Raw genomic sequence first — 144179 nt, forward strand, 5'->3', positions numbered from 1 at the left:
CATAACTTGTGCAGCTGTGAATCTATCTTTAATGCTTAAAAAGACCAAGCATTGTAATTGTTTGCAGTCTTGTAAGAATATGGAGTGCCAGCTCTTAGTTGTAGATAAGAACATTTTATTTTTTTCTAATATATTTCTGTGGTATAGAATTTCACTTCTGGAAGGGAGGTCTGTCATTGTTGATGTACTGTAACTATTGTTCATGCAGTTAAATGTTTTTTTTTTATTTTGCATCATCCTCCTTCTTTAAAAAAAATATTTACCCTTATGTTATATAACATGAAATGTAACAGCTGTTTGACATAACTCACACTTGCATGATTTGTTCCAAAATGCTCCAGTTATAAAACCCCACTGTGCATAGCAATTGTACAAGGTTAGGTTAAGTAATTATTTTTAATAACAGAGATAGTATCAAATGGCTTGATCAAGACATGACAGTTCTTCAAAAAAGCTAGGTCATATTGTAAAATGACACAGGAAGAGGAAGCAATCTTTACAAATATTCCAAGCTGTACAAATAAGTCTGATGTTGGTGCAGATTCCTTGCCAGTTGTATTTATACACCTGGGATTCATCCTTCACCTTTGGCAGAGGGCAGTCCGTGTTGAAGATAGCATAGTAGTACAATAGCACATTGCTTATTTTTTGTGCTGCTAAAGCTCAAAACCCCAGGCAACACTTCTACTCCTCTGATTACTAGATTAGCGATCAAACACCTTGTCAAGTGATATTTCACTGCTACCTTTTGTACGTTACAGGTAGATGCTGTTATAGAAGGAAGTTCTGATACAGAATGTGATGTCATGTGATTTTAATTCCATGGAGATATTTTTTTTATTAAATGAAAATATGTCATGCATTGTCTTTTGGTTCAACTAATAAATTAGGAAAGCTGAACTGAACAAAATTCCCCAGATGAAATTGATTACAGATACTATTCCTAACTCCTTTTCACATGCCAAAGTAAGCATGGCATCAGATTTGGGGCCACCCTCAACCACTCTTCAAACGTTTTCATGAAAAGAAATATGTGACCTTTTGTGCTAATCTAGTGATCATTACTGTATGTGAATTAAAGGAACAGGAGAAGGTTTGTTTCACGCAGAAGGGTAAGAAAAAGAAACACAACATTTCAGTGTAGAGTCTTCTTCAGGTGTGAGGGAGATAGGGAAAGTAGCAAATAAATAAAGCACAGGACAACAAAGGACCGAGTAGGCAAGAAGGTGCAGGGATCAGTGAAGAAATGGACATACTGTATTGCAGCTGAGAATGAGTGTGCAAACTCGGGGAGAACAGGAGGTGATCCATGTTTCAGGATGATTTTGGTTTGGGATGTCTTTCTGCATGAGGAGTTCTTCCTCTGGCAGGGCACAGGTGGAGAGATCAGAAAGGGCGTGGCAGTTGGGGGTTAGTGAGAAACCATTGGTATGGAGAAATCTTTGCTCCTCACGACTCTGGCATGTACCCTGAACTGGTCTGCCAGACTTCTTCGTGTCTCACCAATGTAAATAGCACGAGGTGTAGTAAATGAGGTTGTTGGAAATACATGGTGTCATCTGGGGGACACAGAATTGTCCAAGGGGGCCTTAAATATGTGTTGTGTAGGATATACATTGTATTACAGTACGTGAATTATATCGCATGATCTTGAGTACTTGTCACTTGTACTTGTTGATTTTGTCATTTAGATGATAGAAAAAATCATGTCTGGAAAAGAACAGATTAGGAAACTCCCAGTTAACTGGGTAGTAGCATACTGTAAGACAGAGTGCAAAGGAACAAGTAAAAGGTTTATTCCATGCTGAAAAGAGAAGAAAGGAAACACAGCGTTTGTTGTGTTTTCTTTCTTCTCTTTTCAGTATGGAATAAACCTTTACTTGTTCCTTTGCAGCCTTCGCATGCTGACGCAGCTGCCTTCTTGAACTACTTAAGGCAGAGTGCTGTTACCTGCAGTACTAACATCTTATCCCTTGATTAATCAAGGAGGCTAACTCACCTTCACTCATTTATTAGAAAACAGTTAATAGTGCCACAGCTTTTTTGTATCTAATTTAAATAGACTATGAATGTTGTAAAGAAAAAAAAATGACATTTTTTCTGGTGTATATGAGGCTTAAATGGTTATCTAATTATATTTGTCACAAGATACTGCATTACAGACAATTTGTTCCCTTTTCTTTCTGCACTAATGATGAAGCTAAACAATGTTTATTTTTTCATTTTACACACTGTAGTTTGGTTTCCTCTGAAACCTGTATACTGTATAATACAGAATATAGAGTGTCAGGCAAAAGTATTGAGACACTTCCTAGAGTGTCCCAGTTTTACAAAATGTTGCATAGACATTTTATAACTTAATATTTTATTCAAACTCTAAATTTTCAAACTGTAGACTTCTCAGATTAAGATATATTACAGTACATGTCAGAAAAAGGTAAGAGAAAAAGTATAGTGACAGCATAAATATTTAGACCTACAAACTCAGTAATTGGTGGAAGCACCTTTGGCAACAACTACAGCCGGGGGTATTTTTGGGCACTGCAAGTCTCTGCAAACTTTGCGTGACAAGTGCAGCTCCCTCCTGGCCCAGCTGAGATTCAGCCCTGGTCACTTGTAGATTCCAAGCGCATACAGAGCCTCTCCTTCATGCAGAAACAGGTAGAATTCTGCTCGACTCCAGCGACCTGTGCAGCTCTACTCTGTTCTGCCCCTGCCAGGATTCAATCCCAGTCGCCAGTGGGCCTCCAGCCACACAAAGCCACACTATTCTTGTGCTACAAGAGCAAGTCCTTTGCTACGCCAGTTCTACACGGTCTAGATTTCAGAGGAGGTGATATCACTTCTGTAACCCGCTCAGTGCATCAGCCCTGTTACATTTGCATATTGGCTTTGTGCAGGTTTTCCCATTCTGCTTGGCAGATTTGCTCAGGCTCTTTCAGGTTGCCTGTGGATTGCTGTTGGACATTAGTTTTCAGTTTTTTCCACAGATTCTCACAGTCAGGACCTTGACTGGGCCACTCAAAAACTTTAACTTTCTTATACTGTACTTCAGCCACTCCAGTGTTGCTTTGGGTCGCTCCTCTGCTGAAAAGTGAACTTTAATCCCAGTTATAGGTCTTCAGCAAGTTAAAGGAAGTTCTATCTGTAGTTTGCTCCATCCATTTTCCCCTCAGTCTGATGAAGTTTTTTCTTTGTGTGGAGTACCTTGTGTATACTGTATGGCATATATTGATTTCTACTTCAAACCAACACGACTTCAAGCTGAAAAGCAATGCTACAGTATGTACAGTATCTATCAGATGACTAAAAATGTTTTTTAAGAACAAACTAACATTTAGTATACAGAATGTAACACTGTGTATGTACAGTATATATTGAATACATAAAATGCTATCGGATGTCAGAATCGTTAATTAGCTAACTAAACATTCAGTCCTTGTATTTGTTTCCATATTTTATAAGAACATTTCACATCTTTAACCTGCAATCTAAATTTTCTCAGTTTATTTGATAAATTGAGGTCTGGTGTGGTCCAGGCAGCTCATAATCTCTCTCTCTCTTCATAAACTGTACAGTATATACACAGAAGCCTGTCAGCCTTTTCCTGTTGATGTCCTGATTGCTATATGGTTTCAACAGTTTAGGATATTAACATTCCAGTGTTTATTGTTTTTCAGAAATCCACAAGAGGTGTTTTTAGACATGGACAAATGACACCACTGTATACTGTATGTATATACAGAAGTTAAAAATAGTTTTCTAGCTTAGTGGTGCATAAAATGCCATTTTCTAAGTTTTCAAGTTTATTGTTCTAAAGTACTTCTAAATTAAGCCTTTGTAAGGTTAGTGGTTACTGTAGGCGTTGAGAATACTGTAGACTTGGGAATTTGATAATGACTTTACAGCTTCACACTGCTAAGCACACTGATATCTTACCCTACAGCATATAATAACTAAGAAGAATAATATCATTGGTGAAACAACACTGAAAATGAAAAGAAGAAGCACTTTTGAATGTGTATGATCTTATTTTTATGTGGGTGATTTTGGATGCCAGATGCTACTGTGCCTATATCAATATGAACAAATTAAATACTGTATATGTATTGGACTTGTCAATCCATTTATCCTAGAGTGCTGAATGAGGGATGTGCCATCAATACGACTGTGATTTATCTTACCAGTCAGGCAGGTTGGAGAGCTCGGCACCAGCAAGGATAGCGACAGTCACAGCACAACGTTCAGACCGAAAGAGCTTTCCAGGAGCCCATTACTGGTTATTTGCATCTTGCATACCTTTGTATGTATGCAAGTGCACTATACCTTCTCAGATCTAGAAAAGTGCATGCTACTAGCAGATTAAATGCACACTTTTGTAATTTGACAGATCTGACGTGGTAGGCAACATGGGAGAGGGTGAGGTCGAACCAGGGTGAGGAAATGAAATGTCTGTAATGAATAAGCAAGCTAGCAAACGTTATAGCAGTACTTAAGATTGTGAAAGTCAGTTGGAAAGTAAAGTTTTTCTTTTTTATGTGTGATCACAGTATTGGCATTGCATAGCAGGTTACTTTGTTTTATTTCAACTTACTTATTTTTCTTCTACTTCACAGTACTTTCTAATTTTACTTTTGAGTTTTTTTTAATAGTTCGCTATGAGACCAAAAGTAAGATTATTAATCTAATCAAGACAAGTTATTCCCTTTGTTGGAAACACAGAGCAGGAAACAAGCTTCCTTCCATCACTTTGACTTTTGTTTATTTGAATGATAAAATAGAGTCTAATTTTAATGAGCAACATTACATTGATCAAACTAAATGGACTTCTAAAAAAAGTTATATTTAAATTGTTTTCTGTCAAAATAAAATTGTTTTATGACGGCACTGTTATTAAATCCATACTCCAGATGATTGGTACCAGGGCTGCACAGTTATGTAGAATTAATATTTAAATATTATGGAATACTGTATATAAAGATGTCTCACCTGCCAAATTAATTTGTTCTCTTGCTGTTAAAAATGTCCACCAAAGGCTTTCCTTGAATTCCATCAATGCATAAACTGTTATGAATTTAGTCTCACACCATCTAGAAGATTTGTAAAAGTGCTATATTATACTTAATAATTCACATTTGCAGTTTAAACATTAAATATACACCTTGTTTCAAAGTTAAATTGTAAAGTGAGCTGAAAATACTAAAGTGTGTTTTGTTCTCGAGTCAACAGTACTCGCTGCATAGAGCTGTATTTGATTAAACTATGTATGATCTAAACCATGAATGTAATATAATCTGGATCAGTGCTTTCATTTTTAAATACAATATGGAGCATACAGTAGATAACCAATATTTTTTTTTAAAACAGGAAATGCATTGTTATGCAATATGCATTCTAAACAGGAAACTAAGCAGGGGCAAAATAATTTTGTTTTAGGGGGAAAAATGAAGTGGAAGGGATTAGGTTCATCATAAAATGTAATTTTCATACTTGAAAAGATTAAAATAAAAGAAAAGGAAAGCTGACATTTTGTGTAATAATGATATATTGATATGTAATAGAATGTCACATAAAAGAGTTAGAGATTTCATAATAGAAGAAATATGCATGGTCCTCATTATACATAGCTGTTGGAAAAATGGATAGAGATAGATAGGTATTATGAGTACCAATACTAATTAGCTTTTTCATAATGCTGGTAGACAAAACCATCTACCATTCTGCTAATTCAGCTTGTGTACATTAAACGTCTTTTGACAAGTTCTTACTCTAAGTATGGACGGAATTCTTTGGACTGATTTTATTTTGTAGTAATGCACTGTATAGTAATGACATACACTGAACTATATTTATGCACAATATAAAGATCTGTTTTATTATTATCAATTAAAACTACCATAATTGTGCTTTCGTGTTTAAAATAAAATGTAACTCCTTTAACTCCCTTTTTTCATTGCCTACTTTGATCATATTAGCTTGCCTTCTTTAACCACCCTCTAACAACCAATCAGCAGGTCATAGAAGCTGACTGGGCTTGTCTGACCGTGCTTGGAGAAGTGCCTTTAGTCCCTGGTGATGAATTTCATCAGCTCTGAGGGAGGAAGGTCATTGACCTAGTGCTTTGCTTAATCTTTATGATGTTATGCTGTCAGTGCTTGATTTCAAACTCTATACAATGTCAGCGAATCTAAATATTATTTTTTTCCTTTTTGTACTTACAAATTTAAACCCGTTCCTTTATTTTCAATTAGGTATCTTGCTGTTTTGCTGAAGTAAATATAGGATAAACATGAAGAGAAATACAATCCCTTTATCATGGTAATTATATTAGAATTATCACAGGGAACGTTTTCACCTTTCAAACCTTAGCATTAAGGCTTATTGGGGATTGCAGAAGCATCTCACTGAAATGATTGTGTTAATGGGGTGTTGTAATGGCAAACTCAAATTACACATTTCCGTCTATGGCAAATTAACAAGAAAATTTAGCAAAATTGGAGAACTCAATGGGAATAATGGACAAGGTAGGTTTGTTTTTTCTGAAAATCATTGATGCTATTTTTAAAGAAAATGCAATTAGTTTAACAGCAAAAAGACACCCAATTACCAAGGGGAGGAAATATTCTTTTGTATTCTGTTTTACAATTGTTCACTCCAAGGTATATCTTACTGAACCTTTCCATAATTTCAGCATTATGCCACACAGTTGTAGGTGTATTTGAAGGCAGCCTGCAGCTACAATTATGATAGTGGGCTTTAATTTAAAAAGAGACTTATCCAGCACAGCAGATCTAAGTGCAGCTTGGTAGCAGGGTTTTTGAGTCTATTTGAAAATCTGTGAAAATGAAGTAGTTCGTGTACAGAATCAATCTATTTGCCCAGGATTAAGGCAATTAAATAGATCATGTGAGACTGTGCAGCAATACAGGTCTATTAAGTGAAGCACCTAGCATTTACAGTGACTAAGAGAAAATCTGGACAATACCACACACCTCCCCCGACAAAAGTCACTCCATACTGAAAAGGTCACAGCTGATCATGGTATGATGTGCTCCAGTTTTCTTTTAATGCCTCCTGCACCCTCATTATGGGACACCCGAGCCTCCATTGAATGTCTGCCAAAGTGAATAAAAAGGGCAATTAGCGCACCAGTCTCAAGGGAGGCATAGCGGACTGCAAAAAAAGGTGTTTTTTTTTTGTGTGTCCACGTTCCTGGCATGCAGCACACTACACAGGCTGCTTGAGAACACAGAACCCAAAGCTCCTAAACCAAAAGAAATTACAGGAACCTAAAACTATTCACCAGTGAGTAGACATTTGATATAAATTGTTAATATATGTGATTTGTAGATGCTGTAGAAAATGAACCACTATGTATATCTGTAATAGTTAAAAGTATGTTATACACTATTATGGACTAGATCTGCAAGGAAATGGTAGCAAGGACTAGGTTCTTGGATGGAGAAGTTGTCCTTAAAAGTATCAAAAAATATTCAAGATGAGAAATACAATTTTGCATTGGGAGGAAAAACTTACACTGCACCTACGAACACAACAAGTAAAGCATAACATTTTGAAACCCTTGGGGCTACATTTAATTTCTAATCTGATTCGAGCTCATTAGTGATGGCATTTGCAATCTGGCAAGTGTTTATACCACATGCACATCAGGCGCTTTCAAATGCAGTTTTGACTTTTCTGAAGTCTGGCTGCGTCATTACGCTTGCTGTGATATCCAGAATGTTAAAGGTCATCCGAAATCTGTAGCAGATTTGAATATTTTACAGAAAACGGAAACCCAAACCTCAGGTTTCCTTCGAGTCAGTGCAGATTTCAAATACACACCAGGCCACCAGCTCTGGGCTGGCGGTTTCTGAAATGTGCAGTATCTCTGTGTGCAACACGAATCCCAAGGTTAATGGAGGGGAGGCTTCGTAACTATAGGAAAATTCCTCTGGGTTTTGCAAACAAAACGTGCTGTCATTTCCTGATCCACTCAATTTTAATATGATCAGCAGCCTTGCTGTTTTATTCTACTTTTCTCCTGAAGAATAAAAGCCAGGGGCCAAGTGTTGTGGAAATGAACAAAAACTACCCATATAATGGAGAACGTCATGTTTAAAAAGATTACACAGATCTCCATTCTCTTTCAGTGCTGAGAAATGTATCAGTTAGGACCATGGTCATTAGGATTTCATGGATACTTATCTCCTTCCCACGCTAACATAACATTATCTGTGGGTGATAATGCACACAGGTCCGATTTCTGTGGTGTGATTTTATTTTTTTTAGTTCATCTTACCTTTCTAAAAATATACATTTAATATGTGTAATAAATACTATTCCTTGGAAGGAATAGTATATAGAACAAAATTAATACATAGTTTGCTGTTCTTTACTAATCCTATAAATCCATTATAAAACATTAGCTTCTCATTATCCAAGGATTTGATATTGAAGAAACTCAATGGGTTTCAAATATAATGGTGACTGAGGCACAGCAGTATTTTAAAATCCTTCATCTCTAGAATGCCAGCTTGGACTGCCAAATTATTTGCTCTGAACTGTTGACCTCAGCTGTATGGCGTCTGTATGGCACAGGGTTACGAAGGCTGTAAGTATGTCCTTGTAATACACCCAATTTATTGGTCAGGGCTAGGCCTGCCCTACTGATGAGTCCTTATAAGGGCTAACTGTCTGCTAACTTTGACTTACAGTAAATGAAGGAGAATCAAAATGATTCACCTGACATGCTCCGAAAGTCAACAATGCAATTTTTATGGCAATGACCCTCAGAAGCAGAAGGATGCTATTGTAAACATTTTCTTTTTGACAAAAATGCAAACGATTACAATTTGCATTTTTGTTTCACTGTTCAATTCCTTTTTTTTTATATGAAGTATGGGAACACAGCCTCACAAAGGCCCATGTATATGCCTTTCATTCTGTCTTATTTTATACAAGAACATGTATACATTTTTTTTAATTTAATTTCTTAATCACCTTTTAATGCCATGCTTTTTAGTAGCTGATTTTAGGCAATGCAAAAGGATGTAATGTTTTCTGCATTGCTGCTAATTTTATGTCTTTAATTGGGTTAGTATTAATAGATAGTTTTCTCGAAGTGCAAAAATGAGAAACATACATTTTCTAAAATATATTCAATTTTCAGTCAAGCCAATTATACTGCTGTGCTGTATATTACCACTGCTACACAGATTGCTTATGAATCCTTTTGGGAGCCAACATGCACAAAGAGAAATGCTTGAAAAGGAAATGATTGAATTTCAAGGATTTTATCTAAGGTTCTTTTAAGAAGAGGTCTCCTTGGGGTGATAAAATCTTAATATGCTGGAAAACTCTTTCATCAAAGATGTTTTTGTAAAATATACAGTACGATTTATACTAAACATAATATTTTTTAGTGTAACTACAAAGTTATAACTTTTTGTGTTGCTGTTTTTTTTTTGCTGATTAAATCCAATCACTGAAGCTAACATGCAATACAAGACTTGTTTTTTTTAATTGGTGTGTCTATACCAATGCTTGTAAATTGTGATTAATAAGCTAAAAATTGTTTTAGTGGTAGTTTGTTCCAGTTTGGAGTGTTTTGCACTTAATGCAATTTAGTTGACTAAATCACTTGAAATCTAAGTATCATTTTAAGATGTGCAGAACATCATTACCAAAAAGACTTTAGTATCACTTCTTAAGCCCAGTTTAACTCCAAAATGTGGCTCGTTTGCTAGTAAAAAATAAACCATTAAACCTTATAGGTGGGTTTTCTGAACCAGGATATCTCTTTCATAAACGTAAAGCTTTTAAAGAAAGTTTTGAGGTGACCCATGTCTAAGTTTAACTTTTCAAATAGTTTAAAAATAAAAGACGTGTCCCACTGTTTTAATATCCCTGATCTCACTGTTGAAAATGCTTTCAGTCTGTGGATGTGGGAGTTGCAGATGACAAAGAACAATGACAAAATAAGACAGTAATGAAATACTCATTGATTTGTATCAGAAAAGAGGACTAGTAAGTGAACCAAAGTTATGGGTGTTTCTCAGAGCACTGGCACCTAGTGTGAATTCAGATTTACATGCTGTACCACAGTGTTAAAATTCTGTTCAAGGAGCTGAATGTTTCGGCTTAGCTCATCAGATACAGGCTCCTTGATGATCCCCAGCTGGAAAATATGCAGAGTGATCCCAGATTTGAAGTGTGTTATCAATAACAAATTCATTATAAAGAGAATCCCTCAGGCACATCTCTCTTTAGCTGTGCCATGGCTTTGCAATGGAAAGTGCTTAGGAAGGGCTTATGTTGTCACCACTTTTGATACAGGGGCTGTCACAGAGGGATTTAGTGAAGCTCATGGAGTCAACAGATGCATCTTGCACACATCAGCAAGGAGCTTGGTTTCATTGAAAAACTTCTCATCCTTAATCCAGAGATAATTACCTTTTCTTCTTGTTTAGTCTGTTTAATTTTAAAACATGCTAGTACACCCTTCATATAGCATTTTCTTTACTTGCAAATATCTGTTGTAGGGTATAATTATAGATGATAAAATATAATCCTGTTTTACAGTGGTTGAAATTTCAATGGCAGTGAACAAATTGTATTCTTCAATAACACATTGATTTATGTAAATAAAAGTCACTGTCTAGCTAAAATTAAAGCATGTTTTTTTTTTGCTGGGAACTGACATGCCTTTGTTGTAATCTGCAAGTAAGTCCTAAGCAAGACAAATCATTATTTGAAGTGATGCCCCAAAACCCCAAAAAACTAAAAAAGTTTATTTGACATTTTAATAAATATCTTTATTTTTTTATGAATCATACTTTCATAGTGTACAGCTTGCTTGTTTGAAAAATAAGATGTTTTGATGAGGTCTGAGGGTACCTTGGATGTAGGAACATAGCTCACACCTATGAAATAATAAATCTAGAAGACTGTGGATTTTAGCATGATATTGATTAGTATATAATCCATTATATATAATCCATTCTTTTTACTTCAGCTACTGTAGGTCAAATGGAAAGGGCTACCTTGTTATTGTGTTGAGACTAGGTATTTGTTCAGTAGCAAATAGTTCAGATGTTCACTAGTATTTTGTTTAGCACAGCAGTTACTTACACATGTACAGTACTATCCTACAAACCAGTAGTTTCTATATATTATATAACAGCACTGAAATAAAAAGTGAGACAAAGCTCTCAGTTGAGAAATTAAAAATATGAGCATATTTATTATAGCAACATGAGAATTCAAAATGTGTACACCTTTACCAAGTTCATATTAGCCTGCAAGGGCAAACAGAAGACTACAGCATACAAAAGAACATTGAAACAAGCTCACAAAGAATGAGCAGGAAACTTTCACAAAATGGCAGAACCAGGCATAGGGTTAAATTCTTTCTTTATTTAATGCTACAGACAATTTTAGGCATGATTTACCATAAAAATACAAAATAAAATTGCACATACTGCACTTAACTAGGTGATCAACCTTCTAATGATAACGCTATATTTAATTACAACCCTGTGCTTTTTCCAGCTATGGCACTGAATGTACTGTAGCTTGCTTGCAGTCTTATTTCCATGTTCTAGATGTTCTCGTAGCTATACAATTGAGACAAGTGTGTTGGTTTATGTAGAGTAGCCTTTTTTAACAGCCCTTAACCTGTCCACTGAAGTGGGCATCTGAGACTTTTGTCATAATATGCCATTTATTTGACTGGGAAATACTGAAATCATTATTTTTGTACATTTTGGACAGGGAAGTGTTAACCTCTGACGCTTGCAGCTGTTTTGTCTTTGAGATCTGCATCTATAACTGACATCTAAAGGTGTACAATAGTTTACTTTGTTTTACTATAGACTGGAGTTACCGGGAGAAAGACTTGCAAGTCCACAGAATAAATGTCATGTAGATACCAGAGGTCTTACATTGATTTCAGATATATGCACACTTTCTGTCCCTACAGCTGAGAGAATTTCAGACTTATGTATGAAAAAAATGTGCACTTACAGAATGAAGGCAGAATAGTTTTGTTAAAACATTACTGTTTCCCTCAAAATTCAATGAAATTATCAGTATAATTTATGATGTACTCAATTTAAAAACTCCTCAGCAAGCCACACAAACGATCAACAGATTTTCTTTATATTTAATTATGTATTGAGAGACATTTCCCATGATTAGTATGAGGGTAAAAAAAATTTTAATACTAAGTACTGCAGTTCATCTTTGTATAATATTTAACCACTAAAAAGTCTTATTGCTGACAATTTCCTTCATCATCATGAAACGGGCACAATAAGAAGTAAAATATTGTGAGCCTTTAGTAGTTTATCACTTCTGAAAATTATTAGTTGGCAAGAGAAAACTCAGACTATGTTTACAGATGGTGATGACTCTAGCCAAAAATGCTAAACTCATGACACACAAAATAAACTTAGCAGGTTCACATCTATTGCTTCATGGTTCCAGCAAAGTCTGTGAAAAATAATTAAAACTCTACATTTAGTTTAGAGAGCATGACATGTTCTTTCATGTGTTATGTTTCACAGTAACCAGCCCTGGTCATTTTTACTATACACTGTATAACCTGTTTAGGAAAATACATTTATGCCAACAATGGATTTGAGCTGTTAACGCCTGTTTTAGCATACGTGTGTGGGTATAGGTGTGTACAGTATGTGTGTTGTGACAAAACGTTTTATTCAGAGGTTTCAAAATATGTTTTTTTAAGAATACTCTCTTTTATTTTGGAAAATATTATCAACATACAAACTGAGTGATTTCCCAAAATTAACCAGACAAAAGCAGGAATTTTAGTACCACACGAAGATAGGCTTTAGATAGGCTTTCAGATTTAGTGGAGCATAGAGCCTGAACTTTAATGTAATTGTAATCCTTGTAATTGCTTTGAGAAGGCATGTGAAGCTTGATGTGTCTGACACAGGGGCCCTGCTTACAGTCTGCATGACACCTAAAAGCAAGATATGTATCTGCTTAGCCAATTATGGCTTCTCATTGAGAAGTGCCATTTTTACACTAACTTGCCAAACATGATTTTTAAACATATTCCCTTACTTCATGTGAGGTTTAAAATGCATCTTAATGTCAGGGAATCTGGTTTTCGTCTTGAATAATAAGAAAACTACAATTGCACTATTTACTGTCAAGGACCAAGCTTACCATCTATACAATATTCTTCATCAGCACTCTCCCACAATTAGTCCATTTTTGTCTTGCTTTAAATTGAATCTGCTAGAGTTTTTCATCCTAAATAAAAGTACATAATTATAAACATTCTATAGTTTTAATCAATAACACTGTACATTTTTTACAATATGGTACAATTGGCTTTGAAGACGGTTAATATCTGTTATAAAAAGGACAGCACTCACTTTTGATTCTTTTTCAAAATCTACAGAAGCACCTAGAAAACAGAGGGAGCTACCGAGTGGTGTTTACTGTACTTGCACTGTAAGTGACGATGTGTTAACACTACAGCTACAGTGTCCTGCTCCACCTTTGGACTTAACCACATTCCACATCTACTGTAAACGTACTGCATTATTTCATTTCACCCCTGCATTGTCACAATCCTCATTCTACATCACTTCTTCAAAGGTTGATGATTCTCTCATTCATCTAGTGGGATAAATATCAATGTTGCAAGGCAGGAGTCTCAAACTCTGTATCTAGAGGGCCTAATGTGTTCTGGTTATTTTTCTTTCCAACCCGAGTAGACAATTAAACAACCAATTTATTTTCTTAGACACGTCAAGGATTTTTAAAAGGTCCTTTACAGCTGATTACTCAACATGTTCATCTCATCAAAGGTAGAGTTACCTATTAAACACCTCAGAGCCCAGTCACAAATATCATCAGTTATGCATTGATTGAATAATTTGAGTAGTAACTATGAGATGAGAACAAAAACCAGAAGTAAGTACAGCAGGTCCTCTTTTAAATGAGTTTGAAATCCCTATTGAAAGGCGTAGAGATTTCCTGGACTTCATTTGGGATGATTAAATTAGATGGAGAAAGGAAAAACAAAAAAACATCATTTCCATTGTCCCTGGAGATCCTAATGTCTATTGATATTGTGGCTCTCTTCCACAGGACAGCTCATGGGTCTTATTGGAAATGGCCTTTTTTACAGAGGAGGCGTTTCTGTGTGCAGAGCTCCAGGAGTGGAAATGGATCTTTCGTTACAATGTCCCCTTTCCTTCTTAAGTAAGCCAAACCTGTAAGGCACAATCTTAAAGGCAAACTGAAGATGGTCGCTTTTATATTGATGCACTTACACGTGTGCCTTAGTATTTTAACTTGAGTAACTTCCATTTGATCCCTATTTCTCCATTGAACTGTTACAGTTTGGCGCACCACATCCCTAATGATGGTGACCAGACGGTGATGGAGGACTGAGGAAAACTACCCGCTTCGAGCTCCACAGCTATTCCTCTCTATCGGGATAACGAGTAAATACCATTTTTAATACAGCAAACCTGGCCACTGGAGTGTTTGATTTGCTGTTGACAGTTGTAAATTACTGCAGTGTGCACAAAATAGGTATCATATGCCAGTATGTTCCAGTACTTATAGTTAGAATTCATGGCACTATTCAGAATGAAGAATGTTTTATAAAACAGTTTATGCAATGTCAAATTTCCTTTTGACACCTAGCGATATTTTATAACGTGTCAAACACTTTGGAGTACGTACATTTTTCTTTCCATGTGTTTTTCCACAATTATTTGCTCTTTTCTGCTGCGCTACTCGACCCAATATTTTTCAGTGAAACTTTAAACAGCAGTCAGGATCACAAGACTTGAAGTTTTGCTTGACTGATGTTTTGCTTGTATTTTTAACACTGTATCACTGCTTTCCTTCTTTGTTCATCGCCCAGACAGCCATAACAGCAGCTCCTTGAAGTAAGGCCGAAACAACTCTCAATTACCCTGTTGTATTACAGTAGGTCACTGTAATGGAGCTGGTAACAGAAAAGTAGGTGAATAGGTGAAAAGTGAGTGTTATCCACTCACATTACTTTGCCACAAATAAATAAAGTCTTTCCCATTGTGCTAGTGATATTAGCATTTTCATATCACTGTGCAGTATTCTTTAACAAGGCCAGAAATCTCCATTCTCTGATACCACTAGTCAGTTCTGGGATTTGAAATTAGAGGGCATACATCTGTGCATTCATGGTAGCCTCTAAAACAGTAGGTATTTCAACTTAGAACCGAGAAGATCTCATCTCCTTTGATTTACCATGTCAAAAACCAGGACATTTTAGAATTCAATAATAGATTTAGTTCTGTAGTGCCAGAGGGAAGCATTTTAAACATTCTCATACAGGTATATGAAGAAGTGGTCACAGATCTGACCTTAGTACTGCTTGTTCAGAAACTAAAACACCTTAAAATAATAAAAGGCAACTTTGATTCACATTCTACTGTACACTCACTTGCACAAACTGATTTTTTTTCTGAGCACTTTCCTTAGATGCCTCCCGAGTGACCTAATGTAGATCAGCCTCTTCCTCCTTTCGCTGCTGTGTCTCTAAGTGCATGGACAGAAGCCAGAGTGCTTACGAGAAGATCTATCCAGAACAATTTGAATGGTGAAGCTGTTAATTGGGAATAACGAGCAACATGTTGAACTCATTCAGTCTTTTCTTGGTTCGTGGAGCCTGTGGCACATGGGCAAGGTTATACTTGTACATGTGCCCCTTGCGTCTGCAGACTCTGTATGCTGGAGAGGATCTTCTTCTGATGGCCAGCCAGTGAAATTCCGATTTTACCCAGTTCACTACAATTAAAGGGAAGGAAAAAGAAGTGCTTTAGATGTGTGACTCTAATTATATGTTTATTTTAAAACAAGTTCAGGCTTTTTGGATTTACTTAGCTGGGTGTTTCAAGACAAAATGAACATGACTTTAAAAGCTCACAGTCAATGCAGAGATATGATTGCAGAGACAGTACATTGCTGAAACACACTAATACATAAGAGACACTAAGAATTCAGATTTATATTCCACTAGTTTCCACCTAATGACCCTCACCAATGTGTTGAAACCAGTTGAATTAATTGCACACTATAAGAATTTCTCAAAGAAAACCAGTATAGTTGTATAGCATTTATTCATGCTAAAACATAAACAAATCTGTCTTAACTAAGCAGGTTAATTGTGCCAACCTTCAAATCACTATTTTAAATTTCAATGTCTGTTAACTCTGGGCACTTTACTGCCTACAAAGGATATCCGATAGACCACAAAGTACTCAAAATTGAAGCAATACATTCTAGACAGCTACTAAACAAAGCATACAATCCTGACATTTCTAACGTATACCAGTGTCAGTTATAATATCATGGTGCCTGACTTACCGTTAATAATTTTGAGGAAATTTAAAGAAAATAAAGACTTTTGGAAAAATGACGACATTAGATAACCCAAGGGAAATACTGTAGTTTCACTTAAAAAAAATAATGGATGGTATGTCCTCACCTGACACTTATGTACAACACTGAGTCAAGGGTTACATAGCCCGCGTTTGAAAAGTTTTCCTTGTACTGGGTCATTTTCATGGCATCCAACCAGTCTTCTACCGTGTTGACACTGAACTCAGGGGTTGTTGGATCTTGCCTGCAAGGAGCAGTGAACAGTAGTTTTTTTTTTAAAAAAAGAGGAATACTCATTTGTGTGTATCAGTAAATTGCTAAAAGCATTGTCCTTACTGGTATGGAAATGCTTTAAATTTCTTTCAGGTCGTAAAAGAAGATGAAATCTTCATCTAGTGGACTAACCTAGAAAGGCACTCAACCTGTACCTTTCTAAATTTAGACATACGACATACTGTAGATAGTAATTCAGACAGTGCAGCATCAGTATGAAAACAGTAGAATATGCATTATATTTCCCTAAAGAGGAAAGCACTTTTTATGTCCTTAAACTGCAATGCTATTTTTGTATTTCAGGGGTTAGAAAGAATCAGCATCAATGAGTGCATTTCAAACAACAATTAAAGTAAAACACACACAGGTTTTACAAATGTGTTAAACCTCCAATTTACATCTCAGAATAATTACAATTTCCAGGTATGCAGAGCGCCATACTCTGTGATTCAGAACAAGGCAACAAACTGTCCGGTGATGTGAAGCGGTCCTATTCCACTAAACAAGCAGGTTTGGGAATACCTGTCTTTTAATCCAATAGAAAAATAGCTCTTGACTTCGAGACGGTTTTGCAGACAAATACAATTTACTTGTCAGTTCTGCATCCAGATTGCGTTGGAACATTGCTGCGGTGAAATAGGTGCTGCTGTATTTATTCGCTTTTACATCACATTACATTAGTCATTACAGTGACCAGTGAGCAGAAAGGAACACCTTACATCACTTTTCACACAAACCCTCACTACTACCGTAGTGAGACCAGGGGTTTGACATAATGGTGACTATCCAGTACTTTCCTAAAGTTCACAATTTTGTGCTTAATTAAAAACTGTTATTTTATTTCTATACTGTCAATTAATTTATTACCAAAATTTAATTACCAGTCTGATAAATTGGGACTGCAGTTCTTTTTTAAACTCAACTAAAAATGTGACCATCCACAATCTGAAGACAGACCTTGTTAAGATATTACCCAGTTATAATCGGTATAGATGTTATACACTGTTATCGACTCTGCCCCTAATAATTTTTGTATTGATGATATTGAAATGCACAGGTATGATTTGAAGAACTAATTTGAATTGTGCACAGATCAATAGTTCCAATCAATTTCTCATTCAATTTAACTCTCAAAGTACAAGTACTGTAGCTATACAGTTTATATTATACACAGTTGTTGAGTATGTAAAAATAGGATTCTGGACTTGAAACATTTATGCTTCAGATATATTGCAAAACCAAATAACATAACCAGCCTTGTGTACTCTCTCTAAGAGTTTCAAAAATAAGCAATCTACAGTACTTAATTTATATTTTATTACCATGACATTATTAATTAATCATCAACATGATTTATTTTATGAGAGGGGGACTAAATCACTTTTGGGAATGATAAGGTACAAGCTGCAATTACTTAAAAAAGGGAAAAAAACATCATAATCTGACTTGAGCAAAATAAAAATGAAATTTATACTGTATGGAGTTATTCTGTTTGTTAATCCAATAATTGGAAAGGAAAGGAAAATAACACCTAAAATGAATTACAGGATTTCAGATTTTTCTGATTTTTTATTTCAGGTACAGGCTTACAGTATACAGTATATCGGCCATTTTAAGGAAAACTATAGAAGCACGCAGTCTATAATTCCAATATCAGTTTATTTTTCGTCAGGAGATAAGCTGAAAGATCCTGTCAGGTCTAATTAGTTTTGAAACTATTCAGTGACATTAGGATATACAGCTTTGCTAAAGGATTTAGCAAACACAAACATTGTCGTGCTCCCCCACCCTAATCCAAAAACACCGCCTGACAAAATTGACCCGCTGCAAAATAAAAGAACATCTTTTCAGGGCTGCCAAGATGTAACCCAGAAACATCTGCTTCAATAGTGACAAATAAATTGCTGAATAAATATGCACATCTGGTTCACATTGAAAGCAATGGATGCAGTAAGCGAAAATATTTAGGCGCTCCCTTTTATAATTGGAACAGTAATGGTGAAGAAATGTGCTCCCAGACTCACCAGACTGAACTGTTGGCTAATTGCTTCAGGCTGCTGGGGTTTCGGATCAGCTTGTCGAGGGTGTTGACGATCTGTCCGAACTTGGGTCTATCGCTTCGGCTTTTCTCCCAGCAGTCCAGCATTAACTGGTGCAGAACTACTGGGCAATCCATTGGAGCAGGCAAGCGATACCCCTCATCTATCGCTTTTATCACCTAGAGGAGACAGACAGCGACAGAGAGTAAGAAAGGGAAGTCAACCAAGAAGTGAACAAGCTGGTTTTCCCACCCATTTGTCCGTGGTTAGAACAAAAGGTACGTTTGCTTTCTGTAGAAAAACCCTAAGTAACAGATACACTTTCTGTGAAAGTAACATCAATTTAACCCCTTGAGGAGCTGCAGTACTTGAAAGCTTCCTCATTTGAACCTGGAGACCATCGGTGCATGGTCATTTTCAAACAATAAAATAATGTACAGAATTACAACTGCTTGTTCTCTACATACATTGACACTTGCCGATGTGTATATACTTTCTATAAGCACATTGAAAATCTAACAGTGCTAAATTTGATATTAATAACTTATTGAGCAGATACATAGTTATGTCCATTTGATATACAGTAGTAAGCAAATAGGATTTTTCATTGTTTGAGTAGCATTATTCATTGAGAAAAAATACAGAGAGAAAATAATGTGGTTTTATTAATACACCAGGTGCCCAATATTTGCTATTGCTAATGTTGCCAGAATCATTTAATTAAAAATCTGTATAAATAGCCGCACAAAAAGGACTATTTTGATTTGTGCAAGAACAGCAAATGATGTTCTTCAAATGCTCGACCTGGGTCACCAAGATCACATGGGTGTTATTGGGGGTTATCAGGGTGACTGAAGGTGGTCTGTCAGGTGAGACATTGCCTAGAGAATGATATTTTCTGCTTCAACAATCAGGGGACTCGTCTGGAGAAATGAGGAAACTAGCACTGTGAGTGGCAGGCCACATCCTGGAAGGCAGAAGGTCACCACACCAGCCCAGGACTGTCACATCCATCGTATCCATCTGCATAATAGTTTTCAGATTACAGTAGCTACAGCACAACATATTCCAGGAAGAAATAAGCCAAGTGTCAGAATGTCTGAAATTTGACTTCTGCTTGATAATAATAAACGTTTAAAATCTGTTCAGGGGTAATGTTGACAAAAATTGCCATCTTCTGTGGGCCAGAGAACATCTGAGGTACCGTAGAGTAAGTGTGCTGAAGTATTTTATTCAGTCAGTGGAAGAGTGAATGTGTGGGTAGGAATGCCCTTTAAACAAATTTGGTGCAAACAGATAGCTACCTTAAGACTGAGAGATACACAGACAAAGTACTCGAGCTACCATTTCTGCAAGATAATCTGGAACTCCATTTTCCAGCAGAACAAAGAAACACCGCACAGAGCTAGGCTTACAATGACATGACTTCAAGAGAACAAGGCCACTACTTTAGCTGCCAGCCTTTTCTCCTGTTTCTCTACTAGTACTTGTTAGTCCATCTGTTTCTCCTTGTACTCCAGGTATCCAGGGTTCATTTCTGCCTGAAATGGATTTTGCAATATCTTGGGTAGTATAACAGTAGGGGCCTGGTTGAAGGCTTGAACTGAAGCTACCCCCTGTGCTTCATGCCTGAACCGTCAGATTTCTTTGCTTACTCAGTACTTTCTAGAAAGAAATAGCCAAAAGTAAAACAGAAAAAAACACACTCTTCATTGTTCCTGAAAGCTCTTCATTGATCTTCAAAAGTCAATTTTTCAAACTAGCACATGAAAAGCCTCATGTTTTTTATTTTCATTGCCTCTTCAATATGTCTACTTCTTTGGAAAACAATCAGAAACTGATACAGTAGAACAAAAAATATTGCAGGAGGTTTTGTAAAGCCAGGTCCTTGACATGATTATCTTCCAAAATAAAATCATAAATTTATGAGAAAATTACAAAAAGAACAATAAAGGTTCCATGAGTTCTACTGATATTATTAGTGAGCTTCAGGTGCTAAAGCACTATATTACTGTTTATAGGCAATAAAAATAACCTAACTTGTAGGAGCCAAAGTGATAACAAAGAGATAAGAGTACGGGTTTGTTTATTTCCTCTCAGGTATTCTCTTTCACCACCTACAAAACGTCCCTTAAGTCTCTGAATGGTCATAATTCCATGAATGACAGTGTGTTTTGCCTATCAGGGCAGCCAAATTCACAGCAAAGCTAGTCTTGAGTTTCAGCCCCAAACCCCTTACCCTTTATCTGAACAACTACTAAAACCACAACTATCATCCGAATTATATTTTTCTGGCTTTTAATTGTTGAATCATTGAACACAGCATTAAAGTAAGGCAATGGCTTTTATATATTTTGGCACGGTTTTGCTTTTGCAATGCTATTTTTACTACTGTATACAGTAAAATGCAGTAGTGACGACAAGTAAGGTGATATCTCATATGTGGTACCTAGCTGGAGAAAAAATCCTTAGTTGGTTTACAGTATGGGGCTTTTGTATCAATGCTTTTCACTGTAAAAAAGGTATACCTTTCACTTCACAGTGTTAACCTGCTGGCAAAGCAGTGAAGTACTGAAAGGTTATTTACAGATGTACATATTTCAAACAGAATTACAGAAAATGTGAACAAAAATACAGATTAAATTTTCACTATAGGTTTGCAGTATGAAACTTAGTCAAAATGAAAATATTGCAAAAAAAATCAGGTAGGAGCTTTCAGAGCATTAATATAACTATAATTTTTACAGCTGAGGCTTGACAAGAATTTAAAAATAGATAAAACTCCCCCTTTGCCTAGAAAAATAGTTAATAGTTACTAGAAGAATAGTTAAAGAAACTATAAATATGCAGGCTTAAAAATTGATTTGACTGGGCAGTCTTGTCAGTGTGCAGGCTGCAAAGGAACAGGTACTGATAGAACCTGAGAAAGTCATTCTGGGTTGGTGAACCCTTATTTAGTGATTCATTAATGGAAAACATAAAAAATTACCTCATTAATGGTACCCATTAATCAAATACCCTTAAGCATTCTGCACTAATAACCATAAGGTCATCAGAAAAAAATTAACAGGTGACAGCCCCCTGTGGGGAATACTAGAGAATATAGAAAATATTAATAACCTGAAAAACAGTACTAGCAGTAGCGGTATTTCTGTTCTTTATTTACCAAATATTAGTAACTGTCAGTTGCCTTGAAGTGTACTCACGTCTTGATTTGACATTTCCCAGTATGGTCGTTCTCCATAGGAAATCACTTCCCACATGACAATGCCATAACTCCACACATCGCTGGCAGACGTGAACTTGCGGTAGGCAATTGCTTCCGGAGATGTCCACCTGATGGGGATCTTTCCTCCCTTGAAACCAAAACAGAAGCAACAATATTAAACGGAACACAAACATTACAGTACACTTCTGTCTGACTGAATGACTTTGATTCCTTCTTTTGATTTCTGCAAACTCATCAGACCTTCATCCTAAGACTCGGCTTCCTCGATTCAGTCCCCATCTTACCCTGTTTTACGCCTCCAAGTTCCAGGGTCATAAATCTACTGCTTCTATTCAGATCTTGCCAGCTTCCTTTTTCCTGGCATACTACCCTTGATGGCTTATCTGCGCTCCACTCTACTCTTGGAATGTTTGTCCTTTGTCTTTATACAGGTCTGCATTACACCACTCTTAAACAAAACACTCTTGATCCATCATCCTTTCCGAATGGTATCTTGCTGTATCCTGTCTCTTTAAATCCCCCGAGTAAGTGGTATGCAGCCTGCACCCTGCTGTACTTTAGCAGCACTCACTGCTTGACCTGCTTCAGTCTGGCATTCACCTGAACCACTTCACAGAAACAACTCTACTCTTTGTTAACGATTCTCTTCACTCACTGCTCGTGTTGCCTTCGTCTCCTCTGTCCTAATCCTTCTTCATCCCTCTGCTGCCTTTCACACTCACACCTTTGACAGGAACTTTCTTAGAACTTCTGGTGGTGCTCACATCTGATTCTCCTTCTACCTTTCTGATGGCACATAACAGATCTCCTGAGTGGCAAAATTTAATCTCTGCTCCAAAGTCTCTCCCTGCTGGTGTCCCTCAAGGTTCTGTTATGAGTAACCTACTGTTCTCCTCCTTTCATCTATCCCCCTCTTTCACCACCCCTAAGAACATCACTGTCACTCCTGACCCCTCCCTCTCCTACTCCCGATACACTTCTTTGCAATGCTACTGCTGCTCCTTCCTAATATTTACAGAATCTGCCTCTTCCTTACCAATTTCTCCTTACAATTCCTAATCCTGACCTCTTGGCTTGCCAATGCCATCCATCCACACACTCCAACTTACAGCGTGTTTTCCCCACCTCGCTATACTCATGCTACTCTACTACTCCAGTAACTCGTCTTGATCCCTACTGCTGTACGGATCTGGTTCAAAACCCTAGTTCTCACCACGTCTGTCTCGACCACTCTGCTCCTGGCTATCTTTAGTTTCTTATCTCCTTCTACACTCACCCCCCACTCTTTCCACTTCTCTTCCACAAGACCCTCTCCACTTTGTCACTAGTGCTTCACTCCCCACCCTTGCTCCTCATTGCTGGGATGAACCACACACAGACATCAGAGCTGCTCCACCTCTCGGCTGCTCAAGACTCTGTGAGATCTGTTTAGACAGCGCAGGTGATCTCCCAGCTCTCATCTACAGTACCTCCTTCAATAACTCTTACACTGTATTGGATTAATGGTTTGAATTCTCAGGTAATGTGACTTGCTAATTGATTGCACTTAATCACTGTAACAATGTAATACCTACCTACAGGGTGTTTACTATGCTGTCTGTATACTGCTTTCATTTTTAGTTCATTTTTTGTTTGCGTGACCCATTTCGTCAGTTACTTGCTAACCTCATTGTCAGTTTATTTTTCCCCATTGTACCTGCCACTTGTTCCTTATTTTCTATATTACAAGTTGCGCCAGATAAGAGCGTTTGCTAAGCAAATAATTCCATACAGTACATGACTCAATGTAGTTCCTGGCGTTTTGGCATAAAAAGCAAACTCAGAGGCTGGGGTTCCTCACAGCAACTCATGAAAGCAAACCTCTGCCTTTCAACGAGATCGCTGCGATAATTGGCAGTCCTGCTGTCACTGCACTTTGCACATTTGATTGCACAGACAGCATGTCAGATAACCCAGAGTGCAGTGACTTCACATTCACGGGTGCTTTAACAATGAGATCTTGGGGCAGGAGCAAGAGCCCCATCCTTGGACAGGGCTGTAATTAGATCATGCTGAGAGGAGAAGGACTCTTGATCTCACACCGACCTCTGCTGAGACAGCTACACAGGAAGCAGGTGGATAAAAAAGGGTCGATTTCCTTTGTTGAACTCTGTGGTAGAGCTACAACAGAATATTTGCTTTAATTCCAGTGATGTCTTTTCGTGGAGTACTCCATCAAACCTCTCATTTATTCTTTATGAGAACTCTATCGTCCTTCTCAGTATGTCGGTATGACTTCACTGAAAACATCCATCTTGGGAGCTTCTTTTAAATCATTTCTTAGATCAACTGAAGTGGAAGACTGAACTTATAAATTCTATTTTTTAAACATGTCAGGGACAGGTGTTGTGATATTCTTGACATAGGTGTCTCACCAAACCAAGCTGTTTTAATGCAATGCACAGATACTGTATAATGGTTAGATAACTGAAGTTATGCATGGGTGTAGCATTCTCTAAATAGTGAACATTGCCTATCATAAAAAAATTCTTAAGAAATGAAACTGCTGAAGAGCAAGGTGTATGGTGCCTAGGAGAGATCAGATTTATTATGACCCTAGTACCCTAGAAGTTATAAAATTCAAGATGTTTTTTTCAGTCATAGGATATTAATAGCAGTATGCTTGATGACTTACTCTTGTTGTATAGGCTGCCTCTGGATCATCCTCCAGTACTCGGGACAAGCCAAAGTCAGACACTTTACACACAAGGTTACTGTTCACAAGGATGTTCCTGGCTGCCAAGTCTCTGTGTACATAGTTCATGTCCGACAGGTATTTCATCCCAGAGGCAATTCCTCTCAGCATTCCAACCAGCTGGATGATTGTGAACTGTCCATCATGTTTCTGTAAAAAGAGAGAACAAAGGCTGTAATCCTGCAGCAATGTAGTTGCTAATGATTTTGTTATTTCAGATGTTGATATCTTAATAAAATATATATGTGAGCAACTCCTGGTGAATCTAACAGGCTACTGTATATATAAAGCTTCCTGAAATTCTGGCTCAAGAAAACCATCCCACAGCATAAAGAAGCTGTTGAAAGTTAAAGAAATATAATTTCACATTAACAGGTGCTGTATTTATCTTTTAAGTTTGTTATCTTTTGACCAGTTGAATTTGAAACAAACTAATTATTGTACAGGTTTTATAAAGATTGGATTATTAACCAATCCCTTGAGTTTAACATGGTGAGACACCAATTATGAGACGCTAAGCAACAGTATTTACAATAAAATAAAGTCATATTTGACCAGCCATGTTGTTCTGAAAAAAGCAGTTGAGTTGGATTCTTGAAAGAACACATTTCTTTACCACTGTAATTATTTTTCTTGCACACTTAATACTGAATATCCTAACAGTATAACATTATATCAGAAATTAAAGATTACATACAGGTAGCTAATCACTTGTGTATCTACAGTATTAGGTTTTTTATTATATATTTATTACATATTATATATTATATTTGCACATATGCACTAATAATAGCAATAACCTAAAATAATTTCCCATTTTAATTATTCTCATATACATTTTAATTATTTCACATTTGGATCCATATCATTACAATAATGCTGGTCTCTTTCAAAATGCTTTTTTCTTTCAAGTCAAATACAAAATTATCATGTGGTTACAAAATCATATAAAGATACATATGCAGAGTCTATCAGAGGAGCAATTACATACAAATAAAGACTTTATTCTATTTATTCTAATGAACTCATATTGTACCAAAATATGTATGAATGTACATTACCATTAAGTGTAGTTGTACAGTAACTACATCACAAATTAAAACACAAAATTATTTAAGGACAAGGATAAACTCATTTTTTCATGTAAATGTATACTCTATGTAAATAAGATGATAACATCTGCTGAATTACTAAAATCACAGTATTAATTCATGGCCTCTGAAAATCAATTGTCTTCCTTCCTTTATCAATTGCAGAAACCACTCTTTCTGCAAAACTTGTAATCTACTGGAAAGAAAGTTCTGATTTTTTTTGTTTGACTGATGCTAATTGATCCATTCCCTAATTAAACATATGTATTCAGAAGGATTCTGTATGAGCTATTAACCATAAAACTGATACCGTAATTATATTAGCTTTTTATGTGAGCAATGGAGAATATTTATGATGTTTCATTATGCGCTCCACAGGGAAATCCAAAGTTTTAGCACAGAATTTCATCAGTTTTCATTTTCATTTCAATACATATGTAATTAAAAGATCTCCATAACAAAACCATTTGTTTGCTTTGCATAATGAAATTACAATATCATGATATCCCCAGTGACAAAACAGAGTTATAAATTTACAACTCGCAGAACAGAGACAGTTGGAGTGAGATGGTACAAAGTGCCCTTCCACTTTTATGAACTGTTCCGTGTTGGTATATACTGAGGCAGGTGAGCGAAATCAATTTATTAACACAATCAAATAAGACGCCATTTGGAGAAGGAGATCAGATGCCGACATGAAATTGCTTTGACAGGGTTTAACAGGCGGTAAAGCCTTGTGTTGCAAAAAGAATTTATGCAACAGTTAAACCTACAGCCTCCTGAAATTGTTGCAGGGGGATTGTGAAGCTCTCTTTGACAGAGTCGCATGCGAGGAAACAGGATTATATGTTATTCTTCAGAAAAGCTTTTTTAAATTTCTTTCTCAAAAGTGAGGCATTTTATCGGGAGCTTTCGCAACTTTATGTCTACAGATTTTCACTTTTCATTTTCAAATGTAAACAGAATTATTCTACGAGACTCGATATCATTGTTAGGATTATTGTAACATGAGGACATGCAAGAAATTTGAAAATGTTCACAAGCCTCAGGAATTCTAAAGCTTGCTAACGATGTACCCCTAGTGGGGTAAATAGAATTATCGTATTGGTTGGAGATTAAATAACTTTTAAAGCTTCTACCAGATTTCTACAGCTCTTGCTCACTCACATCTGAGGTTTTTGTCAATGACAGAAAGATGCTGGTCACTCACCTTTAAGAAGGTATCTAAAGACCCATTCTCCATGAACTCGGTTATAATCATCACTGGCTTACCTGTTAAAAAGTAGAGGCCAGAACAAAACATTGTCATTAGCACTCGTATTCACAGACCTGTTTGAATAAATCTGGTTATTTTTTACAATACAAATGGATGTCAAGGACATTCTTGTTGATACTGATCTCTCGAGCAAAATGAAAAGATTTTATAAATCAGGAAGGAAAATATATCAGGAGAAAAGGAGATGTGTTCTTATTCCTACACATCTAGGATAAAGATACCCCTGTAACAACATATAACTCCCACACTTGATTCAATTAATTTCAACTGAATATTAAAAAAGGGAGGAAATCTCTGTAAACTGTGCCTCAGTTAATTCATTCTGTACCTTTTGCCTGTTATTCATTATGACAGGCCTTAATCAAAGCTTTCAATAAAAGTCAGGAGATAATTAGAGCAAGCAATCCACCAAGGATATCTTTGTCCAGAAATATCATGAATCTTAATGAGTTCCTGTTGAAGGGAGGGAGAGGCAGTGGGGTATATGGTAGTCAAGCGGAGGTGCTTTGTGATAAACTGACTCAAAGGAAGAGGCAGGGGAGGGCAGGATAAGAGGTTTGGAGGAAGGACTTTGGCTAGTGGGAGCATAGTTCACCTCATCTCAATACATCAGCTGTTGTGCATGTAGCCAAACAACTGTCCTTACAGATGATTAAAATACATTTCTGATTTTGAGATGGGAAAACACAGTGACAACCACTCAATCATGTCTGTCTTGGCTTGACAACACACTGAACTGCCACAATTCATTTCTTTATTGTCCTCACTGACGGAAAAAAAACACTCCCACAATCACGTGGTTCAAATCTATCTCAGCAGTGCCCCTCAGCCTCTTTCTTCCACCAAACCACTCAAGAAGAGCAACAAAGCTGAAGGTGATCTCTCCTTACTAGTCTGTACAGTACACCCTAGCTAACTGTACACTAGGAGCTGAAATAGGGTGGTGACTGCCATCTAATCAATTTCTCTTTTTTCCATTGTTCCACTTTTCTTCCTGGATTTAAATTACACTATATTATATGAATTTAAAACATGATTTAAATACCTCTGAGAAATGTCCTAATGTTTTGGCCAATGGAAGGAGCATATCTGAAGCCAAATAAAATACAAATGTACAGTACATAAAAATATCTTTTTGTGCTTAACATTTGGTAGGATTAGTGATCTGCATATCAGTTATTTTGCTTTTGTTCTGATAGATTATCAATACAATTTGATTTGGATAGAACATCAAAAACAAATACAAAATAAATGGTATGTTCTTAAAACATGCAGCCTGGTATGTAGATTCAAAATGCTTCTTTTAGAGCACAAGAGAAGACTGAAATGAAACACTGACAGATTTGACAATTCCCCTGCAACTCAGTTTGTTTTCACCGGGCAATTTTAATCACAATTACTGTACATACATAGAACGGAAAAATAAGTACTTCATTAGTAAAATCTTCTTTGCCATGACATCACAAAGCATGTTTATAATACACCTTATTGTCCTTCATTCTGCATCTAATTATAAAGGACCTGTTTTAGTTTAGATACTACTGGAAGACATAAAAAAGACCTTTTATATTTTACAGAAAGAACGCCGGTATCAACATATGTTTAAAACATGGCTGCAGTCTTTCATTCCAAATCCCTTTTTGAGCTAAAATTAGTTGCTGGATTGATTGGACTAATTTAATAGCTGCTACTTTAAAGAGACCCAGAAACTCTACAGGCATACCATCCCTCCCCGTCCATGACTGGACAGCTCTTAAAATAGAATTAACCATGTCACATTCTGGCTGCATGAGTGTGGTCCGTCCATGAATTTAAAATTCTTAAAACATGAAACAGATCAAGCTTTTCGATACAGCAGAGTTACATGTATTTCCCTGGATTGCACAAGTCAGTCAAGTCACATTTACTGTATATTTTTATTTAGGAGGAATACAGATGGATGCGAATATCCCAAAGAAAGCAAAGTGAGATTTGATTTGTACAGATCAGATGGGATAAGAAGCTCAGATGCTAATAGGAGAGAACTGACTATAGTGTCTAAATTTGCAGTGTATTCTGGTAGTAAATAAAAACAAGCTGTCTGGGTGTGCTAGCCTGCCCTTACATACATCAAGGTATTCTTAAAACATGCAGCCTGCGTTGCATCAATTCTCCATCCCCCTACCTCCTTCTCAAAGTACATTTGTAAAAATGAAATTGTCCACAGGCAACCTTGAAGAATCATGGTTTGTGCTCGATGTTGGGGATTAGACGGAATAGATAGTGAGGCGGAGCTGCTTCTCCAGCACAGTGTTTCTTTTCCATCACAAGGCACCATTATTAGAAAATGTCTGTAATATTAAAGCCAGGATTACGCTGTCTGCCTCACTTTATCCAGCGTATCTCTATTCAGGCCATACAAGGGGCTGCAGGTGTACCGAGTGTAAGAAAATGTTACAGCTAAATTTTACATGAAGAAGCTGTCTGGGGCTGGGACTTGTAAATAAAGGCAATGTCAGCTGTGATAAATTGGCCTCATTTTCTGAATCCGAAGTCGCTAATGCTGGAAAGCGTGTAGTAGACGGGGGAGGTCAATAACAACATAAAAGAACCACAGCAGGAACCAAGACACTAGGCCTCAAAAGCCTGGGTACAGGCTGTTATACATCACCCAAATTAAATCACTATCTTGCTGTGATAAATGCCCTCTCTGAACTCCCCCCCAAAATCCAATTCCCTTTTACTTTTATCCTATAGACTAATGTGGCTGTCAGTCTCGCCTCAGTTAGGTGACCAGAGACCACACCAACTGAGGTGGTCTAATCTCTGATGTCGCCTCTTGTGACTGGTTTATCAAGATGATAGATGAAAGAGGCAATGGCATTGATTTGCTGAAAGGGTGGTCTTAGAGTAGGATACCTTTCAGCTTACCAGGTAGTAAGCTTACCAGGTTTTAACCTGCATCTTTCTTGACTGGTTTCTAGATCTTGAAAATAAACCCTTAAAATGCTTCAACAAAATGTACAGTACAGTATATCTTACAGAAAACAAGCAGAAACACAAAGTCAAGATATATCGTACCAGAATAGCAAGACACCAGTGCAACAGCTGAACAAACATACATTGGCAAAGGAAAGTTTTAAAATATGTTTTCTAATGCTTTCTGTGTTTGTTACTTGCAAATAAAAAAATGAATGACAAGCGTGAACTGCCTAACTTTCGGATACATTTAAAGTGACATTCAGGTTTATCACTTAAATGAAATCTTATTATTTAAACCTACACTTTAATGTATGAAAGGATATACATTAATTTTCACAGCACATACTGACCAGCTTCCCAAGCATGTTTCCAATTCCCATGATGTCATAAATGACTTTGACAAGATACAGAAAGTTTGAAACCATTCCACAGGAATGATTTTCCACAACTGACAAAGGATAACATTCATTACATCCTGTGATACAATCACATGCGTGGGCTCACTACAAAAACCCCATCGTTAGATTTGCTTTCTGCCAGAAGGCTATTTTAGATTAAAATAAATAAATCACAATGAATAACTATAAAAGACATATCATTTGAATGTAGGAATCAAATTTCTTGATAAATGTATTATGGAAATTAAACACAAGATATTTATTCAAGCTTTAGGATTATCAAACCTATTTATATCCCAAACTAATGTGCTTTATGTATGGTACCAAATTATTTATTGATCTTGAACAATGAAAGTATGATCAAAAAGTAGATTATAGTAAATGTCAATCAAATCAATATCTAAAGGCATAGAATTTTTATATAAAAATCTGGATTGGTAAGAAAGTTCAGAACAACGTACACACAAAACCATCAAGGATGTATTCCAATATTATCTAGAATGTCTTCAAGTATATAAAGTATGTATATTAGGTATGAAGATGCTATGTGATTCTTAGCAGCAGTAACCTTGGCATTTAGCTTCATGCGTACTGTTGTCCATGATGGATAGACTGAATAGGGAACATAAGGCTAAACAATACAGCTTTAACTTTTGTAAGCCTCCGCAACCCAAAGGTATTTTGCATTCCATCACCAGCAATAAAAATACAAAATTATAGCATTTCATAAACATAAGAAGAAACGGTGAAGAGATGTATCGGTTAAAGGAGATTCATTGCTTTTTATGCCTGACTGGAAGGTTGAGCCTTGAACTATGAAAACAGTTCATCTTCTATTCTGAAAAGCCTATCTTCCTGATTTAGGAGAAATACGACAATAAAAGAAGCCAATTTATTTTTCTTTACCAGCTCTGCAATACAGCTGTAAGCTGAAATAGGGCAATAATTTTTAAATTTTAAGAGCCAAATTCTGGAGTTGCTACCCTCAGTGTCGATTGAGTATTGATTTCTCAATCCAATGTTAAACCGCCATCTGAAAATAGATGTGTTAAATCCTGGGTTCCTGTTTTAACAGCAGTTCATTCACAATGCTGTTAAATTATCTCATTCCTGGATCAAATTACTTTTTTTTTTTCCAGAGCTAATCTCTTGATTTATTGAATAGTAACGTATGGTATCTAAAGGTTATTGAACTAAGGTATTAGCCTGAGGGTCTGAACCATGACTTCCAAGTAGAACCATCATCATAAAGGTCTATTCGCCTTAACTTTAAAAAAGCAATTATAGCTAAATGTTTTAAGTGATACAAACTAACCTTTGCAAGTGCATGAGAATACACACATACAATGGAATATACACTAATTAAAAACAGTTGAAAAACCAGCCTCCAATAAGGGAGTCAATTTATGAGATTTATATGTGTCGTTCTATTATATACTGTACACAAAATACATGGTTCTCTTGTAACATTATCTTGCAGGAAAATAGGTATACACACTGCAAGCACATTTAAATTAAACACTATACTAATCCCGCCAGTGCATTCAAGAATTATTCGTGGTGAGTTGAGGTCTGAATATAAATATTTAAAATCTAAATTCTATTATCATTATCCTTTACACTAAGCTGTCTTTCCTAAAAACACAGAGAAAGCGTTTTCCTTGATACAAGCTTAAGACACAGACCACTCTGAAATGCTTTCAAATTGTAGACAACCAGATTAGGAGACAGTTAGGTGCATTAAAGAAAGATAACAGAGATGATGACAATTCCATGGTTTAGAGATATGCAAAACTATAGTGAATAAAAGGCTATTCTGTGCTTATTTCTTCCACAGAGGGACAATTTGCATAACAATACATGTAATCACAGCATTTCTGCCTTTTTTTATTTTAATAACAGTGGCCTATTGAAGCGTTATATTATGCACAGTGTTTCTGACACATATTTATACACACATTATTCCTCTTCATTTGGAAAAAATTCTGACTTTAATTAAACTTGGGGATGGGGGAAAGTGACAGCTGAGTCTCAGTACAGGGTCTTGAGGTTATTGACCTGCTCTTGCTCCTCCTCGCCTGTATACAGCCTCCATTTGACTGGCATACCCAGAGCTGTGATCTGTGAAATTGCTCAGCTACTCCATCAATTATCTTTGGTTTCAATTCACACTGGGCAAACTCCACTTTCTAACCCGCACCTCTCCTTCAGTCGGGTCTATACTGAACAGATAAATTGACTAGGATGCAACGGACAGCTGGTGGGGTCTAATAGTGAGCCTTTTTCCGTTCTTCAAAAAGACGTCTGTGAAGAACGCAGAAATTATTAGGTCTAATGTTTGCAACTCTTTCACAACTATCAACAATTAATTTCCCTTCACCTAATTTAGCTTAATGAAGAATTTAATAAATGCTTCTACGCAGCACCTCAAAATGGTACTCTAAGAGGAAAAGTTATTTATAATGAAGCCAATGGAATGGTCTGGCATTCACCTTTTCAGAAATTAGTTGTCATTATCTTCTACTAGAAGCTTTTTATTAATTCAAAATGGTTTGGTGTTGGAGTCGTTTTCAAAATCGAAGATCTTGCAGGCCTTGTTTTACTTTTAGATTCATTCTCAAATGATTACTTATTCACCTTTTACAGAGGATTTCATATAATGTCCTGAATAATAAATATTGAGCATTTTCATTTATTAATAACTGGTTGATGGAGAAAATTTACAGACCAAAAAACTACAGAAATAAATGGATGATTCTGACTGTGCAAAGTTGTATTTTTGGGTTGTTAAAATGAAAGCCCATTACTTGATATTTGTGACAGATGTTATTTAGAACATCTTTAAAGGCAAATGTGGTCCTATTTTAACTTTTTGCTATTTGAAACTTACTTTTCTCTTGTGACAGTACTAAAAAAAAACATTAAGAGAAGGCTAGCATTAGCATATGACACATAAAAGAAAATGCAAAATATGAAATGTTGATTTTTTTGTTTCAAATTATCTGCACGGTGTTGAATATTCATGAACCTAAAAACATCCAATTAACTGTTTAAGTTATTAATATTCATCAAGTTATAAATATGCATAGTGCTTTTGTTCCTGAATAGGTGTTACTGTAATCAGACTGTCGTTTTGTTCTCTCCTAGTGGTGTTTAGCAGACAAGTGTATGGTGTTTTGGAAAGGGTGAGTCCTCCTCACAGATGTTCATGAACTTCATTTCAAAATACATTTAAAAGAAAATATTACTTTTCAGCAACATTTCATTTCCTTTCATTACACTCTTAATCAAATATCAACCCACTTGCAGGGTTTTGAAATCCAGCACTGCCTATGACAGGACATCATAAAAACTTAAGACATTATGATTATCAACAACAAAAGCAGCTCATATGTAGCATGCTGAGTTACCTTGCAAGGCCCCAGAAAGAGAAAACCACGATAAAATAAAAATGGATGAGGAAAAAATGTATTTGTAGCAAGACTAATCACATCAGTGTCTGTCTGCAAGGCTTGATCGAGCAAATCCTTTTGTAAGTTTGTGCATGATGACTTTTCATTGTCAGGCTACACTTCATCCAGCATGTAAAACAAGCGAAAGCGGATAAAAACAAACAAATGTTCCAAGCAGCAACAATTCATGATGCCAGCAGCTATTGTCTGCTGGGATGTTTATCAGATTTAGTTTATTGTATCACTATTAAAAAGAAAACAGGCTTGTTGAGTCAGGCCAATTGGGAAAGATTTACACATTAATGATTTTTCTCTTGCTGCATACATTTCTATCTCCATTCATACAAAAGAGCTGGGATTGCTTACATTTTGTCACGACGCCTTCTAAGCGGATGATGTTAGGATGGTCAAATTGTCCCATGATGCTTGCTTCACTCAGAAAGTCTCGTCTCTGTTTCTCCGAGTATCCAGCCTTCAGACTCTTTATGGCCACATAAATTTCCCGTTTGCTGGGAAGCTTCAGTCTTCCACTGCACACCTCCCCAAATTCACCTTTTCAGAAGGAAAGAGTTTATTTTTTTTCTACACTGCAGCAACAGTTTGAACAGTTTTCCAATCCAACTGACTACAAGCACTTCAAGTTCTGATACAAGGAAAAGTCTGTGAAACAAAAAGAACTCAGCATGAGTTAGCCAAAAGCCTGAGGTTAGACTTATAATTGAAACATTTTTATTTCTTGTGTTTCACTGCCTTGGCATTAAAGCAGAAAAATGATACATAACCTACACTCTCACAGACAGCCATTGGAGAGATTAGCGGCGCAGCTTCAAGGGGCTCAAAGATTAGAATGGGTCTGTGGGTTAAAAATAGCATTCAAACTAGACCAAATTTGCACTGATGCTCAAATTTTAAGATCTTTCAGGTGTTTATTACATGCGGACTTTAATGCCTTTGCAGATTACAATAAGTAACATGGGTAGCTGGAAAAATATTCAATTTACAATTGTCTTCTTCTGAATCTACTCTTTCAAGAGGCGATCATCATTAAGAGCTGCATATACACACTGATCATACTTGGACATTTCACTCCACAACTTTGATGAAAGAAGAATTCCAAGCACCAGTCTCTTTGATTCAAATCTGTATTAGTTCTACATTTATGAGAGTAAAGGGCACACAGTTCATTTAATAGAATGAGCTGTTAAAACTTTGATATCCACTTTCTTAGTCACTTCTCTTTTAGTCCATCCATCTCTTACATACAGTAATGTTGAAGCATTATGGTTTCCAGCCCTGTTAAATCCCTTTCAGAATATCATCATTAGTGGAAAGAATGGAGTCTGGATGGACTTATAATGAGTAGTACAGTGTGAATTACTGCTTTTACAGCTGAATTCAATAAAGGTACTGTTAGAGACATTCAATTTAAACTGCAAAGTTTATATAACTGAAGTCTTTCAAGCAAGTGGCACATTTTAAGCTGAGAACAAGACAAAGTTTGAGTCCTCTGAGACCCAGGAATATGAGAAAGCATCTTAACTAAACTTAATGTCAAAACAAGTGTACATACAGTACATTATGTGTATGAGCACATATTTCTGTCAATATGTAGAGAAGCATTGGGATGAGTCTGTGAAAATGCCACCACAAACATAGGAATCCCTGACAAACCAACAATGTATCTTTTTTATCTAAAAGTGGTTTATGTTAGGTATATCTTATCCATGTATGATACATTAATACAGCCTGAGGGTAAATTACACAGGAACCAGTAGTGCAGAGACTCATAAGATTGAGGAAACTGTTATTTCGGAGTTACTTCATTTGAGCCCACCTTGTCCATACTGTATGTCCAGCTGCGTACCCTACCAAGTGTTGGCTGGAGATCCAGAGATTTGGGAATAGCTCTCACAGTGGTCAACACAGGAAAACAAAGGGATGCTGTGCTCCTGGGCTCAATAGGTTGGCACCAGTAAATGCTTAATAAGCAGACTAGGTTTAAACATATATCTTGAGATTCAATCTGACCTGAGTGTTTCATGCCCAACAGGCAAACAGCATGAAATAAGCAAATACATAAAACTACACTGATAACTGTGAATAGTTGGTGCTAATATACTGTACCAAAATCACAGCAAAATTCAAAAAGTCCTTCAAACACTTAACAGAATACAGCTACTACACACCCCCATTCACAGTGTTCACTGTTCGCATTCCTTTCTCCATTTGATCATTGCTCTTGTAGAAAATCCTTGACTCATTTCACCTACAGTACTGTGGTAAGGGAGTTCCAATAACGTCATCCTTAAGACCCAGTGGGAACCACTCAATACTGGAAGTATTCTGAAACAATTCATTTCTAAAAGTTTATTCTGCATTTTAAATTGTACATTTTTTTTTCTAAACCCATTTACCTGCCCCTATCACTCTCTCAATCCGAATGGCAGACGCATCAATCTCCTTGGCAAAATCACGCACAGCCTGATTGGGGTCCTCATAAGTGTGTGGGTGAATGTAAGTCCTGCTCCCTGGTAGCTTCACTGTGAAAAAGAGGCAGAAAGAGAGAGAGAGAGAACAGAATAATAATATTTCCTTACACTTATATAGCGCATTTCTGGACACTCCACTCAAAGTGCTTTACAGGTCATGGGGACTCCCCTCTACCACCACCAATCTGCAGCCCCACCTGGATGATGCGCCAGTACTCTCACCACACACAGCCATCAGTGGGGAGGAGAACAGAGTGATGAAGCCAGTTCATAGATGGGGATTATTAGGAGGCCATGATTGGTAAAGGCCAATGGGAAATCTGGCCGTGATGCCGGGGTTACACCCCTACTCTTTTTGAGAAACACCCTGGGATTTTTAATAACCACAGAGAGTCAGGACCATGGTTTTACACCTCATCCGGAGGACAGTGCCTTTTTACGATTATTGCCCCCATCACTATACTGGGGCATTTGGACCCACACAGACAGCAGGGTGAGCGCCCCCTGCTGGCCCCACTAACACCGGTTCCAGCAGCAACCTTAGTTTTCCCAGGTCCCATCCAGGTACCAACCAGGCTCACACCTGCTGAGCTTCAGTGGGTTGTCAGTTCTGCTGCTGCAGAAGAAAGTCTGTTGCTTTCCTTCATTAGGAAGCCATTTATTTAATCAAGAAGGATAGAAATACATTTTTTACATTATTAAGTACTTTCTTGGGGTGTTATAGTACGCCATCAATGTGAGAAATTATTAGGACATATGGTTAACATTAAAAGAAATACTGACAGATCTGATACAAATAACTTATTTATGACTGAAATTGATTAATTCATTGCAGGTTCACTTAGATCCTCACCTCGACCGTGCTGGAACTGCATCTTTTCCTCATCGGGGTCTTGTTTTGCTTTGATATACCCACAATGTCTGAAATGAAACCAAACAGAAATTACAGATGCAGCCGTGTGTCATTTCTTTTCAGGACACATAACTACGGTATGAGTTGCTCATTTGAAACAGAACCATTGCTAAAACCTATTTTACAGAAGAAGATTGCAATTATGCATCTACTGCCCTCTTGTCTGTAATTAAAAGTCCTCTTTGTTTCCTGAAATACCCATTTGTAGCTCCGCTCCAATGTACTGTGGAAGGCTCCCTCCGTGTTTCTGATACAAGACATCAGACTGACACAAAGCATTGGTGGCAGCTTGCACATGCTATGGGCCTTTGTAAGATAAACGTAGGGCCAAGAGGCCTCTCAAGATAGTTAAATTGGCATATTTAAATCCACGCTTAGTATCCTGCTTCTTTGTGCAAAAAATAATTGGATGTATAAATGTATGGCGAAATAAGAAATAAACAATAATACTCAAGATAATAGGAAACAATGGCACAATCAGGCATATGGATCTGCTCAGTGGTATCATAAAGCATTTGTGCACTTCTAAATATAATTTTGCTTTGTGTCATCCTAACCTCCTCTTTCATCACTGCAGCCACTGTAGGTTGTAGCCTAGGGGCTAGTTCACAGGGATTCTCACTTTCAAAACCTCAAAACAAAGTTTCACATAACAGTCCACTTTAAAGTTTACATAACAGAACATATTGTATAATATTAACATTTCTGCTGCCTTAAAGGGGGAGCAACAACTTCAAGTTTGGCAAGCATATCTGAAGTACAAGAAAAGAGATTTTGAAACAATCTTGTTCATATTAATGATGTACAAGAATCATACTGTATATACTGGATAGTTCTTAAGGAAATTAAAAAAACACTTAAACATGTTATACAATTCAATAACGATTTGTAATACCCTGTTCGCTAATTAATATCTACAATTATATGATATTACATTCTCAAATAAAAGAACTATTGTTCTTTTACTCTTGTTTTCTAGTCTCTATTGTTGTGCACTTTTGTGAGTCTATGAACAGTTTGCCCTGTCCCTGTATCTGTGAAGAGGATAATTTGGAGCTTCATCATTCTATAAGAAGGATAATTATTTAAATGCAGGTTGTTTCCATAACAAATACATCCCATTATCATATCCTGATTACAGCCCATTCTGTATAATAACATGTAGTTCTAGAATTTCCACTAAGCGCTGGCTGTTGTAGTGAATTGGAAACATCCTAGGGGGTGCTGAGAATGACATATTCAGGTGTTCTGGATGAAAAGGTTACCTGATCTCTTTCTCTGGTAACTCATTTAAAAAAAAAACAGAAATCTTTTCCAACACTTCAGACTACATGTCAAGAAAGCTTTGTTTCAGAGAAAAAAGGCAATTTAATAAGCCCACGCATTTTATGAGAAGGTAGAAAATTTGCGGAAAAGCGGCAGCAGCCCCACTGTGGGCAAAAGTCTGTAATACAGTACTCAATAACTCTGGACTCAAATTAAATTTTAAATTTTAATGTACACTTGAAAATGGCATGAAGATGTAAGCCAAAAATATATCAGAAAATCAATTTTTCGCTCTCCAGGTATTAAAACTCTATATTACTTTTTCCCCCCTTCGGTAATTTGTCCTAACTCATGCCAGAAATATTAATGACACGTCATCTGGCTAGAACAAATGTAAAAGGTATAAAACCTTTACTATACATAAGCTACAGTATATTATAAAGCCATTTCAATTATAATTGCTTTGGAAGAGGTTCCAGAAATTCACTATTAAAATGCATGTCATTAGTCATTAGATTATTCATATTGTCAGAACTAAAACACACCTTCTGTTTGAAGTTCCCTATAGAAAGCTTGAGCCTACTGTCACACGTGGATACACAGAAGCAAGTGCAAACTACTGTACAACGGCTTGAGAAAGTACTGCAAGCACGCAGACACCTTGTCATCTTTCAGCTCATAAAGTCTTATGTAAATACTGTGCATCTACAAACAACTCAAGCTTAATGAGAATCAATAGGTTTCAGAACTACGTGATATTTGACAAGAATCATTTACAATTTGGGCTGCTAATTCCTGGGTTTACATTCCCATATTTTCTGCATGAGGCCACAGAAAACCAAGTTTGTGCTTAGTTTAACTCGGAGAAAGGACGGCGCGGATTTGGGACAGGCTTAGGAAATATAATACACATTTTTATTTAATCCATCTTGTTACTTTTTACACAGCTGAGTAGACAAAATCATTTCCATTGATATCTGTTCACAGGGGATTTGTAATTGTCAGCTGCGTGAAAAACCAATGTGGCAGCCCACAGACTAGAGGTCAGGGTCCACTGCCATGTGCCCGACTTCTCCCCTGAGGTTTCTAATCTGGAATCAGGAGCATACCCCTGGGGGAGCCCCACCTGTTTATTTGTTTCCCTTGGCTTGAAGATCGCATGTGCCTGTGATCATCTACCCCCCGCCAGGCCCAGAACACGCCCTGCTTAGCAGAACACAGCACCACGAGGGGCGTCTGATGAGAGCATGTGGCAATCGGGAAACAGAGATCACGCCTCATGTGGACACTGGTCTCCCAGGACCCTGCTCACACTCCTCCTGCACCTGCTGCTCCCTGCTTCTCTGCGACACATCGGGGACGGGAGAGGGGGAGGGCAGCGGGGGGAGGTCTTTTTTTCTCCACGCAAAATGTGTGGATTGTGAGGAGGGGGGCGTGCGATTTAAATAACAATAATGTCCATGCACCACTTCATTTGCCACTAGGTTTACTAAAGGTTTTATTTTTATTTTATGCCTTTAAAACAAAAACACAGTCATTTACATTCCTGCATTTGAGACTGGAATTTACTCACTTTTGATTCACCTCCCTTCAAATTTTCTTCTAGGCTCAGCTATACTGAGCACACTGCTTTTATATCACGCTGTGTGCCCCTTCATGAGAGAAGCTGCAAAAAGCCTTATTTGCAACTGTGAGCTCTGTACTTCTGTTAGCAGTTAAGGGCTTTTGTTCAATCCCTTTCCCTTTATTTTATTCAAGCTTGTGAAATCATGGAGACTCTGTAGCTACAGTCCAGCTCTAATTATGTCTTCGAGGACACGAGAACTCATTCTAACAAGATGGAAAGCAAAGAGTTTCAGAAGTGAAGGCTAGAAATTGTAAGAGGAACTTGTGGGCCTGTGTCAACAATCAGAAAACAAAGCAAAAAGCAGTCCTGGTGTGGGCAACACTTGTGGGCACACTGTTAAATAAAAATCTATTTCCTATTGGATAACCTAGGCATCGTACTGGACCACAGATCCAAGTGAAAGAGCAATTCAACTAAATGGTGTCAAGTAAAACATTCTTATTTGCCAAATCAACAGCCTTTAAATGAAGGAATAAGTACAAATCCAACAAAGTTACAAAATATTTCTCTTCTAATCTATAAAATATACCTATAAACATAATTAAAGTAAGTTCAGGACATAAAGAATAATAAATGATAAATTATTGAACAACAAACATTTTCTTTTAAGACTTTAATTCGGGCTTTATTAGACCATATTAAGGCTTTAATATTTACTGTCAGTCTACTATCCTATTTCTAGTGTTCCTATACAAATACACTCATCATTCCATTCAAAGGGAGACACCAGTGATCCCTGTACTCATGGCAAGAAAGGCAAGCTGAAAACAAATCAAGCTCTGATCTTCCATGCTCTCATTAACACCAGCGAATCATGATGTATCTGTGTGGGTTTTGATTAAGGTTGCATTGTCTCCTTAAATAAAAAATATACTCCTCTTTAGCTATTCCTAACCTGTCTTTTGATTTGAAAATGAATTCCACTTGTGAAAAAAAGTGTTTCAAACTGTTTTTTTGTGCCTTTGTTTCTTAATAATCACCCTTGTGAAAAGTTTATCTCCCTATTATCTGTAAAGGTATACAATGACCAATTGCTACCACTGAATGAATGGACAGCAACAAGTACCTTGACACTTTACAAGCAAGCGGTTATTAAATACTTTGTGATTGTTCTCATAACTAATCTGCAGTGCTTTTCATAAGGGTACTATTCAACAAAGCATTAATAAGTGCAAGCGCATAGTTCTTAATCTAGTTGTAAGAACTGTGCATAGGGCTTCTGCTTATGTTTGACTGCGTGATACCTGTTTAAACCATCTTCTGACAAATATTTTAGCATACAATATCCATGTGCTTTTATTCTGAAACACAACATGTTTGTAAGAAGTATCGAAACGCTGGGAGCATCGGACTCCTTTCTCCAAATTCGAGGACAGATATCATTTTTAAAAATGTAGAAAATAATTAAAGTTTAAAGAGCCTCTGTATTAAGTTGGTCTTGGAAGGTGAGGGCGCTTCTGCTGAAATCAACCTTTGTTTAACTAACTCCCGCTGCCTTACAGAGAGCTTTCTCATGAGGGTAGGGGGTAGGGAGGGAGTATGTGGTTGAATATGGAATATATTAAAATGAAACCAATGAAGAATGCCTGAGTAAGTGAAACTTAGAAGATAGAATATGCTCCAGGCAAAAGCTGACTCAGGTGTCTTTGTCTTCATGTGTCACACCAAATTCTGTGAGTAATTTTCTCTGATAAGCCTTTTAACAATGTGGGATCACTGCCAAAAATATAGTTAGGCAAACTAAAACTAAAACCAGGTTGAATACCTGAAATATTGTACAAAAATGATATACACACAGATAGAAGGAGATGGTGAGTGGCATTTATCCCTGCTTTTCAGAAGTGAAGACTCAAAGTTATTTAACAAATAATTTCCATGATATATTATACATGACAGTTGGGGGAAAAAAAGATCCCTACACAAATAATCTGGATCAAATCTTCAATGCAATTATGATTTTCAAGAGTTTATGACTAAGAAATGTGTAATGTGAAATCAATGACAGTACTAGTCCTATTTGATTACCAAAGGGCTGCATGTACTGTAAAGGACTAAAGTAAATTCAACCACGGGTAGGTCCTGAATGGAAAGAGCACTTTTCACCTCCATTTTAAGGTCAAACTTTATTACCGTATTCCACACCTGAAACACATCTGTCTCCATTAAGGAAAGCTGGCAACATTTTCATGCTGACAATCCTGATTTACTGACTCGAAATTAAAGAATGGGGCTATTTTCCATTTAAATATCCTCCCAAGAAGCATCAGCCCTCACAGTAACCGCCCCCATGTCTCACTGTTTTTTCTTCAATCTTCTGCATCTTGGCACCTTATGTTGGTCACCACCACTACCGCATCAGTTATGTTCTTTAAAATTCTGCATTAATACTGAAGCTATGATTGTGATCAGTATTTCAAACAAAGGGCTTTTTCAGCCGAAGAATTTTAAAACAAATTATTTTACATAACATAGTAACTCAGCCTTGCCCTAAACATAGTGAAAAAAAAAAAAACAGGATTCTTAAACATACTATTAATATCACATCACGGATATGATCAAATCCATTTCCAATAACATCGATTTCCAAAGTGTTCTTCCACCCTTAATACATGTTTGCACAAGCAGAACATCAACCTTGCAATTGTTCAACTTCACAGTTTGCTGGTAAGCTTTCACTTTCAGTTGAAAGCTCTAGAACATTTCAAGGTCCTTTAGTATATATGTGACTCTTCACCGTCATTATTCTCCATTTCTTGTGTCTGCAAACATCAGCAAAATTGATGCTGCTATTTGTAAAATGCTTCATCAGCCAGATTTAACACCTAGAAGCCAAGGCTGGTTTCTTTCATTCCTGTTTCTAATATTGTTCCCTCACTCGTGCAAGAAAAATCAGCCAAGTGTGGTTTCATACATTCACATTCAAAGTCTGGTCTGTATAAACAAGGGTGCTGTAATTGCTATCAGTGTGAAGCACTACATCAAGTGTCAGTTATACTGCAGACAATGTTTAATTGCTCATCTTGATTACCCCATGCCTGCCGTGGGCTCCAAATGGTGAGTTTCCAACCTTAGTCCTCCATTCAGCAATAAACGTGTGACCTTGGATGTTCAGTACACACTATTTCATGTGTGCAGTGAGCTCAGAACAACAGAGCAACTGATGAATAGAGCTTAGCATTCAGTTAGAGCAAGGAGACCATACAGTACACAAGGGCTGCAAAAGAAAGGTTTAAAACAAGTATAATAACAATATGAAATTCCATTTAATACGTAGTAACAGTTTTACTCCATATTAGTAGTTTGCATAAAGAAAAGAAAAACATTATCTATTTTTTGGCAAATTAATCATAGTGTACACACCTTTAAAAACACATTTCAGTTTACTACAACAAAAACTCCATCATTGCCATGGTATATACAAGAATTGATTGAAATTTTACAGGTATGATATGTTGAAAAAATCTATAACTGTTTAAATCGGTGTTACCTACAACATTCAATTTTAATATTAATTTAAATATAAAATTTGAATTTGTATGGACACATGGAATTCCACTGTATTTTAATTCAGGGTTTATGTACTATATAAATGTAATCTTTTTTGAAAAATCTAATACAAATATTTCCTTTATAAAAGTTCATTCCCTGTAGGATATCTGGTATGAAGCCATCTTGTTAATGCTTAAACGCTCACTCATGCATTACCCAAATCCATTTTTTTCTTATTCCCAATTAGGATCAACAATCATAAGATGAATGATTTATCCCATGGAATCCAGACGTAGTGCCATATAGATTCATACAGTCTGACATTCATTATTAATAAAATGCAATATTTCTCATTTATAGCATTCGACAATAGGCACCAAGCAATGGCGAGGCTTGATTACTTATTTGCAGTGTAATGCGATTTTGCAGTCCACCAAATTAGAAAACTCAATTGGATGCGGCTGATAAGTAGGGAAAGGAAAGGCAAAAGATATAGTGTGCTAGGTGGGCTGTCAAACTGAAAAAATGCATTAAATGCATAGGCCATATACAATGTAATTTACAAGTCCGACAACAAAACAGGCAAAATTGTGCTAGCCTTTGTGTGCAAACATACAGCACAATGCCCTACTACAAAATTAAGCAATGAAGAATAATGAAAAAAAAAGCAAACGGGATTGGAAATATTATTCTTTGATGTCTTCTGCTTGCGTTTAAACTTTTCTGGTGTACAACAGGAAAGCAAGTCGACATTTTACATCAATAGCTTATTAGGCACATAATGATATTTATATTTTAAATAGTGAGCAGATACGTTTGTTGACTGAGCTGGCTTGTTTCTTGAGATAACAAAATACTTCAAATCATGTGATTTTGTAAACACCCCACATGTTACAGCTGGCAAAATTAGTTAAGAATCTATATGATTTTAATTGACACAAGGACACAGAAATGTGATCATGTCATGCTTGAGTAATCATTATGCTTGAGATAGCCTGATTGCTTTTGATATACAGTAATTGAAGATGGCCTGTCTGCAAAAGCTGAAATTAGAAAAATAAATCCCTGGAAGTAATAACTTCCAATTTGCACATGCCATTAACTAGACACAATTGTACCAGGCCACCCTTTGCCAACTTGTTGTGGCTACAAAGGAAAAGTGGAAGAACCTCTTACAGCAATCTGTCCAGTACCTGGTCAGATGTATGCATCAAAGTAGCTTGGGTTGTTTTCATACTTAGAGAAGTCATACCTGATGATAACTAAAGTAATGTTTTCAGCTTTACAGCATGTCATGTTTCAAACTGATCCAGAATCTTTGATCTGTATATATTTGATCAAAGTTTGTTTTGTATTATTATATTTTGTATTATTATATTATACTTGTCATTCATATTATTATCATGATGTGACGGGAAGGTCTTTGCCCCTCATCAACCCATCTCTTCTGACCCACCATCTCGATTATCAAGACCTTTCAAGGAAAACCAAATTAAAAAAAAAAACCTCAATCATCTGACACGTCGCCTGAAAAAAATTACAAATGGTACAGCTTGCAGGAATACTGAACTATCAAACTCTGTACTTATTCAATTCTAATGGATGCCCGTCAAGCACCTTAATGCAAACACAGAAAAGACCTAGCATTGCAGAATGACTGGAACATCAATATCAATGTGCTACAGGTATGCATTTTTATACTTTTAAAAAGCTTTCACATCTAAAGCGTCTGGCTTCCTTTTTATTCTAAGAACAAGGTGCTTTCTTCCAGGCAGTAGATAATTATGATACAGAATGTCGATATAAAAGTTGGGATAACCCTCTCAAATTACAAAGACTGAACCATTATAAGTCAAAAAAGGCAAAAAAATAGCACGTGTGTAATTAAAGGAATCAGAAAGTGTGTAAATCCATGTATATATTTTTGATTACAGACTCCATTCTTCTACTATTCAGTAAGGTCATTGGAAATGAATAAAATAACAGAAGGAAATGTTTTAATCATTCTCATACAGACTCTAGCTGCTGTAGTTTTGTACAATTTCCAGTGAAACACCAGGCATTCCAAATTCAGGGACACTCATTCACAGACTTGTAGATTAGTGCAGCTATTCAAGGGGAAGGTTCCAATAACTTACATTTAATTTATATTTAAAATACACTACATTTCATAATGAACAGAGTTCCTGAAAGAGGATGCAGTGCAGTGTCATGATTGAGGAAACCAAGGATTTTCTTTCAATAAAAAATAAGCATTTCAGAATGCCACACAGGCAAACATGTACTTGCACTGGATACATTACTGATACTGCAAAAAAGAGCGACCTTTCTTAGAAAAGTAGTATTAATGATGTTTTCAGAATTTAATATTAAAAACATGTATCGCTAATGCCTCCTCTCATAGCACAATCTTAATAATCCCTTGGTTACACTAAAATGGCCTCAATTTGTATGGAAGGGAGAACACTTTAAGATCAGACAATTTCTATTCATCTCTTGTGTGACTTGCAGCTAATAAGATGGAGCTGGACCAAAGAAATTGCTGTTTTATTTCAGGACTTTAATCAGAATGAGTGGGCCTGGAGATTAATGTTAATCAACGACACAGCCTTTATTTCTGTTAAAGAGCTAAGGGAAAACGCAAAGTACGTAATCATTATAGTCTTAAAACAGTTCATCAGATGACTGAAAAACCTCTTTTTGAAATATAACAATGAAGTGGATGATAAAACAAGCTATTATGCAAAAAGTCTAAGCTTCTACTCAGAAAAAAATGATCATTCAATTCTTCAGTTTGTGCATCCCCAGCTTTGTATGCTATAATCCTTTACTGGATTTATGACATTTTATCTTCTTTTCATTCTGATCATGTAAAGTGCATTGCAATTTTAAGAAAGCAGATTATTAGCACAGTAATGATAATAAATCACATTAGATCTAATACATCAATGGTTTGGTCTATAGAATATGTGTGAATACATTTAATTTAATAAAGCTTTGTTACAGCAACTACAGTATAGGCACAACAGATAAAAGTCAGGATGTCTGAAAATTTGTCTTCCTTTAGGTTTTATATTTTCTATATTTATTATATTATGTACTCCGTTCAAAGTTTAACAAAACTACTGGCAAAACAGCCAGTTTCTCTGGTACAATTGAGGCCTTTGAGAATTTAATAATAACCTTACTAGAGCTATCAAGCAAAGGGGCTACGTTTATTAATTAGAATACCTGTGGTTCTGTACCTGCTGCGCAGTACTGTCTCCTATTCCTGTTGGGCATCGCAGCCCTGAAGCTCAGAACAAATCAGATGAGTGATCAATGAGGTGAGCAGGGCACCTGCCACAACTACTCCTCTTTGTGATTCATTTAGCTGGGTTGGATTCCATTTTTTGCCAAGTATCTAGTTAGTTTACAATCCTTTGTAGCCTTATACGAAAAAAAAAAACTGTGGAGCACCGAGCTGTCATAAAAGTGCAGTTATACTGTGTCTAGAAAGATCCAAGTCTAGGACACATAGGACTGTAGGTAATGCCACATCAGATTTTGAAAAGAAATCCATTAAATAATTTACATTCTGAAATACAGAAGCTTTGTTACTCCCAGCTATACCCGATGTACTGAATATACTGCAGTTAAAACAGCCACTAGCAAGGATTTCATCACAGGGACTCATTGCTCTTGAACCTCTGAACATTAGTCAAATGCCTTTAGAAACTACATGAGAAATGAAATACTTCACATTCTCACCACACTAAAGAAAGCATGGTGCACAGCACCATAGCCACACATTTGGGGAATATAAGCTGCCTTTATATAAGAATACAAGTTAATAAAGAGCATTCAGTTATTTTCTGTTTTATATTTCTAATTAATTTAGGAGAATCTCTATTTTTTCACTTTGACATTATAGAGTGTTTTGTGTCAATAAATAGCAAAACATCCCAACTTAATACATGATGATTCCATATACAGTAGTAACACAATAAAATGTGACAAAGTCCAAGGGGGTGAATACTTTTGATAGCCACTGGAAGTAACATATGGCCTAACAGTGATCAGCTTTGAGTGGGTTTGTTTTGGTATTTTTTAAATATTATTTTCAGTTCTCTAACATTATTTTAATATACCCACAGTGCATTAAGCCAGATGTTTTATCTTGAACGTAAGCAATCGTATCCCGAGGCTTGTAGAACATACAGTACAGTAGTAGTCTTCTTAGGGAACAATTTATGATGAGAAAATGTTTGAAGAAATAAATCAAAAGTCAGGAAAATCATCCTGCCAATTTAATCTACAATTAGAATGATACAGTAGCTCATCCTACGTTTTCTGTTTTAGCCCAAAGAAATGAGCCTGGAATGTTTTCTTTTCTCTTGCCTCTCCTTATTATTGTAAAAGCTGTGCAATACAAGGATACTTAACATCTGAACATCAAGAAGGTCACAAACGAGAGTAAACCATTCGATCCATTGTGCTCATTATGGTTGTGTTTCTCTGTAGCTACAAAGCCAGTGCTGGTTACACAACCATAAGAACATAGCAAAGGTTTCAAATTAGAGCAGGCCATTCAGTCTATCCAACTCGTTTGGATAGTTAATAACTAATTGGTCCTTGGATAGGAACCCTGGATCAATTATTAGCAACCAAAGCAGCAACCCCCACCCCAACAATTTTCAAACAGTCAAAGAAACTCAACTTGCATTTGTTTGAGGGGTGGGGGGAAACCTGTGTACTGAAGAAAACACTGGGAGCACAAGCAAAACTTCACAGAGCCAGGTGATTTCAAATTGGAACTGACTCCAGAATCCAGGAATTGTTTGGCAGCAGAGCTAACAACCTTGGCACCTTGCAGTCCTTAAGTAATGGCTTTCAACATACGGTATGGAGGGACTACAAAAAACGTATCTGCATACCCATCCAGAACCTGCTAAATGCCGCACTGCATAGGCACGTTCAAGACATTCATTTCAAAATGCACACTAAGAAAACAGCAAAAAAAGTAGTCTAAACTTCCTGATGGCTTTCTAGTCTTGCAGATGATGCGCATCCATTAAGTGGTAGAAAGAACACCTGCGCTCTCCACATCAACATTTGTCAAGCATAGGAAAATATTCCAACAAGGTAACCAAGTATAAACTAAGTCATTATCAATGAACTGACATATTTTAATTGCTTCTTGAGTAAAAAGGGAGAAACGGCACAATGAACACCAGCCATCTGCTATCGATATTATTTGCCAGTTGCTGGTGCTTTCGTACCTCTCTGAGACACTCTGCCTGAAGGCTAACAGGCAAATTAAAACTGCAAAAGTTGTGCAGAAATTCTTTAATGATACTGTCTCTTACGGTTTTAGTTTCTTTTCTCAGCCCCAATTAGTTGTCTGCATACTGGGTTCAAATACTGTCTTAGCAGGATCTACTGGAGAAATGTTTCCAATAGACTGTGCACGACAACTGAAAAAGAATTTAAGAAATATAACAGCTGTGAAAACACACTCTATGTGCTGTGTAGTTTTTGAATATTAAGCCATGTTTAATTATTCTCCTGTCCTCAAAAAGCTGTGGAGCCAGAACTGTTTGACATTTAAAACTTGGAATCCACTCTAAAAGCTTCCCTATTTTAAACAACATGTAAGAAGGCCGACTCAGATCATTTCCTTCTTAGTACCAACAACTGCAAAGAATTAAACTGTCAACATTTGCTTTGCAAAAAATAAAAAAACAACCAAATATGTATTAATTTACCTCTAATCAACAGAGGCTTAACCTGAAATTATTTATCCTTTGTTGAAATTAATTGCAAAATAAATTTACCATATAGTGGCAATTAAAAGATATTTTTTTCCTGCAGCAGAACACAAATCAAAATTAAATAACTACATGCTAACAGCAATATTTAGTGATCTTACAACATATTTGTACAAGAAAGAATGGCAGAATTAATCCATCAATTGAAGTGAAATATAGCTTTTAAGCAGGATACTAAAATAGGACAGAGACACTTCCTTTTTTCATAGCAAGTTCTGCACTCACATTTACTAATACATTTATTATTACGGAATGAAATCAACTTATTTTGCCCCTATAACTGCGACTGGCAACACATCTAAAGCTATGAGGTCCATTCTTCTACAGCATAACTCACACACGCATCTAATCTGCTTCAACGTTAAATACCTGAAAGAGATTTATGTTACAAAAATAAACTTCCAGGACATTTACAGAATAATTTTAAGGCATCTTTCTACAGCATCTAAGTTGAGGTGTCTGAACTGAACTGCTTTTCCCTTCTGTTCCCATGCTACGAAAAGAAAGACTTGGGTTTTACAGGGTAATTAGCAGCAGTTCAGGACTTAGGAGCTGACATTCATCTGTACAAGAGCCACGAGATATCCAGACTCCCCAAAGCAGATGGGAAATCAGTGCTACATCTGTGCAAAACCTGGGATCCCATGGGCTTGGCCATACCTCAGCAAGATAAAGCGGACAGTGCAGGGAATGGAAAAGACTCAGAGTCTGAAGATCTATAGCTTTACAAAGACATCCGCAAAATGTAAGCAACCAACAAGTCTTATATTAGACTCTCTCCGACTTCCTGAACCCCAGCCGCTCTGGGAATTGAGCACCCAGCTCAAATTGCACCAAACAGTGCTCTTTCTCTTTATTTCTCAGACATGTGCTTTGATCTTTTGAGAACACCCTCTGCAATCACAGTGCATGTTTTGAGGATCTTTAGATGTCCTTCATCAAGAGGACACAAACGAAGAAAAAATCTTTTCACCTTTCGCTTTCCAGTCTGCTTTCAGCTCCCAAAGAGTAACACTCCCCCACCTCCTTCACCAACACACACACACACTCCCGATTTTTCACTAAATGAAAAAAGGAAGCCTGTGTAATTTATGAAGATGTATCGACTTTCCTGTAAAACCTGGTTAGCACCTAGTTTGTCTAGCACCTCTCTAGTAAGCTGTAATTGCTTTCCATCTGCTTTCCTTCGAATTCTGTGCTCCCCTCAGTTCTTACTAATGAGCTACGGCTTTTATTTCTGATCATGACTCCTATCTTGCCACATCTGTATTCCAGCACACCTTTGTTCTTAGGAAGCACATAGAATTAAACTGTAAAATGTATTTATGTGCAAGAGGTATAGTATATGAGAATCCATGCTGATTAGGTCCCTGTGCAATCAATACTGAATGGGGTGCTTGGGCTGATAGGTAATAACCTTCAATCAATTTTAATGATTTTACAAGAAACATAAAATTAGGTCCTGGACCTGGAAAGGAACACAGACATATTTCATTAATTATACCGTGTTTCACAAGATACAGAGTTTAATTTTCTTGTGTGTACTATTGAAAAGCACAGAGTGTTCAGGGAGATTTAATGTAGCACCACTAGATCGAAACACTAAGGCTAATACAGAGCACAAAGAGACACTAAAAAGGCTGGTGATTTGTACCACTGTGGCAAAGGACAGTCAGAAAGTCCCATAGTACACTACAGGAGGTTGAGATCACCTCTAGATCACCGCTAGATCTCTTAAAAGAAGTTTAGAAGCAGCAAATCCAAGTGAAACAGGACTAATCATGACCTCTGAACCTCCTGACCTGACCAGGAGAATTCTGTCTCAGCAATGCTTGATCTGCAGGGTTAACTCAGAGAGAGGGCGTTGTGTACCTTGGCCAGACACTGCATCTACGAGAACCACACTACTCTATTAGTGAGAAAAAAAAACTTAATCACCTAGTGAGCAATAAGGAAAACAGGCCTCCCTTTCCTTTAAAACTGGGTCAATATATTAAAACCAGTACAGATGTAGGTTTAAAGTTGTACATAGATGTGTATATAAGACCAATAGATATCTTTAGCACAGAGGAAAAGTTAATGTTCATGTCAGAGTAAATGCTATAACTAGTGGCTCATTGATCCAAGCAATACATTGAGCCATGTCTTGAAATGAGCTACAGTAGGATATTAGCTTTGACAACATGGTTTGTTAGCTTAAAAAACTGGATAGTAAAATATGTGCCTGCTGTTTTGAGTCTTTAATGCACTTTCCCTTAATTTGCAATTCTGTCCTCTGATTTGTGTTTAATCTTTAATTCTGAATAAGTCCATAATTACAGCTGATCTTGTCAATGCGTTTAAGAATTCTGAATATTTGAATCAGTAATCCCTCATATTCTCCCAGGGACATCTTATTTTGGGAACATGTAGGACTGTACTGTATCTACTAAATAAGTGAAACAAACTTCACAAACATTCTCCAGGTTTCACCAGGACAAGTGGATTTAAATTGGATGGCTGGAAGATCACATACAGTCTATTTAGCAATTCATAATAAATGAAAGCTTTTATTAAATAAAAATGAAATAAATAAAACAGTACATACAAATTCAAGGGGAAGCTCACCAAAGAATCCAAGCGGCGCGTCTCTTCTTTTTAGCAAGCGTGAGTTTAATACTATTCTTACTTGCAGTGCAATAGAGGATTTAGACCTGGGGATTCATCCCCATTGAAGACACTGCTGTTGTACACATCAATCTATTTTTTTTGCCACTTTATAGAACCAATTTTTTTCTTCTGTGGATTGAAGAGAACTTCTTGATGTGCTACTATACTGTAAATGAGTTCCCACAGATTATGAACAAAAGAATGGTTTCACACAAGAGGAAGAGATTTAGGTTCCAAATGTACAGCACATCTACCTCCTTTCATGTTACTGATTTTAATTATTTCTCTGCCGATTGGTTCCAGAGGCTCAGATGAACTATACTGCAAAAGTTGTTTACTTGAAATAAAGTTCGGCAGTCCAAGATTAGTTCTAATCAGGGTGTGTGCAGAACCTCTTGCCTGTTATCCGTATATTTATTAATTGTATCATTACTTTGAGTGACTCGGCCGTCAATGAGATGCTGATAAAGCCCTGAGTCAGAGCTGAAAGAGTGGTCACAGAATGGTGCGTGATGTGAGAGGGCTGCCATGGTCACAGCCCTCCCTTCAGCAAACACAGCCAGAGTCTGCTTTGATGTGGCACTTACGCACTGCTCTCCTTGTCATATTAATTCCAGAAATAAATAGATATAATTCTGTTTTGTTCTCTGTATTTTCTTTTTTTTCTTGTGATAAAGGGAAGGATTCCAAAAGGCGACTCTGAATAACTGCCCAATGGCTGTTACACTGAGGACTGATTGCCTTTGGACTGCTCCATACTCAGAATTCAGGTTCACTCTTAGGCTAAACCCTTGTTCCATCTGCCACTGTTCAGCTTTTTGGTCTGGTTTCAGCTTTTCAGCCTCTGAAAGCAGTGTTTAAAGAAAGCGGATGGGCTTTAGAGAGATGTAAGGCAGATCTGAGCCATTAGAAATCTCACCATACTCCACAAAGTGCTGCTACCTAAATTTGCTCCTATTCGCTTTTGACTGTCTCTGACTCTTACAAAGGTACAAAGGTTTGAAACACATCACAGGTTTTAAAAAGTGGATTTCTGTTCATTGACGGCTAGGACAAAGATGTCAGAGACAGGTCTCCCATGGTAAAAGTCCCGAAGCTTTTAGATTAACTTACAACCTCACCTGATCTGAATGGAGGCACTTATTTTATAATACTTATACTAATAATTCCTTACACTTATATAGCGTTTTTCTGGACACCATACTCACAGCGTCTCTGCCATATGAGCCGTCAAACATAATACAATGAAATAAGCCCTCAAAGAGCGTTCATTAAATCTTGGTGACAGGATAAAAGAAATAAGGAAACCAAAGCTTACCTCCCACTCACAACAAAGCATGCCACAAGAAATATGAGCAGAACAATTCCTCCTGCAATTGACACGGCAAGGATAGTCGGCTGGTTGGGGTCACCAATAGCAAGCATGTCTGTGAGGAGTGAAGAAAAAGTTACAGTACAGGTCCAAGAATTGATGAGGATTATACTAATGCCTTCTTCTGCATTGTGTTATTCAGCCTTGGCCTTGGCACAGGCACATCTGCAATCAGACACTTATTTACACAAGAAAGAAGGGAAATGAAACGCAGAATGAGGAAGAATACTCAGCACAGTCCAAACAAGGACTGTACTCTGACAGAAGAAAAGATTGAAGCAAAAAAAGATGTAAATTGTGATTTAAGTGGGCAATTCTACTTATGCAGGAACTAATAAATATAAATATACTGTATAATAAATATAGATTTGTAAACAAGAAAGCAATTGTCCAGAACACAGACCAGCTCTAAATCGTTTACTTTAAGGCACTTATTTCTAAAATAATGAAATGGTCCTTTGACCATTTAAATACAGTATAAGCACTGCGCATACAATTTCCATTCTCTATTTCAAAGTGAAACAAAGCTAAGGAATGTGAAACAATTTCTCACAATCTGACAAATACATGACAAGTGATGTACAAAATAGCCAATCAGAGATGCAGATTTGTTCCTAATATCCTGCAAAAAATATCTATAAAAAAGTATCTTCATTTTTATGTCATACCTGCCAAAAAGAAAAGCTTTCACTTAAAACCCCAAGCTACTGTACATGCATTCTGCTCTCTGCAGTTATTTTACAGATTGCTCACAAAACTCTGACAGAGATGAGAGCGCTGGTCTGATTGTAACATTACTATACCCATCAGGAAAAAAAAATCTTTTAACAGATGCAATGTAATGAAAACAACAGAGAATCTAGGACAGTGCAAATCTTTAAACTAATGCAAACTAAAACAAAAATATATTCCCATGGTTCATTCTCTCATAAATAATCTCTGTATTTCTATTTCTTAATATTCCCCTCAGCCCTCAGAGATAATATATTTCTGGTTCCCTATCAGATATGAAAACAAATCTAAAATTAGAAAAAGTAGCTGACCACTTCAGTGACTCCTACGGGAAGAAGCACTCTTCTACACCCAAACTGACAATCCGTCAGTCACTTGGTTTCACCCGGCGTTAGAAAGGCTCACCTTCATGGCTCGTCTCCAGTTCAATCTCTCCTCCATAGTTCCCATAGCCCCCATCGGTGCGCGCTCTCACCCTGAACACATAGGTAGTGCCTGGCTTCAGCCCGTCCACCGTCATGCTGTTAGACTTGGTCTTCAGGACTGTGTAATTCTGATCTCTCTGATTCTGAGGGCACAGGCAGATTGAAAAAGCCTTTGAGGCCTTCCATTCAATTCCATGTGTCGATGCATTCCAGAACACGACACATCACATCAAAAGGAAAGAACTATATTAACTCCTCTTACCTGTCGTTAAGCTGTGACATAGATGGAAACATTTTTTAAATAAAAAGAGCCTTTATTAAGGTGTATAGGTTAGCGTTACAAGCAGGTTTACCCTGAAGAAAAATCAATATCCAACATACAGTACCCGTAAGGGAAATACTATTGCTTTACATAATTTCAATAAGATGCAGGATAGGAAGTTTGCATTATGAGTCAAGGTCTGCAGACCAATTTGCATGACTTATTATTTCAGCAGGTGAACAGCCACCATTTTAAGTCAGCTGTGGGATTTGTTTGTCCCGACATCCTACATTGTTCATCTTTGTGCAATGTTTAACAGCTGTTCTCCTCATTATATGCCAATAGGACACCTACAATTTAAGGTCATTCCTACTATTTAAATTCATAAGTCACTAAACTAATGTCCTAAAGATTATTCAGTCCCATACAGAAGATGCAATGGGGAAAACAGCAGTCTCATAGAGGAAACATGAATATAATGTTTCATTCATGAAGATGTCTGAAACACTGAGAAAGGGAAATTTCACTGTGTGAGAGCACATTCTCTGCAACTAGCAAAGTATTGTTTTCAGTCAAGTTCCTTTATAGTTATCACACACATCGAAACGGATGTTTTATGTATTCAAAATAGTATATTAATAGTGACCTAAAGATCAATTATAAATAGGTGTCATAGAGAAATTTGCATCCTCACATGTGGTTCATTAGCTTTACATTAAACAGTATTTTTACAAACTCTTACAGGAAGTTGCATCCATCTGTTAAAACGGTGCTCCAGTTTAGCACTGAAGAGATACAGCCCAGCAACACTTTGTATTACAGCCTAAAAGTAAAAGAACATGTTGCCCATGCTTTGGTGAGAGTACTGATTTCGAGTACTGCAAGCACACAGCTCTTTACAGCAGCTGCCAAAAGCCACATTGCCAGGGACCCCATCTGTGTGCTAAATCTTACAGCCATATCTTATAATCACCTGCATAAATCAGCAGCCCTCCCCTCATTAAACACCTCCTCATGGCGTGCTTTATAACTTCCAACTTCTCACAGCAAGGTACTAATAAGGGGACAGACAATGGAGACTTGCTGGGTGACATCTAAACAGGATCAGGCTATATACACTGTAGTAAATCACAAAAATAGATTTTCTTGGAGGCTCTTTTAATGTGCGTGCATATAGTCCCAGACCTTCACCAAAACACATTTTTGCTTCATACACCACATTGTAAGATCTCATGAGCTGAACCACTAAAATGTAGCAGGTTAACATCATGGGATATCTATATGTATTTTAATAATAAATAAGACTTGGCCTTCGGTTATGAAGTAATGATACAGCGATGCTGTAATTCCCCAAAGCGTGATCAGACCTTGCGCCTCAATTACACAGGCAAAGACCGTCCATCTGTACATAATTGGGATTGCTTTTAATAAGGGTCAAAAGGCTGCAGTAGGTAATCAGTTGAAAAGGATAGTTTCCCATGTGAGCAATCAATAGACGCATACTGGAATTGTTCCTCTAATGACTGACCTTCTCATAGTAGATAACTTCATATTCCACAATGGCTCCGTTGGCTCTCTCTGGTCCCTGCCAAGCCAGTGTAATGCTGTCTTTGGTCTTCCTTTCCTTGAGGATTACATTCACTGCAACAAGGGGTAGCATAAGCAGGCTCTGTTTACTGGCTCGCAGGTGCTCAGAAATGTGAATTAATTGAAGCAATGGATAACGATAATTAAAGAGAGCCGGTGCTTCGGGGAAAGGATATTTTCAAATTAATTGTAAGAACAAAATAACGTGATTTGCCGCTTCTTGAGAAGTAGCAACTGGCAATCACCTGTACTGTATAGGAATGCGCACGAAAAATAGATTGCTCTTACAGAAGTCACTGCACTGAAATATCAGAAAATAAAATGAGAATAAAATGGTAAAAACATGGTTATTCAGCCCATCTAGCCTGTTTGGTGGTTAGCAGATAATCAATATCAAGGATATAAGTCTCATCCAGCTGTTTTGGGAAGGAAGTCAGGTTATCAGTTTCAACAACGTGGTTGGGCAACTTGTTTCATAGACCCATAACCCTTTGTGTGAAAAGGTGCCTCCCGTTCTCCGTTTTAAACGCACTTCCATGTCGTTTCCTCTGCTGGTTTGTATTTTATGGTTAATATTAGCTGATAGTCCTTGACTATACACGGAGTAAAGATGAAGAAAATGTGTTCTGTGTGCTAATTATCACACAGCAATGTGCCCGAGACACCATATCAGCTATACTTTATATCAACAATCCAACACTACACAAGCACAAGTTAACACTGTGGGATGACACCTAAAGTGTAGAATAATTGAACAACCTCAGCATTTACACAGATAGCGTCCTAATTAACGACCGCACGATTGCTCTTACAAATTGCTATCCTGTTCACACTTTTTCTGTGTCATCAGCAGCTTAACGACAGCATGGTTGACATTTGTCCCTTTAATAATTTCCTTTTAAGTAATAGTTTTTGCAACCTGTCTTCGTGAAGCTTTACTCCTGACATGCTCCTCTCACTGATGCTGACACTGGGTAATTAGCCACCCCTTAAATTTTAAATTACTCTCCGAAGCTCTTGTAAAAAGCTGATGATGCTTCATGCATATTTAAATCTTCCTTTCCTGAGGTTGAAAGGAGCCCTGTGATAATCCCCAGGTTACCAAGGCTACTGTGGTACATTAGCTATCACCCTTCTCTAGTTTTACCTAAAACTGTTGATTTTGAACAAAGGATTTTTATATTACAGAGTGCCTTAAAGTGTCACACTATTCAAGGGAGTGTGGGAAATGCAGTGGATTTAGAATTCAGAAAAAAGAAAGAACTCACCCAAAAAGATAAACAAGAAATTAAAAAGAGGAAGAACATAAAAACATCCCAAAACCCCCAAAAATATAAGTGGGAAATTTAGGATTATTCCAAAAAATTAAATATCACAAGGAGAGGTTACAGTGCACTGAATGGAAAGACAACATGAATACTTATCAGCTGAGTAATCTAAGAGTTTCAATACATGCTGTTATTTGTTGCTGATGATTAAAAAAAAAAAACATAATGGATTCCTGGTAACAAATGGCATTTTTATTTATAATGAATAGCAATAAGCTTTCAGTTAGTTCCATTAAAATATTAAATTATGATTGATGAAAACAGTGGATATTTATTGGATACAACACAAGGCAGGTCAGCCATGTGTTACAGGATTGTGTTAATGGCGATATTTCAATCAATCAGCACTTTAAAAAAAAAGAAAGACATGGTGTAGGATACTAAATCCAATGGGTAAGACCAAAGCACTCACTGCATGCATCACCTGAAAACCTTTCTGATCATTATCTGATGACCACCGGTCGTGCCATGCGGTGCGCGTCGGCGATGCCCACCTGTCTGGCTGGTGGTGACGTTGACAGAAATGTACTGCTTAGGGCTGGGGCTCAGGTCCGACACCCCGTTCAGCGCCTCAATGTCAAAGGTGTAGCTGGTGTGCGGGAGGAGGTCAGTGACCTGGGCTTTGGTGTACGCGAGGCCGAACTGGCGCGGAACAAAGTGCAGGCCGCTCCCGCACGGGCCGCACTCCCTGCTGTCGGCGGCGCACTTCCTGCAGTGGAGGCTGTAGGTGACGTCGCCCCGTCCCCCGCTCTCTCGCGGCGGGCTCCACTCCAGGGTCACGGAGGTCTCGTTGATGGTCGTGATCGGGTTCTCGGGGGCGGACGGCGGCCCTGTCGTGAGCGGGAGAGGGGGCAGGGGGGTGGAGGAAGGGAGAGACGGCCGGGTCATTGCAAACGAGCAAGTCAACGAGTACAGTTGGCATACAAGACGACCCAGGCCAAAAGGTTCAACAGTCAGTCAGTATTACAAGGTAGCACCAGGGCCCTTGATGAGAAAATTCAATTAAAAGTCTCTGGGACTTCACCTTTTCTGGTGCGTGAGGTCTGTTTTTTAATAAATGTCTTTGAAAAGTCACAGTAAGACACCCCAGGGTTTAGCGATTTAGTAATATATAGTACCAGCACCAGAGCTGAAGAGTATGTGCTGAATGACATACTGTACAGGTGAGATCCTCTGAAAGGACAGACCTGGTCGGTACACGAGCCTCAGATTCAAATTTCTTTACGCTGGCAAACTTGAAAAAGAAAATAAAAAAAAAAACATTTTTCAGGGAAGATGTGTTTCTGCTCCGTGGCTCCGAGTCTGTCAAAAGCCAGCGTGGCATCAGTTTGTGCTCTTGTGTTTAAAAAGCATCAAATAATGAAACAACTTCTGCACCGTGACATTTGCCAGCTTCCTAGAGTTTTGACTTTCAGTAGGCTCCTGTGACTTTAATAAACAGAGACCTACTTTTGTATAGTAGGGGCAGAATATTTTTTTCCCTGCCAGTTTGCTGCAGTTGAACTTTTATATTCTTTGAAACATAAAAATAAATGTTACAAATATTCTCAGGTACAAAATATTTCACAGGAAGTGTTTTGAAACCTAATGGAGGATCTTCAAGCATGGAAATTAATAACAGGTTTGACGTATTATTTTTTTCATAATCCTGGATTAATTAAGCAGTGAAGGCTCTTCTCTAGCATTCAGTATAGTATGTATTTCATGAATTAAAGTCGTTTTGATCTGGCAGCAGGAAACCTTTCACAGCAGTTAAGAAAATTATTAATACAATTTATTTCCATGTTAAATGTGTTATTGAGTCGCACATCAAATTATAGTATGATTTATATTTTGTGAAATCATGATCACAAGTAGTTGAAATATATTCCATAGGTTTTGGAGCGAAACTGATTTTTTGTAGGATGGTGTCTACACCACTATACTGTTCCCGAGCGAAGACCTACTAGATCTTAGAACAGAGGAAGGCTGAGCAGTGTTAGGGATTCAGAGTGAAGGGATTCAGAGGGGAAAAAAGCAGAAGCTATTGACAGTCTAATAAATGGCACTTTAATGATAGTGTGCTATAGATTTCACACTATTTCAAAAAAGCCTTTAACCCAGGGTTTTGTCCGTGATGTGACCATCATCAGGCTGTTCTTTTTTTTTCAACAGCATTTCAATAAATCTCATGAAAGCCAACAGAGGAGGAATCACCTTATTTCTTCTCTATGCTGATTAGTTCTCTGATGAAGCCCAGCCTCCTCCTTTCAAATCAATTCCCAAGGTCACGCTGCTTTACAGTGTTTACTGGTTCTGAATGACTGAGACTGCTTCCTCCAAGGACTGCCAGAGTGCAATCATTGGTTTGACTGGGAATGTGTTATGACTTCAGACTGTGTTCAGAAATCCTGAGGTGCAGCCAAATTTGCTCTGATATATTTGCTCCGTTCAATCACATTTGCCTCCAAACTTATCTTTAACAGTTCAAAACCTCCAATCATTGAGATCTAACCAGACATGTTTAATTCCAGTGCTGTCTTTCTGTAATATCCACCCCAACCCTCAGTAAAGTAATATGCAATGCTTTTAACATCGTAGCTGATGTTAATGAAAGCAGTGCAATCTTGCATTTCCATGAAGAGTGGCACGATTTATGTCTGTACTTCAACACATAATTGTTGCTTGCTGGCAGTCAGCCCCTGCATAAACACATTTTCATGTCTTGCCCAGTGTTCTTAATGAGAAAACTATTTAATTAAGAATCTTTATAAAACAAACTCATCCTACAAAGAAAATCAAATCCTACTTTTTGTGTTGTTGTGAAACTACTAGCTTATTAGTTTTGAGATGTTTTTATATAAACATAAAGGCAGAACACAAATGAATATACACTATTAGATTCATTATGATGTTCTGAAGCAGCTCTTTCTAGAGTACAATGAAATGTTATGGTTAGCGAGAACTTATTTTTCTAATGTTTTTTAGGAAAATAAGATCAAACTTAGAGCCCCTTACTCAACAACAGGCAAATTAAACTGCCAAACAATACTGAAAGTGATATTATAGTCTCATTAGTGTTAAGAGTTCTTTTATTATTTTTAAAACCATAGTTTTATCAGTGAGATTTCAAGGAATGGTTCATGTAATTAATTAGTCTGGTTCATTCAGATAGGAATTATATTGCATTGATTAATATCTTGCATTGATATTAAGATCTTAATACTTCTGTTAGTTCAAGTGACAGTAATGCATATGCTTTTTATGTTTTAAAACAAGTGTCTTGCTGACATTCAAAAGTCAATGTTTTTCATTTTTTAAGACTGGAGCTGTGCAACAGATTCTCAGCAACAGATAAAACTGACAAAATCAAACTTTTTTGACCTCCTGCAAAATCTAAGGTGACGCATCTGGGAGCAGTATTTTATTTTGAACTATTTGAATCACATATTGAACACATTACTAACTGTCCTTAACTATCATCTGCTGAATATTGCTAAAATTAGATTACCCGTTTCATTTTCTGATGCCATAAAAATAATGGATGCCTTTACACCACAGAAACACCATGGACAAGACCTTCTGCTGCCTGTACCATACCCACAATCTCATTCTTTTGATTGCTACATAAAGCTCCTGACCGGAGGTGCGGATAAGGAAGTAGACCGACAGCTTTGTTAGAAAATTCAGCTTCATTGCCACGGTCCTGTTCCACGTTTGCATTACTGCAGCCATGCACTAATCCCTCACTGGTGAACAAGACCGGCAAAAATCTGCATGTAAATAAAACGATACATTTATTCTGATGCTCAGTATGTTTTGTTTTCTGTTTTGATTATGCTTTTTGGAAATAATCTTCATATCATTTTCTTCATATCATATCATTATTTTGAGTTGTTCTTTCATGGAAATCACTACAAGAAAAGACTGTTAGAAATGCACATGCCTCTCAAATGTTAAGATGCAATACTGTACCTAAACTGCTGAAGAGAGATGGCGAAGTATGTTTAGATTTTGCAGTCCATGATAAACAGAAATGGAGGTAAAATTCACACCCCATGGTAATGAAGAGCTCTACCCTTTTAGCACTGTTGTCTGATTGAAACCTTTTTTCTTTCTTGTTCGTACAGCAACCCAAGACCCTCATTAAAATCGTTGCTGTGCACTTTGGAGGCTGATGGACACTAATAGGCCAATAATACCACATCAGCCTGCCTGTAATGTCAGCACACCCACAGTGGAATGGCACATCAAGGAGCAGTTCTTTTTCTTACTTTTTTAAACACATGCAATTCTTCCTCCCCACTGAGAATCACAACAGATGTTTTCTGTACAGTAGTTGCTTTCACTCAGCACCCCCGGTTTATATCACTATCAGGAACACATTCAGAAACTAAACAAGGGGGAGAAACTTTCAACACTTCAATATACAGTTGGAAAACTGTAATAATAATTCATCACAGGCACGTCACTTCTACACTGAGTGTTATCACGGGAGATTGAGCAGTCTACGCTAGTACTTTCTTTGGACTTGTTTAAGAACTGTGACTTGAATTAACCATACTGTATGTTAATGCACATGATCTGTCGACTCTCATCCACAAACCTAAAATTGAACAAACTTGTGCAAACTATATAATGTTAGTATAAGGGTAAACAGAAATATACCCCTCTGCTCTATGGAAAAAAGATATGTACAGTAAACGTGTATGTATGTAACCTGTTACTTTATAAGGTACTTATGCTGTTTTAATATGTATTTGAAGTTGAAAGCTATGGTTTAAGGCAAAAAAGTGAAATAAAAATGATGTTGTCCATAGTATGTCCTTTACATTTCATTTTCAACAGACATTTCTTACTTGTGCAGGCCATAGCTCTTGGGTCAGTCTCCGCTCTGTAGTAGCCCCTCTCACAGACACACTCTGTGGCCTTGTCCTGGTGGGAGTAACTGTGAAGGGGGCACTTCATGCAGTAGGCATCTTGGGCAGAAGCTTTGTAGAAACCTGGTCTGCATGCTAAGAAAACAGACACAAAAAAAGGAGTCACAGAAGATAGGAAAATTATGCAATGCACTAAAATCTTCAAACTTAGAAGAATTCGACTTCAGCAGTCCCTTATGACATTAAGATGGCACAGGTATACTGTAGGTACATAGGTATGCAGTGTTCTGAAATGCTGAAAGGTTATATTGTAATGCACTTTGAAGGGCGCGCATCAGCAAACCTGTTCAACGACAGATAAGAGTGATACAGAGAAAAGTGGCAATAACCCACTTTTGGAGAAATAGAAATTTGGTACCCACCAGTACGACTGAATTAATTTTACAGTACATACAGATACAGTAATATGAAAAGATCATTGGAAGAATTTCACCAGGGCAATGCATCAGTGTATATATCCCTGAGGAAATAGACATTTCGATTTTATGTAAAATTCTGTGCAGTAGTAGAGGGATACATGACCCTTCAGATATACTTTTCTTATTAGAGAAGGTAGAATTGATTTGTGTTCTCTAAATCAGTTAAGCAAACTCTCAGCTGCAGTATTTATACTATAGGGATTTTATGCCAGACTACCAGACAGTCTACACAGAACAGTATGCCATTCCAGCAGACAAATATGATAGATGTCAGTCCTAATTATCCATAGCACTCGTCTGGTTCTTCCAGGTTGCCAAATAACCTTGCAAAGCCTTTATTTTCTGATGAGAAATCTCTAGAGACGAACATTAGGATTCATCTGAATTGCATCAACTGAAATAACTGGAAAGTTCTGTGAGCTACATGAAATGAACAGGTATCTTACCCCATAGAATCAATATACCCTCCTTCTCAGATCTTGGAAGTCATCCTAAAATTTGTTTTGAACTCTGGGACTTATTTAAATATGTATTCGTTGGAGATATAAAAAAGAACAGTTTTCTGTTCTTAAATATCCTTTATGTTCTGTAATACTGTATATTCGCCTCAAAACAAAAAAAAAAATTAAGATGGGCATCCCATCCACACCAAACATACCACGACATTAAATATGACAGTCTATTTCCACATTAATGACAACAATGTATGTTTCTCAATTTCTCATTTGAAAAAAAAATGTATTTAAAATTCTTAAACTATACATTATACAGAGCTCAATTTCAGTAATAAAACTATTCAGAAAAATTGTGTTCACAACGAAACTTTTATACTACCTTAAAGATCACTTTCAGTTATTTATACTTCTATTTTTTGCTCTTTATTCTCCTGTTGTTTTTGAATCTGCGGTTTCAGGGGAGTACACTGACAGACAGTGCAGTCACTCTCCAGTCAGCGAGATGCTACAGTACATTCAGCGCTGATGTGGTTTCAAACACACTGTCCAGGGGATTTAGTTTCAAAGCTCTGATATGAACATTTAAGTGGGGAGGGAATGTGGATGGATGATTAGCCCCTCACTGTGCAAATCCAGGAGGAGATGCAAAACTGGTTTGGGCACCAACTCGTACACCACATAATGAAACACCTCTATTAAACTATTATGAAGAAATGCTCAAAGGTAGAGACGAATAGACATATATAGAAAGTCTACACACCCTTATCTACATTGCAATTTTTTGTGATATAAAGTCAAAAATCAAGACAAACGGGATGACTCTGTGGCTAAGGATCTGCGCCTGTGGCTGGAAGGTTGCCGGTTCAAATCTGGCGGCCAGCAGAGGAATCCTTCTCCGTTGGGCTCCTGAGCAAGGCCCTTAACCCCAGCTGCTCAATGCTCATTGCTGTACAATGGCTGACCCTGCACTCTGACCCCAAGCTTCTCTCTGTCTGTGTGTCTCAGGGAGAGCAAGCTGGGGTATGCGAAAAAGACAAAATTCCTAATGCAAGAAATTGTATATGGCTAATAAAGTGATGTAATCCTATCAGACATTTTCAGAGCCCAGGAGCTTCAACTTTTTTGCAAGGAAGATTGGGATAAAACTGCAAAGTGCAGGTGTGCAAAGTTGATAGAGACTTATTCACAAAGACTTACTCACAAAGTATTAGTTCGGGGGGGGGGGGGGGTGATGTAGGTTTTTTCATTTAAATTAGTTTTCCTAATAACTATCTATTTGTTTTTCTCTTGAATCTTGAATTTTGTTGGTTGCAAGGTTACATTAGAGATGGAAAAATGTCTGACATGATTTATCTTGATTTCTGGCTTTATACCACAAAAACCTGCATTTTCCATAAGGGTGTGTAGACCTTTTATATCCACTGTATATACATACTAATGCTCACATACTGTACAAATACATGCCAAATCAGCCTACTTTCTCCAAGCTTGGGCAAACGACCCATTTCTGCCAGCGCCCTGTGGAATACGCCTAGCGATTAGATGAAAAATCCAGAGCTTTCGCCCGTTGACACAGGAGAACCCTTGAGCAGCACATGCTGAGATGATAATGGTGACTGGGGGAAAAGCAGGGGCGAATAAAATAAATGCACCACAGACAGGCATTATTTAAAATCAGAGATTTCACACAGGGATAAAGTTTCTCTTAATATCTGAATGTTATTACAGTTTAAGACAGAGACTGAACGGACTGTTACTTCACTTAATGGGCTTTGTAATGAGGCTTTACGATTCGTTTTCTTTGTGAAAAACAAATTTTCAGACCCATGCACAGTTTTCAACTACTTACACGTTCCATTTTATTAGAAATCAAATTCATTTTGTAAATTAATTTCTGCTTACTTACATATTGTGGAAAAAATAGTACTTTGTCAAATATGGTTGGAACTCCACGTGGTATTCTATGTTGGTTTATTGCTTTGAAAAATAATATTTTGTATACAGATGATGAGTGAAAATAAAATGAATAATTCTATTTTACATGTAGCCCAGCTTATGGCAGTAAGAGAACTCCAGAAATAAACAAATGTCACAAATGCATTGATACTGACTGATGTACTGCTGAATTGATGCTCATTTTTATTACTGTTGACTTGAGTTCTAAAGGTTCTGCTCAACCTTCAAAGGTTCTAAAACACTTCTCAAGCAAATGAATAAATAACTCAGTTTGTAACATCTTCTTGTACTTGTACTTGGCCTCACTATATCCCTCTTTCTACACCTACTGTATAGCTTTAATCTGGTAAAATATGGGGTTTAAACAGTTCCATTTGCTACCTGCCAGCAATGTTACATTTTTGTAAGAACAATGCGAAAACTACATGCAAATGCTGTACATAACCTTTATATACTTTTCGGCATATGACCTATTTTGTCTTAATGTCAGACATCTGAATAATCATTCTTTAAAGGCAGGATGGTGAGGGTGAGGAGGAGAGTGGACGGAATTTGCTTGAGAAAAGAACTGCTTTGCAAAAACTCCAAATGTTCATCTGGCAACTAAAATGTTTACTCACACAGGGGAGGATTAGCCCGTCTGTTCTTTTCAAAGTTTCAGGCAAGCACAAAAGAAAGTGAGCTTCGAGCTCCAGGCTGTGCAGCACTTGAAGTATCTAATTAAGTGTTCAATTATTTGAATTTGAGGACTTGTCTTCAGGGCCTGAGCTTCACTTGGGCTACTGGGAAGTTTGGCCCAATGCTCAAGTTGCCTAGCTGCTTTCCCTGGCAGTCTTCCACAGGCGTACCTCTCTATTCCCAAATGCCTGGGGATTGCCGGCCTCTGCTGCTCTTGTACACATAGATCCAATGGGCTGTCAGCGCTGGCAGCAACCTGCTCCTTTGCTGTGAAATCTTTGCTTATTGAATAGTTGCTGGTGCCCTCTTGTAAACAAGTAGATTGTCCCTCACCTCGACCAATATATTGTAGCAGCCGCATGCCCTGGCCAGGACAAATGGGACTCCAGGGACTTTGGGTCTGCGGAAATTGCATGTTTCTTGATCTGTACAAGACGGCACGAGGGGTGGTTCTCAGAGGAAATAAAGGCACTGTCTCCGATGGCGGGAGATAGGCTATAGATGCAGACAGAAGGCACCCCTTGCATCATCTTTAACACCACCCCCAGGAACGTCTAGAAATAGGGGGAGCCCCTGTACAGACTGGCTGTTGGTGTAAGAGTCTTAACAGGGAATGCAGTTATGCAAGTCTTTGAGGGTTTGAGTCCCTGGGCTTCTCTCTAAATCCACTCTGCACAGTACAGTTTATGCAGCTACGGTAGGTCTACTAGTCTTTGGACCTAATCATCTGTAGAACCCAAGGTTCTGCTCTTCTAGCACCTACCCCTAGCTCGACCCGAGCTAAGACATAACTGTAAAAGTAGCCAGATTGGTTAGCTTAGCCCTTCTAATGATTTCTAATGATTTAAAAACTCAACAATTACAAATACAAAAGGCCAGGCAGAAGCAGCTGGAGCAACACCGCTACCACTGCTACTCTAGACAAGGATGTCCCAGTCCTTGTCCTGACCACTGCAGTCCTGTTCACATTCCAAATTTTCTTAGACCAGCTAATCTCCAGATGTGCATAATGGAAATACAACAGCTTGAATTGTTTACTCATTGGACGTGTATATAAAGCACTGAGCTCAAGTCATGGGATTTTATACAACTCCAGAGTGCTCAGTGTTTGATATCTGAGTTGAATTCATCTGGCCAGATAAGTCAATTAAGAACTTTTCATAGAAAATTAACAGTCATTCAGAACTATGGGGTTTTAATTAATGTAAGAACAGCAAAACATAAGACCAAGAGCCACACTTGTAATGCTGAGTGCCTGGTTGCTAAGTGCATTTTTGAAAGTGGTCTATTTTGTTAGAAAAGTAGCATGAATAAGAAGCTCTGCTTCAGCACCAGTTGACCAGGTTTGTGACCGGTCAGGCAGAATGTCACTACACCAGCCAGAAACTATCACATCCATCTGATCAATCTGCATCATTGTTTTCAGACAGCAGTGGTTGCAGTGCAACAAATTAAGAAACATCAGCAAAATAATTATTACTCGCCTTCTGCATGAAAATAATGTGCATGTTTAGAGATAGGCAGGAGATGGAATGGAGTGTTCTATTTTCCACTACAGTTTTGCCCTAGACAGACCTAACAGAAACGATGCTGAGTGTTATGAGGTTGCATTATTCCAGGCAACCAGTGGGGCAGTGGAAGTGTGAGAAGGCATCCTCTTTAACGCAACAATACGTGCAGAACTTGCAGAAGGTCCTATTGTGATGTACTCGAGTCCAGAGCTTTTCAGTTCAATGCATAGGAAATATTGGTTTCCATTAGAACAATAAAAGATCTTATAGCGCTATGAATTACAATACTGTGACATAAAAACAGTGACTTTGAGAAAGCCCTGCAGCAGTGAACCTTCTGTTCCAAAGTTAAAGAAAAGTAGTAAAAAAAAAGTCAACATGGGTATTAAACAATTGATTCAGGTAGATGTGCAATTTAGATCAAACATAGCCAAGTCCCACGGCTCTTTTCCCTCACACACATTGTGGAAGTCTCTGGTCCGTCATCGATAAACACAAAACCAAGGGCATATTCTTTTTACTCCTAACACACCAGCTGTGTGCAACTTGGAGTGAAGTCACCATGTCCTGCTATACAGTAGCTACTGATTCATCTTAAGTGAATGATAATAATAAATTGATTGTGCATTGCATGTACAGTAGGTACTGTGTAAGTAGTTAAACAGTACAGTATGTGGATTGATATATACAGTAGTAGTGATGGCAAAATCCATATTATGCTTATATGGATGGTATTAGAACTTGTTTGCCTCAGACAGATAGAGGACATTTAAAGTATTTGTTTCATGTGTCTCTATTAGAATTGCCTCCTGTTTTGCAGTACAAATTCAAAAGCACTTTTTGTGTTTCTGCATGGTCTGCCAAAGGCTTAGCACAACTACCGTTCTTCTTTGATAACAGTCCTTTGTGTCTTTTTGCTATACTTTTTTGCCAGACCAGGCAAGCTTTTGAACATAGGCTCCTGTGAAACAGAACTGTCCAATGTGTTTGAACCAGTGCCTAAGCAACACAACCCCATCTGTGCATGCTAAGCTGTAAAACTGGAGAAAAAAAAACAATCATAAAAAATGCATTTTTATTTTGAAAACATCCCTTACGAGGTTCACAGTCATTCAGTGATGCCTAAATTAAAGTTTAAAAACAATAATTGGTGTCAATAAAAAAATAGGTGTAGTAGCTTTCAGAAGTCACTACAGACATTGCTGAATGCAATAATTTCTTGTTTAACATTAAAGAAATTTAACTTAGGGCTGCTATTGAAAATCTGTGGAAAGTGACACTCTCCAGCCCGACAGAGAAATGCATTCCTCAGAGATCTATAAAGGAGCCACGAAAGCATCCAGGCATGCTTAATCAATAGTATCTTCCTTTCAAGTGAAGTGCATCAGGCAATGCAAGTCAATTACACAAACTAAAGTCACACTGAAGGGTTAACCTTGAGTTTCCATATAGGGTGCGTACTGTATGTATTACAATAAAGTATATCAAAAGGCAACAAAAAAGAAAAAAATGCATATCAAGTAGCTTCAGCTGGAGGTCTGTCCTATTAAATATTAATACATCACTAACCTGAGTCCCATATTTATGGCAATCGATAGCTTTTAGATTTAATGCTCTAAGATTCTGAATCCAAGAGGATATACTGAATAAATATGAAGCTACCATGAAAACTGTTCATATAACAGGGTAATTTGGGTAATTAGTATATATATACAGTAGAATTTTCATTTTTGTGTGCAGATCATGAACTGGGTTTCTTAAAATAAATTGCACATCCCTTCGATCTTTGTAGAGTACATCTGACCTCCATACGATATCTGCCTTTCAGCAATGACTGATTTCATGTATAATGGCAGAGTCATGTAATCAATTACTTTATTAATAATTCAGTATTTCATACACTTCTGTCATTCTTTTCGTTAAATAAAATAAGATACTGTACATGTCCCATAACAAGAATCACAATGCTGCAGAATGGCTCCATGCATGTCTTGTGATAGAAATTTCTTTACCATAATTAATAGTAAAGAGCACCATGAAAGGCAAACATTCTTTATATACTGTAGCTGACAATCAAATCTGATGTGCTTTGATCCTTTGTGCTATTATTTAGTTTGACCATAAAGACTTGACATGCTTACAGTATCGGTAATCACCACAGCATTATTAGATTCTCTCCAACGTCCACTGTACTGTAAACCTCATAAACAATTCATTAGCTACACTTTTTAAAAATCATTATTAAATTATTTATATTTTCAATCATGAATAAACAATTATTAAACAAAATAAAACAATTGCTTTTCAAAACTCTGATTTTTTTATTCCCATTGCAATCCCTATGCTCCATTTTGTGGTTTTCTTTTGTGACCTGGTTAGACTTTTAACAATTTATTGGCTCATTACCTGTGACTAGTTATGAGATTACTTAGTACTTATGCAACAGTCAAAGTCACTCAGCTCTATCAGAGTCAGTCTTGGATGAGCATTTAATCAAAATAATGCCAAATCTTTACATGCATTTATATATATATATATTCTTTAATACTTATTTTATCAATAAACCTAAGAATGAACTAAAGCCTTCTTCTTTCTGAATCAGAATTTCCAAAGCCTAATGCACATACAGTATTGTGCATATGTGACTAGGGAGATATTAAGTTGTAGAAGGTGGTGTCCTTCAAGTGTGATGTTACACTGAGGCCCTGTCTTTAATTGATCATTAAATATCCCATGGCATTACTTGTAAAACTACAGTAGGTGTTGACCAATAGCTAAAATTGGCTGTCAATGTGGCAAGTGATTTACCAACACATTCCTATCCCAGTGCATGTTCTACAGTATATGCAGTGGCAGTGTTACAACAGAAACACCCTTCGAAGATGGTTTCTTTTATTCAGGTATGAAATTAAGAAACAAACTAAATTAATCCCTTCTGTGCTCCATACACAGCAAAAATGACACCAGCAAAAAAAATACCTTACTTCTGTCATGCAGTTTACAAGATTAAATCAAATACCTCCATGTAATTGTGAATCGGCTACAGTATGAATACCATATGGAAAGTGTGCTGCAACTAACTCCGTCGCCAGTGTTGTATTGTAGCTTTTACTTATGTTTTTAGATATGTAACGGCGGATTTGGCATTGCATTCAACGCAACAAGCAGATTACAGGACCTTATAGTTCCAATATCTTCTCATATTAAAAATATACAGAGAAGCATTCTCCTCTTATGAGGAGATTATTTCTGCCATATTTGCTTGGGCCTTGAGACAGCCGCTTAACACTGAGATCCTCAGGGTAGCAGCAGATTGGGACAGTTAGTGAGACTTGAGCAGTACAGTCATTTAAAAACATGGTCTCTCATAAGTAAGCAATAGAAAAGATTGTTTTAAAACAAAAAAGCATCTGCAATTTAGGGAAAATAAAGCTTTCTAGCAGCTATTCAGTATAGAGAGGGGTGCGTTTCCACGGTTACATAAAAAGCAGAGGCCACTCATTCACCCAGGAGAGAGGGCCACATAATGGTCACTATGGCAACATAATTCCAAAATGGAACCCCTTTTGTCACTGTGAATCTCTTCCTGAATAGAAAATTTCCATGGGATTACCAACCACTTGTTCTGCCTGCTTGCTTAAAAATTGATATATCAAGCCTTCATCAAGGCCTGATGTAATTGGATTTGACTGTCTCAAACCCAAGAATCTGTTGGTGGTACACTTCAAATACACTTTCACTGGGACAGAGGGTTGCTGAACCTAGAGCACATCATCCATTAAAAGCTACAAGCAATCCAGCTATTATATGGGTTAATTTGCTACCAGTCTATGCATGTGTTGTTTCTTTAAATACCACTTTTGCTTTGTACACATAATTTATGTGGTCAGCTGTCTAAAAAGTTTTTTAGGTTTCCCACAATTTTTTTTAGTCAGTTTTTAATTGACAGATGTCCAGACTTTATATGGCTATATCTTTATAGTCAATGAAGGCACAAATGTGACTTTTTCAAAGCCGTGTTTTGTGGTTTTCAGGGTAACATATCATTGCTGATGAGTTCCTGAAGTCCTTACAGACTTCAGTTTTAAAAATCATATCACATGGTTGTCATGATACAGATGTGCCCGTATCCGTATGAATGAAATGACAAAATGCTTTTCTTTTTTTTAATTTTGCACTGAACTGAAGAAAAAAGATATACTGTACACCTGGAACCGTTCAAGGCCCAACCACATGAAAATGATATCATCAGAAAAATCAAAATGTAACAGAGAAAGAAATGTAAAGTGATTTGCATTACCAGTTCCTCCTGCTCTTCATCTGTGTAAAAGCCAGCATGAACACACAATGGGTTTCTGAGCAGCACGTGTTGCTCCATACTTAAGGCTGTTATTATCAAATTGCCCTGCCACAATGAAGCAATAATCCGCATTGATCCTATTAATTAATGCTAAAAGTCATTTTGTATGCAAGCATAGAGAGGCTGCACAACAAAGCAAATCACCTCTCTGACTGCCGATTTAATGGTAATCGAAGTATGGCTTCCGAAGATTTGATTAACACGGCAGCAGCACGTCAAGTTCTATCTGCGCTGAGGGCTGACATGCGCTGGGCATGCTCTCTCCCCCTCTCAGTGCCCACGTATGTCCTCTCTGATTTGGCAACCCTTCCCTCACTGCACTGGCTAATTTGCTCCATCTCGGCAGATTAAGCAAATTGAGCTCTTTTTAAAGATTTTGTTTGCCATTTATATTGATTTCAAGAGCGGGTGAGAGATAAGCGCGAGGTGACACAGTGATAAGAATAGGAAATAATCAGCCCTTCTTTTGCATTTCTGGGAGGCTGCCAGGGAAAGCAGAAAGCCCCATCCATCAGTATAAATATCTTTTTAACAGCACTTGGTCCCACAGCAGATGGTATAGAGTGCCAAGCCATCGTCCCACTGTACCGGCTTGCAGATATGTGCTCTAGCAAAGTCTTAATGAATTAAACAACATGACTCCATTTACTGCATTCATCTTCATATCAATACCCCAAGTGAAATGTTTTTTCAGATAACTTCTGTGAACACAATGGCACGAATCCCTGTTGTGCACAGTTAATTATTGCTTTAGGATTTACTTTTTTAAATTATTTACCCTCCCCATTAGCCAATCAGCAAAAAAGTTTCTAAAATGTTTATTGATGTCCTTCTTAAGCGACATTTGGTGGTTGATGTTCCTCCTTCATTTCTCTAAAGTTCAGCGTGCAGCACTACAGCATTCAGAGCTACTATTAAAACTGCACTGTGTAATCCTTTGCCTGTGTCTGAATTTGAATGAGGATCCTAATATTCGGTGAACCACACAAAATCTCTTTAATGGTTCTACTAGGTCTGACATTCAGCCCTCATTTCCCCGGAGATGTTACCCAGCATGGGAACTCATGTGAAAGGGTACATAAGACTGACGATGACTGAATGAAAGGTACTGTATGAAATGTAGCACATAGGAAATGTAGCAGTATATAAAATCAGGCTTTGGTCATGAATATACAGGTCTCAAGTTGATAACTAAGATACAGTATAAGATTTACTGTATACATTACAATAATCCCTATTACAAAAAGGTTAATTCGTTCAAAAAAATTATGTTAAGTTCTTCTTATATAAAATTAATTGCAGGAGCATAAACCCTGTCCTGGACACATATAAAATAACCAAAGTTGAAACTGAAAATTCCTAGACTTTCAATTACATGATTTTATTTGTAACCCACAATAAAACTAAAAATAATAATACTACTACACAGTACTCCTACAGAGTAAAAACTCAACAAACAAGCACAATATATTCCTAGATATACTTAATCTGTGTGGATTTCTCCATTTACATGTAGCAATCATTTTCATCATCAATTTTGCTTAATCATGAGTTATTCTGTACATTATGTTTGTTTGCCCCAAGTACAACACTACTTGAACTTTCAGATTCTTGAGCACATTCTGAACATACAGTTTTTTCTTAAGGCTTCATGTTCAACCTTACAAAATAAAGAAGAGCTCAGGTCATCCTGACCAGCACAGTCCACGTGAATTAACGAGCTACTAAACTCCCACCTTAAAAGATAAGACACAAGAAAGAGCACATGAATCTGTCCATCACAGTGTCTTAACCATTCAGCTCTGTTTTTACATTCGTATTAGAATACTGAACTAAGTCTTGTTCTTTTTCCACACTCAACATTAGGCTGAAATAAACCCTTCTTGATTCATGGTAGTGTGGAACAAAGATAAATCTGTGTATTCAAGTTTTTTTTTTTTAATTCTCTTTACCTCAAGTTTTCCAGTCATAGAAACATAATTAGTAAACCTTAAACTTATACTGGTGAACAAAAATCACCCCATTTATATTTTTTAATGAAGTCATGTACTAAAGTGTCATCTATTTTATAATTGATTTTATTTTTTTCTAAAAATAACTTTTTTTTCCCTTGGATCTCAATATTAAAACTCGTTTTTCCCCAAACATACTTCCCTAATGGACCACACTCTCAATCATCTTAGTATAGTTGCCCTGCTGACTATAAATACTACGATTCAAAAGATACCACACCAAATTAACAAATGCAAATATTGAGATGGTCTCTTAAGACAAAAGACATTAGAGGCTAGGCTTCTACATTTAGAATATACTTTGCCCTGTAAAACTATTGGGAGAGTATGGTCGAAATTCATAGTTTGTTTAAAAGGGCAATTTATACTTGTGATAATTAAATGAGCACAATACAATGTGTTTTTTATTTCGTGGATACTGTATATTTTATTACTTTAGAACAAAAAACAGATTTTAAATTTAACCCAGTAATTCCAAATGATCAAAGGTGTTGGGACACATTCACTTTTACATTTCAGAGTGCAAAAGGCATTTGCAAATCCCTTTGAGGCAACAATTGCAAGAGCTCTGTGACTCATTGCGCTCACCAAACTCTAAGTAATGATTTACGGTGCTTTGCTAGGTCTCTGCTGTGGCCACTTTGAATTCTTCTATATTTTGGGAGTGCTCCAACCTCAATATTTTCATATACGCTCAATTGACCTTAAATCAGAGAAAAACTTAACCATGACATTACCTCTACCGTGCTTCACACATGAGGTGATGTTCTTCGGTGGAGTTCATCTGTCATTCCTTTCTCGCTTCACACTTTAAATGTCTTATCATTTTGGTATTTAGGTTTATCTTGGAGTTTTCTTTTTCCACCAAAACTCTCCTGTGTATTTTTTCTGCTGCTGATGAAATTCTACACTGGCTTCTCTGTTCTTGGTGCAGATGAGAGGATTGGCCTTTGAAATTCTGCTGTGTCGGTCTTCCGAGAACTACTGTACCATTTTGATGCACTATACAGTACATGTTTTATGCTTTCCATTTTCATGTGAATTTGTGTATACGCAGTCGCTGAAGAAAAAGTAAATGAAAAATGAAATAACGTGGGAAATTTCACAAATTCAGATTTGACATGCCACACACCTGAGCTAGCCTTTACAGAGCCTATTGCTTTTTTTCTCATGCGGCATCACCTTCAATATACTGTAGCTCATATAACAAAAACAATTATGAATGTGAAAGACACGTCACAAAAAGTGCCTGATTTGGAGTTAAAAAATACAAGATTTTGAACAAGTCAAGGGGTGGGATTGTCATTATCAACTTTCATATTCATCATTAGTATCACTAGGAGATTATGCTGACTGTTCCCAGCATTTATTATTAAAAATGTATTTATTATTATATTTTGTATGCTGTACAGTACAGTGTTTGCTGTATTATTGTTTTCATAATTCTTTTAACTACATAAATGCACATACTAATACACTTACAATTGGTTTTACTTACTTATAAGGGAGTGGAATAGGAGGGTTCAAGGGGGAGTTCTGATTATACGGGAATTTGGGTACACGCACTACTGTATGTCAAGAACCTACAGTAACTACTGCATAAAACACAAGTCTACAGTAGCTGTTTCAGGACTTTCCTTGACAGCTCTGATCATTTTGTCTATCTAAATTTCAGATGTTTTTCTTGGATTAGTCAGTGCTGGCTGACTGTTAATTATACCTTTGGTTTATTTCTTCTTCAGTGAACTCCAAATGTTTGATTTGGGTATGCCCAAATGTCTATGGTGTGGTTCTAATTGAGGTTTTCTTTTCTTTCAGCTTCTTTTTCTTGCTTTTCTTTAACAAAGTTTGCTGGTTGTTAGTGTGACTTTCAGTTTTGGACTCTAATCATTGAAACCAATATAAGACAGGTTGACAGGATTTTCACCGTAATTTTATGACCACCCAATTTCCCAATAACAAACACCTGGACAACAAGATGCACCTGTTAGCGATCGTCCCACTAGTTTAGTTCCTAGAGCACTATCAATTTGTTCAATTGACACAAGTAGGTAGAACGTCTAACTTACGTTATACTTATTATTCTTGCTATTTAATGATAATTTTTGTATTAATGTTCAATTAATACATTAATGTTTTAAACTAATTTAGGACACTGTATGTTTTCTTTTTTAGTAGTATTTTTATATTAGTTATTTACCCTTTGTTTTCTGACACTTATTCTTTAAGTAAATCCTATGTAGTACAGCACTGTGCTAGGCTTTCCGGCTGTTTTGATCTACTGGCTATCACTGTATGTGAAATACCTAGGACTTTGTAACTCAGTCCTAGAGTAAATGAATAAATGAACAACTTAATGAATACCCTACTTAATGAAGTCCAAATTCTTTGACAGCTCTAAACACATGCACAGAATAATATTCAGTCATATCTTTACTGTCAGTTAATTTATCATACAGAATTATTTTAAAAGAATGACATGAAAAGTATCGCTCAGTTCATTGTCAACTTAACCAGAGTCTCATTTGCAACATTTAGATATTGCTGATGTATTGAGAAGCATTAAAAACATAACCCAAGCAAATGGTTCCAGTTCTCTTTTGTTTTGTTTTATAATGCCTCTCAGTATATTTCATGCGTGGATGACAGAGGTTAGGGATGAAATAAGGTTAAACATTTATGTTAAATGAGGGAGATTTGCTGTGATGCATCCCCTTTTGTAGGAGCTGTCATGCTTGAATGGTATCCTATTCTGCAGTTATTTTGAAGATCTTAAAATGACATTTAGGATTATTAAAAGTCCTGTGATTGCATCAGTACAGATGGCCAAGTAGAATCCTGCAGAATCCAAGCAAAGTAAGCACCAATGCTTCAGGATTTCTGTGTAGCTGAGGGTCTTAAGACTCAAAGGCTGTCCAACTGTGGATACTTGTTGGTGCTTGTTTCTTCAAGATCTATTACTTTTAGATGTAATATATCTAAAAGTAATATATCTGACATAAACCCTTCTTGATTCATGGTAGTGTGGAACAAAGAGCCACATCTGACGGAATGAAGCCCCTTGTGGGAGAACTTTTAGAGACATTAGATGAGGATTTAAAGGACTTTGATTATATGTGACATGATAATCCTTCTCCTTCACAGGTTAATCATGTACAGTCATGAATAACATCTAAGCTATTGTACAACACTAGCACATACTGTAGATTACAAGAGCAACTACAGTATAAAACATGTACAACAAAAATCATAACTGTATAATCCTTATATTCAAGTGTTTTTAGGAGGTCCTGTTGATCTCTTATATCCTCACTGTTGCCATCATCAGATTTGGATTATTGTAAAAATATTAAATAACTTGTATATGTCTGATCATGTTTCATCAGCTGAATACTGAAAATAAAATATTGCCTGGAGGTAGTGAATGATATAGGGAAAGCATATACAGTATGTTTTAGAGACACCCAGCATTCACCTTCCTGCTTTGACCACTGAAATGATCTGATCAGAGGGTTCTGATCAGGTTCATGATTAGTCATCATGTTCCACAATATACCCTGCAAACCAGGCTTAATCATAGACTGTAGCAATGCACTGTACTTTTCAGGTACATACTGTTAAAACTTATCTGGAGCCTTTTCTGTATCATGCACTAATACACCTATAAATCCTTATGCACTATGGAAGATCCCCAGGTTCAGGTAGAAGACAATTTGTTTTGATGATGCTGATGGTGATGATGGGACCATTTTTTCCATTGGAGCCATTAAATCAGACATTAAACTAGACAGTAGTCAGGGGCAGAACTGCATACAGAGAGTTGGTTAAAATATAAGTTTACCTCAGCAATTTGAAAGTGCTAACTCTTCTTCTATTTTTAATTTTAAGGCAATTTCAATTACATTCTTAAATTTTTAGATAATCAAAATGACTCCAAAATGAGACGCTTTTGAAAGATGACTACATCTACATCACATAAACTGTATCTCAACAAACCTACTGTACTTTGGTGAAGATTTACATCTGAACTCTAACTTCCACTATTCAAAATATAAGCAAAATCAATTTATGTAATTTTGTACTAGGTTACTAGGTAAAACAATATCCTACTAATGGCAGAAATTTGGGGACAAAAATAAAAAATGGTCTGGAAGTACTTTTTACCACAAGTACTTATTTACCTCAGGTTTAACTGATTTAACAACTAATTTATGTTCTCTTAGCGTCAGGGGGCATGTAGGACTCTGCCTGATTATAAGCTAACCAGAAGGACAACTTCCTTTTTCCCCAAAAATGTACTCTACTTACAAGAGCTTTCCTCCTCCACAAAGAGTAATTCTCCAGTAGCTTTCACATTCTTCTGTTCAAGCCACTAAGCAGTTAATCCTCATGAATCAAAATGACATCTCCATAATATTGTTAACCAAAATATTTCCCAGACTTTAACTCAAGCACCAGGGTGACAAAAAGCATGCAACTTTACCCCGAAGGTCAATCCTTGCAAAAGCCACTCCATTCATCTTGACCTAGAATGTGGTCTCTGTCTAAAGAAACCTTTCCAATTACTGAAACCGGTGAAGGAGAAATATCGAGTGGGGCTCTGTCCGTTGGACAGATTTTAAGTTCTAGTAAAGTGCAATTTCCTTAAAAAACATATGTCCCATCCATTTCTATCTAAAGAATTCTCTGCCTTTCTAAAATGCTTAGTGAGAACAAATGATAATAGGTTTCAACTGATTTCACAACACAGACCAAACTCGGCCAACAAGAAATGTTCTTAACAACAGCATTTTCAGCTGTGCTGTAAAAATGAAATCATATTAATCAGTCTTTTGCCTGGCCAAAAAAGTCCACATGATAAAATGGTCCATCTGATAGCTCTGATTCAGTTGTGCCAAGTTACTGTACACAGATTACAATACTTTTGCTTTATTATAATAACTGCAGACACAGTGTGAAGGTTGTTGATTTAAAAAAACATGGAAAAACACTAGTACGGTTTTGCGGCAGTAACACTAGTTTGTAGTATTGCCTTCCCAGACACCTAAAACAATTTTGCCAAAAAAAGAGAGAACAAAGATTATTTTAACTGCAAGTGCATAAACACCAAATTATGCACCAATTTTGCATAGTCCTAAAGCACTGAAAAAGAAAATAAAATTAAATTCATTTTCTTTGGGTGACCTGAGCTCCCCCACACTTGTCAACTTTTTTTTTAAAAACGTATTTGACTTGTGTGCTGCTTCCAACATGCTCCCAACATGATTCTCAAGTAAGCCCATAAAGTGAAATGGTCTGGAAACTGTTAGTCCAATTGGAATGAAGTTTATTGATATAGAAATTGACCTGAAATAAAATATGTATTAGCACATCAACCATGGGAAAGGTCAGAGGAGCTGACAGAGAAATGAGCAAAAAAGACAGCTGCCTGTTAGCTTTTTTGTCTTCTTTCATCCAACATAAATATATGCCAATGCCATAAAGGTAACATTGCTTTTAAACACCAAGATGGCCTCTTTGCCCTTGCCGACTGCTATTCGACTCCCTGGAAAAACAAAGTGCTTCCCCACAGCCGTTCTTTATCAGCCTAGGCAGGGGTCAGCCACCTCAGTAGGGAGTCTCCATTACAAACCACTTCATACATGACAAATACGACTTGGTAACTTTATCTGAACATTCACTAATTTCATACATTCCAAAGGATGGTATAATCACCTGAAAAATTAATACCACGTGCATTTGTCTTGGTTTTAGTGTGTCTTTTCTGTGCATGGTGGCGGTGGAGGGTTAAACAGGAGGAAAAATTGTGTGAAATGTTTTATTGCGCTTCATTCTCTCAGGTCACAGAGACATGTACCCATCCCCTGACCAACCTGCCTACAGCAAACTAATTTATTGTGAAGAGCAAGCAGTGTGCGCAAAGAGAACTCAGATCCATGCATTTGGAGGATTACCAGAGGCTGACTGTACAGCCCCGGTTTAAGTTAGATCTATTCTGGGCATTTTGTATTCATGTTCTAATTCAGTGCCATTTGCTGCCATCTCTGGTGGCCTATGAAATTCTCATTTCCCAGAAAGATGCCTGACTGTAAATATTTAATGCTGCTCCGCCACATTGCAGCGGCAGGTGTTTTGCCATTTATGTGCTGTATCCATGTGCATGCATGTGTAAAATAGTTTGTTGGGGATTTTCTTTTGGTTTGATGTGTTTGTACCGTGACACATAACAGAAAGTTTGAATACAGTTAGTCCTGTGGTTAGTGATAAATGGAAAAAAAAAGCCTTTTCCATGACACAGATGGAAACATTGCTCAGCCTTGTCTGCAATTTAGTTCATGTTCAATACAACTGAACACAGAGTAGTGATGGCTTTAGACAGAAAATTACAAAAAAGAAATACAACATACAACATTCACAGAAGGAGAAACATTTGATGTTATCAGTTGTTAATCAGGGGGAAAAAAAGCTGAAACCTTTATTCTCTCTACTGTCATGTCATGACTGCTTTAAAACTCTTTACATTCATCATTTAAGGAGCTGTCCTTAAATGTAAAAAATTCACATTAGATACACAGTAAGTAGCCTACTGGATTGTGATGTCTAGAAAATGGCTTCCCAGCCCTGCTCCTGGATTAACACTCTCTTCTGGTTTTTCATCCAGCCAAGTTCTTTTTTTAAAGGCGAATTCATTTCAGCTTTCTATTTTGGGCATATTTGTAAAGTTGCTAGGGTGTCGCAGTGGCCTCCCTAGCAACTTAGATTGCTGCCTCACAGCACTGGGCCCAGGGTTCAATTCCTGAAGTGCTATCTGCATGTTTTCCCTGTCTTCCCTGTGTTGCCTGCAGGTGCTCCAATTTCCTTGCAGTCCATCAGCATGTTGGTAGGTTAATTGGCTTCTATGAAATTGGCCCTGGTGTGAGTGTGGGCATGGTTGTCTCTGTATGTGCCCATCAATGGACTGGAATCCCATCCTGAGTGTGTCCTGGCCTGCTCCCACTGCTTACTGGGTTGGGCTCCGGACTTCCCCGCAACCCTGTACTGGATAAAGTGGTTTAGAAAATGGACGGACGTAAATTTGCTTTCCGTTCTTGTGAGGTCAAATGGGATTTGTAATTGGTATCAACCTGCACCAATGTCTGAGTTTCAGAACTGCCTTCATTCAGGTGTGTTCCCTGAAATGTAACCAGCTGGGGCTCTTCAGCAGGAAAGATACAGTCATTGCAGGATTGTCTGATACATGTGTCACTCCCACCTGTCCCTGTTCTTCACCTGATCAATTGGTTAAAGCTGTTTAATCAGAAATAATGCCAAGAAATATGAGGGTGAGTAAAATGAGTAAAATTCTATACAAGTAGGCCAATTTTGAAACCGAGGACTGATCAAAGAAACAAGTTAAATAAGTCCAAACAAGCAAGTAGCTCAATTAAGTCATCACTTAGCAATGGAGCAGTAGAGCTTAGCTGGAATGAAAAACTAGCAAACCCTTTTTTCTTCCAAGACCAGGGTTTAGGGTTAGGAACCACTGGTTGAGAACACATTTTGGAGAATGGGAATCTTTCCAAAGATACTGAAAAGTTAAATATAACCTTGCACCTTGCAGGTAAGAAAAGATTCCTGAGTCAATGAGTAAGAATTGTTTTGCGATCTAGATCAGATTGCAAGTGAAATAAACCGCATCAATCTTTAGAATTTTATTTTCTCAGTAAAAAGATATGGAACATAACATGGTATTAGCTAAGACAAAGAGCCCTCTTTACAGCAGATGCTGCTTGTGTGGGACTTACACCCCCGTTATTTTAAGTAAAAATAAAAAGGTGAAATTTTACACTGAAACTCAACAGTTTCACAGCTTTTGAAGTCTGAAATGATTTTCTACAGAAAAACTTCTTGGAGGTCTGTGACAATGGACCATAGCTGATAAGGTTAGAGGGTTTTAGAGGTATTGAGGTCTGCACAAGTGAGCTTAACTTGAAATTAGGTTAAGAAAGACTAATATTATGCTTTCTGAAGAGTCTTTTCTTCTCTTTAAATTAGATCTCCTTTTTAACTCCATGGGATGGAATTCACAGGACTGTCAAAATGAATTTACTGGCTCAAATTTAAGAGAGGAATCCAGTTTGATTGAATTATACATTGGCTTCTTTTCAATCGTATCTTTGAGCAGAAATATCTTTAATGCCCCGTTATTCAGTACAATCTCTGATTGTAAAGAGTGTAACCGACGGCTTCCAGAATTATGGCTTAGGGTAGAGATCCTATCTTAACCTTTGATTTAGGCCAAACAATTGAAATCTTACTTTATTTCCAACTGTTGTAAGAAGAATGAAACTTACAGTACAGACCATTTGCTTTGATAATGATTTTATATCACAAACATGTACATGGTTTTCTTCCATCGTACGTATTCTACATATAATAAAAGTATAGAGTATGTCTGTGTGTCAGTGTTTCAGGGAACAACTGAACCAAAATGAGCCTTTTCTTATTGATAACCTGTCTAATATTGGGATTTCCCATTACCCATCCATTGTTAGCTGATATGGACTGTATCTTTAAAATGATACAGTACCCCCTTTGAGATCTTGACATGATGTCATGGGAATATGTAGTCAACAGCAAAAACTGCACAACAACACAATTTTGGAGTTTGGCCGACCCATAGGAGAAAGGTCTGCACTTAAAAAAAGCCATTAATCATCTCATGCCTGCCAACTCCCAAATACCTACATCTGTGCCTCATTCTAACTCCATTGTGGAGTAACGAATCGAACTGAAAATACAGAAAATAATTTTCATGTAAAAGTAGGTCTATTATGCATTTTAATCCGAAAGGGAAATACATCTGTGTTTTGCACGCATCAACAGAAAAAATCAAGAGCAGTTTTATATTCCTGTGAGTTTTTTCAACACTATTAGATTTTTATGTGCTAAGCAGAAGATCAGGCGCTTCCAGAAAAAGACACTGCATGTCCCAGTGGAAATACACACGTGACGAAGACATGAAGCTCAGACACTGGAAATAATTCAGTATAGCAGGTATGGGATGAAAGTGCACACTGTTACATAAGGACTCGGAAATCATAAAGCAAGTGTTCTGAGACAACAAGCCTTCAGAACCCAAATAACACCACCTCCCGTGTAGCCTATCTTGCGTAATATACTGTACTTGTTATTGTTTTTCAGATCTGCCTGTGTAAAGTTTTGGAAACGGCTGAACATCAGCCTGAAACATTGAAATACAACCAACTAAATTAGGTAAGGGATCAGCTCATTCTGTGATCTTCAGACTACATACAAGTCTAGACAAAGACAGATATCTTCATCACAAAGGGGCAAGTTGCAGTATAATTGCATCACAAAGGTCTATCAAGCAGTCCCTTTCTGGAAAGTGGACACTATAACTAGTGTCACTTAACTTATAACTAATGACCTCTCAAAAATGATGAATAGCACAGCATTCCAAGCCCAATTAGTCTTTGGGAACCCATATGGCACAAGTGGCACTGTTCAGTACAATGCGATTTCGAATATCTGTAAAATGGGTCTGATGAAAACGAAGACGGGATTTAGTCAGTGTCAGCATACATTACCTCTCCTCCTCTCTGCCTGACACCTGATACACTGCAGCATGCTCACACCACGATGTGCTGGCCTATCCAGAATGAAGGAGACTAATGGATGCAATCCAGTTTCTGATGCTGTTGTAGTCACCTCTCAGCCTCCAGACACACAAGGCAGTTTGCCATCAATGTGTTGCTATCGATCCTTTCGACTTTCTTTGGTGTCACGAACAGGACTGGAGTGTACAGACACATCAATGCCTCTGTCTTGTACAAAAAAAATCCCTAAAGCCTTTAATGGCAGAAGAACATCAGGGATCCTAAGTGCTTGGAGACAAACACATTAAAGAGATGTCGGTATCTAGTATGATGGATAGAACCTCTGTAATGTTTGAGCACAGCCACATTTACTGCACGGGCTCCACTTCTTGCTGATCACCAGTTTCTCTCTCACACTGCCAGATGAGACCTTTCTTTAACAAAAATAATAGCAGTCCAGTCTTTCACATGCAGACTACTTGCCCCTTAGTTTCCTCTGGAAAACCACATATCCCATTAATCACAAAAGTGGTTTTCATTTAACCAAAAACTGGTTTTGATATATAAAGTATATGACCTCTTAGCTTGGACCAATGAACCACGGATTTCAAACTTTTAAATCAAAATATTATCTTGAAGACATTTACTGTAAATAAATGCAAGTTCAACTAAAAATGTATTTTGAAGGTGTTGTGAATTAAGCCTTTTTTTATTTCCAACCCTAGGTTTGATAGCCATCATATCTGTGAAGTGAGAACTTATCTATACAATTAAAACAACCACTGTTTCCAGAAAGGCACTTCCTTGAATTCTAATTTCTCAATAAATTGTTCTGATCTGATCCCAGAACTAAAACCAAGCTTACTTTGCGTTACTTTAAAATATTTTCACTCAACGTAGACATCAGATAGATGAGTGAAAGGAAGGGGAACTATAAACCGAAGCCTCAAGGGGCACAGGCTAGTGATTATAAAAGCAGTGCACCTTTAAAAAAAAAAACAACCACCATCAACTGCAAGAAAAATTCACAGACTGATTTCTTCCGCAATAGAAGGTATAAATTATTGAAGATGAACTGAAAATCTTCACTCAAATGACCATGTGTGACGCACAGTCCTGCTCACAGGGCACTAGGCGCTGAAACGTGGGCATGTGGAGCCCATCCCTTACATGGTCTGTCACAGTTCTACAGGCAGACAGGCTGCATTAATGTTGCATTACTGCTGTCGGTGCTTTGCCAATGGACTTCACATTCAGTAGTACGCCTGAGGGTGGGGTTAACCATTATTCTACGCTGAAACCCTCAGGTATGCTGATGAGGGAGAAGGTTCAGAGCATCAGCATTAAAATATTATTCCTTACAGGAAATAAAATCCACCAATACATATCTATAGCAGAAAACTGGCAAACCAGCTGTGTTATGAAAACATTCTCCCAGCAGGATAAAGGATTTTTTGGAATCTCATTACCATTCTTATTTTGTAGGCTTATTTGAAATATTGTTCTTTCATCTTTTAGTATTAGAATTTTAATTGTATTTTTGTCTGAAAAAAAGCCATTTGATGCTCTTATAAAATGCAATCAAAGTGAAATAACACATTCTAAAGCAAAAATGACAAAAACAATAGTTCTCTATATTATTATATACTGTACATTTTTTAGTGATCTTAGTTGCCAACAAAGGAGGAGTTTGACAGAATTTTTTTAGAAACTAAATGCAGCAATGTTTCTTCTACTTTCTGCCAACAGCAGCATTTCATCCTGAGAGTCATTGTTCATTTATATAAAGCCCGAAGGAGAGAAAAGGTGGGTATACACACATCCTCTTGGCATGTTATGACATAAGATGACAGATGCCGAAAACTCAGTAAAGCAAAGCTGGTGTGTCTTTGCACTGAACAAGCCAAAATATAAATATATCTACTATATATAACACTCATGTCTCTTAGAAAATAATGTTTTTATACTTCATAAGGCAAAGCAGAAGTAAAAACAGAAAACTTGCATTCAGATACTTAACTCTATTCCTCCCAACAGGATACAGGGTGCAGAAACTAATAACGCTCACACCTGACTTACTGTATGAGTGTAATGCATTCATATTTCTTAAGCCATAAACCACTGAATGGTCTGAATAAGGTTATAAACAATTGCCTTTGCTCAAGCACAAAAAATGTGCACTCCACTGTAAACCATATTAATCAGGAACAATATTTAAAAACTTATAAAAGCTAACAACAATATAGAATTGAAAATGACAAAAGAGAAGAAGTCCAATATAATTTCCTTGTACACCACTCATAACACCTGCTTCTTACTTTAAAACTGTTATCATAAAAAGGCAAATTCTTCATAAAAAATCTTTATAAATGATTTTGTAATGATTTACAAAGTTAAATAATTTACAATAAGTATAAACCAGCATGCAACAAAAGCAGACATAAATTCCTCTTCCCTTCACTGTTATGCACATACAGATGTTCAGAGCGGATACAACAGTAGACATTTTGTTTCAGCCTTCCTCATGATGAATTTTAATTTCCTGAAGCCTTTTCAAAATAGAAGGAAAAAAAAGGAATATGAACGAACCATTAACAAATGTCCCCAAAATCACATAAGAAGAAAAAAGTTAAAACCCCAGCCAATTCCTGCAGTATAAAGCTTCTGAGTTTTTGTATTCAATGATATACATTGCACGTCTGTGGTGAATAAGAGAATTAATGTTGTCTGCAAAAAAAATGTCATCTGTCATGTCATGTGTTGTACATCTGAGTATTACCGACAAACATAAGTGGATATAAAAAAGGGAGACAAAATGTCTCAATATAATGTACTGTAATATTCACCGTAGGAATATTCTAGGTAAGATCAAGGTTTAATACAGTATGTCTTTCATCAGCACTGTATATTGAGTTTGTTGTAATAATTCAAATTCTAATACAACAGTTTAGTTAAATGAATACAACTTTGCAGCTTGGGTTCATAGATGGTTCATACAGAGAGCTGTCTCTGTGAGTTGGCTCACTCAGACTGCATATGGAACAATATCTGATTTGGTTTTTGCATGATTAGCTAAATGCAGAGGGAAGAGCAGCCTTTTGACGTAAGCTGAGGCCACAGGAACAATTCTTTTGCCAAGGCACATACTGTAAAGTCTTGCTTTCAGTCTACATTAAGGAAGCTCAAGTACAGTACAGCAAATTATGTGAAGACTACAATATGTTACACTGGAACATTTACAACAGAAATAAACTTTATATTTAAGCAACTAGAATTTTGATGCATAATCCACATGTATCGGAACCAATGATGGATCAATAATAAACATACTCTGAACATAATTGATGACAATGAAATGAATAACAGTGAATGCATTATACACACTTTTTTATCACCAACAGTCTCAATACCATTCATTCTGCTGTGGATCCTTTCCCTATGTTATAAAGTTTTAAAGCTAATGTTGCCACTTCAAAACCTCTGTATTGAAATCCTCATGAATGTACATCTGGTATACATTTTCCAAAGTTCGAGAAGTCAATAGCTAGTTTCCTGTTGCAAAGTCATAAAGCTGCACCTCTTCTGTCATCAGACCCACTTACAACTTCATCACCAGCTCTTTCCAGATTGTGCTTTGAAATACATATTCAAAAGGGGATGCAATAAAGAACAAATCAACTAAACACTCCTGCTGAAATGGTTTCAACTGCACAGAGCCCAACACGTTTTCAAAATAGGACTATAAATTCTCCTCCCCTCTAGCTACAAGTTCTTCACTTTATCTGGACCTTTAAATTTCTGTTTAAAGACGTTTGTATTTTAGCTTTTTATCATAAGAAATTAAAAATGATCTTACATGTATATTCCAGAATTAAAAAAGTGTAATACATTTTGAATAGTATGTTAAAATACTACATTCATAGTACATGCTGTTAGCTGGAGTTCAGCTGTTTTTCAAGGCATGAGCAAACATCATTCAATACATTACTGAGTAAACACTGTACTCAGTGTGTATACAGATTGATTTTCCACTGCCTCTTGACTCACACAACACAGTACTCATTCATTCATTTGCCGTTATATACCAAAGCCTTGTGGAATACCATTGTATCCTTTCACTTCACATGAAAGAATCTCTGACTTGTAAGTTTATGTCTGGCCAAAACTGGAACAAACGGGGAGAAACTGTTTCATTTTGAGAGTACTTGACCTTCACTGTTCCAGTTTTGGAACAAGTATCCAGGTGAAGACAGCTGCATGTGGCACTGTTCCAGGAAACTGCCACACACATTTCTAAACACAAGTGCACTTCACTGCTGATGTATGTGGAGACATGGGCAGTGAATTAATCTACATGCTCTAATACCTCAAGAAAAAGAGGCAGTTTCCCTACAGACAACAAAAGGATCCCTTCAACAGTATCAAAATAGGAGTACAAAGCTTTACCTGTAGCAGTGGTCTTTTGGAGAAATTCTTTATTTCTCTTTTGCAATCTATATAAAGTTTGGCAATGACTAGTTTAAACGTATATTAATGGTGCATTTGTTAAAATCAAATCTCTTTTCATTCTAAATGAATAAAATATGTATATACTGTATAGTTGTCAAGGCAGTGGCATGACTTTTGTCTTGTGTGAGAACACAAAGCAGTATAATAATTTGGTGTATTGTTATGAAGCACCACCATTTGCAAAATACTTTTATTTTATTAGTGGATGTGAAAAGCTGATTACTTTGTCAAAATGGCCTAGAAAGGCTGAAAAATTGAAACATTAATGCTTTGACTTTTCATCCTACAGTATACCCATCTGGATCATTAGGGTTAGCATACTGGAACAAATATTTCACATCAATGATAATTGGTCAACTTTGATTTATTAATCCAAATTAAGTATACACAATCACCAGCGAGTCTGCATTACAAAAGAAAATACAAATGTTTCTTTCTTTAACATAGCTTCCGTTAGCTATGTTAAAAAATAGAAATTTATAACTTACTGTAAGTACATGTTCCAGAGGGAATATCATATCACTTCAGATTTAGAAGTAATGACCTTCAGTTTCTTGTTTTGAGATAAAGAAACTATAAGAGTCACAAATATGTCCCCAAAATTTTGAATAGGAGCTAGTATTGGAGTTTAAAAGTGAGAGCACATGAGAGGGCCTTTCTATGACTCAATGATCGCACAATTTCTATTTTGCATGTCTTTGCAAAATGTTACTCTTCTTACATGTCACTCTTAGACTCTTCTTAAAAACATGAGCAAGACAATACCGTTTCTAAAGATTTTGGCAAGAGAAGATGATGTTACAGAACTTCCTTCTCAGTTCCTGCTGGGACCCACCAGCACTCAAAGAGCTACAGCAGACATCATACACAACCTCTTAGAACAGCACTGGTGGGTTTTAGATTTAAACTCCGACCTCCTGCTTCCATATTCTCCGAAATAAAGACGAGTTAAAGACAGGGTTATTTAGACAAGGAGCTTATCAGTCTGAGTGGGAGCTCCGAAACTGGAGCCCTAGGGCATTTCCTCACACGAGAACATGTCCACCTTGCAGACTCCATTTCAAAGCCATTAACTGAGGCTGACAACCTGTAATTGTACATTGCACATAGCAGAAGCTAAACTACCATTAGTTCTGTTTACACAGCAGCTGTGAAGCAATTCTGAAACACATGGAAATCTGTAAGGGTAATCATAATACCATTACAAGTCAACTGTCTGGAAAGAAAGTGACAGTACACATTCTTTTTTTTTCAGTGAAAACTGTTCCAGAAATTATTGTTATAATGGGTTAAAAAAAATGTAACAGAGTAAACACTTTGGGCTCCCAGCCCTGTTTCATAAGATTGTTAGTAGGTTTGATCTGTCTATGCCCAAGCTCCTATTTAAAACCCAGCAGTCTGAAAACACATTGAAAATAAATACATTGATTTCCAAGATATACTGTATATAAAACAACTCTGGACACAGTGTCAAATCAATGGTATCATAATGGCTAATATGGAGGTGGCAAAAGGTGTCAACAAAAGAACCCTCTTTATTAGCTGGTAGAGTTTCGCAACTGATGTTCACTGACTCACCTTTTTTTTAAAGCACTTTCCAGTCCAATTCTTGACAGCAGCTAATCATTATAAGGAATGTTAAAAAGGTTTTAATTATCTGTGGTTTAACAAATGAACCAGCATGTTCTTGCTGTGCTGGTTAATAGTGTTGATTGTCTTGCTTACATTTAGCGGTAATGCTAGTGCACCATTAAATGAAGTTGCTACAATAAGTGAGAGTATAAGGGGCCATTATAGATTTCAGGGCAAGTGCTATTAATTCCTCCATTCATGTTTCATTTACCACAGGAAAAAATGTGGAACCTATAAATCTATCCAATAAACAGTGATTGCACAGTGATCATTATTTTCACCTGATTCAACTCAGAGGAGTACCCTTGGGGATTGAAGCTATCTGAAATGTAACAAGTATCAATTTCCTTTCCCCCACAAGTGCACCGTTTTTATATGACTAATATGTTATCATTGGTGCATGCAAAATGGCAGTTTACAATTTCTACATTCTTTTAACACTTTTGTAGTATACATTTATCAAAAACAGACACAGGGGCTTAAACTGCAATTAGAGTTTCTGAAAAAAAAAACTAAAATGGATCCATCACACAATTCCAAATGATTTCACAAATTATTAGATGCAAGTTTCAACTCTTTTATACATAAACCTCTAACCATCTGAAAACGTCACAGCTTCTTCAAGTCCTACTTACTATTGGCATAATAAACAGACACCATAGCACACTGAAATAAGGAAAGAAAGCTTATAAGCTAGTAAAATGTAAATTGACTGTAAATTGTCCAGAGAAACAAATGGCACAAGAAAAGGTCATCACCAAACTAAACTAGTATTAAAGTTATATTCATGAAAGACATCTAAAATTCACTCACGGTTCTCTTCTACTTCGGGAGATTAATGACATTAAATTCAGTCCAACTATATGACCTCTGTAAAGGTTTTCTACACTGCAACAGAAATAATGGCACGGGCTGAATGCTAAAACACCTGCTCTTCCATCAACCAAATAATTGTGATAGCATTGATCTAATATGTTTTTCCTTCTGAAAGAAAAGATTTTGCAAGACAAGCGGCAGCAAAAACATTTTTCTCTTCTCCCTTTCAGAAGAGAAGAGGAAAAGCAATGCTCCCGTGATATCTAAACAACTTCCACCACGTGTAGTGTTGCCGACTTTATCCATGAATAATTCTCCTATTAGATGAAAACCTGATACGTTGTACAGGTACTGTAAGTGGTTTTAGATATAAGATTTGGTCAGCTCCAAGGTAAGATGAAACTACCAAGAATTGATGCATTTGTCATCCGGGTTTGATCTAAACCCCTGCCTTTAGTACTGATGGTTTTGAAGAGCTCGGTAAATTATTTTCACCCATCCCCAAATGATCGACAGCCCGTCCTCACCTCTCCTGTAACGAACGGCGCTCTTGTACAACTGAGAGGGAAACTCCTTTCTATGCATTCTTTTCATGCTTTAGGTACACTGAACCATCAAAGGCCGTCCTAAAAAGTGAGTTTTGTCCACCAGTAATCCACGAAACAGACAGCGAGAGAGGGATAAAGAGAAAGTGCCGGGCAGGCGATGAGAGGGCTGGAGCTGGAGTGAGCAAGCATGAGAAAGTGAGAGGGTCACAGGCCAGAAGCAGCCGGTGCTGACAGGTACCTCAGCAGCTCTCATTTCTATGCTGCGGCAGTAATTGGTTGTGACAGACGGAGACAGGATGGATGCTGCTCGGCAGCCCTTTGGGGGTCAGATCTGAGCAGAAAGAAATTTCAGACTTGGAGTGCCGAAAAGGGATCTTAGGCATAAAGGAAGAGGGGAGTTCTGGGTATTGGTGCACAAAGCTATTATAAAACCCCACTAAAACTGTGAACATTGTTCTTTACCAAATTAATGTTTTCAAAACTGGGGGTAGTGTATTTACCATTTATATTAATCTTGACCTTCACAGAACCTGAAACGTCTCCCCTTACAGGCCTTAATTATTAATAAGTGGCAATAATTATTAGTGGTAAAAAAAATGAGGTCAGTGGTTTTGATATTAACATTCAAGACATGTCTATTTTCTTGAACTTCCAGGTGGAAAAGGTTATCCTGTGATATGAAAAGAAACTAGACTGGGTGAGGATTTAAAGTCAAAAGCCGAACCCTGGATGTAATAAGCATTGCAGTGTGTACACCACAGTTCTGTTACAATAATCCTTTCACTCAGGCCAGAGAAAGGTTCCTCAGCCTAAACTATGAGCAAGCAGAGATTTGCAAAGAGTAAATGTACAATAGTAATTTACTCAAATCTGATACAGCAAACAAACGGCGCCCTTTCATTAGGCATCGGAAATCCTTTCACCCCACACTTGCTCTCATCAAGTACAATTCAGCAAAGCAGCTTCGGAAGAAGCAGATTGTGATCAAAAGGCCTACAGCTGCAGAAACACACAATACGTTGGGAAAGTAATAAAGTTATCTGATGGCTTAGCACTGCTGTGAAATGGGCAAAGGGCTTGTTAATTAATTTTCCTTGTAGAGTATTGGCACTAGTATTAAACAAGCTTATTATCTTGTCAGGCTTTCTAAGGTCCAGGTGCAAGGACAATTTGCAATCACTGACTTTCCAATGATAACATGATAACAATGTACCTTTACCTAACACTTTAATGAAGACTCTATACTTTGTGGAATAAAGACAAAAATACACCCTGTCATTAAGGCTGCTTATCCCAGATGTTTCCATTTTTCATCAAAAATATTTTACAAGGAAAAATCTTCATAGCGACAGACTCCCTATCACAGTTTTTAAACTGCATGAAATGTACTTGCGCCTAAAAAATGTTCTTGCAGGCTCAAAGAAAGTGGAAACAGTTATGCTGTTTTTCAATTTCATTTTTAATAACTTTTATAATTTTCTTATTATTCCCCCTGTGTTGTGTCCTCTTGTCCTGAAGACATCGTATACTTTTTGTATTTGTTTTTTTTATTCCTTCCATTTTAACTACAGATATTTCCTCTGGGTTGCCAGTCTCTTTTTAATCTGGACTATAAATAATAATCTCTCACAATTTATATAAATCAATGCTGTTTTAGGACTCATTTATATTTCCAACAGGATTGAGTTCAACATTCATTATTTTTCTTTACATCTTTGTTCTTCAATTTTATGGCTATATAGTATTTTATTATCTGGTCTATTCCAATGGTCCCTAGAGCCTGGTTATATTCGAGAGTTGCTGTTCTTGATCACCAATGTTTTACGATTTAATATCCTGTGAAGCTCAGCTTCATCGTGAGCTAGCTTTTAGCTAAATTGAGTTACCTAGTCAAACCACACAATAAACTAAATTTTACAAAGATCTCCAACATTACTATACATACTGTGCAGTCATTAAAATTTAATTACCACGATGGTCCATTTGAGAAGTCTGCTGACTTTTCAGTAACGTCCCTCAGGACACAACCAGGATAGAGCAACACTTTCAAGCACTGAAATGTACGTGCATTGGAAACACAGCTCTCGTAAGTGGGCACTGCGTTCATATTCACAACAAAACACAATGTCCAGAAAGTCAAGCTTAAGGTTAAAGCAAGTTACCACTCAAATAAACATGAACCAATTTATTTCATGAGTGACCAGACATCCAACCGATATTCTAAAGCAGAAAAAAATGGTGCAGAAATTCCTGTTTCTGATTTATTTTTAAATAAAGAGGACTGTTCTGTTTTTTCCTTCATCTCTAGGAGACTTGCTTCCAAGTAGGTGTATTAATAATTAAACAAACCAACCTCTAAAATTGAAAGGTCTCTGGGTACTTAACCTTGAGCTTGACTGAAACCGTAGCATGTTATGTACTTAAATTAAAAGAATGAATGGCTACTCTGAATCCTTCACTGAAAAATATAAACAAAAAAAACATATGCAACAATCAATCCTAGCAGAAAGCAGGACTTGCTAATGAGTCTAAAAATGTCCATTAGCACCTACCACAGAAGGGAAAATCCAAAAAGAAAGAAATTCTAATCCATTATCATTCACAAGTTTTTTAGGATTTAAATCATGAACGCTATGACCTTTTTGTTTACAGCAAGACATTTGGAGTGGTATACTTTGAGTCTTAAAAGGCATGACTCCATATCTCTCCTGGGAAACAAAATGCAGCATGACTTTCAGAGGTGTTTTAATGGGACTGACAATTAACAGGCTCATTTATAATGCTTGATTCTTTTTTGGCAATTATTTTTCAAGTCAAGCAGCTGAGGATTTTGAAACAGTTCAGAGAATGCCCAAATCATTTTATTGTTCATCTTCTGTGCCTTAATTAAAGTTTTACACAGAATCTTGCAAAAATGTGTTCACTTGCTTTTCATTTTTAGAAGTTTAATTTAAGATGCACTGTGCACAGAAAAATACTGAAAATGCTGGACACATATTGTGAAAATACCAAGGCCTGCTGTCAATTTACTTGGAATATATCGAATTAAATGAAGTGAAGGAAGCAATTACTTATTAGGGTTCTTACTTATTAAGAATGGTCTATGTTCATTCTTAAATTCAGAAATATGGTCTGTAAATACACTGTGGATTAAACACAGACACACATTGACATGCAAATATCTTGTGGGTGTTTTGTGTTACAATAAAATCATTCCACATTTCTTTCCTTCTTTGGATCTTGTATGTGTGTGTGGGGGGGTGAAACCTAATGAGTTAATTTCTATTTCTCTACTTATCTGCAATGTCAAACCATTTTTACAATTTTTGAATGACAGGGATGGCATTTTTATTGAAGATCTAATCAGTAGTAAAGTACTATAATGGCTGCACCAATTCAGAGAAGGCATTTTTAAATGATTTGAAGGTGTATGCTAACCCTGATGTGATTTAAAAATGATTATAAGTTTTAATCCAGAAACTTGCTATAATAATTATATCCTGCTTGTAGAATACAGTGTTTTAAAACTCAAACTCCAGCCATCTAAAGTATGCATTAGAGCAAAAATCCAATTTACTGTACAAAGGGGAAAATATTTCAATGGGAAATAGCATCGTAGGGATTGCATTAACATGTAATGCTCATTTGCGTTCTGCACATACCTGCTGATTTGGGATGAAAAACATAAAGGCCTCCTACTTACTTTGTACCAGTGCAAACCACACGGAGCCACTCTGCTGGTTGAGAGCCTGTTCTGGGATTACAGTACTCCTGGCTCCTCGATTCTCCCTTCAAAAATATCACTTCTACATTACAGATTGTTACAGGCTGCAAAGGCTTTTATCCTGCAATAAACACCCTGCAGGGCTGAACGATGGCCTCCTACATCAGCACCATTAATTTAAATTAACCTGTAGCCTCACGCTGACAAAGGCTGTGGCTCACAGAGCTGTTCATTCCCACTGAAAGCAGCACTGATACACATTACATGAAACACCATCTCAGAACATTCAGTTTCTGGTAATACCTGAGTGTTTACTCAGTGTGTCCAACGAAACCATGGGAACAAACCGATCTTATAAAACTATATGAATAGTTTATGAGTATAATACAAATAATTGTGGAGCATACAGTTATTCTGTTAAATACAATAACACTATTCACAGTTTGTCTTTTTATCCATTTAAGAATGCATGTTTGATTACTGCAACACAAAGATTAGCAATATGATTCACCAAAGCCTTAAAAGTCTTTGTCACAATAGGCCTTTAGGAATCTAAGCTGGCCCATGCACTGGACAGATAATACAACTGAGAATAATCCCTGCTGAATTCTAAAGTATCTTTTAAATTCCTGGCATCAGATTACTTCCAATACATGTAGAAGGATTTTCACAGTAAGCAGACATTACTCTAGGATACAGTTTTAAGTAAAAACAGAATGTCAGTTGTTCAACATAACTGGAAAATGTGCTGTTAGCATAGCGACAGCCTTAAAATGAATATGTACTTAAGATTCAGAACAAATTGTTAGTGTCGTGTCATATTCCATTTCAACTGAATTTAAAACATATTCTAGAAGACATTCCAATAGATGTACAGTGTACCTACTATATATCCAAGGGAAACACTGTGACAAGCAGTAATGAGAAGTTCTGATGATGTTTTGTAGTCCATACATACTGTGTAAAAAGGACTGAATGGCTGAAACCTGAAAGAAAGGCAACCTTATACAATTTATGGTGCATATATTACAAAATTGCTTTTCTGTATGCAAGGGATTAACAAAGTTAGATAGCAAATACAATAATCTTTGAGCACAGTGATTCACACTTAGAGGACTGATTGTTTTTTCTTCTGTTTAAACTAAAACACAATTGAGTCAATTAGTCTTTATTAGTCTGGTCTTCAACATCATTCTCCTCCAGAAAACAAGCACACCCATCCACAAGCAATGATCATGCACACTACTTGGCCCTGTTGTTATCTGCGCATGAAGAGCAATGCTGAGTGATCATGACTGACCTTTGCTGGTTGACCCAGTGCTGACAGAAAGTCTATATCATTACCCACTTTCTTATTATATCTGGGGGTAACATATAAAGATTGCAAATCATGATTACACCTTTCTGTCAATGTATGATGTGACAAGAAAAGTGGATGTAATGGATTTTTCCCCTCACACTTCTTTTTAAGCTTTTATTCAACCAGATATTTCTTCCTCCTATATTTTCCATCTAAGTCTACCTCTGCTTATATAACATAGCAGACAGCACAAACCAACATCTTGGGTAAGAGACCTGCCATGTTGATTTGAATGCTCTTGAGAGATGAGAGAAGGGTCACGTCATATCAAGTGGCAGCTCATTATTAGATATCCATATCAGAGCCCCTGCACAACTGCAAACATGCATTTGCAGACATGCAGTCAAACCCCAGTTTTAAATTGCTGTTAAAGGCACAGCTTTGAGTGCCCAGACACAAAATCCAAAAATGTACCAACCTGCTGCGCAGAAAGACTTTCATTAAAATTTTGACTTCAGTGCACTTAAGACACTAGGGGGATGATCTCACCTTAACAGGAAGTATGAGCTCATGAAATGGGCTTTAGAGATTTAACAAGATCAGGCATCAGGAAAGCATAGCTGCTGGTAATACCTGAATGTTTGCTTTCTAGTGTATTTTTCCTTTAGAAGTTAGTACTGATCTGATTCCTTGTAATATTAACCTGAGCTTGTGAAGATACTGGACACAGAGATTACCAAGGTATGATAGTATGTAATCTCTGCAATTTTTGGACATCCAGCAAAGTGATTTAAGGTTCATGGATTTCATTCAGCAACTATTTCAATTTGGATAAGCATTTTGCTTCTATCCAAAAATACACTGATATATTACTTCTCTCCTACTGTACTTGCAAAAAAGCAAAATTATCTCATTATCTGTCTCTATTAGCCCAAGGGAGCCTGTTTTTGATAACAATATACTGTACATATGGCATTTTGCAATCTGGGACTTATTGAAAGAACTTAAAAAGCAACAGTTCTTTCAGTCATCTGAAGTTTGCCATTCCTTCTCCTGTTCTAAGAGTTATGTGTTGTGTTTAGCATCTTGAAATTGGTGCTATCCTTCAATGTCACACATTGCATTTCTCTAAGAAAGCCCGCAGGAGGAAATAGCTTCTCGACACCACTAACTCTGCACAATATTTTTTTCACAGCATAGCCTTTGTTTTAGCCAAACAGCAAATGATAACAGACTGGAAACACTAACCCACATATGTTTGTGGAAAGGGTTCTGATCTTCATTAAAAATAAATTGGTTTAAAGGTATCAAAGTCTCTTCCACAGTACTTACCATTCTCTGTAATTAACTACTAATCCCTGTTTTCAAATAATAGATTACACTGAGAACTATTCACAACTTCTCACCTTTACTGACTTTTTTCCCAAGTTTTTATAAACTGATAGAAAAACAATTCCAATAAAATGAACTGGCAGTTATTTTCCTTCATATTGCGGCACAGATTTTCAAAGCACACTCCTTTAGTTTGCTCAAATCAACCCGCCTGCTTGTGGAAAACAACGATTGCAGTTACCATTCAATTCTTGGATAACAATAGTCCAATACTTGAGGGGTTCCTTTCCATTCCTTCAGTGACTCAAAAAACCTAGAAATATTTCTGATTTACTAGTTTTCACTGGCATACTTACACACTACCTACAGTATAGTTTAACCCCTAAGACATACTGTCAGGAGCAAATGTCTGCACACTCTAGATAACCCATAAGTAAAGTGCATACAATATAGATCAAAACAATCTGTTTTCCATTCATTTAAATGTTAGTACAAATAAAACACACAAACTCTAACTCTAATACAAACTCGAGGTACAGTAAACCATGGCTTAATTTTCTTAAGCTTCACTCAAACAAGAACACTAAATAAACAACATGCTATAGAATTCCAAAGTTAAAGAAAGCAACTTAAAGTAATAGGTTTTCAGGCTAAAATATGACCGGCACTCACACTAATCCTAAAAAGCATAATAACGGTGTAGCACTTTAAAAAGTAAAATCTGAGGGCAATGATAAAGCTAGTCCTAGCTAGTATGCAGCATATCAGGAAACTGTTCAAGGAGGTAGTTGCGACAGCATGTGTAGGCTGCAAAGGAACAGGGTAAAGGTTTATTCCATGGTGAAAGAAAAAGAAAAGAGACACAAAATCTCAGCTGTGAAGGCTCCACACACCTGTAGAAGGCACCACAGCAGAAACATTGAGTATCTTTCCTTTCCTCCATATAAAGAAACACCCACCACAAGAGTTTTCCAACCAATAAGAGCATGAAAACCTTGAACTCACGTTGGCAGATGTCGTTTCGTTCTTCAAAGCCAGGGTTGCAGACACAGCGACCAATTGGTACCAGCCAGCCTCCATCGGCACTGCAGTACATTTTCGGTGTGTCAAACTCCTGCGAGTTGTTGACACAGGTGCCCCGCACCTCGACCAAGGCCGAATCGCCACCAGTGACAGTGTCGGGAAACTCCGCCAGGTTGAGCACGGTGACGGGGCATTTCTTGTAGTAAACCCGGACTGAAACCAGGGCGATGCAAGCCCCCACATCCTGGAAGGCCAGGTAGAAACCCTTCTTGCTCAGGTTGCTTATATCTCGGACTTCTGTGTTCAGCTTCATCACCCGATCCCCAACGTCCACCTGGGTGAAGCTCTCATCCGCCGCGATGGTGTCAATCTTGATGTACTGACTCTCCTTGATGAACCACAGGTTGCTGTTGTTGGACTCGTAGTAGTACATGTTGAAGGTCTCCTTGCAGGTGCCCGGCACTCCTGGCAGGCTGTTGCAGTCACGCAGAGTGAACTTGATCTCAATGTAGACGCGCTGGGCACCATCGCGGGGTATGTGACTGGTACGTAGCCAGTTGTTCTGGTTGGCCTCCATCACGTTGCACACCTGGTAGGTCCTCATGGGAGTGTTCCTCTCATCCATCACACTGATCTCTTCCCACTGTCAGGGGAAACACAGGTGTTAGTTGGCAGAAAGCTTTAAATAGACAAATCTAGCATACTGCATAAATGGGGAAAGAACTGACTGCTGGAAAGAAATAGCACCCTTGTTTTCTACTCTCATTGAAACTTCACCTGTGACTGTGTAGTAACATTGATTTTTTTATCATTACGGCATGACTGAATATATTATTAACGGTAGCAATAGAAGTAATTAATAAAAATAAGCATTACGGGAATCCTGTACAGTTGTAATGTTTTTACCTCACATTGGACAGACAGGAGTAGAGCATGTCTGATGTATCAGTAGTGCCAAACTTTGTGTGTGGTATGAAGTTGGAGAGCATCCCTTATCCAGATACTTTCCCCCATCTGTTTTCACTTCTGTGCTTTTCTTTAATTGACAACACTTTCCACACACAGAATAAATCCTCCTATATGTAAAAACGTAATCTGTTAATGATTTATTTATAATTACTTTAATATTTCTAATTCCAAAAAGCTGCATCGGGCAACATAAAGAGTACAGCTTCTTGGCATGAATTTGATTTAGAGTGGAAAATTATGGCAGACCACCTTGAAAGCTCAGAGAAAATGTGCTTCCAAGCTTGTCACAAACTTCTGAACAATAAGCACATATCCTGTTGCATATAAAATGATCAACAGTCAATTTCTTTTTTCTTCCATTTATCATAATAAACATTGCTGTGCAGTGCAATTACATTTTGGCAAACTAACTTCACTTTCAGGACCTGACATTAATAAATCTAGACACAGGTGCATAATGTATGTACAGTACAATGCAAGGGTGACTAATCTTGACAGAAACCCTACTTGACTTAAAAATAACCTTCCAGGATTTAATGCATTACGTTAAGTGTTCTTAACTCATTTTCTATGTAGACTTGAATGTTTCATTTATTAATATGCTATTGACATAAGCCAGGAACAGCAGGGCTGCCTGCTGTCAACCTGTTCAATTTTGGAGTTGTAGGGGTTATGATTTTCTTCTGTATATGTTTATTCAACTTTTATGTAGGAAGTTTGAGTTGGTTTGTATTACACATACTTTGCTTGGAGTTCTTACAAACCTGAGAATAATTTGTCTTTATTGTCACAAATGAAGAAAATGTAATGAGAACACTTTGTTCAAATAAATACTCCTCTAAATGAGATAGAAGATTTATGCTGGCCTCTACTGACATTTAATTTTGCTTTATTAAGAAAATAAATAGTAATAATAATAATTTAATAATTGCTTACACTTATATTGCATTTTTCTGGACACTCCACTCAAAGCACTTCACAGGTAATGGGGACTCCCCTCCATCACCACCAGTGTGCAGTTCCACCTGGATGATGCGACAGCCATAGCCATAGAGCAGGCATAGTGTGCCAGAACGCTCCCCACACACCAGCTCTCCATGGGGAGGAGAACAGAGTGATGGAGCCAATTCATAGATGGGGATTATTAGGAGGCCATGATTGGTTAAGGCCAATGGGAAATTTGCAGAGGACACCCCTACTCTTTTCAAGAAACGCCCTGGGATTTTCAATGACCACAGAGAGTCAGGATCTCAGTTTTACTCCTCATCCAGGGGACGGCACCTTTTTACAGTGTTGTGTCCCCGTCACTATACTGGGGAATAAGGACCCACACAAACTGAGAATGAGCACCTCCTACTGGCCCCTCTAATACCTCTTTCAGCAGCAACCTTAGTTTGTCCCAGGAGGTCTCCCATGCAGGTACTGACCAGGCAGTGGGCTGCCGGTTGTGAGTTACAGGGTGAATGGCTGCTGACACAATGAAAACATTAGACCACAAACGTGTCATGGAAAGTCCCAAAGTGGCTCTGTAAACTTGCAGAGCTTTCTTATCCAGGGATTCACTAGGCTTCCCAAGCAGCATGCACACAACTGGCAGAGCTCTGTCAAGGTACTGTAGGTTGGGCTCAGTCAGCCAGGGTCATCTTATCTTTTCAACAAACAGCAACTCCTGTGATGTGCTGGGCACCTGCTCATGTGCATCGAGAGATGCAGCTCTATCCCACTCAGTACTAACCCTCCTATTTGCAGTGTCAAATAAAACTAGATCTACAGGTGGCCATGTCAAAGGGCCTAGTCTGTGCTTCTTCATTCTCTCGCAGGTGGAATGGGTGTCTGTGCCAAAGAACTATGTTTTGAAAGCAACTGACTATTAATTGGATGGGTATTGAATTTGCTACCCATGTTCGTTTGTGTTATTTTCAAAGTTAAAAAAAATATATTTTTTAGATTTTGAGGAAAAGGCAGGCAAGTTAGATTTCATGTGGGTCTTACAAAATGAGGTGTTTTGGTATTTGCCTTTAATAAACAACAGGCTGTACTTCTGTCAGGGCCTTCAGATACAGATATGGGGCAAATATTCATCTGGAAAAGCTTAACAAGTTTCTATCTTTGTTTCTAACTTGGGGGTAGTCAAGCTTGATCTTTAATTAGGATCCCAGCTGGGGATCAGTCAAAACATTTCATCCACAGAACCTTACTCGGTACCATAATCACATTTCAGACGCCTGATTGCTTTGAAGCCAGGAAAACATGTTGGATCAAGGGTTCAGTCAAACCCTTTACTGCTTTCACTTCATTTCACTTTGCAATCATCCAGTAGTTAAAGATACTTAAGCATAATTGGTTTTAAACTCCCAAGAAAGTCTGCTTTTGAGAAAAGCCATTCCCTCCTGAAACATACATAACTTTCATTTTCTTTTTCCATCCTGAAAATATTAGATCATTTAAAAACTGGACATTTGAAGATCATCCACATCTGGTACTGGACCAATGTATTTGACTTGCTCTGTGGGTCAAGTGGCAGATGACTGACTCACTAAGACAAATATCCACCGGAAATGACTGGGGGGCTCTGAGAATGTACTCCTTAACTCTTTAATTCCTACAGCAATTAAGCTGTCTCCAAATCTGGTGTCTAGGGTGAACATTATAATCCTCACATATGAAATGCTTGACTCTGGTATGTCAACCTAGCTGTGATTTCTGTGTTTTGTGCCTTTTGGGCTTTTCAAAACAAAGCAAAATCTATGTTCAAAACCAATGCTCTAAATGCAGCGTCTCAAATAATTTCCAACTACAAGAAAAAACTGTTTGTGCATCAAATGTAACATTTTTAAATTTAACTTGCCATGATAGAGGAGTCTGCATTACGCATCATGATCTCTGCAGGCTTTTCTTTGTCAAATTTGCCTCACACTAACAAAAGGCACATTTCTAAATAGAAGTACCCTGGGTGTTTATATACTTGAAACTAAAAAATCATTTCTGAATAACCTCTCCCAGACCCCTGCTGAAATAAAGATCTGCAGCTTAGGCACAGCTCAGCATTCCACTGAAAATTGCCAGGTCCAGTCCATCCCTTAGCTGAATGTACATTCAACAGAAACATGACATGAAGAAAAATGGGTCTGTTTTTCATACAATGGGCAAGTTAGCATCACTCCAGGTATTAACTGGTAATATGTTAAGCCTCTCCTATGAGGGCAAGATGCTACAGTCAAAACCCCTAAAGAAATCTCACTTGACACATCTTTTTTCCATCAAAAAGAATCTCCCTAATGCCTAGACTGTTTCTGGTATCAACCTGCAGCAGCGATTTAAGCAATAAAAAGTTTACCTACATCAACCTATCCTACATTTCCAGTCATTTCCAGTTAACATATGCGTACAGTACCTTTTCAGGTTTTAACTTACATTAAAATACAGTATCCATAAACTAAAGACATGACAGGGAATTCCTTTTTGAAAAATGACCTCCAACTTAAATCTTAATGCACCACATCAGATCAGGTTGTTTCTGATAAAATAAGCTTTACTGCAGCTACTGTATAGTATACAGCAAGAAACGTCTGAAACTGATCTAATTGGTTCCTTGGATGTATTTAATGGGTTTTTCTTAAACCAAAACAATTGATTTTTTTACAAAGCTCAGCATCAGTTTAAATAACTTGATTATTTTAAGCCATATGGGTGACTCATAAAAAGATTAAGCTCCTTTTTTTCTTTTTCAACAGCCTTTTGCTGTTAAAACCCCATACTGAGTCTGTGCTATGAATCTGCAAGAGTCAATACACTCCACTTCAGCTGTAAAGAGGTGTATGTGTAATTTATTTATCACGTAAGCCTAATTGAGCAGCGTTTAGCCAGTTACAGCTTTGCCAAGTTGCTTACTTACTGCACCTTAGTTAGCTGCACATAAAAAGTTGTACATTTATATATATTCTTCATACTAAAGAATCACAAAGCAGTGTTATGTCTTCTATCCTTATCTCTAGAATCATAAGCAATGGCATCCAATTACATTATCTAGCACAGCAGTCCCAATGCTTTTTCCAAAGTGGTGTGACCACTCAGATATGTCAGAGTATTCTTCATAGAGCACTAGCAGTAACAACTGTGATACTTATTACACCACAATTAATTAAAGCCTGCTGCAGCTCCAAACAATGGCGCCACTAATGGACTCTTAGAATGTGAGCTTTGGAAACTGTAATAACTTTTACTTAGCGGAAAAAACTACAGACATAATGCTAGGTTGAGCAAAGCTTGCAGGTAGCTAAAAGAAGTGGAATTCAATGTGTACACTGAAGAAAACATTAACAGATGATGCATAAGGACCTGCTTTTCCTGACATTATTCTACATTTTATGATTCTAGCATGAGGTCCAAAAGCAGGACCATGCGCAATCACCACAACGCACACAGGCTTATACAAATCATATACTTTAAGACACTCACCCCCTCTGCCGGATAGGCCTCCCAGCCCAGATCTCCTAGTGCCGACATGGAGTCCAGCAAAGTAACTGCAACCAGAAAAGGCAGAACAGCAGCAATGTGACAAACAGTATAACTCACACCATCATGCTTTAGGGCTCTGGAAAAATGTGTTATCGACATTCGACACTGCCTTTATCTGGAGAATTGGGTACACAGAGTCACAGAGTTTCAGCTTTTATATGAAACTGTTTTTTAATTGAAGTTTATCTGAAACAGGACTCCCCCACACCCATTCCAACTGACCCCAGCCTTTGGGGCTTATGCATCTTCAATTAGTGGCCAAGGATTACATTAACCAAGTAATGAGTTAAATTATGTAACTGGCAGTTCATTTTAAATGAGCTCCCGAAGTGTTTCTGTAGGGCTAGGGGAAAACATCCTTGACTTGAAGGTTTTATACTAAATGTGATTAGTCATCTATATTTGCAAACATTCACACAAGATCATTCCAAATATTAATCTAGACAGATGTGTGACCTATAATATAAAGAATTTTATATTAGTGTTGGCTATCTGGGGTTTACCTAGGAATTATAAGTATTACCCATATTAATAAAATGGATATCAAGATGTTTTTTTTTTTGTGAGAGCTTGTGAAAAAAGAAAATTAAATTTTTGTAGCAAAAAATCAACAGCAGCACCCAAGTATCCCCAAGTCACTCAAGACACAAAAGGTTAAAAGGGGGGCTAAATGGCAAGTTAAAATCTAAAGCTAGTTTTCCCCAGGTCTCTGAACTGTACTTCCCACTTTGAGGTCTATTCCAAAGCAATTAAGCTTCTGCACCACGAGTGATTAATTTTTAATTACATCCAATCTGCAGATGTTCAGTTTAAAGACTCAGAGCCATCTCCTTATATGATTCTGAAGCACAGGCCAGGACAATACAAAATACAAAATTGAAATATTTATTTTTTGGCTTTAAATCCATGGCATTTCTAACAAAAAACAACCTTTTCTGTATTATTAATTTGTTTATGTGTTATGTCTGAGACTTATTTCACTGTCCAAAAAGGATTAAATCCAAAACAGAAAATGCTGGGTTTGAAAGGGAAATCTACTATATTCAATAAAAATATGTTTAGTTCCTACTAACTGTATCAAAAAGTTACCATTTGTATAAAATAAGCATTAAATATTTGTTTAGGCTCAAACATTCATGAGTATACCACAAGAGCACAATGAGCAAATCTGAATCTGTTGCTTTTATTAATTGTAGATGGACAACATTAAATACTGATATCTGTCAAAGAAGGCTTTAATTTTTCGGAGGATGTCACAATATTTACATTTAAAAACCCAGCTGCCATTTTTAATAACAGTCTGCTGACATGACGCACAATGCAACCACAGACTAAGGTGTCTCACGGTTTGCAGGTCTGTTGCAACAAAAATACACCAACAACCCCCCTCCCCTCATCATCACCCCACTCAGTAATCACTGTAAAAGCTGGAAAATTAAGAAACGATCATGCCATCAGTTGAGAACCCCCCCCCCCAGTCCAGGTACAGTCAGCATGTATGAGAGGCCTGAGTGGCTCCTGAAAGAGTCTTGATGAGATAAAGCAGGGAACTGCAGAAGCACATGGCCAAGGCAGCTGCTGAAACAGAAGGTGAAGAGACCTCTTGGGGAAAGGGGGGATTGTTGTTATGCTCCTGTTTCAAAGCTCCAGAAATGCCAGGCTTCATCTCATTGGGAAAAGGGAATAGTTAAAGCCACATTAAAAAGGGCACCGTCTCACGTGAACAAATGTGAACCGAGTGATTTCTTCTTTTTTTAATATATTCTAACCAAAACAAATGAAGCTTAGTCTGCACCTGTATGTGTAAAGGAAAGCCATTTAATAATGTTTAACCAAATAAGCTGCAACTAACGTGGTCGAACCTCACCCTATTCAATACCACATGGCCATGGTTACAATGCTGATATCTTGACATTTATAGCACGTTTCCCACTTTGCACCAGCACTACTAAGGTCAACAGTCATTTCTCTAAAAACAGAACACCTCTTTTACAACTGTTTAAAGAATCTTTATGCTACAGTAGATGAACAATAAAGCAACACATAGCTCAGTGTTATCCACTTAGCTACTGTACATATTTGTTTTCTCCTTGCAAGGCAAGGGTTTGTGTCAAATCCACATTTCAGTCTCACACAGCAATGACAGAAGTTCTACAAAGAAACACACAAGGCAACTTGTATTAGGACCAGTGAGGTTAGAAATGTTAATTTCACACAGCCTGGGCATGAAGATCCTCGCTTGCTTTCTAACCATCCTTGAACTGCAGCAGAACAGTGGCATTCCATCGGAGCTGCAGCAAATGGGTTCCTGAGGGTATAACCTGTTGGATACGTCTTAAATATATCGTAACCTTGCCCAGAATAATGGCGAATCAGCTACTGTTGTACCCCAAATATACACATATCTTCTAATTAAACTCTGGGATGCAGAGCCACTTCTGTAGGTTAAGGAATCTAAAAGTCTCCTAGTCTGAACTTTGAAGCTAATTCCACTATTTTACCCATTTAAAATACAATTATACTCCTCTTATTTACATTGTTAAACCATGAGTAAAACCTTTTGCCTAGAGAAGCAGGCCTGCTGTAAAAAGGTGTGAAACACTTGAACTGTATTACATACAGGGAGGTGGACAAAACAATGGAAACACCAAGCAATACAGTATATGAATATTTTTTTACAATAACTGCAAAGAGCTGAGTTGGCCTTCAGAACAGCTTCAGTCCATCCTAGAAGTCTGATATACAAGTTTGAACTGTTTCTAGTGGGATATTAGACCATTCTTCAAGAAGAAATGCCTCTAGTTCTTTGAGAATTGAAGGAAATCCACTGTACTCTCTAAATTCCAGAACATCCCATAAGAGTTCAGTGGTGTTTAGTTCTGGTGATTGGGAAGGCCTTGGAAGGTGTTTGACCTCATACAGGTGTTACTGAAACCATACTTGAGTCATTAAGGGGCATTTTCATCTTGAAATATGGGAACACCTTCATGAAACAATGTCTGCACCATAAGGTGGACCTAAAATGGCTTCATATTTCTTGGCCGTAATTCTCACATGCATAGTAATAACCGAACCCAATGAGTTACAGTAAGTGTCCATCTATCCCTGTCGGTGAACTTCGAACTTTGAAAACTATTCCTTTTTTCCGATGTCATTTACCTTTCTTTGGTGTATGCCACATCATGATCTTTGATACTGTTTCCCTTGACACAATAAATAGTTTTGCTATTTCTGTGACCGATGCACTTGCAATATGGGTGGCAACACTTTGACCTCTTTCAAAATCTCTTAAACCGCTCATATTGCTTTAGAAACGCACATATTGAAGTGGTGATGTCTTAAGATGTCTTAAAATCTTTTATCACGGAAACATACTGTATCTGTAATTAGTCATCAATATTTTGAAATGTATACGAAATACGAGTAAAATCCTATTTAATTGTGATTTTGTTGCTTCAAAATATGAGTCCTTTTTCGTTAGCTTGTGCCCCTTATCTCCAACTGCACCAATTCAGATCAGTGTAGAGAAAGGCCAACAAAAAAAGGTATTTCTCAAGGGAATGACCCAAGTCTTTAAAACGCATTGCTACTGTAACTTAAACCAGACACAAACCCCTTCACTAGGAGATAAAGACCTGTCCATTAGTCACTCTGCCATGTATCACATTCAATATTATCTAATAATCATAACATGAAGCTCAATTGAACAGAAAAACCCTAATGGAACTCAGCTTGATACAGTATATAATGAAGCATCAATATTACAATTTTAAAACAAATTCCAATGTACTGTATATTCTTTACAAACCAAGAGTGAAGTGTCCCAGGTATGGTACCAATTTCTGTTCTTGTGAGACAATAAGTGCTTATTTTACTTAAAAAGATGATTTTAGACTTTTAGATTTGCACAAGTCATCTTTTTTATAGACAATTATCTGAAATGCTAGAATGATGATAATTTCTTGCAATTCCATTGATAAACAGATATCATGTAGTGTTCCCTAAAGATACAGCTTGAAATCTGAAAGTATCAAATTTAGAAGAAACAGAGAGTTATTGATCATTCTTACTACACGGTGTTTTTACATCTTCAGAGCAAACAACAAGGACAGATAATACAGAGAAAGTCTACAAGAGAAAGATAATATTCCTCCCCAAAACATAAAAATACAAAGCACCACATTATTGAATTCATCTCTTGAACTATATTATTTTCAAAAATCCTGTGCTTGTCATAAGCAGGTATAATAATTATAAAAAATGATGACTGAACTTATGTCATGCACATGAAATGTGGAATATGTCTTCCAGTTGTTTTATCTAATTTACCGGGTGTCTATAAATAGTCTTTTTCATGACTAACTTTTGTCTTCAACAACCTCTTTAGCAAATCATTCATTGGCATCAGTTCAAAATAAAACTGGCTTATGTGCATTACATTAAGACTTGTATTTAATAAGGCAATCAAGACTCTTCATATTAAAGCCATCAGTAAACGCTAGCTAGTCATACCCTAAACTTTTCAGTGGTCTCTTTCTGAACTCTTCCAACAACAAATACTACTGTACCTGCTAAAAACTAAACTGACTTATGAATGAGGATTTACATTAGATTTGGTCATTTAGCCATTTTTGAACATTTGATTCTAGTACCTGATTAATCAAAGAATGCTATTCAAGTGAATAGGCCATCAAGACATAGCTTATTAGTTAAGTCTATTGTCTTTCAACTACTGTACATCTCTAGAAAAAGGATCTCACATTCACAATTTAGAACACCATCAATATTGCACTGCCAATTGAGTCTGTTGGCCACCAGTTTCTGAACTATGTGTAGTGAAGGGATTTGATTTTGAATTCATCTATTGAAACTTTCATATACATGTCAATTGAGTATTCTTTATCCTGGGCTTGTTTCGTTACTATTATAGCAATAAAAATGTGTTTTACTTTTCAAGGCAGAATGAAACAAATGACAGTGTCAAGAAGGCAAGCTTCACGTTCACTATGTTTTGAGACATTTTGAGATACCAATAGCTTATCATAACAAAAAGAAACATTTTTATGTAAAGTCATGCATCTGAATGTTGTTTATATCAAAGGACACAGTGAAGTACAGTAGATACTCAATGGAACTGAAACCTTGTATGATACCAGGTATCATGTACAGTATTCATGTCATGTCATTTACCAAACCGCTTTATACCAAACAATGTCACGGGAAGCTGGTGCCTTCCCGGCAAGCACCGGGCACAAGGCAGGGTACACCCTGGACGGGGCGTCAGTCCATCGCAGGCCAGTGCGAGCCAATCATACATGGGGACAATCTGGAGGCCACATGAAGGCCGAGGGGGGATAAGTCCCTACTCTCATCGAGAAATGCCCGGGGATCTTTAATGACCACTGAGAGTCAGGACCTTGGTTTAACGTCTCATCCGAAAAACAGCACCCACTACAGTATAGTGTCCCCGCCACTATACTGGGGCATTAGGACCCACACAGACTTCAGGGTGAGCACCCCCCCTGGTCCCACTAACACCTCTTCCAGCAGCAGCCATAGCTTCCCAGAAGGTCTCCATCCAGGTACTGACCAGGGTCAACCCTGCTGAGCTTCAGTGGGTAGCCGGTTGAGAGCTGCAGGGTGATATAGCTGCTGGCTGCCTGTGTATTCCTCAGCTCTTATTAATAGTGGATGTTTGGAAAGACAAACCTTACTCTCACTGTGATCTACTCACAACACAGGGTAATCATCCTGAAGACTGACCGATGATGTAGTCTGTGTTGCATAATACACCAGATGTTGTTTTTTTCCTGCCACAAGGTACTCAGAACCCATTGGTTTAACAACTGCTTATTGTCGTCATTCATATGATGTCAATATGACAGTTACTGAAAAAGTCAAGGAAAACCTGCTGAGAAAACAAAAAAAACAATGATTGTGAAACTTTCACATCTGCAGTTTCACGCATCCTAGTTTAATCCCCAGCCTTGCCCAGGTAATGCCTCTTTAATCTACCTGTCAAGGTGTTTCACAATATCACAGCAATTGCAAGACTTTACAAAAGCTTTTTACAAAAGGCTGTTGTAGATGTCCGCTCCTTGGTCCTTCCATTTTAGTATTCTGGGTGTATTCTCTCCCTCCAACTTGTAGATCGATAGGTAAGAATTCAGTCATTGAAAAAGGACTAGATCATTGCCATTGTTCCACACAACCACTAAGAAAAGTCACAGAAGTCATTCTGCTGACAAAGCTGCAGTAAGACAGAGAATTTATTAAATACTATGCAAACTATATATTTCTGTTCTGAATTGGAGAGCTACTCAATTTAAATTCCAATGCTGTACATTTATCTAGGTTAACTGAAGGTAATATAAATTAGATTTATTTAGCCACAGCTATTTTTTAATACAATTACAGTTCTAATACTAATTCATTAAAAGTAGAAGGTCATTCAATTAAAAAAATAAGGTACCTGTAATGAAATGAGTTTAATTTGTGAAGTGGAACTAAAATAGAGCAATAAAGAAAAAAGATACAAAAAAGATTTGTATGTATAGCTTTCTTTCAAACACAGACCCAACATGGCAATTAAGAGCAACAGGAGACGAAATAATTACAAATCTTACAAATGCATTCACAAAAATGTATGTACCATATTAAAACTACCAAATCCAAACCAGAACAAAGACATCTTGGTGTGAGTGGAGCAACTTCTTGGTTCATGGATTTCAGACCTTTGGCAGAAGGAGATTTAATATAATTTGTGTCACTATGATGCTGTCCTGCATACAGTTTCAAAGTAGCTGCAAAAATGCTGTTTTACATACCCATACTTCTGAACATACGAGTCAATTCCACAGCAATACATTTACTCACTTCTCTCAGTGTCGAGAGAAATCATGTATCTGCTGCCAGATGCTGAACTCCACCACTAGTAACAATTTCCTTGAGGATCCATTCAAGCCCTTTAACATTAACAAGCTTTCTTTCTTGCATTCACTTACTCATCCCCTTGCAAATATCTGTTCATAAGCCAAGTGCCTTATAATTTCTCACAATTAGATACGGTGACCTCTTCGTCTTCGACTGAAGGTGTTGCTGCTGACTGGCACAGAATTTCAGCCATTAATTTAAACTTTCGACTGATTCTGGCCTCTTTTACGCTGGGGATTTAAAGCTTTAAGATTCTAAGGAGCTAGAGGTTAATTGCAGAATGATTCATCTGTCCACCACCAAATGCAAATCAAGGCTGATATAAACTTTTTGGACTGAAAACTGCTTGACGTACACATACAAACTTCTGCTAAGTAAGTTTCCATTCCACTTTTCTAAGGTAAAATGGTTTAACAATGCTAATGTTGTCTCTGCTACCGAGTACATGAGCACATATTTGTAACTACAGCTGTTCAGAAAGATCAGCAAAGGTTGTTTCCCAGTAGCCCACACTTCACATACTGTATGAGTGCTTTTGTCACATATGTCTTAAAGACAAAACAGAAAATGGAGTCTTGAAAGGTCTTTGGAAACTTGAAACCAAAGCTGATTTTGAAGAAACACATTTAAGTGTACAAAAAAAAGTTCACAAGTCTAATATTGACTAAAATTAAATCTGCATGTCTGATCAGTCTACAAAAAGAAATTATTACCACAAATCCATGAGGTGCTGTAGCACACTCCCTTCTAATTTGTATTTTCACAAGTTTTAATTTGAAGTGAAACGAAAAAGGGAAGGCTTCATCCCTGAGAGTTTCCTCTCCCTGCAGCCCATGTTTGGAGTGAAATATAATGAACTCTGATAGGGATGTAATATAAGAGACTGCCTAGTATTAGGGGATTTCTCCTTTATTAAATACATTTTATTCCTTGGCCCAGCCTGGTTGCTAGAAGCCTGTGGTTCATTTTTGCCATTTTCAGCAAACATGGTAAATGACTCAAGGATAACAGTTGATCTGTGAAATTGACAGTATTCTAATATTAGAACACAGTAATTAAAATGATAACATATGGAAATACTCAAAACTGTGGCACCAAAACTTGCCTTTAAAGATATTCTTAAAGATGCCAATTTCATAATAAAAAAATGTCTGTCAGAATATAAACAGTGCTACTTGAAGCTCTGAGTCTAATAGAGCTGTTGTTTTAACACCTGAATAGTTCCGAGACATGTTTCCTCTCTCTGATTATAATGGCCTCTGACATATTTAAGCACTTGTTACTGGATAAATAGAGCTATTTGTTCGAGACATCCTTTTTATGAATGGCACCTAGAGGCACTGATAAATCTGATGCACAAACATTGTCATGCCGCATGTTGAAGAGCAAAACCTTACAAAACAGGTTGTGAAACAGAGCCTTTTTCTGCATAGAAACAGTGGCACACATTAAAAGTAGACATTATTTGTACCATTCAAGTAAAGCATTCCAAAGCCTCCTAATACTACCTAATACTGGGTTTTCTGTTATTCATCTGAATTTACCTAGAGCAGTAAGAGAAAGCAAAAACTGTTTTTTTTCTTGAATTTAATTTTCCTGATACATACCAAAATTGGAACAATACCTTAAAATTATTCTCCTTACTTCAGTTAAAACTAAGTGTAAGGATGATAAAATTCACAAAGGGTGTGGTATGGGAGGTACTATCTTTTTTCAGGAACACCGAGGATCATTTCAGAGAGATGTTGGAGTCAATTTGTATTATTTCTTCTGGTGTTTCTGGAATCTAATCTGAACATCTCCATTTCAGAAAGCCCCCGTGTGTAAAAACAATGCTGTGAAATACAGTACAGTAATATACTGTATACTGAGCACACTTATTCATAACCACCAACATCCTTGTGGTATCTTATAGTATCACTTCATCACAATTCTTATAGTGAAGATGATAAGCTTTTAAGAGGCTGTCAAGGACCTCAGACATACTGTAGTATTAGTAGTTCAGGTGGGTAGCTGCATCAGCATGCGTAGGCTGCAAAGGAACAAGTAATAGATTTATTCCATGCTGGAAAAAAGAAGAAAGAAAACACAACGTTTTGGCCGTTGAGCCTTCTTCAGGTGTGAAGACCTGAATAAACCTATTACTTGTACTGTAGTATTGTCTTAAGTGCATAGTTCAAAGACGTGGGCATCCTTGAAGTTAATCCAGTGTACTGTATGTTAATTGGAGAAGTGTTCATGCATCTTTGTACCTCTGTATGGAAACTACTGAAACAAAAGTCGAGTACAGTATTTCCGTTTATCCCATTTAAAGCGATTTAATTTATCCCATTTAAAGCGATAATTAAATGAATGCAAATATTTTCATTTGATCCTTATGATTAAACGTGTACTCCAAAAATATATTATATTGTCCTTTACCTTTAATATCATACAAGACAAAAAAAAATCTAGAAGGGCAACAAAGATGATACATGATCTGGTTACTGGTGACTTGAAAATCCGAAATGGATACAGAAATCACTTTTATTCGTTATCCATGGGGAATGGCAAAAATAGTCATTTGAGGATAGCTGGATAGCTGGAAGGATGAACATGACAGAACTGAGGTCATCTTGTCTCCTAACCACCAGCTGGGAATTCACCAACATCACAGAAACAATTACTGCAACTGCTCCTAAACACCTGACACTGGCACCACAGAGGACACTGTCTTGAAACAGAAAGGATTTGGTTCTCAGGTGTGATCAAACCCAGAGAAGAAACATACAGTATTTCAGTAAAAGAAAGGTAAAGCTTTGGTCATTTATGCAATTCACAGACTCACAATATAATTTCTTCACTTTCACTTGATCTTCAATATTAACTTTCATGAATTTAACTAAAAGGGACAGGAAAATTGTAAAGCTGAACGCATATATTACTTTTAAGAAAACAATCTGTACTTGTAATTGTATATAAACGGATTTTATACCTCAGACTAATTCATGAGAAGAAGTCTGCCTTCCATAGATTTAAAACATACATTTTCTTTGCTAATTTTAAAGACTACTAGCAAGCATTTTAAACAATGTCACTGTATTTACTGTTAATAAGGGAAATTGATGCATCCAAACTAGAAGGTTGGAAAAAGAATATAAATGATCTGGTTACTGGTGACTTAAAAATCAGAAATGGATACAGAAATCACAAAATCTGAAATGAGCAAACTTGAAATGTACTGCTTGTGTACAGTAAATGCTTACTTTAACAAAAATGCACGGAAACCGCTTCATGTTTAAAGAGAAGTTTAACATACTGTACATAAATTCTTAACCTCTTTTTCTTATTTAAAAAAATCTCCATGGAATATTACATTTAGAAGTTACCATTGTGGGTTGACTAGTCCTATTCCTACTGTGATTTCAGTATCATGCATTATTTCAGCCACCTAAGCTCTCATGTAGTACAACAAAAGAAGTCTTAAGGAATATTCAGTACAGATCAGCACTGTCTAATGCAACTTACATCTGCTTGTTGTAATGACAGAGACCAGGCTGCTGCTGCAATTTCTGAAACAGGTTCACTGCTGGAAAGAAGTTATACACTACTGTCCAGCACCTCTGAGTCACTAGACAGCTCATTACAAAACAGACAACTGGCTGTTATCTACAGTATTCTCACAGTGTAAAAGGCACCACAGAGTATATCTATACTGTCATGTGTCACACTACTTTCATATTAAATTTAAAATGACTGGAGATTTAGATATACATTTTACACAAAATATCTGAATGCAGTAATAGAGAAGAAGAATGCTTTAATGGCAAAATGGAAATTCCGTTGCTATAAAGGAACGAACAACCTTATCTTAAAATCATTTGTGCTAATGTTTCCACCTTTGTAAAGGTATTTATACTGCTGCACACGCATGCTTACAAAGTACATCCCCAACAATCCCCCTTATTCAATGTCTCCTGTATACTGTAAATGATCTTTCGCAAAATGGCTAGAGCAAAAAATAGCTACTACTTTCACACTACAGCAGCAGCATCAGAACTACACTGACCGAGAGCAACAATGAGCATAAAAGCTGCAATCCTACTTACCACCGTTACTTTCAGAATTAGTTACATCAAAACCAAATGGTCTAATAAAATCATAAGAAACAATTCTGTTTGAAAATAATGAGGATCTTAGCCAAAAAGCTAGATTCAATTAAAACTCTGTAAAAGAGAAGCAAGAGGAATGGAAACTAGATCTTAGATCATTACCTTTGCTTGCCTGTATTGAGAAATTATAAAATAATATACCTGTGCTAAAGATAAAGTGTTAGACAATTTCCCAATGACATATGAAGTTCTCACCTCACAAAGTACAAGTATAAGAGCTAATGAGACTTGGTGTGTTTCATATATGACATCCAAAATGTCAGATCTACAATGTTTTAATTTTACAATGTGAGAAAAAAAGTTGTAATCCCAGAATTGTTGATCTGAACTCAGCTATTTTTTTTACTCTTCGGATTGAATGATAAAGCCAGGCATGTTCACTGGGTGCAGTATGTAAATTATGAATGTAAGATTCAGAACTAGGATTGTGTCATAGCCTTTTCTTCTTTAAGGTGGAGACATTCTTCTGCTTCTGTATCCATCCACGGCCAAACAGACTTCAAAAATATGCAAAGAAATGTCTTAAATCACAAGAAAGGTTATCCCTCTTTATGAAGAAGAATTACGAGACACATACCGTATTTAAAAAGAAAAGAAGCAAAAAAAGGGTAATAAAGATTAGGGGAAATTAATTGAGCAATGTGCTCTTTAGTTCAAGGTCACAAATTAGACAAGATGAATATACAGTAGTCGGTTTAATTACATCACCCTGATTGATCACACCGTAGCTAAAATCTAGATCTGCCAATGAGTACAACTAGCATAAGTTAAAACAATTAAAACAATGGGGAACTTTGTCTTGTGCAGACAATTCTGAATTATGTTAAAACTAATAAAAAGGGAATCTGCTGATGTTTTCAGAAAGTTTTCAGAGGGTGCGCCAAGATGTCTTCAGACAGCCCTGTTTGTTTAATTGAACTTAGGAACCTTTTGTATGTTTTGTTAGAGCTCGGCTACAGCCTAGAAGATATCCCTTCAAAGGAAAAACTGTTTTGAAAACTATAAACGCACCTGCTTTCGGTGACAACCACGTCTATTTCCTTGTTTAAAGGTATGACTTCTCAGCAAATGAGGAATCTTTTCCCAAAAATGAGTTGATAACGAGAAATAATATAGAAAAAGGCATGTTCTTCACAGGCCCTCTTTGTAACTTATGAAAATGACTATGCTGATTTTCCCCTTGGACTACTTTATCCTGTAAGCTGTCCTTCATCGGTCCAGCTTTGATGGGATTGAACCTTAAAGAGCTCTGCAACAGATTCTGCATTGAGAATCCATGCTATTAAAAAAGCACATTAAATGAGAAAGCTGGCTACATGCAGCTGAATCAATAACGGCCTCAACACATTAAAGTAATCTTGAATTGCAAACACAGCTGCCCAGGGAGAATTCTAACCCAAGGGAGGCTGTCGACTGCAAAGTGTTTGAGTGGAATACCCAAGAACCTTAGAGATCCAAGTTCATTTTCAACGAGGTTTTGTTTTTACCCCAAGAATGTGGATGGTGAACGGAGAAAGTGAAGCTTCTTTCAGCAACAGCTTAAAAACTGGTTTAAACAGAAGTTAAAAAGGATCTTTAAGTGTGTTAAGTTTATTAAAATGCATAGTAGAAAGCCCCAAACAAGACATTGTATGTTCTGAAGGAGTCTCACAGGAAAACTGTGGGTCAGATTTACAGTTGCTCCTTAGCTAGAATGTTGAGTGATAAATGGACTTTTCTTTACACAAACAAAGGTTTTGGAAAACATTTTTAACAGGATAATATTTTTGTGGTAGGTGACTTCGTTTCACTATAGAAAGCATCATACTGTATAATCACATTTGATAAAGTGAGCAGTTAGATATAATAAAAGTGTTCAAATTAACAACTTTTGTGCCTGTTTCTTACAATCAAGCAGTTTAATAGACAAGCGCCAGAGGATAATTCAATTAAGCATTTAAGAAATCGGCTAATTCTAACAAAGATTCATCCATCTATAGTCCACTTATCCTGCTAATGGTTACATCAACGCTTACTGGAGCTGGACCCTACCGCTGTAGCGCAGAGCAGAAGACAGGACATCGGTCCTCTCCTGGATGGAACACCAGTCTATCAGAAGGCCATTGTGAAAAGGGGAATTCAGAATATCCAGTCATGGTTAGCCAGTACTGTACTGTATGTCTCTGAGAGATGGGAGGAAAATGGAGCTCCCAGTTGGAACCCATGTTAAAAATACTGGCTCCCTGAGGCTGGAATTGAACCCAAAAGCTTGGAGCTAAGTTAGCAAGCTGTCTGGCCACTGGGCTACCACTAAGGACGAACTGCTAAGGTAAATACAGTCATGGATCCGTTTTTTGGCAGCAACATAGACATAATGAGAGTAAAGCATTCCTTAGTTATTTTGCTTACATTAGACGTCGATTTGTCATTAATACATTCACAGTAAAGAATCACACCAATTAGGGAAGTGGCCTTTGTAGACAAAATGCACTGGCAAACATTATATGGAAATCTATTTTCACAAACAAAAATCTTAAATGGGATTAAAAGGATTCCTTAAATATACTGTTAAGTGTCACACTGTTAAAGGTTCCCTGTGTGCACTGCTTTGTGAGTACAATCTAATTAATGAATGACCTGTGTCTGCTTACTCTGGGCACTGTTGTACTCGTTCCCAAGGTGAATGCAGCAAATTACAGGTTTCACCCAGGTGTGAACATCTTTAAGCTTCTTAATTGGCTGCCCCCTCCTCCACCTCCAAGTTAAATCTGCCACAGTGCGTGTCACACCAAAATGTGGTATTGCGAGGCAATGAAACCTGGTAGTAAATACAAATAAGAACTATTGGAGCGCCATCTACCGTAGAACACGTGATAATTACATAATTAATAAATCACATTTTAGTGCTATTATAAAATATTTTCGAAAGACAAAGGTTATAAAAACGAAAAGGTTTTGGCTGTATACAAATAAATAATTTGAGCATATGGATTTTCCTAAGAATAACAAGGATATCGCACAACTAGATCTCACACGCCAGTATTAAGTAACTTTCCATAAAGGCTTGATTTAATAACGCCGGAGAAGAAAAAATGTAAATATATCTGGTACTGCACAATGGGTCTTTGCTTCCTATGGCTTCCCAATAGAGGAAACTAACAGAACAGTGGTCTATTAGGCAGATTAGATGGATGAATTTACAATTACAAATTACACTAAAACCACAAAAGTTGTAAGTCTGGATTTTTTTAAAAACACAGTTTTCATCATTTCTGTTTCAGTCTAGCGGACTGCTCCATGTTCGGAAACACTTCACAAGCATCATATATGAAACATCTCGAGTTTTTTTTTAACTACTACCTCCTATGAACATAAATACAACTTCAGTGTCAAGTTGAAGTCAGACTTGCTTAGACCTTTTCATGAACATAAGTTCATATTTTTCCTCTTAAGTGCATATTGTGCTTTACAATAAAACTGCAATCTTTAGTTGCAGCGGTGTCGCCAGGAGGAGTTGGTATAAAACTGATAAATTACAAATTACAAACGCTCCCTGCGTTGGAAATAGCGGCGCAGCCTTTTAACTTCACCTGCGCTTTGCAAAGCAATATTTTACAAGTCACAAGATGTAATCTAAAAATCGTACACTATAATATTCATCGTGCTATTTCTTAGCTTCATTAGTATCAGGTGTACCTTCGTCTCAAAATGAACATAGGAGGTTCAAAATAATTTTATTTCGGCCATGCCATAACAATCCAAGACCACTCCTTTACAAAGAATGCCGATAAAAAGAAAAACCAACAAAAGCGAGCTCATCTCTAGTTTGAGCATCAGAAACTGGGATGCAATCCTTCAATCAAAACACGTACAGTAGCGCTCTTTTACTGAACTTCATCACCAGCTGCATTAATAAAATCCATGTGCCTAACCCTTCAGGTTGAAGAGCTCAGGTGAAATTATGCCACACAGAATTTTCAGTTGATAATGTTCCTATTACAGCCAATTCGAAACTTGAACACAAATACATTTTTGGGTAATATTAATACACCCATCTTGTTCTTCACTACATTTAACTGTAATTCTATCGAGTATTTTAAATTGCGTTAACGAAGATGTCTACCGTTTCTATTTTACCACTAGTATACTTATCATGTCAACGCATCATATAAACTTCAATGCATCTATGTTGTTGTCACCTGAACGCAATTTCGTCAATTTAACACTTCGAACAGCACTTGCCTTTAACGAGATTAAATAAAATCTTTAGGTGTTGTGGGAACAGTATACAGGTAACATATACAAAAAAATAGATATTTCGTACGTCCAGTTATTTTCACTTTAGACACCGCATCAAGGTCGTTGATTATTATTTATACAGCTTGCAAAACTTTCACGAGGTGTATTTAAAGGCATCCGCAAAATCGCCAAAGCCTTTGTAAGTTTCTCTTGAGAAGTACGGCAGCATGAAAATATATCCCTTTTACGCTGCCTTACTTATGAGCAGATGCAATTAAAATTGAATACGAGTGTCCTGGAAAAAAAAAAACGTTGAGCATTTTTTCTATGCATGCTCCTTGTTTCACTTGCCTTATATTATTCACATCAAGCACATTATCTTGACTGGGGAAACTGCACTGAAAATAATGGGGGGGTATACAAGAAAAAAACAGTTACTAATTACACTCAATTGAAACCTAATTTGCTAATGAGCCCTACCTTCATTATCCGGATATGTCCTTAAGGCCTGGTTCGGTATAAACAAGTGAAGAGTGAGCAGGGATGGATAAATCCAAAGGAAAGCCATTTTCAGGCTGCTCTGTGTGCCTGCATCCCTGTGTACAAAGTTACTGAGCTAAAAGAGCGAGGAGGAGAGAGCAGCGGGTGGAAGGAAGGAGGATCCACCGAGAGCCCGATCTGTCAATCACAACGGGGCGGCTGGGAAGGGAAGAGAGACCCTGGGAATCGAGTCGCATCCCCAGTTAAAGGCGCACGCTCGAGAGCTCCATCATCCCCCGGCCGCAGAGCGGTCCGGACGAGCCACCCGTGTAACAGTCAAGTGATGAGTCTGATTTCTGACACATCATACCTCACAATCCGTGAATAGTGTACGCACATACTGCTCAGTAAACAAACACATAATCCCGGGTGTCCAGAGGTTCACAGCGTTTCCACTCGTTACAAAGGCTTGCTTTCAAAGCATTTTACTCTTCACTCAGGTGGCTATACTGGTGTGAACTGGGGTTAAAATGGAAGATATCCACCCATACAGTCATATTTTAATCTTTAATGTGAAGTATAAAATAAAGCGCACAGGTTAACTACAGTTTAACGTTATATGTATTGTAGGTTACTCGTTTTTTTATTTTAAACTACGCCAAAGTATTTCTAACTAAAACTGAAACACTGGATCTCGGATAATCCCCATTTATTTGTTTTTGCATAGTTATTAAAAAAAAACAGCGTTTTAAGATATCTCTAAAAAGCTGTCGATGGATGTAGTAATAGAAGGCAAAAAGAGGCAAAAGCTGTTCGCGAAGAACACCGAACTCTAAAGTAAATTATGAAAAATGTATAAGCCAGTATTCGAGCTGCTTTTTAGTTGCAGCTGACGGGAAGAGTAACATGGGTTAGAAAGCACTGAAGCAAACCGATTAATATTTTCCCCAGTGCGTGATTTTTTAGTCAGAAAGCTTTTGAATTGGGCCCAAAGCAGTAACATTGTTTCTGAAGTACACGAGTTCAGCATTACTAAACCACTGGCAGACAGTTAAGGTAATGGTACAGTACAGTACGTACGTGTCTTTAGTGCTTTCTAATTTAAATAGGTGGATTAAAGAAAGACAACGAAGAATGAGATGTGTTCTACTCATTAATATATGCTGTATTAAAATGCTAATTGTGGTCTTTCAATACCTTTGGATGTATGAGTACAATAAATATTGGAGTATATGGTGCTACTTTTAAACCTTGTTTTTCAAACCAACAGATTAAATTGAAAAAACATATGTACATGGTAAAGGTTTAAAAGGTCTTTTCTTGATATAAAGGTACAGTACAATTTGTTTCCGGGAGATTAACCTCTCCTGTATTGGACATGCTTAGTGTTTTCATTCTGCTTGCAAGTCATGGGCCCCTGCTTGATAATGCTTCTTACCAGAGAAGGCAACAGACCAGACCCCTAGTGAACAGAGGCTTGGTCTAGAGGATCATACAGTGAAGACTTCCAAATCATCATTGGCGTTTATTCAAATCAACAGGAGCTGTGAAGTGAAAATAATACTTAACATATTCCCTGGTTTAATACTGTACATCCATTATATCCGTTTCTCTTTTGTAACGTGATGACCTATTTAGAGCCCTTGTCCAGTGGCATGACATTGAAACCACATTTTTATAACCTCTTTATAATTTGTTGATTAAATTCATATTATGGGAATTCTGCTGGAATTTCTTTATATTCATTGTATGGGAATTGAAGAGCTGTTGAAATGATCGTACACTGTGCATGTCTCATTACAAACTCCTATGTCCTTTAGATAACCTCACTCTTCTGGAGGAGTACCTGTAAGCCCATGAGTATTTTTTGCTCAGGAAGTCTACACAGGTCCAATGTAATCACTTCTATTACGCAGCACACACTATAAAATGTGTAGTCTGTAACAAGTTTTTCTTTTCTGGACGGAAAATGTTCATTAAATATAATCCTATTGACTGGTATTTAAAGATGAAGGTCAAATCAATACCAATCTTTTTCTTGGAATCATAACGTTTTTTTTTTCTTCTAGACTAACCCACGCATACACAGAACCATAAGCCTCAATCAAAAAGAATATTTTATTTTATGTGTCAGATTTCTGTCACGGGAAGCATGAATGAGACAATTCGAATGTATAATCTGCTTTGAACAAGGCCTGTCAGACAACCAGACTGAGAGAAATACATTTATTTCAGGCTCACCAACGTTTGAACCATATAATGAAAAATGTATAAACCGGTATTCATCCAAAGCTAGTTGACGGGTTAGGTGAAGAAACAGCCATGGAGCTCTATTCTTTTTCGCATGGTGTTGGGGAGATTCAAATAGAAGTTAATGGATTGACACACATGTATTTTGGGGGGTACATACTTAATAGTGAAGGTCCCAATAACATTCGCGTTGACTGTGCAACTGATTCGAGGTATGACAAAGCACCTAAGCCCTCAAGATCTCTTAAATTAGAAATGAGGAATTCCTCTGTGGCATCCGGATTGAAAAAACAGTCAATTGCAAACACTTCTCCCTGTCAGCTCAAGATAGCTGTAAATATGAAACATCTTGGTTTGCAGTAAAAGTGAATCATGTATTATAGTGCATCCCGTATGTACAATATGAAGTGAATGCAATTTAGAATAAAGCAAATGTGACTGTTGTTTTCTTTTAATTATCATTTTTGTTGCAGTACATTCAACAAACATCATGTGTGTTTTCCATTAGAGCACAGTATTTAGACTTCTCTGGTGGAGACAGCAGGGTTACCACCTTGTTTCCTGATCTCATTAGATCGCAATTAACTGTGAGTTCTACAGTTATTATCCATCCCAACTCTTGAACCAAGGGAAAAATAAGAGGGAATAGACACCCCCCAGTTTATAGCCCCCTCTATGGCCTCAAATGTCTGGGAAACATATTTGGATTCAAAAATACTGCCCCCTCGGAAATTTCCATTTCTTATATGGCTTATATTTGAAACCAGATTCTGCAGAATTTGACACTTAAAAAGAAGACCTTTAGTGTCTGCTTGCTGTAGTTGAGCACTGTGTAGTGCCATAGCTTTGAAAGTTTCAGGGAAAATATTGGCCGGAGTAAAGACAGAATTCAAGAACAGCAAGTTATACTTTTTTTATACAGTCTAAGCCACACACTCAGCAGGGCTATACTAAAGATCTCTGCTCTCTCTATCTGAAAATGAGCTCACTGCTTAAGTGATGACTTATTTATTCTATGCTACTGCTCTTATCTCAGAGATAGATTTATGATTCTTATGGGGGTTTTTTTCACTAAAATGGATTTGTGGATGTAGGAGGCTTAAGCAACCGCAAAGTATCTTATTACAAATAAATTTTGTTGCTGAGATTTTTGGTTTGGAATGCCTTAACAGTTTTATTAACGGTTCTCTATAATAGATGAAACAAAGACAGAGCCAGTGTGTGGGCAAAATGTGCATTTTTCTGTGTTAAGATATTCGCCACAAGTGGGGGATGTTGAGCCAATAGCTGTCAGTACAGTAGAAAGCAATATTATCACATGATTACTCCTGCTTTCTAGCCTGCTGCTACAGTGCAATAATGATCTGCTTTATATGGTTTTAAAATGGAGAAAGCAAATACAGCAAAAAAGAAGAAATAGACTTCAAAAATGGATGTTAAAAGCCATTGTTATATCTCTGTTTTCATTTATTTCAGAACCATAAAGTTTCTTCACTTATTGAGTTTAATAGAGTGTATCAGGATTACACCTGAGTGCAATTGACTGATGAAAAAGGATAATTGAAAACCACTTTTAGAACCTTATATTGATCAATTGTTCTCATAAATTAATCTCAGTTTTTATTAGGTTCTAAAAGGCATTAGAGACTATCATTCTGTCTCTCTCACATACACACATGGACTAACTCACACACACGCACACACACACAAAAAGCAACTATTATTTACTGAAATTTAATTATTTTAGCACAGATGTGATGATGGTGATAATATCCGCACTTAAACCTTTTAAAATGAAGTTTAAATTAGCCAGACAATGCATTTCTGTTGTTTCATTTATAGCTGTTTTCCTAATGTCTTTTCATTAATTTCCTGAATGATTTACAACCCCAAATTTGCATGTAAGAAAGACCTATAGAGGAACGGAACGTTTCCAAAATGGTTTTGGTGGACTAGACAAGAGTAGAGACACTAACAAGACAGGGACATTAACTCTCCCTTTTCCTTTCCTTTGGGAAGATCCTCCCGTCTCTCAGTCATCACCTCTAACCCTTGAGGTCAACCTGCTTCCTAAAAATGAGAGCAAGTCTCAACAGGCTGCTGCCACGTTGAAAACTTGTTTTTTGTTTGTGAAGTAGGCTAGCACATTATGTATAAGAGCACAAGGGATGATTTCAGTAATATAACAGAGAGCAGATATCATCAGTACACTCACTGAAAAACCATACTGCAGCAACACTGTTGTTTGTCATTGTGAAATAAGGCTGTCCACTTTTCCTAATCTGTACATTTCTATGCCCTGTTAATTTCTGGCTTATGGTTTAGGACTGTCCTGAAACAGCAGCAGTGGTTCAAAATATTACTGGAGGAAAGGCTGATTGACCATCCCTGCTATCGTCCAGGTGATTCCAATCGCACCATGAATTGTAAAGGTCGGGGGTACGATGAATATCCCGTCTGGCTTTCCGAGTCCTTCAATGCATTCACCCTTTTCAGAGCCAGTCACTCATGTGGTAATGTCTCTATTGTCAGGGTGGAGGGCTTAATAGCAAACAGCTTGGTGTTTGCATTTATGGAAAAGAAAGGGTTTGGGAAGGCATTCAGTCTGGGCTTGCTTGCAGTGCCTTTATCATATTAAAACCTGGCAATGTCCAGCGGACTGGAGGTGGCTAATATGGACCGTTTTTTTTTTTTATAGACACTAAAAGAAACCTCCTTTAGTGCCTCCAGACAAGTGGGAATGAATAACAGGCAGCCTGATTCATCAAGACCCGACCATGGCCACAAAAGGTGATTGGGAGTGTGGGAAAGCCTTGTGTACAATACTTTCACTGCCTTAGATCCATAACAGTGAAGGAATCCCAGGTCCATCCCTCTGTCCCTGGAAGATATTTATTGAGTTTACTCAAATAAGTGTCAGTGGGCACAGCCCCCTCCCCTTTTCTTGACAGATGCAGGCTTCCTCGGCAGTCCTTTTTTTTCTTTTGCTGTTTATTTCTTTATTTTGAATTGTCACTGCAGTATCTGCAGAAATACACCTGTGTTTCACTGGTTTGGATTTTTTTTCTGAGACCTGTAAATGACATAAAGCATAGGTGCATTTTTTTCATGTAAAAGAACAGGTTTAAAAATATATTTTTAAAAACAATTAAAACTCACCTTAGCTTACCTACTGGAACAATTATGTTATCTTAAAATATTTTAAAATGAATCAGTAGAACAACCGTCTTTGTAGTTTAAAGATAACATGATAATAATTTCCTGCTCTTGACACTTTTGCTATTTTCACACATTTGCTATCTCAAACAGCTGTAACCTGTTATCATTTTGTGGTTTTTAGGTGTTACCATTAGCTAGTAGATTAGTTACCAGAACCAAAAAAGCTTATTGGTATCATTCAGCTGGGATATTAAAAGCAATACATTTCTCTTTTGAGACACCCTGTTGCAAATATGAACTGAAGAGAATGTTCTCAACTTCTCTTGATGTGCTAGAATAGACAAAGTGTTATATATATATATGCATATTAATGACAAGAAAACAGCTGTATTTTTAAAAATGATCTAAATTGTTGGGAGTATGTCTACGCATTTGTAACTGACAGGTACTTTACAGTAAAATGTCATTGTTTGCTTACATGAAACCACAGCAATTTCCTGCTTGGCTAAGGCTACTACTGGAGGGTTTCATTTAAGTTTATTTTCTTTCAACACAGTTTATGTATTTTTTTTTTGAGACATTTGACTATCCATTATCAGAAAGCAGTTTATTCCTGGTAAGGATCTCAGTGAACCCCAAGCCTACCCCAGAGGCACAGAGCACAATGCAGGACTATTTTGGCAGAGCTGGTTGCCAGTCCATTGCAGCTCTGCAGGGCACACACACACGCCAGCATGTCTTTCAGAGGTGGCGGTGGTGGTGGTGGGGGGGAACCCACGTCAACACACGTGAACACAGGAAGATCATGCAAACTGTCATGCAGAAGGTGGCTCAGCCTGGATTCAAAACCTACACCCAAGAGCCGTGAAGCTTTAGAGCTAACCATCAGGCTACACTTCCTGTCTATCATAGGGGCACTTTTTCTTCATTTTTACTTGTCTTGTTTTGCTGCCACAGAGCAATTGTCAGACTGTTCTTTAAAGCAATTTAGACAGTAATATTAAAATACACATCACACAGGAAATAAACATACTGTATTTATCCTTGTGTGCATGATCAAATCTATTTATTCCACCATTCATGTTTCCCATAGCAAAGGCTTCACATATACTGTATGTATATTTTCTTCTTTATATGGACCAAAATTCATAGAGGTAGTTCACTGAATGCTTGGTGATTATGAGTCTCCCTAATACAGACAGACTGCAGTCAATGAAGGTAGTTCAAAGAGTGTGGTAGGAAGAGAGAGGACAACAAGCTCAGAAAGATCAGAGTAGCCTTTTCTCCACTGAAACCTTATGATAGAAAATGTATGTCACAAAATACTCATATTTAGGAAAGCTTCACCCACCTCACCCACTACAAGTTTCAGTATCAAAACTCTCTTTGGAGTTTGGCAGAGCTGCTTTTACTTTCAAGCTCGGTAAACCTTTTAAGCTTTCACCAGAAATTTCAAAGCCTTTTAGTTCTTCACTCGGCCTCATGAACATAATTATTCTTCCCCTATAACTCAAATCCATAAATCCACAGTGAAAAGCAACTGCTCTGTTAAGAGTGCAGCTCTCAACTCAGAGCCTAAACCTACCCTAAAGGTATGCATAGTGCTATTATGTGATTCTTTATCATGACATACTGTATATGACATATTTTCAAATAGTCATGGATATTTCTTAGAAATACTGTACAATCTGAATAATATTTCTTAAATTGTAAAGCCAACTTGGAATATTGGGGCATTATGTAATGATGTGATTTTTAAATATTTTTTTAAAATGTATACACTGCACTGATGAGTCTGAGATGCTCATCTGTGTGTGTTTGTTAAGAAGCCTTCAGCTCCGCACACTATTCCCAGTCCTTTCTGTTTTGTCTGGAACCTGTGCTGAAACACAACTGACTGGCTAGAAGATGCCCTGTGATTTGTTCTAATTTCTTATAGCCTTTGATGTCGAGCACAGAAGCCACAATCCTAATGGATATTCACTCTGCTAAACAAATTATTAAGCTGCATTAAAGAGAGAGATGTGAAACATGATGGTTTTAAACACGTCAATGCATATATTGATTGAGAACATGGTCGCCTGGCGGGTAAATTCAGAGCCTCACTGAAAACAACATTTTAAAATTTTTGGTCACCAGGAGGGTATAATTTTTTTCTACGTCCAGAGGGACTTTGTTATAGACCCTTAAAAGGTACTTTCCTTCAGTCTGGAAAACCTGTAACCATAAACCTTACCATCATTACTGAAAATACACTGAGTGTTTTGTCACAAAATTCAATTGTTTACCTCAGAGAGGTGCTGATAAAAGCAAGTTACATGATATCTGCTACACATTTAACACAAGACAACACTTTTGATTTTTCATATCATTGTGGGTAAAAAACGATAATAAAATCAAAATACAGGAGTTAAAACCTAGAGTGGATGTAAATCTCCCTTGCCAGTGATTGGGGTTAATCAGATCTGGTGCAGACAGACGCTGGCTACTTAGCTTTCTCTCTGATATATAAACACATCATTTTCTCCAGCTAATTCTGTTACCTATATTATTCAACCTAATAATAGTATGTTGTGTCAGATTAAGAGTTGGATAAATTTGCTTTTAAGGTCATGTTTCTTGCTGCAGTAGTCTACGTTTTGAAAACAGATTGATGTGTTTTTGTCATTGCGGAGCTTTCCCCAAAACACATCTGTTCTGTAAGTAAACAAAAATAGCAGTGTGTGTGTGGGGTTATTTTAAATGATATAAATTCTGACTAACAAGATCATTAAAAATCTAATTCTCACAGCTGCTACTAATTGCATATACTGTACATACATTTATATACACACAACAGCCTCTTCATACTCATTAGTAACGGTCTTGGTTACTGGATAAAATAAGCCTTTATGTAAACAGAATACAAAGCAACAAAAATGTTACAGTATATTGGTTCCAAAGGCCAGTTGTCAAGATATTGAACAATTATTTCTTTTTTTTTACTGATAGAAGTCATCAGAAAAATGGTCTTTATCGCATCTTACATTTTTCTGGTCGAAGGAGAGGTTTGGTTAGGAAAGTCAAAAGTTAATATGCCATTTTTTTAACATCAAGAATAAATCAGGTTTTGAAGAGATTTAATTTGTGCTTTAATACATCTTGAAAAGATCAACACGGTGAAGGAGAAGTCACTGATTAAAAGCTAGCAGAAAACAATCAAGATATTGGATGTCCTTAGAAATAAGAAGCAGAAGCAGAGAAGGTGATTCTAATTAATTATTTGCATTTTTATAGCTTGTTTTCTTCTGTAGGATATCAATGAGCTTCAAATAGAATCACTTCATCTATCACTGCAACCCAGCATCCACTTAGGTGACACATGACAGATACAAATATGTGTTAGTAGCTATACCACACAGCACATAAGATGGAGAAAAATGTTTTACCAATTGAATTAAGGGGGAACTTCAGGAAGGCCAGATTGTACGATTTAGTCCGAGCACAGGGGTTTACATCCATACTTTTATGAAGAGTGCTATGGGATCCTTAAAGACCAAGTAAGAGGACTTAGGTATTACATCTCTAAAGGATGACATGATAAATGCTTTTGAGCACATATTGTAATGAAGTGAATTCATAGGAATATATTTCCCATACATATTTTAGCAGTAGTGCTTCTCTAAAACTTCTAGAAAGGTTTGTTTTAACGAACCTAAGATTCTGCGGTTTCTCCGTATCAAACGCTCAGCCTGAACAGAACACCCTTTGTCAGCATTTTACAAAACAAATGAAAGAACATGAGTGTGACTTTGTTCAACAAAAGCAGATCTTTTTTTTCCCCAGAAAAAGGCTTCCTGAGCAAACCTGAGGAATGAAAAACAGCCTCAATGTTAAGATTTAGTACCACCATAAATAATCCACGTCATAGTTATTAGCTCTTATTCAACCTTCTGCTTCGCATGTGAAAGGAAATGTTCTAAGCCTTTTCATCTTAATTATGCACAAAGGTTAACCAGCCAACACTCACATGGTCCTGAGGAAAAAGAATTGGTGTCCACTAAAACATGCTGGACACTGTCCAGCCCAGAGAGGCTCAAGATAACCCCGCTGTGACTTTTGAGACAACAATTACAAGCAGTGTTTTCCAACACTGGCTCAAATCCTATCATGAGCTGGTCAAGCTTTAAGCCTCTAGCTGCATAATCTGAAACAAAACATCGAGGCCTGTCCAGCCAGGGTGCTTTGATTGTGACCCTGATTAACCTCAGTGTCTGAAAACTCAACCCAGTTGGAAAATTGAAGGATCCTATCACAGCACTCCAGATGTCTGTCATGGGTGACACTGTGTTTTTCAGTAAAAGCAACAATGAAATAAAGAACATTTCACAAAGCAAAGCGGAGGTACACTTCACCATTACCTACTTGCAAATGGCTTGCTATTGTTAATGATATCTGACCCTGCATCTATCATAAGTTAACAACCTCTCCACTGAACATTTTGTAATATTTGAAAAGATTTAGTAACAATCTACCTTGGCAACATTTGGTACGTTACATGAACATTAATGTACATTTGAAATGTTTGGTAAATATGAGAGCATGAAGTTACATTTTGCTACATTTGGGAACATTTTGGAACATTAGGGAACAACTGGGAATCTTTGAGTCCACCTGGAATATGAGAACATTTTGGAACATTTGGGAAGAAAAAAGCACATTGGAGACATTTGGAAAAATTTGGGAGCATTTGGGAGTATCAGGGAAAATGTACAGTATTACATTAAGATAATTTTGTGAATCCTTTTGCAGTACTTGGTTGTATAGGAGTAGAATTATTTCCATAATATTAAGAAAGCATGCAGAGTTCTGTATCCCCATTCTTAGTATCCTGGGACTCAGTTTTATACTTGTAATTTCATATCACAAGCAATCACAAGATGAGAAAAATACATAATGAATGATTGTTAATATCATTACATTACACTACAACATGAAGTACTGTATTTGCAGCAATATAATTCTGAAAAATGTATGAACACTGGCTAAATAATAATAAGCACTAACTCTTTTTCAATTACATAAACTTTGACATGGTCTTATGACTGAGAGGCTTACAGAATGAAAGAGTATCGGAATTATATCTTTTGGAGTGTGTCCATGTCTGTAGTGCTAAATGCTCAGTTTGAAAGTTCAAACAAATTATGTCTGCAGATAAACTAAAAGATTTTGTAGTCTTCCCAAACATTTTTAAAATGAAAAAAAAAACAACTAAAATTAAATGTATATAATGGCAAAGGTACCTTGTTATTCTAATATTATTGCCACCATAAAACATATCAGAAATATCCCTATGTTGCTATTGTAAAGAAAAATGGCATGGTACAGTATAAACTAAAATGGCTCCATGCCCCACCTAGCGACAGAGGGAGGGAATATGCCATAAATTAAGTACTGAAAGTTTGACTTGGATTTATATGCACAACATAAAAACCTTTTCTGAAAATGTAGACTAATGTGAAATCTAATTAAAAATGTCTATTTGGTTTTAAAAAGTATAAAACGATTTGATAATTCTGTTCATAATAGCCAAGATTATCATAATCTATCCATCTGTCTGTTTGCTCAGATATTTCAAAGTGTTTATCTTTATTTAACAAATGCCAAATACAGGTAGGCACAAAGACGCATTGAATACAATATTCGATGTTATGAAAACATTTGTTGTTTTGTGATCACCGAGTGAGTAAGATTTCCTTGGGGACTTCTTAGCCAGGTGACTTTGTTTGCAGAGAACTCACAGTGCAGACGTGTCATCGGAAAAAGCAACCAAGCAGCAAAGCTCTTTATCCAAAACCATCATTTCTGGATCATCCGTTCCTTTTATCTTCTGTGAACCATATAATCTTCGCAGGAGCGCTTCAAGTGCAAATTAAACTGCCTATTGATTATCCATACACCCTGCGGGGTGACTCTTTCTGCTGGTCACACGCAGGAGAGATCAGTGCATTGGAACCTTACCCATTGCCAGTCTCTTAATCAGCACCTTTGCTCCGAGTGAGAGCAGCGATTTCTCTTCAGCCCTGAAGTGTCCTTCAGACCTACAGCTCCTGCTGTTCATCACCTTTTGGGACCCCTACATGTACAGCAGCTAGCACTTAGTGATGAGTAGCTCTGCACTTGTACTTGAGAGGTAATAATAATAAACTTTATGTTATATAGCGCCATTAAAGGTGGCTTCTCAAAGGGCTTTGCAGAATGACAACAGCAACAACAACAATTAAAAATAAACCAAAAATACACAAGATAAACACGATGAGAATATGCAGAGGAGACAGTAGATGGTGGTACTATAGTAAATACAGTAGGAGCAGAGGGTTAGAAATGGAGCCAGTTAAGTAAAGGCTCTTATAAAGAAGAAGGTCTGGATTTGAAGGAGTTTAGAGACGGTGACTCTCTGATATCTTTGGGGAGAGAGTTCCAGAGCTTAGGGGCATAACAGGAGAAGGCCCTGTCACCCATAGAGTGTAGACAGGCTTGGGGGACAGTTAGGAGACCAGAATTTGAAGAGCGAAGGTTGCAAGTTGGGAAGTAGGGTGATAATACAATAGTTCAGACAAGTTCTGAGGTGCCAAGCCATGCAGAGTCTTAGGTATGCAGAGCTACAGGATCTTACTTTTTTATTTTTATTTTATTTTATTATTTTAATAAACTTTTGGTGTCAAACCTATTTCCATGTGCAGTTTTCTCCCTTTCATTGACAGCTGTCCAGGTATTTCCTATTTATAAGTATCACACTTTGAGAATAAAGGCTGATGACTTTGCTTAATTAGAACCCAAGAAACAAAACCTATACTGAACGACAGTCACCTATTGTCCAAGAATATCTAACAAGAAATCGCTAAGAAAACGTTATGAGTGAGTAGTATACTACAATTCACATTGATGTTTCATCATATATCATCATTTAGCTCAGATATCAATGACCTACAGCCATTAGTTAACAAGGGTATACAGTATGTCAATAAGGTTTATTGAAAACATATATACTCTGTGATGTTTTTATGTATTTTACTCTAGGCAAATAGGTCAATGTAGTAATGAATTATTTATCTGCTCTGTATTTATTAATGATAACAAATCAAAATACTATCAATTTTCACAATTTATTTAGAATTATGAATATAAAACATCTTTATTTGTAATTATTTAAATTAGTTTAGAATGTGCAATTCTTTATTCTAGATCAAAAACCCTGAGTTTAATTAATTACTGGTACCTAATCATCAAATTACAAACACTAAAGACATTTTCTATTTTAGGAGGGCTGTAGAACTGCATTATAAATCACTGAAGGAAAACATAGCTCAGAGTAACTGAATTGTTCAGGAAACAATAAAATCTTCAGATGTGAAGAGCAGATTATAATGCAAAGCTTCCTGGCACAGTGTAATGGGCATACTTGTCAGACAGAGATTTAGCAAAATCATTTCTCATAATAATGAAGTATTGTCTGGAATGCACTATGATAAACCTGCATTAAAAAAAACGGTCAGTCTGTTTTACAAGTGTGACAACCAGCTCTGTTCTTGACAAAGAGCAAAGGAGCCAAGTTGGAATACACTTGGGTTGATTACTGATGCTTCATAATTTTTTGAAATCACTGCATTTGCATCACACTTCCTTCAGAAATGCAGCATCAGCAGACTCGTTGCAGAACTTATTTTCACGTCTTGCCTATTAAGACAAAGGTATTTGGCATTCAGCATCTTTCTCTCTCTGACTTTTTCCATCCCATTCGATAAATCAAAATATGACATGAGGGTAATGTATCTTTTATGCTCAGAGAGATGATTCTATTTTCTTGACACCTTTGCATAATGGGATTGTAAACTTGCCATATTTTTCATCACCGTTAGAGCCAGTTGGTCTCTCATTATTTCACAATCCTGTTCTCCAAAACCAAGTATGCCCTGAAAGACTAAGATGAGTCTGAGATGTAATGGATGTTCCAGACAGAATATTTGCCAGTTTTATTTCAGAGTACATCTCAACTGCTACACAAACCCAAAGCTTTTCAACACTTTAAGAAGTCATCTGCCGGAACTTTCTTCATTTACAATTTACTTTCACCAACTTTGCCTCCCAGCGGCCTTTTGAACTTGACTCCTGTTTTTCAGATGCCCGAGTTCTCATCAGCACAGAGAAAATCTGGACAATTTCCTTCCTGTGGGTCTCAAAGGAATTGTTTGGATTATATCTTTTTTGCACCTCTTTGCTTCAAGCTAAACTCGGCCTGATTGGACAGTTTTCACCACTACCCTCCACCTTGATATTATTGAGTTTCTCTCATTTACTTTGGGATCCCCATCAGCCCTGTCATTGTGGACATGTCTCTCTCCTCAGCCAGGTAAGGTACCACAACAAAAGCTTGCTATTTGAATCAGGCCTCTTCTCTTAATTGTTCATACTACCAAAAAGTAGTTTCAAATTAAGGATTAATGTTCGAGACAAGGTTGATCCTTAAGCATAATCTTGCTCACTTCCTACAGAAAAACATCACACTTCTTGCTTACTTCCAAGTTTTTTTTTCCATTCTCCCATCACCCCATCCTCACCCTTAGAGCAGACGCCTTTTGGATGGGCTGTTAGTCCCAATCTGGTGAGATACCCCAGTACATCTCACTATTTGAATCACACCTCTTCTCTGGTTTAATTAAGGCTTGATTGAACTGCTAAAATAATTGGGCCACATTTGCCACCTTTCTCAATAAGACCTGAAATGTTCAGTGTACTTGAAGACATTTGCTTGAAAAGTAGACAGTTACTAGTCTTACTTATTCTGTTCCCAATTTGTTCCAATCAAATAATTCCACTTAGTGGATCTTCTTTGGGCCTATTAGTGACAGACTGTACACTGCTAATGTTAAAATATTTGTTTCAAAGATTTGTCTAAAATTAAATGCATCTTGAATAAAATACTCTACCTTGCTAGAGAAAGGATTGTTTTATTATTTGCCATGTGTTATTTACATACACAGAGGAATATGTCATAAATTATTTATTAGAAAATATGCAAATCCCTGCCAGCACTATAGACCTGATTGCTGATATAGGAATGCTGCTGTTGTGAGAATTTTAAGACTCTGATTGACAGCTTCTCCCAGATCACCTCCTTTTAGGCTATTGCTAACAGGTTTTGTCAAACAGGCCTAAGATGCTAGTTTACACCACAGATGCCAAGAAATGCACATGCCAGCTGTTTGTAGTGAAGTCTTTTCGTTGTCAGCAGATTTTACAACACAATGATTTTTATTGGCAGAAACTGCAGGATTCCAAGAAGTCCCAACACTTCTTTGGAAATATGAAGTACTGTAGCATGGTATTTCAGCAAAACACTCTTGTATTTGGAGAAGAATACAACTTAAGAGAATTGTCTTTTTATATGGGAATGCTGTTGTTGTGAAAGTCTGACCGAAAGCATCTTTCCTATCATCCAGTTTCTGGCTGTTACCTGAAATTTAACAGGTAAAACATTGTGGAAACTTGAGAGCATCTTAAGAGGTTTTGCAATTGCTTAATTTGATTAATCCAATGACTGGGGTATAAACATTTAATTTCTTGTGAACTTACTGGAAGGTTCCCAGTTCAATCTTCACCTTTACAGTCAGTGAGGGGCAAGAAGGTAATTTAATTAGTATCTAATTCTTTGTTGTGGTATATTTTCTTCTCTATAAATTGAGATTCTTCTTGAATTTCAATGGAATTTCTTGCTTTTAATACACTTTTTAAGAAACTTTTTTTTTACCACTAAGAGCATTATTTTATATTCAGCAAAGATACATCTTGTGCTGTTCAAAGCAGAAGAATAAGCAATGGTAGTTTTCAAGCACCTGCAGCAAAGGAATTGAATTTCCACATTTTGAGGTTCAATATTAACAATGAAAGAATGGAATCTAAAATACTTGGATTTAACATTACATTTTTAGAAGAGAAACAATTACTGTTCCAGTACTGTACGAACTAGAGAAAAACTTAAAACGTCTTTGCATTTTTTTGGTAGCGGGACCGCTAAATGATTTTTTCCTGTATGGAAAAATAACTTGTTTTACTTATGTAGATTGAGAAACTGGAATTTAGTCATTTTAGATGCATGTTCAAATAGTACCATGTGATCTTTAATAACTACAAGCAGCTGATATAACATCAAAAAACTGCAACTATAGAAGCTTCATGGAAGACTGAATATTCAAAGTATAAAACCTAAAAGCGAACAAATTTCAGCATGGAAATAAAGACATGTTAACAATAATCCTGTGATCCCAGGATTCAGAGTATGGTCTCCCTGGTCTGAAAGACTAAATTGGAACCTAATCTCTACAGTGAAGGGCAATCTGTTTAAAGATTGGTGTTATTTTTGGAAAAACATACAGCTTTCTCGCAAATGTAGTTTTTAATGGATTTTAGGAGGAAAACGTATTGATTAGTAGAGGCTGAGAACAAAAAATCTATTTTCATGAGTTTTTAATTCAGGTTTACCGGAATACTTCATTGACTGAGCATTACTGACAAATGCAGGTGCTCCAGGCTGTGAATGCCATGTTTAGGAATGTATTTATTACGTTAAACGGATAATAAATGTAACAATGAACATTTCATGGAGCTTCAAACACACAAAACTTTATGTAGCGCACAAGTCTCAGGTATGCAATTCATGCTGAATATTGCAGGCAACAGTGATAATTCAAATAGCTGTTATAAACCAAATGAGCTATCATCTGAATGGCCTTCTCTCCTTCTTAAACAATTGTACATGTATATTCTTATATCACAAAACAATTGTTGTAACAAGACACCCAGGTTCAAACAGGATGCTTTTGTGCCCTTGAACAAGGTATATAATTCACCAGTAATATTCTCAGGCCTATAAACATGTACAAATGTAGGTCACTTCGGATAAAAGCATCAGCCAAATAAAATAATCCATTTGAACAGATAGTGACAGGAGGAGAGGAGGTAATGTCTTGAGAAGCTGAGGAATTTGCTCCATAATATCCTAAACGAAAGGCTTTTATTGCAGTGCAATGGTGGAGATCAAGAACTAATTAGCATTAACAATGACTAAAACAGTTTCGGCTCATCACAATACCGTCTTTCATCCTATAGTATTACCTACTGTACACAATTTACAAAGATTAAACACAAACAAAAGAAAATGTTTTAAATATTTTGATTGTGATTTAATTTGGATTACCTTAAGTTTGTGGAGGACCTTGGACCTTTCATCTAAAAAAATGTAGAAATTGTATTTTTCCTTTTATAAGTAGGTACATTATTTAACTCACACTGTATTTTTCATACAGTCCTCCCCCCACCCCCCAAACACACGCTCTATCCCCCCTCCCAATCCCTGCCAAAGTCATTTTACTCTGCAAGGTTCACCTAGCAATCTAATCACATTTTCACTGAACATGCTATGCAAATGGTAACAATTTAACAATCATAACTCATGTTCAATGGAAGCTGTTAGTCCATTATTTTTTTCATATCCCTCATAGTGGATTATAACCAGGGCCCTCTCCAAATCGCCTCACACTCCACTGAGTTTAAATTAGAAGCCCTTCCTTCAGAGACCATCGCCAGTCAGGATTGAATAATTGGTGCCATTTGCAGGCCAATCCCCTCAAAAAACTGTACTGGCTGCCATTGTGACAGAGCTCCTTCCTGGGACAGGAAACAGGAAAAATACCTGTATGCATTAGTGTCTGGGAATTCAAATATACTGGCATATGTAGTATGGGAATTAACATTGGATGTTGCCATTTCATAACGGTGAGGTTGTTACTCCTATACTTAATTATTCCCATAATGTATAGGGACGTGTTCTAAAGATCCTATCCCTGAAAGCTGATCCTTGTTAAAAGCACTCTTTAAACATGCACTCATGTTAAAAAAATGCAATAAATACCTCTTTTTATCCAGCCCTCTAGTTGGGAGTTCTGGTTGGACTGGGAAAAACTTGGAATAAGAATTAAAGATGAAACACCTTTGCAAACCTTTCACATCCATGTCTGTATCCTCATCCTTCGTGAAGGCAGGACTGATGCAGCATGTTTCGTGTTTGATTTCAATGAGCACTGTTCATCTTTCCAGGTCTGGATTGTTCTAATCCCCCCCTCCCCTCCATCTTTTCCTGAAAACCCACCTGTAGCATTCTCATCACCCTATTTGACACCCCGCCAGTGCATTCCTTTACTTTTGCTCATTTAAGTCTAATTCATGCATGTGAACAGAACCCCAGTGGCCTCCTAGCTCTTGGGAATGTCTGTGTGGTCTTCTCAGGTTCAGGTTGTTCTTTACCTGGTACAGTCTGTCACTCTTCACTAATATCAACACTGGAGTATTTTACCCAACGCCCTCCATCTGGCCCAGTCACTAGCATCACTTCCTCAATCCTTCTTCAATTACTTAACTCAATTAGCTTGGCTCCTGTCAGCCCTGGGGGAACAGGCTAATGCCACACTTCATCCCCACTGAGCCTGGCAAAAGTACAGCTGTGCCCTAGCAATGCAAGATGCTGTTACACTCTCACCTCAGGCCTCTCAAGCCAGCAGCTACATCCCCCTCATCTTCAAGGCCTTCACTACTCATGGTCATTAGGCTACTGGGACATCTATTCACTACCCACCTCATCCTCATCACTGCAATTGGATAAATAGCCATTTCCTAGATACAATACAAAGCCACCTGTCCAGAAACCTGTGGCATCACTCTGTAGGACCTAAACTTCTCAAGGCTTCTCTTACTAGAGTCCCATGGCCTGTAAACTAACCAATAATCAAAGATATCCCACTGAACACTCATCCACCACCCTCTCATGCTGGAGTCTAAATAGACTGAAACATTTTTTTGCACCACTCAATTAATCCAAGGGTATGGCCACTTCCACACAGAGCCTATCCTATCCTCTCCTCTCCCTCATTTGGAATCTCACTCCCAACAAAAGTGATGCCATTTATTCAATTAGCCCAGGTGCATCTTGTTTTTACCTGGCCTTTCACCTTCAAATCCAGCTCTCACATCCTCACAGCCCCTCTCTCCTTTAATGTACCCTGCATTCCATTTGCCAGTAAAACAGGTGAAATATTCCTGGCAATCAATAACAAATTACAAGAAGACTCTGATTCACAGCCCTTATTATGACATCATTACACTGCACCTTCAGTAATTAGTTTCAGTCAAGGAAGCCTTACAGTTTTTAAAAAAAGTTAAATTCAGCTCTGATGTTATTTGTCACTGTGATTTGTGGTTGAAAAAGCACAGCAGTTATACAGCCAGACAACTCCTACTATTTAATATCGTTTTACTTCATCCTATGTGCTTTTTTCTTTTTCTGTTTTTCTTTTGATTGCCTCATCCTATGGAGCCACTGATCCGTTTTGATAATGCAATCTTACCTCTGCAGACAACCCTAATTAATTGGTTATTTTTAGACCTCGTTGTGTTTTCAGTGTCATCTCCTCCTTTTGCAATCTGGTGCTATCGTTTCGGGGGGGATTAGTTTGTTTTGATGGGAAATCCGTGCAGCAGGTGTAGAATTTCACAGCCTGCTCTCCCTCGATGAGGTCCGTACCGTTCAACCCTTGCAGATCAAATGTGTAAATCTCTGTTAGAATAGCACCTTACATTGCACAGAATGTGTTCACACAGAGGAACCAATCAACAGCTGTATCTCTAAATATCTCCAGCTCCATATGGCAACTATAAGAAATCGATGAGAGGTCGTGGCTGAGCTACAAGTCCCGACTTGAACACCCCTTTTCCATCTTCCTAAAACATGTGCAGGAACATTCTATTACCACACAAACTTCTGTGCCTTTTTTGTTGCTTGAATTGGATGAAAAGAGAGAGGTTTATTTTTTTTCCTTGTTGGAAAAATAACGGGCCTGTGTAATGAATTCAGGGCTTGACGTACAGTAGAGCTGCACGTGTTTATTTTATTTCAAATTTGGATTAGCCAAGGGTGATGTTTTTTATGTTCTACCTTTTCAATTTGGAAGCACTAATTGTTATAATGTGGCCTTACAGCTACAGTATAACATCTGAGACCAGTGCAGAATGACTTTTTGACTTTTAAAGGTCACGCTTTACTCTGCTCAACAGGTACACCCCTCTCAGTCATTTCATTTCAATTTCATTTCAGCGACCACCGAGAAAAGAGGTTTGTAGTCTACTTTCTGTCAAATTAACTTTTGCCAAGGAAGTGTCCAGTTTTCTAAACATCACAACCCTTTAGAAAATGCCCAATGTCTTGTAACAGGAAAGAGAGGCACCTGACACCCTTCTTTAGTGGAATGAGAGGATTTAACAAAACACAAAAGGTTTGAAATGAATGTCAGTGTTAGGTGGTCACACAGAGCTGTGGTTGAAACACTCTGAAAGAGGTGAGGAACAAAATATGCATTTAGTTCTGAGTTTTTTCATCCTCTAGTGAAAGATTTGACCATAAGATTCAGAGATGACCCCCCAGGCCAGTGTAGAAAAGAACAGAAAACTTGCTCTCTTCTTATTTTATTTCCCATTCTGTGCCAGAAGAGGAGAGACCTGAGGCAATTCAAAGCAAAGTCTTTCCTGCATTGATGTTTTATCCTTTAGGGCACTAAGTGCTGTATGGTATTCAGAAATGCCATCCAGAGGCTGTAACAACAGTGTGAGTTATTTTGTTATATTATTATATTTCACCGCAGAGTACATAAGGACAATGTAATTACCACTGCTAGGTTATTAAGTTCGGTTTTATTAAAATAATTTTTATGGTGCCTGTGGAGGTGAAAGCTGTTGCTATTTATTTTGTTTTTGTGATTTACATTACACGATGCAGGGCTTTGAGTTCACTGATGTGCTGTAGGTAAATACAGCTGGAACGAAATATGTATCCATGTGTGAGTACAAAATATAAGCTCCAAACATGAGAAGGTTTAAACCTGTAGCAGTAGGCTTTACTGCGGTAATGCCACAAACTGTTTATAACCACGTTACTTTGTGCGTACAAAGAGCAATACACAAAACACTGTTGCAAACACTGAGGAAAGACAAACAGATGAGATTTATTTTATGAAAGTGCATGGTACAGCACACAGGTAGTAAAAGCAAAACATACTGTAAATACAAAATTAGAAATACCGAACATGAACATGACTACTACTACTACTACTATGAAAAAGATTTAGGTGATTATGTTGACACATCATTTACATCTTCTAGATAGAGTGGGGAAGCAATAAAACGGCAGCTGAAATGTTAGGATAAATTGTTAAAAATCAAAGGATTTTGTGTTGAAATTGTACAGTACACTTATAAGACCATATTTAGAATACTGTGTACAACTTCAGACAGAGTCAGTCCCGAAAAGAGCATCGTGATAGAATCCCCGGTATAAAGGATTGTCTTAAAATGGCTAAAAGACCTGAACCTTTTTAATCTTTTTAGACCAGGAAAGTGTATGAGGGGAGCTGTATTCACAATCCTGAATGGCATTGACAAGTTCAGCCCACTGCACTCTACACCATGAGTGTACAGGTTTGGATTTTATCTCCTGGATCTCCAGGATGTCAAGAATATATTCCAGCACATTCCATTCCAATACACCTTTCCAGTTTGTATTTAAACTTATTTTTCTCAACCTCAGATATACAAATATATGTTTGCCATGTATAATACTTAACAGATGAATACACATTCTTATTTTTTATTTCCCCTATTTGCTTAAATGACTATAGGGTTGTGTCATATGCTGCACACAGAATGTCTGATATCAGTAAGTAATAAACACATAAAAGCCTGGTAAAAGAATGGAAAGGTATGTATGTACACATAAAGCATGCAATATGTTTGCACACATTACCAGCCTTCTGACTGACTGTTGACCTCAACCTTGTACATTTCCTCTTCCTTTACCATGGTTTACTCTGAAATGCCCTCCAGTAGCACTACCAAGTAAACATGAGATAGTATCTGAAGTATGATGTAGTGTGGTTTTGTACTTTACCTTTCGTTCATACTTCTGCGCTTTCAAATTACCCCAGAAACCAAGAACGGCCCAGAACAGAAATTTCCTCTAACACTCTAGCTTCCTGGAAATCACCCTCTCTGTGCATTGAAAGGATTTAATAAATTAAGTGTGCTGAACTTCAGGTACACTGCAAACTTTATTGAGGATGGACACTATCAGCATACAGCAAATTGAGATCACAAAGTCCAACTTTGCATTATAATTCCTGTTCCAATAGATATTGTATCATAACAACTGTTAGATTGTTGATATGTATAAATTGCTTATTAATGTATGCACTTAATATCAAGAGAACTTTAATAATGTTTAATAAAGATGTATAACAAAGCATCCTTATTTTTAAATAATAAAAAATTATTTCTAACTGTGAAGACAGTTTTTATTTTTTGTTTGATGTTTTTTATTCCAGAGCACAGATTCACTGCTAGTTTATTATGCATATATTTATCATTCGTTATTAGAGTATTATACTTACTTTTCAATGGAGAATGAAAGGATATTTTTTTTGGCTGACTAGCACTGAGAAACCATTAAACAAAATCAAAAATGAAAATCTGACAGATGCACTGGACCATGTCACTTTTAAATGTATTATTCCTGCAGTCTTCACTGTCAAATACTGTACATCATATTAGTTAAAACAAGAAGGAATTGTTCCATACATTCATATAACTCAATACTGCATTATTTCCTGGATTTTAAATATTATTTTGTTTAATCTTTAAAAAAAAAGAAAATCAATATTGGATGAGATTATGTAGCTGAGTATTGATTCTAATTTCCTGCATTGTTTGACTAAAAAAAAAAAACATTTACTAAGAACTTAATTTGTTTCTGACATAGGATTAGTGATCTGTGTAGATGAAAAGGTTCTAAGCCTTCACAAACATCTTATAGCTTTTTAATGCTTGGTTTTAATAAACTATGAGGATGCTTTAACAACTAAAAGGAGATGTGAACGAATCAAACAAGTAAAATAACTTTAATTAGGTGCAGTATCCATAAACTGGAGTGAAGCTTTGCATGTGGAGTTTATCAGCTTTAACGAGGAAGCTGGTAGAAATTAATAGCATGGTTTCAGTCTTTTCAAAGTGTATCAAATAATAGGAAACATCGTTTCATTTTTTTTCATAAACACAATCTTTATGTGTTGTATTAGAGTTTTTCATTACATCCAAAAAGGAGCAAAACTGACCAAAACATATTTTGATCACTTTCCTGGCTTTTCCTGTGAATGCTGCAGATGCCACTTTAGTTTTAAGAGCAAAGCTTTACAAAACTGACGTTAGTATTTTGAGAACGCTATTGAATTCGCTCACCCCTTGACTCTCAAAAAGTCCATGATCTGTGTGAGTCAGCCCAGAAAAAGCCAACCTTTTTAAAAAGTACGCCGCTCTTGAGTACGCCTCGCTTATATGTAATTAATGTGTAAGTTTTCACAGTGTTTTGTGAACACATCTGAGTTTTCGGCGATACATTTAATGCAGTCTTTTATACAAGTAACGCCTTCTATGTACTCATACTTTACATTAGCGCTGCACAGTTATTATAATTCACGTTTTTTTCATGTTCTTGAAACGTGCGCCCTCTTCTGAGGTTCAGAGAGAACTAAATTTTCTTTCATTTATGGTGTGGGCTCTGAGTGTGTTTTTTTTTGTCGTCAAACACTCATATCTGCCTCTTTTCCAACTCCAGGTTGCGGAGTGAAAGATAAGTCACATAAGGGAAAGAGTGGGAGTTCTGACCTTTGCTACAGCTGGAGCATTCCTTACCAGCAAGAGTTTCATCAAGCAACCACAGTGCTGAGGGTAGCTCCTTGAAACGGATACCCCTCAGAAAGATGTTCTGATGCACAGCAGGCTGCAGACTTTTCAGTAGTGGCTTTGAACAATGGAAAGTACAGTCTCCTCACATCTAAGACAGATCTACATGAGGAAATAGCTGCCATCACCATAAAACAGATTTAATATTAAGGTATTTACAGTAGGATATGCTTTTGCTGTCTTAAATGACATGCATTTACTGTACAATATGTATATTGTTTTTCAAAATCCACAGAAAGCCCAGTAATTGCAATGAAAACACAAGAAGAATCTCTCCACTCTTTTCTCAGACAGAATCAGCATCAGGGTAGCATACGGAGAACACCACAAGTATTATAGATTCTGAATTCTTGGACTGCTCAGTACAACTTGAGCCAAATGTACTGTATGCAAACAGCTGGAGACCTGATGCAATATGGTTTCTGATGCAGAGGTGCATGCTTATTCTTTTACATTTTTAGACGCCAATTGTGGCCTGTATAAATAGTAGGCATAGCTTACCCACCTTATATCTTTGTATGTGAAGCAGATAGAGATCTGTGGTTTAACCTCAGTCTGCAAATGTATCTTTAAGTAATGAGATGACATAGAGCATTTGAAAGCACACTGTCTAACCAAAACTAGAGGAAAAAGCAAGCCACTCCAAGTCTAGCTAAAGCGGAAAAAATAGACAATGCTTTTCCTATGGATGAGTCAGTTCAAGTTTCTGGTCAACATGTGCTGTAAGTGTGTGTATGGTGTGGAGACACTAAATAAAGTCAGTGTATGGCATGTTTAGTACAGTTAAAGTACTGTTCAAAGCCTGGAAATACCATGCACCAAGAGGCAGGAAGACTGAACAATATTGTTAATTTTGTTTTCCATTGTAATCGCAAGAGTTACTAAAGTCTTTGCTTTCAACGAACAGATACAGCTGTTCAACTAGCCCCACTCTTTTAGAATATACTACAAACACAAATGTCCATGAATGACATCTACGCAATGTGTTCTTCTGTTACTGGGAAATGATAAGA

General features: G+C 37.2%; 1 protein-coding gene across 3 annotated transcripts; it reads right to left on the minus strand.

Moving 5' to 3' along the window:
* Positions 1 to 7044: 7044 nt before the first annotated feature.
* epha4b (eph receptor A4b) lies at positions 7045 to 120219 on the minus strand. 3 transcript variants are annotated; one of them, XR_001480125.2, is made up of 18 exons: positions 119884 to 120218; positions 104042 to 104106; positions 98597 to 99257; positions 62660 to 62815; positions 58316 to 58651; positions 56435 to 56547; positions 54625 to 54787; positions 53434 to 53542; positions 37215 to 37282; positions 36287 to 36412; positions 34239 to 34424; positions 26996 to 27057; positions 24635 to 24844; positions 21938 to 22087; positions 18717 to 18910; positions 16526 to 16663; positions 15482 to 15825; positions 7045 to 7115 (listed from the first exon to the last, which is right to left on the minus strand). XR_001480125.2 is itself a non-coding variant. In XM_006637683.3 (17 exons), exons 1-17 carry the CDS (start codon positions 119969 to 119971, stop codon positions 15726 to 15728), a joined length of 2925 nt encoding a protein of 974 aa, XP_006637746.2. In that variant the 5' UTR covers positions 119972 to 120218; the 3' UTR covers positions 11214 to 15725. The 3 variants fall into 3 exon arrangements, 1 of the variants encoding a protein (XP_006637746.2); XM_006637683.3 differs by lacking the exon at positions 7045 to 7115 and having other exon boundaries at positions 11214 to 15825; XR_001480126.2 differs by lacking the exons at positions 7045 to 7115; positions 15482 to 15825; positions 16526 to 16663; positions 18717 to 18910 and adding an exon at positions 22616 to 22746 and having other exon boundaries at positions 22000 to 22087; positions 119884 to 120219.
* Between the last annotated feature and the right edge of the window lie 23960 nt (positions 120220 to 144179).

Source organism: Lepisosteus oculatus, chromosome 13 (assembly GCF_040954835.1).
Source record: "Lepisosteus oculatus isolate fLepOcu1 chromosome 13, fLepOcu1.hap2, whole genome shotgun sequence".
In the NCBI taxonomy this organism is placed as follows: Eukaryota; Metazoa; Chordata; class Actinopteri; order Semionotiformes; family Lepisosteidae; genus Lepisosteus; species Lepisosteus oculatus.

Coding starts and splice junctions, on each gene's coding strand:
- epha4b (XM_006637683.3), bottom strand. CDS start 119,971: ATGGCTTTCCTTTGGATTTATCCATCCCTGCTCACTCTTCACTTGTTT. Junction 27,058..34,238: donor AGAAGGCGTCGTGACAAAAT/GTAAGCAATCCC, acceptor ACTTTTTAACAG/GTAAGCCAGTGATGATTATA. Junction 18,911..21,937: donor GGGAAATGTCAAATCAAGAC/GTGAGTACACTT, acceptor TGTCTCCTCTAG/GTGATAAAAGCGATAGATGA.